The sequence below is a fragment of the Ornithorhynchus anatinus genome, chromosome 14, assembly GCF_004115215.2.
Source record: "Ornithorhynchus anatinus isolate Pmale09 chromosome 14, mOrnAna1.pri.v4, whole genome shotgun sequence".
Lineage (NCBI taxonomy): Eukaryota > Metazoa > Chordata > Mammalia > Monotremata > Ornithorhynchidae > Ornithorhynchus > Ornithorhynchus anatinus.
Window position 1 is genome coordinate 44,714,524 of NC_041741.1, and position 138,294 is coordinate 44,852,817.

At 53.9% G+C, this 138,294-nt stretch overlaps 7 protein-coding genes and 1 non-coding gene across 12 annotated transcripts; 5 read left to right on the forward strand and 3 right to left on the reverse strand.

Moving 5' to 3' along the window:
* The first annotated feature begins 2,116 nt into the window (after nt 1-2,116).
* Nucleotides 2,117-10,283, forward strand: GALR3 (galanin receptor 3). The gene is given in 3 exon segments (XM_039914044.1): nt 2,117-2,420; nt 4,451-5,050; nt 10,058-10,283. Coding segments are annotated over 3 exon segments (1,113 nt in total). The 5' UTR covers nt 2,117-2,133.
* On the reverse strand, nt 9,303-29,178 carry ANKRD54 (ankyrin repeat domain 54). Its single transcript, XM_029079352.2, has 8 exons — nt 28,872-29,178; nt 25,602-25,649; nt 15,981-16,079; nt 13,166-13,237; nt 12,616-12,663; nt 12,414-12,538; nt 11,927-12,034; nt 9,303-10,733 (listed from the first exon to the last, which is right to left on the reverse strand). The coding sequence occupies exons 1-8, from the start codon at nt 29,176-29,178 to the stop codon at nt 10,659-10,661; spliced, it is 882 nt and encodes a 293-aa protein (XP_028935185.1). The 3' UTR covers nt 9,303-10,658.
* Nucleotides 29,179-33,540: 4,362 nt separating this feature from the next.
* EIF3L (eukaryotic translation initiation factor 3 subunit L) lies at nt 33,541-45,512 on the forward strand. Of its 2 annotated transcripts, XM_001514612.5 has the most exons (13): nt 33,541-33,661; nt 36,285-36,333; nt 37,183-37,393; nt 38,154-38,233; nt 39,483-39,544; nt 40,077-40,146; nt 40,373-40,446; nt 41,103-41,274; nt 42,221-42,375; nt 42,989-43,159; nt 43,260-43,757; nt 44,455-44,535; nt 45,319-45,512. In XM_001514612.5, the coding sequence occupies exons 1-13, from the start codon at nt 33,629-33,631 to the stop codon at nt 45,355-45,357; spliced, it is 1,695 nt and encodes a 564-aa protein (XP_001514662.1). In that variant the 5' UTR covers nt 33,541-33,628; the 3' UTR covers nt 45,358-45,512. The 2 variants fall into 2 exon arrangements, with proteins under 2 accessions (XP_001514662.1, XP_028935099.1); XM_029079266.1 differs by lacking the exons at nt 33,541-33,661; nt 36,285-36,333; nt 38,154-38,233 and having other exon boundaries at nt 37,315-37,393.
* On the forward strand, nt 41,488-41,625 carry LOC114816830. Its single transcript, XR_003764635.1, has one exon. It is a non-coding gene; the product is annotated as a small nucleolar RNA SNORA14 (small nucleolar RNA).
* A 9,828-nt stretch (nt 45,513-55,340) lies between the features above and the next one.
* Nucleotides 55,341-84,314, forward strand: MICALL1 (MICAL like 1). The gene is made up of 16 exons (XM_029079375.2): nt 55,341-55,559; nt 62,744-62,792; nt 63,759-63,900; nt 65,457-65,554; nt 65,816-65,967; nt 66,720-67,183; nt 70,256-70,322; nt 71,102-71,466; nt 72,181-72,599; nt 74,685-74,819; nt 76,842-76,968; nt 77,267-77,357; nt 78,307-78,380; nt 80,972-81,086; nt 81,706-81,752; nt 82,747-84,314. Exons 1-16 carry the CDS (start codon nt 55,414-55,416, stop codon nt 82,866-82,868), a joined length of 2,613 nt encoding a protein of 870 aa, XP_028935208.1. The 5' UTR covers nt 55,341-55,413; the 3' UTR covers nt 82,869-84,314.
* Nucleotides 84,315-85,364: 1,050 nt separating this feature from the next.
* C14H22orf23 (chromosome 14 C22orf23 homolog) lies at nt 85,365-95,348 on the reverse strand. 4 transcript variants are annotated; one of them, XM_007658075.3, is made up of 7 exons: nt 95,208-95,348; nt 91,762-91,870; nt 91,089-91,151; nt 89,102-89,293; nt 87,687-87,818; nt 86,216-86,316; nt 85,365-85,997 (listed from the first exon to the last, which is right to left on the reverse strand). In XM_007658075.3, exons 2-7 carry the CDS (start codon nt 91,859-91,861, stop codon nt 85,587-85,589), a joined length of 999 nt encoding a protein of 332 aa, XP_007656265.2. In that variant the 5' UTR covers nt 91,862-91,870; nt 95,208-95,348; the 3' UTR covers nt 85,365-85,586. The 4 variants fall into 4 exon arrangements, with proteins under 4 accessions (XP_007656265.2, XP_028935270.1, XP_007656266.2 ...); XM_029079437.1 differs by having other exon boundaries at nt 95,198-95,347; XM_007658076.2 differs by lacking the exon at nt 95,208-95,348 and adding an exon at nt 95,076-95,108.
* A 96-nt stretch (nt 95,349-95,444) lies between these two features.
* POLR2F (RNA polymerase II, I and III subunit F) lies at nt 95,445-109,153 on the forward strand. The gene is made up of 5 exons (XM_001514389.3): nt 95,445-95,533; nt 100,272-100,341; nt 102,251-102,381; nt 105,955-106,026; nt 108,976-109,153. Exons 1-5 carry the CDS (start codon nt 95,514-95,516, stop codon nt 109,064-109,066), a joined length of 384 nt encoding a protein of 127 aa, XP_001514439.1. The 5' UTR covers nt 95,445-95,513; the 3' UTR covers nt 109,067-109,153.
* A 2,321-nt stretch (nt 109,154-111,474) lies between these two features.
* Nucleotides 111,475-120,545, reverse strand: SOX10 (SRY-box transcription factor 10). Its single transcript, XM_029078533.2, has 3 exons — nt 119,999-120,545; nt 114,363-114,628; nt 111,475-113,595 (listed from the first exon to the last, which is right to left on the reverse strand). Exons 1-3 carry the CDS (start codon nt 120,487-120,489, stop codon nt 112,892-112,894), a joined length of 1,461 nt encoding a protein of 486 aa, XP_028934366.1. The 5' UTR covers nt 120,490-120,545; the 3' UTR covers nt 111,475-112,891.
* Between the last annotated feature and the right edge of the window lie 17,749 nt (nt 120,546-138,294).

Consider the following 138,294-nt stretch of genomic DNA (forward strand, 5'->3'; position numbering starts at 1 on the left):
GTGGTCACAGAGGGCTGCAAAGCCTCCCAGCCAGCCTTTCTGCTTCCAGTGGCATGTCCTGACAGGTATGAACACACACTCACTATGCCTATGTAAAAGTTCACAGCCCCACACAGCTTCATGTACATAGACCTTCTCTGATTACACATTTTTTTCCCCCCTGTGGTATTTGTTAAATGCTTACTCTGTGCCAAGCACGGCACTAGGCCCTGGGGAAGATACCAAGTACTCAGGTTGGGCACGGTCCATGTCCAACATCGGGCTCACAGTCTTAATCCTCATTTTACAGATGAGGGAACTGAGGCAAAGAGAAGTTAAGTGACTTGCCCAAAGTCACACAGCTGATAAGTTGCAGAGCCAGGATTAGAACCCACAACCTCTGGCTCCTAAGTCCATGCTCCTTCCACTAAGCCATGCTACTTCTTACTTGGGATGAGTTGCACCAGAGCATGTAATAATGTTGGTATTTGTTAAGCGCTTACTATGTGCAGAGCACTGTTCTAAGCGCTGGGGTAGACACAAGGGAGTCAGGTTGTCCCACGTGGGGCTCACAGTCTTCATCCCCATTTTACAGATGAGGTAACTGAGGCACAGAGAAGTGAAGTGACTTGCCCACAGTCACACAGCTGACAAGTGGCGGAGCTAGGATTCGAACCCATGACCTCTGGCTCCCAAGCCCGGGCTCTTTCCACTGAGCCACGCCCGCTTCTCCTCATCTTGGGGCCCCGGGACACCACGCCAGGTGTGAATCTCATCCCGGAGGCCTTGCTTGTTCTCCCTCCACTCCTCTGTGAGTCCCCCCTCTCCACTCAGTCCCTGGCTGGCCTCTGGGGATGCGAGGCCCTAAAGATTAAGCAATCAATCAATGGTATTTATTGAGCACTTACTATGTGCAGAGCACTGAACGTTTGGAGAATGCAATACAACAGAATTAGCAGACACTTTCCCTGCCCATTACGAGTTTAAATTCTAGAGGATGATCCTACAGTCTAGGGTTGTGAGATTAGGAGGAGGAGGAGAAACGGGGAATTCCAGGACCTGGTTGGGCACCAAAGGGTTAACTCCAAAGCATAAAAGAAAAAAAAAAATCAATGGATTGGCGGTGGGGTAGGGAGGGAGGGAGGAAGGAAGGAGAGAGAGTAGTCTGGAGAGAGCCAGAGTGCCCAGTCTGGGGAAGGAGGAACAGAATTAGTGAGAAAACAGAGGAGAGTCAAAGAGGAAGCCATATCTTCTCAAGGTGTATCATCTCCTCAGCGGCTGGGCCCGGAGTCAGCCATCCTCTCTGCTCCTCCTCTGATCCTTCCCCGCACACTTTCATTAAAGGTGGGTGTTCTCCACGGGCAGCGGGGGAAAGCCTCTGGAAGCTCTGGCCCGAGTCCACCTGCTCCTCCTCTGCACCACCCCCAGGCTGGCATTTGAAGAGGCCCCCTGCCCGCCCCATTAACTGGGAGAGGGGTGCCAGGGTGAGGAGGTGGCCCTGAAGGCAAGGAGGAGGGGGACTGGTGTCGCTGCCCATTTGAGAGTCTTCTTTTGTTCTGTCTGCCCGGGCAACCATCCCGCTGCCCCTGAGGCACCTCATTTCCCTCACCCGCCCTGGAGCCCCCTGTTCCAGGAAGACTAAGATTAAGGGCAAGAATTCCCAAGGAGATTATGAGATTTGGGAAAGGAGCTTGGGGAAGAGAAGGGACAGGCCGAGGCTGGCAGAGGTAAATGGGGCTGGCTCTCCCTAGAATGGCCCGGATGCCCATGGTGCCTGGCAAAGCGCTCGGATTAGAATCGTCTCCCTCTTTCAAGCACTACCAAAGTCTCCGTTTGGCACCCTACTGTCAGTTGGTGAAGCAGAGCCCAGGGGAGGATATTGGCAGGGTTCGTGGACCCCAGCTTTCTCTCTGCCACTTGCCAGCTTGTTGCCACCCCAATGTCCCTGCAGCCAAGGGAGCAGGTGGTCACCGGGACCCCGTGCCTGGCTCCCCATTGTGCTCCCTCTAACTCCCTCTCTGGAGCTGAACCTCAGGGGGCAGATCCAGAAGGGGGGAAGCCCCCCCCAAGGCAGTCTCACACGATCGGGGAGGCCCTGGCTGAGGGTCTCTCCCCTGCCCTCCCCCCAGGCAGCCCTGCCCGTCTGACGGTGAGATGCCCGGTAGCTGGAACACGTCCCTGGAGGCCCCCGAGGTGCTGGCTGGGGGCATCATGGTCCCCGTGATCTTCTCCCTCATCTTTCTCCTGGGCACCTTGGGCAACGGGCTGGTGCTGGCCGCCCTGTGGCACCATGGGCCGGGCAAGCGCAACACCACCAACCTCTTCATCCTCAACCTGGCGGTCGCCGACCTCTGCTTCACCACCTGCAAAGCCGTCCACTTCCTAATCCATCTGACCGTGTACGCCAGCAGCTTCACCCTAGCCGCCGTCTCCGTGGACAGGTAACCGGGCCCCTTGATCCACTCCCCCCACCACCGACCCCTCCACGCCTCCAGCCTCTAGGGGAGGAGGAGGAGCAGGAGACTGGCAGAGAAATTCCATCTTCCCTCTCTCCCGGCTCCCACCATCCGACACGGATCCCCACTCCAAAGCCCTGCCACTCTCACTGTCCGGGATTCTTCCTGAGGACTGACCTGGATCCCTTCTGCTGCTTCAGCCAACTCCTTCTCCTTTGGTCTTTAGCACCTTCTACTGAAGGTCTTCTTTAAGCCTTGGGCAGTGAAGGCGAGAGAGGGTGAAGGCGGGTGAAGTCTAGTTCTTCTAGACTGTAGGCTCGTTGTGGACAGGGAATGTGTCCGTTTATTGTTGTATTGTACTCTCCCAAGCGTTAATAATAATAATAATAATAATAATAATGATGATGTTGGTATTTGTTAAGCGCTTACTATGTGCCCAGCACTGTTCTAAGCGCTGGGGTAGACATAGGGGAATCAGGTTGTCCCACGTGGGGCTCACAGTCTCAATTCCCATTTTACAGATGAGGGAACTGAGGCACAGAGAAGTTAAGTGACTTGCCCACAGTCACACAGCCGACAAGTGGCAGAGCTGGGATTCGAACTCATGAGCCCTGACTCCAAAGCCCGTGCTCTTTCCACTGGTAAGTACAGTGAGTAAGTACACACAGTAAGTGCTCAGTAAATGAACTGGGCCAAGGCCAAGGAAAAGGTAAAGGTAAAGGGATTCCCAAACTGGAATGAGAAGGGTTCAGGCCAGGCATGGAAGGCAAAGGCTGGGGGGCAAAACCGGAAGGAGAAGGGGGAAGAACTGGGGGAACACTGGTAATTTCCAGTGTGTTCAGCAGCTTCAGGGGTCCCGTGGTCCGGTCCCTGGGGTGAGGCCCTGAGGGGAGGCCCCGAGGGAAGAACCAGGCAGATGGGGCAGGATGAGGGAATCACCCACTGACCTATTACTTGAACGTGGTCTCGAAGAAGAACTTCTTCCCTCAGAGGGAGGTCCTGGGGAGGCTTTTGGGGACGGACTTCAGATGGCCCTCCCCACCAACACAGACCGGGCAGGGCCAGAGTGGCACAAAACCAAACAAATAGCCACCGCAGGGGGAAGCAATAATTATGACATTTTTTAAAGCTAAATGCTGGGGTATCTTCCATGATAATTGGGTCAGAGCATATTGCAAGCATGTGGAATTTCTTACCACAAAAAGCTGGGCATGTTCAAGAGGGGTTTGGATAAAGTTGTAGACAAGAATCTGGTAGAGGGGAAGAGGGAAATGGAGAGGGAGACAGTGGGATATCGGTCGGGGGGGGAGGGAGGTCACATTCTTTAGCTGGAGGACGAGAGGGCCGTCGCCACCTTGCTCCTCCAAGCATCCGGATGCCCTTTTGCTATATTGCACTTGTCCAAGCATTTAGAGAAACAGAGTGGCCCAGCGGAAAGAGCACAGCCTGGAAGTCAGAGGACCTACTTCTACTCCTGGCTCTGCCACTTGCCAGCTGCGTGAACTTGGGCAAATCGCTTCATTCATTCATTCAATTGTATTTATTGAGCGCTTACTATGTGTCAGACACTGTACTAAGCGCTGGGGTGGATACAAGCAAATCAGGTTGGACACAGTCCCACATAGGGCTCACAATCTCAATCCCCATTTTCCAGATGAAGGAACTGAGGCCCAGAGAAGTGAAGTGACTTGCCCAAGGTCACACAGCAGACAAATGGCGGAGCTGGGATTAGAACCCATGACCTTCTGAGTCCCAGGCCTGGGCTCTATCCACTACGCCCCAGGGCTTAGTACAGTGCCTGGGACATAGTAAGTGCTTAATAAATACCACAATTATCATGATTATTGTTATTATTATTATAAGTAGCAATACAGTGAAATGCATGCAGGGAGCGTTCAGTAGATCCCACTGATGGATGGCCTGATGGGCAGAAGCGGGGTGTGAGCCAGCAGAGACGTGGCACCCAATGTTTCCTATGTCCCTCCTCTGCCCTCTCCCCTCCCCCTTCCCCCCAGGTACCCGGCTGTCCACTGCCCCCTGAGATCCCGGGATGTGCGCACCTCGCGGAATGCTCTGGCCGCCATCGGCCTCATCTGGTTCTTTTCTCTGCTGTTCGCCGGGCCGTACCTCAGCTACTATCGGACCGTGCCCTTCCGCGGGCTGGCCCTGTGCGTGCCCGGCTGGGAGGACCGGCAACGCCAGGTCCTGGACCTCCTCACCTTCGTGGTGGGCTACCTGCTGCCCGTGGCGGTGGTCACTCTGGCCTACGCCCGCACCCTGCACTTCCCCTGGACTGCGGTGGACCCCGTGGCCCGGCTCTCGGTGGCCCGCCGGGCCAAGCGCAAGGTGAGCCGGATGCTGGTGGTGGTGGCCGCCCTGTTCGGCCTCTGCTGGCTGCCCCATCACCTGGTCATCCTCTGCTTCTGGTTCGGCCACTTCCCCTTCAACCCAGCCACCTACGCCTGTCGCCTGGCCTCGCACTGACTCTCCTATGCCAACTCCTGCCTCAACCCCCTGGTCTACGCCCTGGTGTCCAAGCATTTCCGCCGGCGCTTCCTCCGCTTCTGCCCCTGCCTGTTCCCACCTGCCCCCGGGGCCCGCCGTGTCCACGCTGCGCCCCCCCGGCCTCGCCTGGCACACCCCCCCGCCCGGCCGCGGCCCCTAGTTCCTGGAGGGGGAGGCGGTCAGGGGAGGCCCGGCCCTGGGGGAGGGAGGCCAGACTCAGGGGACACTGGTGTCACTGTCGTGGGCCCGGGGCCAAGGGCAGGTGGCGGGCCTTGGAGCTCAGCGGCTTCTGGAGGTGCCAGGGGGAAGTTGGCTGTGGCTTAGCCATAGCCAGGAACTTACTAGCGGTAAGGCTGGGAATGTTAGGGGGAGAACAGGGTGGCTCAGGAGACCTGTTCTCCACTCCCTGAAGAGGGAGAGGGAGAAGCAAGAGGGAAGGGTGAGCCCGAGTCGTCTGTTGAATCACAGGTACCCACACCCCCTAGCCTTCTGTTAGGGGTCTCTGGTCCCCACACCTCCACCTGACCCCCCAGGCCTGGGTTTGGGGGAATACAAAAGGGAGAAAGCTGACGTCTGCTCTCCCAACAGTGGGGGCATCCAAATCGCCTCGGCCTCCCCTGCCTGCTGGGGCCGGGGTGGATCCCGACACCCCAGGAGCTGAAGGCACCCTGGCCCTGGGTCCCCGCCCTCCCCCCGGATCATTAGCTTTCTGTGGGCAACCCTCCCCAACCACTGGGCAAAGATGGATACAGCTTCATGTCTAATGACTGGGCTGAGCCATCGTATGTCCTCCACTTCCCCTGAGGGGTTAAATTCAGGTGTGAAGGTGGGGGTTGGGATTGACCCCACACACACACTTGGGGGTGGGGGACTGATTCATGCTTTCTCTGAGCAGCTGGCTACTGTAAAAAAATACAAAAAACAAAAAAAAACCCCAATTAGTATCACAGCAGACAAGTGGCAGAGCCCGGATAGGAACCCAGGTTTCCTGACCTCCAGGCCTGTGGTATTTTTACTAGGTCTTGTTGTTTCTCATTTATTTATTGTGTTTTTTACGCTACTCATTACTCGAAGTACTGGAACAGAAAAGACCTGGCTTGTTTGTGCCTGTCTTGTCTCAGATGGAGAGTGGTTCTCCCACAAGCCTGAAGGCTCCTCCAGGGCAGAGACTCAGCCACTGGGCTACCTGGATCCTGGATTCGCTGCTGTCAGAGGGGTCACCCCACCTGCCTGGATCAACCCAAAAGCCCCCTTTTTTATGGTATTTTGTTAAGAGCTTCCTCTGTGCCAGACACTGTTCTAAACCCTGGAATAGATGCGAAGTAATCAGGCCAGACACAGTCCATGTCTCACATGAGGCTCACAGTCTTAATCCCCATTTTCCAGGTGAGGGAACTGAAGCCCAGAGAAATGAAGCGACTTGCCCAAGGTCACACAGCAGACAAGTGGTGGAGTCAGAATTAGAACCCAGGTCCTTCTGATTCCCAGGTCCATGCTTTATCCACTAGGCAAGGCTGTTTGCTGTCCCTGGCTCTTACCTAATCATGGCTTTATTTATGGTATTTATTAAGCACCGGCTGTGTGCTGAGGACTGCATCTGCCTTCTCCACAGCCACTCCTCCAAGGGGACTTAGGAACAGCTATACCGACCTGGCGGGGGGGCAGGGGAGCCCCCTCAGATTCTGTTCCCTGGGGGAAGCCCCTCTGCTTGGTTTGTGTCTCCCCAGCCTTACCTTCCCCTCTAGAGTCACTCCCTGTTGATCAAGGAGGGAGAGTCAGGTGGGGGAGATGGCGTGAGGGGAAGCAGGCTCAGTTGCCTGCCTGTGGTAAATTAACTTTGCAAATTGACTTTGGCCATGTTACCGACAGGACTTGGAGAAGGGAAATTAATAAGCTGCAATCACCAGCCCCGGCTCCGGGCCCCACGTGATGATTAATGAAAGACTCTGAGGAGCAGGTGAGGCTCAGTTATCCCAGCAAAGGAGAGCACCTTAGAGCTCTGGGCACTTCAGATGGAAAGAGGAAGTGAGGGAGGAGATGCGACAGAGTGGGGAAGAGGGGTTTGCCCATAACGTGGTTTGGGTGGATCTTTGGGCTCTCGGATGGACCAAAGTGGGCAGGGAGGCAGGGGAGAGAAAAGGAAGGGTGCCATTCCCCAGACTCACTCTGCCTGGTCTCTGTCCTCTCCTTGTCTAGCCCTGGCTCGGTTAGGGGGGCCCTTTGGAAATGAGTCCATCAGAATGCTTTCTGCCTCAACATAGGAAGGGACCAAGGTAAAGAGGGCTCTGAGATTTTTCATTTCTTAACTGCCAGCGGCATAATGAAGCACACCTGCTGCCTGGCACTCACAGCCCTCCGAATGCCCCATAAGAGCTTAACTGAGCCATCTCAACTTGCCTTTTTCCAAGAATGTCATCGACCATCTTCCTGTGAGTAGAAACTGGTTTTTTTTTGTGATGGGACCTCTTTATCTTGGGCCACCTGGGAAGGTCACCGAAGATCAAGAATTCTTGAATGATATGTGACTTGGGGGGCGGCCCTAGAAGAGTCTGGGTGGCTTCTGGAGGTAGGGAGGGATTGGCGGAGGAGGGAAAGTGTGGATGCTGCCCCCCAGCCCAGTTCCAATTCCTCAATTTGGCCACCCCTTCCCCACTTTCGTCCCCCTCCCCTATTGTGACTGTGGGCAAGTCACTTAACTTCTCTGTGCCTCAGTTACCTCATCTGTAAAATGGGGATTAACTGTTGAGTCTCACGTGGGACAACCTGATTGCCCTGTATCTACCCCAGCGCTTCGAATAGTGCTCTGCACATAGTAAGCGCTTAACAAATACCAACTTAATTATTATTATTGTGCTCAGTTGCCTGGTTCTGATCAAACGGGAAGGGGCGGGGCAGTCAAATGAGTGAGAGGATTGGTGTGGGGAAAAGTGCATTCCCCCACACAGGGCAGGGACAGTTCGGGCCAGCCCTACCCCAGACTTCCCGGGCCCCAGGCCCTCAGCCCACCGTCGGTTATTCAGAGTCCAAAGTGGGCAGAACCCTGGACCGGATTAAAGAAAGGATGGCAAGGACCCCTCCCACTCTCTGCCCGTGAGGAGACAATCCCACCCGAGTGGAGAACGGGGCCGCAGTCACCCCTCTCATACCTCCAGGTAGGAAGGAAATCATCCATCATCTTAATGTTTTGTACTTGGGGAAATAAATATTAATGAATCAGCCCAGGCTTCCTAATAACATGCTTGCCCAGTGGCTCTGGGGGAACTATGACCCGAATAGTCTCCTCTAAGAATCCATCGACGGGATCGGGAGTACAGGTGGCCACCCGCTGGTTCTGGTGCTAGTCGGGGATCCTAAGTTCCAGTGATTCGTGGGGGATCTGAATGCCTAAAGCCTCTCCTCCCTGCCCTCATGAGAAGAAGTGGGCAGCAATCTGGGAAGCTGAGTGGGGCATGGTTTGATGATCTCAACAGGAAGGCATAGTGGATAGAGCACGGCCTGGAAGTCAGCAGGTCATGGGTTCTAATCCCCGCTCCACCAGTCTGCTGTGTGACCTTGGACAAGTCATTTCACTTCTCTGTGCCTCAGTTACCTCATCTGTAAAATGGTGACCTTGACTGCCTGACTTTATCAGAAAGGTCCTGGGCCACATGACCCTCCACTGATGGGGAGGGGGTGGAGAGGACCAGTGGAGAAGGGGCTGGCAGGGTTGGGTGGCGCCTGAGGAGAGGAGTCAATCAGAACCCTGGAACTGATCAGATGGGGAATTGGGACATTGCTGGGAGCCCTGCAACCAGATCCACGTGCTCTAATCGCACTTGACATTACCCTTCTCTGAAAGGCCTGGGGGGCACTGAGCCAGGTCGGACATCGATTGTTGAGCGGACATGGCCCTGAGTGGACCGGAACTTCCCATTTCCCCCACCAAAGCAGCAGACGGGAGCAGAGTCAGGGGTCTCGTCTCTTTTCCCCAAGCTGCCCGTGATGGAGGACGGTGAAACTGAGCCAGAGGGAGAAAGGGTGTGCCCAGGGACCCCGAACTGGCCTGGGAACTCTTTTTCTGCCAGCTGGCACTCCTCTGCCAATAAGGAAGCCGCTTTCCTATGTGGGTTCTCATTCACTGGTGCCAGTGCCCCAACCACCCTAGCCCTCGCTGGCACTGGTTCATTAATTCATTCAATCGTATTTATTAAACGCTTACTGAGTGCAGAGCACCGTACTAAGCGCTTGCGCTCTGGCTGTCCCAAGCAAGGGCCGGGGAATCTTTGGAAAGCGCAGCAGGTGGGGACGGGACCAGGAGGGAGATGCCCTCGACTCCCCATCCCCTCTCACCCAACATCCGTCCTCAACACACAGCAGCCCGGGTTCTGTGTAAACACTTTATTGCTCCCCTCAGTCCCTGCTCTCATTTCCCCCACCTTCTCTCCAAACCAGACTCCACCTCCTCCCCCACTTCGCAGGTGCCACAGACAGTTTTTCCCGGCAGGCCCAGCACCGTGGTCCCGACACACGCACGCCAGGCCGCCTAGGTCCACCCGGCCAGACGCTGGGGCTCCGAGGGCCACGTCTCCAGAGAAAGAATGAGAGAACTTTCAGTTCGGAGTTGTGGGGAGAGAGTAGGGGAGAGGAAGGGGCTGGACGGGCTATGGACTGATCACCTGAAAAAGCAGTCTGTTTCTTTTGCAGTCAAATCTGATTTACAAAGGCAAGAAGGGGGTGCCCGGCCCCTGCCCTGCTTTCTTGCCTGGGGTCTTCCTCGTACCTCAAGTCTGGGAGATGACCACTGAGGCGAGAAAAGACACCCCCCCCCCCCCCCCCCCCCAGCGGGCCACTGCGGTGCTTCCGCTTCACGCAGCAGGCCAAGACTCTAGATTTCTCTAGCTGGGCTCTCACCAGTGGAAGGACGCAGCATCGGCAAGGGCCCGACAGTTTATTAGGAGCTGTCCCTGAAGGAAAAGGTCAGGGAACTCTCGCCCCTTACTAGGTGTCACCAATTCCCCAAGCAACCCCCCTCAACCGGCCTGGGAAAGCAAAGGTTTGGAGCAGTTGGCCCCGCTCTAACGCCGTGTCTCCTGTTCTGGGCTTTCCCGCTAACCACCTGTTTGCAACCCCGTTGAAAGCCAAGGGCCGGTGAAAGGAGGACGCCTCAGGCCCTGGCAGCAGTCGGGGACGGAACAGAACTACCGGCCCTACTCAACCTCCACTTGCCACTGTCCTGGGAAGTCTGAAAGGAAGGAGTGGAGGGGCAGTGAGCTAACCTGGAACGCCCTGGTCCCGCACCCTGCTGCCGGGAACAAGGTTCTGCCCCGCTGCTTTGGGGGGCGTGGAGGCTGCCAGAGTCTGTGATGTCAGAGGACACTGGTCCTGCAGTCAGCTTGCTGGGGACATCCCCAGGCACAAGGCCAGCAGAATCAGCGTGTCCTCTGGGGAGCACTGACGCCCCAAAGAATCCAGGCAGAGTTCCAGCCGCCCCAAACCGGCAGACCCTGGTGGGGAGCTGGCAAAGGCCGAGATCAAAGGGGAGGGAGACCCTCCACAGGCCAAATCCCTCAGGCTGGGGGAGGAGACGAGCCCCCGGTAGCCAAACGTAGCCCCAACAGGGGCTCGAGCTGAGGAAGACTTTGCTCCTTTCTGCCCGAGGGGAGGAGGTCCAGCCGGGGGAGGCGAGGGGGAGTCTGTGGGAGGTCAGGGAAGATGGATGAGGGACCTCTCAGACTGCGGCTACCTCTTCTCCATCTTCTGCATCTGCAGGCTGAGCGAGGTGAAGCTGGCCAGGAGGTCTGTCACTTCATCCACCTGTCAGAAAGACAACCAGAGTCGAGGCCCTCGGAGTCATGACCGAGTCCTGGGGGGCTAGCCGATGAAGACGATACTAATGATGATAATAGTGACATTTAAGCACTTTCTATGTGCCAAGCACTGTAATAACAATAATAATTGTGTTATTAGGATCAATCAATCATATTTTACTGAGCGTTCACTGTGTGCAGGGCACTGTACTAAACGTTTATGAGAATACAATATATCAGAATTGGTACAAATGTTCCCTGCCCACAACGAGCTTACAGTCTAGGGGGAGTCTACAGTCTATGGTCTTAAAATCCTATGTTCCAAGCACTGTACTGAGTGCTGGGATAGATTAGTACAGTGCCTGGCACATATTAAACACTTAACAGATTCCATAATTATTATTATTACAGTACACGTAGACCAGACACAGTCGCTATCTCACGTGGGGCTCACAGTATAAGGAGGAGGGAGAACAGATATCGACACCCCATTTTACAGATGAGAAAACTGAGAAATTAAAGTGAAGATCAGTCTCTCGGGAGAACAGGTAATTATTTAATGCCCATTTTACAGGTGAGGAAACTGAGGCACAAAGACGTCAAGTGGCTTGCTCAGGGACAAGTAACAGGTAAGTGGCAGAGTCAGGATTTGGACCTAAGGCCCAGGCATATGCCCCTTCCACGGGCCACGCTGCTTCTCACCAGCATTGGCATAAATAGAGCATCCCGTGCCCTCTCCCTGCCCACAGGGTCCTCGTTATTGCCAGCTCACCTCTATCTGGCGTCTCGGAAGAGCAGAGGGAGTGGTGTGTTGTCCTAGGTGCCCTACTAGGCCCTGACCGAGGAGCCCAGCCGACGCTTGGCTTTCCACAGGGGGACTGAATTCTTGAGAGACCCCAACAGTGCGCACAGGGATGGGGTTTGGGCGGGACCACCAGGACCCAGCTCAAAGTTCTCAACTGGTCCGACCAACCCAGGCACCCACCCCCGGCTCCATCACAATAAGAATAACCGTGGTGTTTAAGTGCTTAATACGTGCCAGGAACCGAACCACGCACTGGGGAGGATATGAGCAAATCAGGTTGGACATGGTGAAATCTGAATTACAAGAGGGATTGCCACATCCTACCAGGTCTTTAGAGTGGTTGTCCCCATTTCCAGAATGCACCAGGGGATGTTGTCCATCCTACACACACACACCTGCTCTTTGGTGCTGGTCATCTGGAGGCGGGTGCACAGGTCATCTAGCCTCTCTCGTTGCTCATGCCGCCCCAGGCGGTCCAGGTATTCCCGCAACATCTGGATAATCTGGAAACAGGGGGTGGGGCTGAGGGCCTGGGACAGCAGGCGGGGTCCCGGGAAGCCTGCAGGGGGTCCAGGGATGGGGAGGGTGGCGGCTGAGGGTGGCACGAGCGAGGCTGGCTCCGTGAGGGGAGAAACCAGGGCCCACAGAAATCCCGGCTCCTGGAAGCAGAGTCCAGACTGGCGCCCTCGAGGCCGGAAGAGCGTCCGACGCCGGCCGAGGGGGCCGTCCCTCCAAAGTCGCTGCTCCGGCAGGCCAGCGCCGTGTTGGGGTGGCCCAAGGTTTCCCACTGGACGCTGGTCTGGGGCAACCTGCCCTCCCCCTCCGCGAGCTGGGAGAGCTGGGGGAACTGGAGGCCGTGCGGGAGAGAAGAGTCTCACTGACCTGTTTGACCTCCAGCCGCACGGCCTCCAGGCACTGTGAGTGTCCCTCCTGGAGGATGTTCAGCTTGGACTTGGCCAGGTGTAGCGGGGTCCTGCCGGCCCGATCCAGGGCGTCCACGCGGGAGCCTGCGCGAGGAGACAGGGGCCGGTTGGGGAAGGGTCCGGGGGAAGCGGCTGGGTCCCGGGAAAGGGGACGGTGTTACCTCCTCTCAGCAGAGTGGTGATGACCGGAACGTGGTTGGTACAGGCGGCTGGAGAGGGAAGAAGGTGGGACCGGTTAACTTTGGAAAAAAATCACCTCCCACAGGAGGGAAGACCCGCGTTCTTCCGGGGACCCGACGGACGACCCCGGCTGTTTCCTTGGTTCCCCCCACCAGTTCACTCCCAGATGCAAGTCGTGCAGTGGGAAGGAATGGTGTCTTTTGATGCACCCCGGGCACCGTCTGGCACAGTGTCACGCTCAGGCCGGCACTTGATATATACCAGACGGTTGGCAGGGTAGGGCTAGCCCGTGGACAGCCGGGGTGAGGGCCAAAGTCAAAGAACCTTCCTCGGGGTCAACTCCTGACTCTTTCATCCTAAGGATGCGGCTCCGGCCTCAGGAGAGCCCGTCCTCCCACTCCACAGGGTTGACCCCGTGTCCCGGGGACTCCCATTCCTGGGGGCAGAGGTTAAGGGGAAGGGGCAGGAGAGGAGTCCCAAGACAGCAACCAGAAGGCAATGGTCTCCCCTGTCCCGCCTCCGGGCACTTACCCAAGTGTAGCGGCGTGTTCCCCAGCCCATCTCTCTGGTTTGGATCGGCCCCGTGATCCAGAAGCAGTTGCACTAGAAAAGAGAAATCCCACCGGAAACCGTTGTGGCCCTCTCTCTGGCAGTTCTGAGGCCTCTCATACCCAGCCGGGCAGGGAAGAGTTTGGTGAAAGCCAGTCCTCGGGGCCCTTGAGAAAGTGGGGGCTGGTACGAGCTCAGTTCGAGGTTCCTGGAGAGACTGCGGGCCAGGGAGAGGGCTGACCTGCGCCAGCGGATTGTGGGATATCTTTGAAGAAAAATAGGGCCTTTGGAAAGAGACAAGGAGTCCCCAGCTTCCTACTTCTTGAATTCCATTTCCCCCACTCTCTACTCAGCGTGGCTCAGTGGAAAGAGCACGGGTTTAGGAGTCAGGGGTCATGGGTTCTAATCCCAGATCTGCCACCTGTCAGCTGTGTTACTTTGGGCAAGCTACTTAACTTCTTGGTGCCTCAGTTACTTCATCTGTAAAATGGGGATTAAGACTGTGAGCCCCACGTGGGACAACCTGCTTACCTTGTATCTACCCCGGCGCTTAGAACAGTGCTGGGCACAGAGTTAGCACTTAACAAATGCCAACATTATTATTATTATTCTGAGCCTGTTCTCAAAGTGAACGCTGCCCTCCGGATTTAGGACGCTTTCCCCAACCACCAGTCCCTGGGGGATTGTGGGGGTTGTCGTGGGACGGAGGGATGGTACCGTTTTATACTCCAAGGGCTTCGTTTGCCTCTAGATAAGTCCACATTTTAAATTATTGGGGAGCTCTCTTCAATTTTAGGGAATGCTGGTAAAATGGACGTGCCACTTGCTACTTTCCTCACATTTCCAACTCCAACCCAGCCCACACACTTCGCTCCTCTCATGCCAAACTACTCAATGTACCTCGATTTTGGCTAACTCGCCGATGACCTCTCGCCCACAAGGCTCTCCCTCTTCATATCTGACAGACGATCGTTCTAGATGATCATTCTACCCACCTTCAAAGCCTTATTGAAGGCACATCTCCCGATAAGGCCCACATTTCCTCTTCCCCCACTCTCTTCTGCATCGCCTTTGCACTGTATTTGCTCTTTTTATTCACCCCTCCCTCAGCCCCACCACACTTATGCCATAATTTATTCATATTAACATCTGTTTCCCCCTCTAGACTGTAAGCTCATTGTGGACACTCTGTTATACTCTCCAACCGTGCAGTACAGTGCTCTGCACTCCGTAAGCCCTCAATCAACACGACTGATCGACTGGACATGGAGAGAGTTGACTGACGGCTAATGTAGGAAGATCGATCCACTTGGGTGGGCAGCCAAGTGATGGGAGAACTAGGCGTTTCCTGTGAAGGCAGGAAGAGACAGGGCCAAAGAAAGCTAAAAGTATTTAGCTGATAAAGAAATCTCATTTAGGAGGAAATGTGGAATAAGCGAGATAAATGAATCGCTCACTCGGCCTAAAGATCTCCATGTTGATTTGACCGTGAGCTCCTCCTCTGGCATGGTCACCGATGTTGTATCCTTTGCAGGGGGTGGAAGGGAGAGCCGTTGATTTATTGACTAAGGTTCGACCTCCAGGGTCAATTAGAGGAGTGTGACGGCGGTAGGATGGTGGGCCCCTTGCTGAGTGACCACAAAGCCATTAGCACCGGGAACTGCGATGCGTCCTTTTCGTGCTTGATGGGGGCAGAGCCGGGAAGAGGGCTTGGGGAATAGCTGTTCCTGGTCAGAAGAGGAGCTCTCACCATCTCACACTGACACACTGTTTTTCGTTGAAAACTGAAAGTGCTCTACAGCCATTCTCTCACTCAGCCTCATAACTCATCTGGGATGGAAGCAAGGAGAGAGGGAGAAGGAGAAGGGGTGAGAGGGAGAGAGGAAGCAGTGGAGGGGGAAGGGAGGGGGGCAGGAAGCAGCAGAAGGGAGATGGGGAGAACAAGCAGTAGAGGGGAGAGCGGAAGGGAAGGGGAGAGGGAGAGAAGACGCAGTGGAGGAGAGAGGGGAAGGGAGAGGAGGCAGGAGAGAGAAGAGAGGGAGAGAGGAAGCAGAGGAGAGAAGAGAGGGAGAGAGGAAGCAGAAGAGAGGGAGAGAGGAAGCAGAAGAGAGGGAGAGAGGAAGCAGAGGAGAGAAGAGAGGGAGAGAGGAAGCAGAGGAGAGTAGAGAGGGAGAGAGAAAGCAGAGGAGAGAAGAGAGGGAGAGAGAAAGCAGAGGACAGAAGAGAGGGAGAGAGAAAGCAGAGGACAGAAGAGAAGGAAAGAGAAAAGAAAGAGGAGAGAAGAGAGGGAGAGAAAGCAGAGGAGAGAAGAGACGGAGAGAGGAAGGAGAGAAGAGAGGGAAAGTGGAAGGAATGGAGGGGAGAGGGGAAGGGAGGGAAAAAGGAAGCAGTGGGGAGGAGAGGGGAAAGGAGGAAGAGTGGAAACAGCAAAGGGGAGGGAGGAAGCAACAGAAGGAAGAGAGGAAGCAGTGAAGGAGAGAAAAGGAGAGAGAAATTAGCTGAGGGGAGATATGATGGGTAGGAAAGAGGAAGCAGAGAAGTGAGGAGGGATGGAGGGAGGAAGGGAGAAAGGAAGCAGTTGGAGCATTCCCAAAAAACTGTTGGATAAATGGGGTCAAAGAGGGGATGTGGTCCTTCTCAGGGCACTCAGGAACACACCCTGGATTCTCCAGTGCTCTGTCCTGCGACTGTGGCCTCCAGGAAGGACCAAGCCCCAGGCAGAAATGCCGTCGTCAGCCACGTGGCTGGCCGGCAGGATGTCCTCTCCCCGCCCCCCGTCCCCCATCCAGCCACTCACCGATCTGGTCATTGCCGTTGCAGGAGGCAAAGTGTAGGGCCGTGCGGCCTTTATCGTCAGCCGCGCAGGGGTCCACCCCATCCTCCAGGACCTGCTGCACTGGCATCACCGGGAGGAGAGGAGACGGGAGGGTTAGCCCGGCAGTGGTTGCCCACCGGCCCCGGGAAGGCGGAGGGGATGACCGGAGCGGGGAAGGGGGAGGAGAGGAAATGTCCGGGGAAGAAACTGGCAGGGAAAGGGTGGGTTCACCTCGAATTGAAACATTCATCCCAAATTCAGGCTGAGGGGTGTGTAGATGTGCGCAGCAGGGAACCCTGGAGCCTGGGCCTGCCCTGGGCAAAGGCCCACGGAGCCCCAACCTGGACGGTCCTGGCCCAAAGGCTACGGAGCAGATCCATCTAAGATTTGCAAGTGCAAGGCATCAGTTTATTTATTGAGCGCTTCCTATGTGCAGAGCACTGTACTAAATGCTTGGGAGAGTACAATAGAACAATAAACAGGTACATTTCCTGCCCATAATGAGCTTACAGTTTAAAGGGGCATCAGCTCACCCTTCCTCCCCCTGCAATTCCAGCCAGAGATGGGGGGAAAAATATACTGTATTTTTTCCTCTTTGGAATAACCATCCTCACCTGCTCCAAACAGGATTCATTCATTCCTTCCATCATATTTATTAAGCACTTAACTGTGTGCATAGCACTGTACTAAGTGCTTGAGAATGTACATTACGACAATAAACAATGACAATCCCTGCCCTCTTTCCCCTTCTCTTCACTCCCAGAGAAAGCTCATCTTGTCCCTTGAGAAGCAGGGTGACCTAGTAGAAAGAGCAAGGACCTGAGAGTCAGAAGGCTTGGGTTCTAATCCCTGCTCCATCTCTTGTCCACTGTAAGACCCTGGGTAAGTCACTTCAGTTCTCTGTGCCTCAGTTTCCTCCTGCAGAAAATGGGGATTTATTGATTCAATTGTATTTATTCAATTGCATTTATTGAGCGCTTACTATGTGCAGAGCACTCGACTAAGCGCTTGGGAGAGTACACAATAAAAATAAGCAGACATGTTCCCTGCCCACAATGAGCTAACAGTCTAGAGACGAGTTTACGGTTCTTCCTTTTACTTAGACTGTGAGCCCCACATGGGACTTAACCTTGTATCTACCCCAGCGCTTAGAACAGTGCTTGCCACACTGTAAGCGCTTAACAAATACCATCACTATTACTGTTATTATTGTTGTTGATCAGGAGAGGCACTGTCCTTGACTTATCTAGTGTATGGAGGGTAGGGGACAGGGGGTATCAGGCCTCTGGATCCAAGCCAGCTTCTAACGGATGACAGATAAGTGAGTCAAACCCTCTGGGTCCCCTCTAAATCAAGTGGATTGAGCAGATTTGCGTTCGGCTCGATTAGCTGAAGTTGTCAAGTCAACGCAAGTCAGAGCTGGTCAAAACGGGCTTCTCGGGCAATGGGTTTGGAGCCAGCTCAGGAGGAGACAAAAATAATAACTAGACTGTGAGCTTGTTTTGGGCAGGGAATGTGTCGGTTACACTGTCATACTGTACTCTCGCAAGCGCTTAGTACAGTGCTCTGCACACGATAAGGGCTCAATAAATGCTATTCAATGACTGATTTGTTTAGTGCTTATTATGTCCCAGCCAGTGTACTAAGTGCTGGGGTGGATACGAGCAAATTGGGTTGGATGCAGTCTCGGTGCTACCTTTTAATCCCCATTTTACAGATGAGGGAACTGAGGCCCAGAGAAGTGAAGTGACTTGCCCACACCCAGCAGACAAGTAGCGGAGCCGGCATTAGAACCCAGGTCCTTCTGACTTCTAGACCCATGCTCTAGCTACTACTAGGCCACGCTGCTCCTCGCCAAACAACTAACTATGCCCGCTGCCTCTGCCACTTGTCTGCTGTGTGACCTTGGGTAAGTCACCTCACTTCTCTGGGCTTCAGTTCCCTCATAATAATAATAATATTGGTTTTGTTAAGCGCTTACTATGTGCCAAGCACTGTCCTAAGCACTGGGGTACATATACAAGGAATCAGGTTGTTCCACGTGGGGCTCATTGTCTTAACCCCCCCCCCCCCATTTTACAGATGAGGGAACTGAGGCCTAGAGAAGTGAAGTGACTTGCCCAAAGTCACCCAGCTGACAAGTGGTGGAGCCAGGATTAGAAGCCATGATCTCCGACTCCAAAGCCTGGGCTCTTTCCACTAAGCCACGCTGCTTCTCTTTTGTTAACTGAGGGACTGAGACGGTGAGCTCCACGTGAGACATGGACTGCGTCCAACCGTATTTGCTTGTAACCACCCCAGCAGTTAGTACAGTGCCTGACACAGAGTAAGCCCTTAATAAATACCATAATTACTTATTTGTTACGCGTAGGCTGGCGGCCAGAGCTGCCCACCCAAGTGGTTTCCCCTGACAGGGGAAGGGGAGATCGATCAGGCAGCTGGTCTCGCCACAGCCGCCGCAGCCTGAACCGAACCCATCGACCGGTGAAGAGGAAGAAAACGCTCAGGTTTGAAAGTTCGACTCTTACTCGATGAGACATACAGGTCTGGGGATTTACCACTTCCTCCGCAGTCAGTCTGAGCCAATGCTGTTGAAATACTAAAATAACTTAGACCTTATTTGGCTCCTTCACTTAAACATCAAACCACCCAAGTCTCCCCGCTCCCCATTCCCCCCCTTCCGACCTCCGGGCTGATTTTTGCTCAGATCCTAAAATGTTTTTCCGCCAGGCCCCTCCGCTGGCCAAGGAGCTTGAGTCCCGGGCATGGGATGACCCATTCTGGGAAGGTTTTCAGCCAGTTCCTCATTATCCATGCCAATGGGGGATGGGATGGCCCGGATGGTGGGAATCCCTAGATCATTCCAATAGTGACCACCAGTTTCAACTTCCCCTCCATCCAACCTTCAACCTAAACTTCTCTTTATGGTGTCTTTTTAAGCACTATGTGTCAGACCCTGTACTAAGCACTGGGGTAGATACTGGCTAACCAGGAAGGTCACAGTCCATGTTCCACATGGAGCTCGCAGTCTTCATCCCCATTTTACAGATGAGGCCCAGAGAAGTAAAGTGACTTGCCCAATGTCACAGCAGACGAGTGAAAGAGTGAGGAATGGAGCCCAGGTCCCTCTGATTCCCAGGCCTGGGCTCTATGATGATGAAGATGATGGTGTTTGTTAGGCACTTTTTATGTGCCAAGAATTGTTTTAAGCACTGGGGTAGATACAGGGTAATCAGGTTGTCCCACGTGAGGCTCACAGTCTTAATCCCCATTTTACAGATGAGGTAACTGAGGCACAGAGAAGTTAAGTGACTTGCCCACAGTCACACAGCTGACAAGCGGCGGAGCTGGGATTCGAAGCCATGACCTCGGACTCCCAAGCCCATGCTCTTTCCACTGAGCCACGCTAGTATTGTCACCTACGGGCAAAATGCTGACTGATATTCTCGCAAGTGCTTGGTAGCGTTGGTAGACGTGTGATAATAATAATAATTTGTTAAGCACTTACTATGTGCCAGGCACTGTACTAAGCGCTGGGGTAGATACAAGCAAATCTGGTTGGACACGGTCGCCGTCCCACATGGGGCTCACAGTCTTAATCCCCATTTTACAGATGAGGTACTGAGGCACAGGGAACCGAAGTGACATGCCCAAGGTCAGACATCAGACAAGTGGCGGAACGAGGATTAGAACTCAGGTCCTCCTGACTCCCAGGCCCGTGCTCTATCCACTAGGCCACGCCACAGCCCTGAGGAATACTTCCCCAAGTGTGGCACCCAGTCACGGCCCCCGCTTCGGGCGGGTCTTACGAGCCGATGGCCCCCTGCCCAAAGGGAGCCGTGAGCACGGGCAACACCACTCCCTTTGCCTGCTGGCCAACGCAGCTCGCACGTGCTAACAAATCAAAAGTCTTCCGCATCGCCTGACTCTGTGGTCTGCCGTTCTATCAGGAAAGGAAATGAAATTTGTCTGGCAAATTTCCTCTCCACAAAGCCACGTGGGTTAGGTCCCCAGGTAACTGCCGTTCTTCCACACGGTGGCAAATGCTTAATTTTCTCGGTTTTTTGTTTTTCTATGGCATTTGTGAAGGATTTACTATGTACCAGGCACCCTACTAGGCGCTGAGGTAGGTAATAATACTAACGATGATGGCATTTGTTAAATGCTATGTGCCAAACACTGTTCTAGGCACTGGGGTAGATACAAGGTAATCAGGTTGTCCGACGTAGGGCTCACAGTCTTCATCACCATTTTACAGATGAGGTAACTGAGCCCCAGAGAAGTGAAGTGGCTTGCCCAAGGTCACACAGCAGACGAGTGGCAGAGCTGGGATTAGGACTCCCAAACCTGTGCTCTTTCCACTAAGCCACGCTGCTTCTCTGGTACAAGGTAATCGGGTTGGACTTAGTCCCGGTCCCACTTAGAGCTCACAGTTTTAATACCCATTTGACAGATGAGGTAACTGAGGCTCAGGGGAGTGAAGTGACTTGCCCAAGGTCACACAGAAGACAAGCGGCAGACCTGGGATTAGACTCCAGACCCTTCTATTTCCTCCCAAATTACTGAGGCTGAGCAGACGGTTCCCTGGCTCAGAGAAGCAGCATAGCTCAGTGGAAAGAGCCCAGGTTTTGGAGTCAGAGGTCGTGGGTTCTAATCCCAGCTCGGCCACTTGTCTGCTGTATGACCTTGGGCAAGCCACTTAACTTCTCTGTGCCTCAGTTACCCCATCTGTCAAATGAAGATTAAGACTGCGAGTCCCACATGGGACAACCTGATTACCTCGTATCTACCCCAGTGCTTAGAACAGTGTTTGGAACATAGTAAGCACTTAACAAATACCATTATTAGTAATAATAGCCAGGGGAATGATTTTCCCCTTTTATGAGATGGAAACTGTATTTGCCAATGACCAACCCTCAGGGTCTTTTTTTTTTTTTAATGATTACTTCTTAAGCACTTACTATTAACCAGGCACTGTACTAACTGCCGGGATAGATACAAGCTAATTTAGTTGGACACATTTCATATAATAATAATAATAATTATGTCGTTGTTAAGCACTTGTTCTGTGCCAAACATTGTTCTAAGGGCTGGAGTAGATACAAGTTAATCAGGTCCCTGTCCCCCATGGGGCTCGCAGTCCTTCTCCCCTTTTTACAGATGAGGGAACTAAGGCCCAGAGAAGTGAAGTGACTTGCCCAGGGCCACACAGAAGACAAGTGGCAGAGTCGGGATGAGAACCATTTTCCTCCCAGGCCTGTGTTCTATCCACTAGACCACGCCGCTTCCCTATTTCTGTCCTTCTGTGAGTTCTCCAAACTTACAGCGGCCTTCCTCTACTTTTGGCCCTTGGATATCGTGCTTGACAGAATCCCAAACCTACTTGCCCATAATTATAATAATTATGGTATTTGTTAAAATCTTATTACGTGTCTAGCATTCTAAGTGCTGGAGTAGATACAAGTTAATCATATACAGTCCTCGTCCCAAATGGGACTCACAACCTAAGTAGAAGGGAGAATAGGTGTTGAATCCCCACTTTACAGAGGAGGAAACAGAGGCCCAGAGAAGTTAAGTCACTTGTCCAAGGTCACGCAGCAGGCAAGGGGCAGAGTCGGGATTAGAACCCAGGGCCCCTGACTCCCAGGCCCATGTTCGTTCCACTACGCAATGCTGTTTCATTTGCCAAATCTAACAGTTGCTGAAGTGAGTTTATAACAACAGTAATAATAAATAATGATTGGGGTATTTGTTAAGTGCTTACTACATGCCAGACACTGTACTAAGCGCTGGGGTGGATATAAGCAAATCGGGCTGGACACAGCCCCTGTCCCACATGAGGATCTCAGTCTTAATCCCCATTTTACAAATGAGCTCCAGGTGGGACAGGGACTGTGTCTAACCTGATTAACTTGTATCCATCCCAGCCCTTAGAGCAGTGTTTGACACAGTAACTTGCCCAGGGTCATACAGCAGACAAGCGGCGGAGCTGGGATTAGAACCCAGGTCCACGCTCTATCCCCTAGGCTCCTCTACATATCAGGAGCTTAACAATCATCACTATCATTATTATTGTTATTACACAGGTTCCAAGTTCCCATGGGTCTAAGTCTCTGCTATTTCCACTTCTCACCTTTTCCCGCAGTTTGAGTTACCAGTTTTAGATTTTAAATTGTTAGCGGGCCTGGACCAGGTCCACTGAATTCAACTTCTACACTGCCCAGTCCTGAGATATATTTTGAAAGCATTCAACACTTTCACACTGGTGATCGCAATAGTGGGGGGAAAAGTTTCTGTTGCCAAAAACCCCCCACCCCCAAACTCACCGACACTGCTGCTTCCTGAATCTACGAGACTTCAAAGCCCTTTTTTAACCCAATTATTTCTGGCAGGAAGCACACGACTCAGTTTCTGAAATGGCTCTGGGCGAAGCCACTCGAGAAACAGACAACTCTCAATTATTCCGAGGCTGAGCATTCAGCGCGTGGATTATCCACGTCTCTTGCTTCCTTTCTTCCATCCTCCTCTCGGTCTCAGATATTTCAATGCTCATTTATCTCTTTGTCCAGTGAGGAAATACAACCTAAACCTTCCCAATTGGATCCACGTGGACCAGCTCTGGGCAAAGGCTTGGCAGGGGAGAAAGTTGGAACGGTTGGCTAAAGTGGGATTTTTGCATCCCTGTAGTTATAAGAAGAATAATACCAAGCACTATGCTAAGCAATAGGCTAGATAGAAGATAATTAAATCAGACCTTGGGCCTGTCACATACTATGGAAGAGGGAGAGATAATTTTATTCTCGTACAGAGGAGGAAACTGAGGCCCAGAGAAGTTAAGTCACTTGTCCAAGGTCACACAGCAGGCAAGTGGCGAAGGTAGGACTCAAACTCGGGTCTCCTGATTCCGAGGACCATGCTCTTTCCGTTGGGCTGCTTGGCCTTCACTTGAGTTTCCCCACAATCAAAGAGAATTAAGGATTGATTGCATCTCTAAAATCCAGGTAGATTTTTGTTACCTGCGCTTTCCCTAGCCCCCATCTCCACAGAAAATTAATAATAATAATGGCATTTGTTGAGTGCTGACCATGTGCCAAGCACTGCACTAAGCGCTGGGAGGGATATGACCAAATAGGGTTGGACACACTCCATGTCCTTCATGGGGCTCACAGTTTCATCCCCCATTTTACAGGTAACTGAAGCACAGATAAATTAAGTGGCTTGCCCAAGGTCACCCAGCAGACAGGTGGTGGAGCCGGGATTAGCCCTCATGACCTTCGGACTACCAGGCCCGTGAGAGTTGGCTGCAGTTTCGGTCTCGTACCAACTAAGGTAAACGCCAGAACTCATTTGCCAAAGGTTTTAAAGTCATTTTAAATATGGTAGACTGAGATGAATTCTACTTCGTTTATTCTAAACCAGTCTGACACATCTCAGCCATCGCGGCTAGAGAGCGGGTCTGGGAGTCAGAAAGGTCTGGGTTCTAATCCCCTCTCCACCACTTGTCTGCTGTGGGACCTTGTGCAAGTCACTTCATTTCTCAGGGACCTCATCAGTAAAATGGAGATTAAGACTGTGGGCCCCATGTGGGACAGGGACTGTGTCTAATTTGATAGCTTGTATCTACCCCAGTGCTTAACAGTTCCTGACACAGAGTAAAGCGCTTAACAAATACCATCGTTTTTCCCCCCCTCGATTAGTTCCCAGCACTTCAAGTTGCACAGACCTACCAACAATCTCCAGCAGTTCCGTACTTATTTACCCACCTTGGACAGCCTTGTATATATGCTATTCAACTAAACATTCGATTATTTCCTTTGTCGACTACACCTGTAAATATTTTCATGTCTGCTCCCCCCTTTAGAAGGTAAATTCCTTTCTGGTAGGGAATGTGTCATTTGGTGTCGTGTATTTCCCAAGAGCTTAGTACAGTGATTTACTCCCACTGGGTGCTAAAATACTAAATCTTCTTCTACAACTCTTTCGGTGGTAACCAAACAAACATTTATCTTAATCATTCCACTGTGCTGTCCATCATCCTGTAAATCATTAAGGTGGCCTTTAAGCTACTGTGAATGCTGACATCTTAAAAGTTGGTAAAGAAGCCAGCGGGTGATATTACCCCCGAAAAGCCAACCATAAATGCCTACATACATCTGAGCTGTAAGTAGCAAAACCCTGGGTTCTATTTCCAGCTCTGCCACTTGTCTGCTGTGTGATCTTGGGCAAGCCACTTCACTTCTCTGTGCCTCAAGTTTCCTCGTCTCTGAAATGGGGATTTTAGAGACTGCGAGCCCCATGTGGGAAAGGGACTGTGTTCGACTGATGATCTTGCATCTACTCCAGTGCTTGACGCGTAGTAAGAGCTTTAGCACAATAACGCTTAGAACCAATTAAGCTCCCAATAAATACTATTATTAGTAGTAATAATAATAATAATAACCACCCAGGGTGCCTGTCTTGTATTCCCTTTTGCAGAACTTTGATAGTTTCTGGTGTCTGGTAACGGGGCAAAATAATTTTTCCATCGTGAGTTCAAAGTCTCATTGGGGATGGTACTGCCTTCAACCAAGGGAGAGACTGACGGGTCACTTTCATCTCTGCCAAAGACAGATAACAGTGTTTTGCCCTCTTCCCTTCCTCTCTCCCAGGAAACCACACCTTAGACTCTGGAAGGCCCCTGCTCCCCAGAATAGGGATAATTATTCTGGGCATCAGATATCGTGCCTATAAACCTTTGTGTTTGAATTAAGGTGCCAGGCAAATATAATCACTGCTGTATGGACGGATGAAAAAAAATTTTCCAGCTCAAACTAAAATTCTCTCTTGAACCAACCGTTTCCACAGGCCCTGCCTCCAGCCCCCCGGACAAATCCAGAATTTGGATAATTTGCGCTACCTCGATACACTGAAAAACGGCTGAAGCTGCTGGGGACTGCTTTGGTTGTGTTTCCAACACAGAAATACGTGAAGAGACAAATAGAGAAAATGTGAGTTGTTTCCTAGCTGCCCAGCACATAAATCCAAATTAGAAATCCACAAAGCGTGCCTTTTGCTCCTGGAAGTAGCAAGCCAATGAATATAATTTGCATTCTTCTCTCCTACCCTAATATAAATTTATTTATTCAATAGTATTTATTGAGCACTATGTGCAGAGCACTGTACTAAGCGCTTGGGATGCACAATTGGGCAACAACAGATAGAGACCATCCCTGCCCAGTAACGGGCTCATAGTCTAAATGGGGGAGAAGGAGCAGGGTTTAGTGGATAGAGCCTGGGCCTGGGAGTCACAAAGACCTGGGTTCTAATTCTAATTCTGGCCCCACCATTTGCCTATGTGGCCTTGGGCAAGTCACGTCACCTCACCTCTCTGTGCCTCAGCTGCTCATCTGCAAAATGGGGATGAAGACCGTGAGCCCCACGTGGGACATGGATTAGCTTGTATCTATCCCAGTGCTTAGAGCAGTGCCTGATGCATAGAAAGCACTTAATAAATAAGCATTTTTAAAAAACCAGTAGTAGAGTAGTATAGGGACTTTCAATTCTTCCTCCCCAGTAAAGCCTTCTGTTCAGTTGCTCTTCCACGTCGCCACTGCGAAGTCTTACCTGTTTCTAAGTCATTTGCATTGGCAGCCTCTCTCAACCTTTTCAGAGCTGTAGAGAGACAGAGGGCAAGTGTTACAGAAATGGCCTAGATAGAGAAGGTATAAAGACAGTCGGTCTCTTATTTGACCTCCTCCCCAGTCTCACGAGAAGCCGAAGAGCCACATTTCAACATCACCCCAGGAGCCCCATCAGAGAGAACGACAGGTTTCCCCTGGCGACTTGTAATGTTGAAGGAAATGTTGAAGTTTTTCAAGGAAAAACTTGAAATGTTTCCTCCCCGACACTGTCACCCTCTGCCCCTCTGTCTGATCCAAAAAAAACTACCCAAGTTCCTGGTCATTCAATAGTATTTATTGAGCGCTTACCGCTTACTATGTGCAGAGCACTGTACTAAGCGCTTGGAATGGACAATTCGGCAACAGATAGAGACAATCCCTGCCCACTGATGGGCTCACGGTCTAATCGGGGGAGACAGACGGACAAAAACAAGACAACTTAATCACGATAAATAGAATCAAGGGGATGGAAACCTCATTAACAAAATAAGTAGGGTAATAAAATATATACAAATGAGCACAGTGCTGAGGGGAGGGGGAGGAGCAGAGGGAAAGGGGGAAAAGGGGGCTTAGCTGAGGGGAGGTGAAGGGGGAGTAGGGAGGGAGCAGAGGGAAAGGGGAAGCTCAGTCTGGGAAGGCTTCTTGGAGGGGGTGAGCTCTCAGGAAGCTCTGAGATCACGTCCAGAGGCAGATGCCTGGGGACAAGCAAACGATCAATACGATCCAAACTGAGGGCTACTCTCTGGACCCTGAAGGAAACTGGAGAAAAATATGAACTGGAAGGGAAGGCAAAGAGTTAGTCTGCAGAAGGTAAAGGGGCTGGGAGAGGCACCATTGCAGGACGGATGTGGGTAGGGGGACCATTTCTACGGGGCTTTAAACCTCTGGATCCCCCCAACTCCCGATTCTCCAAAGATGTTCTCGAATTCTCCTAGGCTTCAGTTTCCCAGGGCCCTCCCTCAGTAGATGTCTTGGTTCTCAGTTTCCCCCCCAGACCCGCAGGGATCTCTTACGGATTTTTCCTCGGGATTCCTACGATCCCACGGATTCTCCTAAGAGAGCTTTCAGTGCTTCACTTCCCCCCTTTTTTTAAAACGGTATTTGTCAAGCACTTCCTAAGTGCCAGGCACTCTACTATGCGCTGGGGTAGATACAAGTTAATCAGGTTCGACCCAGTCCCCGTCCCACAAGGGCCTCAGGGTCTTCATCCCCATTGTACAGGTGAGAGAAGTGAGGGCCAGGGATGTGAAGCGGTTTGCCCAGGGTCACACAGCAGACAACTGGCGGAGCGGGGATTAGAACCCAGGACCTTCTGCCTCCCAGGCCCGTGCTCTTTCACTCACTTAACTGTATTTTACTGAGCGCTTACTGTGTGCAAAGCACTGTACTAAGCTCTTGTGAGAGTACAATGTAACAATAATCAATACAAATAAAGAAGTAGAGAAGCAGTGTGGTTTAGTGGCAAGAGCACGGGCTTGGGAGTCAAAGGATGGGGGTTCTAATCCTGAGTCTGCCACTTGTCTGCTGGGTGACCTCGGGCAAGCCGCTTCACTTCTCTGTGCCTCAGCGATCTCATCTGCAAAACGGGGAGACTGTGAGCCCCATGTGGGACAGGGACTGGATCCAACCCGACTGTTGCATAATAATAATTACGGTATTTGTTAAGCGCTTATTATGTGCCAAGCACTGTTCTAAGCACTGGGGTAGATATAAGGTAAGCAGATTGTCCCACATGGGGCTCACACTTTTAAGCCCCAAGTTACAGAGGAGGTCACTGAGGCGGAGAAGTGAAGTGACTTGGTCAAGTTCACACAGAGATAAGTGGCGGAGCCAAGATTAGAACCCACGTCCTCTGACTTCCAAGCCCGGGCTCTTTCCAATTAAGCCATGCTGCTTCCCAGTGCTTAGCACAGTGCCTGGCTCATAGCACTTTACAAATACCACAATTATTTATTAGTAATAAATGGACACATTCTTTGCCCACTAATTCAAGATCTGGATCTCACCTGTGTTTTAGGGTCCCCTTCCCCCTGCCCGCCCCTGGAGTCCTCCTCGGGAAAGATCTCTGGTGCCTCAATTTCCCCCAAGATCTCTTCTCCGGTGCCTGTTTCCCCGGGATGTCTCTAGTGCCTCAGTATCCCTGGGGTCTCCCCCAGTGCTTCAGTTTCCCCGGGATATCTCCGGTACCTCAGTTTTGCCGGGATCTCCTTGGGGCCTCAGTTTCCCCGGGCTGTCTCCAGTGTCTGTTTCCCCGGGATCTCCCCGGGGCCTAAGTTTCCCTAAGATCTCTCCGGTGCCTCAGTTTCCCCTAAGATCTCTCTGGTGCCTCAGCTTCTCTGGGCTGTCTCTGGTGCCTCAGCTTCCCCCAAGATCTCTCCAGGGCCTCAGTTTCTCTGGGCTGTCTCCGGTGCCTCGGTTTTCCCCAAGATCTCTCCAGTGTCTCAGTTTCCCGGTATGTCTCCGGTGCCTCAGTTTCACCAGGATCTCCCTGGGGCCTCAGTTTCACCGGGATCTCCCTGGGGCCTCAGTTTCCCCCAAGATCTCTCTAGTGCCTGTTTCCCCCAATATCTCTCTAGTGCCTCAGTTTCCCACAAGATCTCCAGTGCCTCAGTTTCCCGGTTATGTCCCCGGTGCCTCAGTTTTCCCTAAGATCTCTCTAGTGCCTTGGTGTCCCCCAAGATCTCCCCCGTGCCTCAGTTTCCTCCCAGATCTCTCCAGTGCCTCAGTTCCCCCCAAGATCTCCCCAGTGCCTCAGTTTCCTCCAAGATCTCTCCAGTGCCTCAGTTTCCCCCAAGATCGCTCTAGTGCCTCAGTGTTCCCCAAGATCTCCCCGTGCCTCAGTTTCCTCCAAGATCTCTCCAGTGCCTCGGTTTCCCCCAAGATCGCTCCAGTGCCTCAGTTTCCCCCAAGATCTCCCCAGTGCCTCGGTTTCTCCTAAGATCTCTCTAGTGCCTCGGTGTCCCCCAAGATCTCCCCGTGCCTCAGTTTCCTCCCAGATCTCTCCAGTGCGTTTCTCCCAAGATCTCCCCAGTGCCTCAGTCTCCTCCAAGATCTCTCCCGTGCCTCAGTTTCCCCCTAGATCTCCCCCGTGCCTCCGTTTCCCCCAAGATCTCCCCAGTGCCTCAGTTTCCCCCAAGATCTCTCCAGTGCCTCAGCTTCTCTCAAGATCTCCCCCGGTGCCTCAGTTTCCCCCAAGAAGTGGCGGGGCCCTCACCGTGGACGTCCTTGCCCAGGGGCCCGAGGGTGCGGTGGGGTCTGGCGGCCCTCTTCAGGCGCGCCGGGGGCATCTTTCCGCGCAGCTCGTCCCGCTGCCAGAGGAGGTGGAGGGAGCGGGGCGGGGGCGGGGGCAGAGGCAGAGGCAGAGGCAGAGGGGGCGCCGCCCCGAGCCCCGCGAAGGAGAAGGCGGGAGGCTGGAGGAGCTCGGGGGCCTCGGGGGGCTGCCGCGGGGCCGCGGGCCGTGCCCCGTCCGGGCTGCGGCGGCCCGACCGCCGCTCGCCCGCCCCTCCGCCCGCCGCTGCCATGGCAACGCCGCCCGGACCCCGCCGCCCGGCCCGGCCCGACCCGGCCCGACCCGACCCGACCCGACCCGGCTGCGCCCGGCCCGCCGGCCACGCCCACCCCCGACGGCCAATCAGCGCCCACCGCCCGCGCCGCCGCGCCCAATGGCAGGCCGCCTCGGGACCGCCGGCCCCGCCCCCCGGAGGGCGGGACCAGACGCCGAGACGGGCGGCCGCCTCAGCCAACGAGACGCCTCCGTCCGGACCCAGCGGCCCAATGGCCTGAGAGGACGGAGGGCGGCGCTTCGGGCCTCCTCCATCCCGCCCCCAAAATGGCCGGCGGCGGCAGGCCTCTCCCTTTCCTCCCTCTTAGCGATGGAGGCGTGTGGGAAACGCTCACGCTGAGCCAAGCCCCGTCCTAAGCCCTGGCGGGATACGAGGTCATCGGGTTGTCCCCCGTGGGGCTCTCCCTCTTCATCCCCATTTTACAGATGAGGGAAGTGAAGGGACTTGCCCGAGGTCACACAGCGGACAAGTGGCAGAGGCAGGATTAGCACCCACGACCTCTGACTCCCAAGTCCGGGCTCTTTCCACCGAGCCACACTGTCCCCCGGCCTCGTGGCAAGAACACAGTCCATCTGGGCCTCAGTTTTCCCAACTGAAGACTGAGGTAGTTTCTGCTTGGCCCCCAAGCTACTGTGAAGAAGAAATGAGTTAATGACGGTAAAAGTGTTTAAAAAGCATGTTTTACTTGCACAATTCCCCAACCCGCCTCCAAAACCTCCAAAGGTTGCCCATTTTCACCACATTATAACGTTAAGCACTTAATGTGTGCCACACATTGCTCTGTAAGTGCTGGGCTGGATAGAGAATGATCAGGTCAGACATCATCCTTGTCCCTCAATCTAAGTATTCATACATTCAATCATATTTACTGAGCCCTTACTGTGTGCAGAGCACTGTACTAAGCGCTTGGAAAGTACAGTTCGACAATAGAGACAATCCCTGCCCACAGTGGGATTACAATCTAGATTTAGGGTCAGTGTCCAGTCTGATTAACTCGTATCCATCCCAGGGTTTAGAAGAGTGGTCGGCACATAGTAAGCACTTAAATATCATAATTATTATTATCATTATTAATAGAACTACTACTATTTCCCCACTACCCTCACTTCAGCACTTCTGCATCCCACTCACTCCCTCACAGTACCTACGTTCAAAACTTTAAACTCGGCTGCTTTCCCCTCCCTGTACTTTATTTTAATGTTTGTTTTCCCCCCTAGATTAAGCTCCTCGAGGGCAGGGATCCTGTCTACTAACACTATTGTACTCTCCCAAGTGGCTATTACAGTGCTTTCTACAGAGTAGGTGCTCAAAAAATACTACTGATTGACTAAAGGGAAAGGTGCTTTTTGCTATCTAAAGCATTACTGATTATGTGAAGAAAAAGGTTCAGGGCACTGGGTGCACCCAATTTAAATACTGTGTTTTAGTAGAAATGAATTTACCTAGTTCTATTTACCTATTTAATATTTGTATCGGCTTGTCTCCCTCCTTATGGTTGTAAGCTTGTAGAGGGCGGGGAATGTATCTACCGATTTTTATGTTATACTCTGCCAAGTCCTCAGTATAATAATGCTCGTATTTGTTAAGCGTTTACTATGTGCAAAGCACTGTTCTAAACGCTGGTGTAGACACAGGGGAATCAGGTTGTCCCACGTGGGGCTCACAGTCTTAATCCCCATTTTACAGATGAGGTAACTGAGGCACAGAGAAGTTAAGTGACTTGCCCACAGTCACACAGCTGACAAGTGGCAGAGCCGGGATTTGAACTCATGACCTCTGACTCCAAAGCCCGTGCTCTTTCCACTGAGCCAGTGCTCTGCCCACAGTAAGTGCTCAGTAAATATAATTAATTGATTGATTGAGCACACATTTTACTTCTGTTATATGTTTCCTAGTCCTTCCAAGCCTGACCCACACCTCATCGTGGGAAGTAGGGAATCCCTGCTTGGATTAAGATCTCAGGGCAGAGAAGCCCCTCGGGGAATCTCATGTGTTGGAGAGACCTTGCAAAAATTATATATAAAGTTGGCTAAAATCAACTAATCAATGGTATTTATTGAGTCTTTACTGTGTGCAGAACACTGTACTAAGCACTTGGCAAAGTACACTATAATAGAATTGGGAGACATGAGTGCTATTTGGAACATGGATTGGGTCTAATCTCATTAACTTGACTCTATCCCAGCGCTTAGTACAGTGCCTGGCACATAGCACTTAGCAGATAACAGAAAAAATTACTGTGCAGTCCTGCCCGCCTACTCACAAAAGGTTCTCCATGCCCCAACGGGAACCCAGTCGGCCGTGACGAGAAAATGTGAGTGTCCCTTCTCTGAAATAATCCTTTTCACAGAAATCAATTCCTTAATGCGGGTTTTCGGTTACAAAGTCTTCATGACTGGGCCGAAGCTCACCCATTTTTTAATATATATGTAGGGCTGATTGTAGGGTCAGCTGATGAATTCTAATTGCCCTACCTGTAAATATTTTATTGTCTATCCTCTATCCCTCTTGCTAATTGGAAGCACCTTTGGGGCACAAAAAGGCTTGTGGTGTACTTTTCTCAGTACTTAGTACAGCACACTGCACCTCAGTACGGTTCCTACTATGATGGGAGGCTCTATCATTATCATTTTTCCCGGAACACTAATAATAATAATGTTGGTATTTGTTAAGCGCTTACTATGTGCAGAGCACTGTTCTAAGTGCTGGGGTAGATACAGGGTAATCAGGTTGTCCCACGTGAGGCTCACAGTTTATCCCCATTTTACAGATGAGGTAACTGAGGCTCAGAGAAGTTAAGTGACTTGCCCACAGTCACACAGCTGACAAGTGACAGAGGCGGGAGTCGAACCCATGACCTCTGCCTCCAAAGCCCAGGCTCTTTCCACTGAGCCACACTGCTTCCCTAACACTAGAGGAGTGCTATCCACACAATAAATAAATGTTGCGGATGCTGACTGTGTGTCCAAACAATTTTTAAGCACTCACAGTGTGGGAAGCAAGCACCGTGAGCTGGAAAGGATTAATCCTGACCCAGCCCTTTGCTCACATGGATTGGGATGGACAAACATTAAAAAAAAGGACGGGCTAAATTCAAACCAATCAGAAACATGAATTAAGTGCTCAGCTACTCAGTTCAAATTCCAGCCACCCTGTTAAAACTGCTTCAACCACCCCAGGAGTTTATTTTTAAACAGAGTTGGAAGGGTGACCATTCATTCATTCCTTCAATCATATTTATTGAACGCTTACTGTGTGCAGAGCACTGTACTAAGCGCTTGGGAGAGTACAATATAACCATAAACTTACATTCATAAAGATCCCAGAGTAGTGTGTGTAAGGTGCTTGTGCTGGCTCTGTTTATCTATAAAGCCAGAGTTTAAAAGCTTTTTTGATCTAAAGTAAATACTTTTGAGTTTAAACTCATTGCAAGCTTCGAGGAAACCTTTATTTGTTAAAATCCACAGGTTGCTCTTAATCTTAAATCCTAGCCTTCCAAATTTTCCTTGCCTCATAGCTTCACTTTGATTATATGCTGATCAATATCTCGACATCTCATAATCAGTAATGGGAATCACTTCGAGGACAAACATTGATTTTTCTAACCCGCCCTTCATCCTTTTGAAGGGATTTGACTATTAGCTAAAATATCCTTCTCCAGACTACAATCAGTAACCAATGCATAAAAAGTCGGAATTTTTTGGTCTTAAAAAAGAGAATGTTTTACTGTAAATCTGATTTTCATTAACGTGTGGTGCTTGAGTGGGAATTTCAAAACTCAGCTTGCGTTACTTCCTTCTTCTTTCCCAAAAGCTTCGCGGTTTATGAACCAAACCCTTGTCTTCCCACAGCCGGGAATTATGGACGACGAGCTTCAAGATGGGCTGTCCCTGTCTACTGCCCGTTCTAAATGAAGTGACTCAGAAAAAGACACAGTTTTTTCCTCCTTCGCAAAATACGGCAAAGGAGTCCCATAAAAGCAGTCCAGATGTATTTATGGGTTCGTTGCGTTTTAAGTTAATTCAGGCGCCGATCTGGCCCCTAAACTTGAATTCCCCCTTCATCCGGGTCTTTCACGACCTGAAGGGGGACGGAGGGAAAGGGGCGGGAGCGCCGCCATTTTGTATGTGGCCGATCCTTCAGTTTCCACCATCTGTGCGGCCGTCCACTCTTCCAAACTCGCAGTTCTTTCCAGATCCCTGAAATACATATTTTTATTGATTTCTTCTAGGTGGTGGTAATCGTTAAAGCTAAAGGGAGGGGGGATTTTTCCGATTTGAGAGGGGGCCACATCCATCATGGCGGCGGGGGAGCGCTTCCGGTTTCTTCCGGAAGTGCGCTGGAGTCGCAGGCCGGGCGGGTGCGAGGAGGCCGCTCTTTTTCCCCGCGGTGTCGGCCTGTCGCCGCCATGTCTTACCCGACCGAGGAGTATGACACGGAGGTAATGCGGCGCCTCGGGGCCTGAGGGCAGGCCTCCTGCGAGCCTTGGGAGAGCAGAGGCTTCACGGGGAGCGGGGAGGGGGGGACCGGCCACCCGCATCCTCCATGAGGAGGCCGAGGCGGCGGTCGGACGAAGCCCCGAGGAACGCAGAGAACTGTGTGCTAAGCGCTTGGCCGAGATTAGTAGAGAGAAGCAGCGTGGCTCTCAGGGGACTTGGGAGTCCTCCCCTTGTCAGCCGGGTGACCTGGCGCAAGCCACTTCTCTGGGCCTCAGTTCCCTCATCTGGAAAATGGGGGTTACACGTGGGAGCCGCACGTGGGACAAGCTGATTAGCCAGGACCCACCCCAGCGCTTAATAATAATAATGTTGGTATTTGTTAAGCGCTTACTCTGTGCAGAGCGCTGTTCTAAGTGCTGGGACACATCCAGGGTCATCAGGTGGTCCCACGTGAGGCTCCCCGTCTTCATCCCCATTTTACAGATGAGGGAACTGAGGCCCAGAGAAGTGACTTGCCCACAGTCACCCAGCTGACAAGCGGTAGAGCCGGGATTCGAACCCCTGACCTCGGACTCCCAAGCCCGGCTTCTTGCCACTGAGCCACGCGGCTTCTCACTGATGGTATTTGTTAAGACCTTGCTATGTGCCAAGCACTCTTCTAAGCGCTGGGGTAAATACCAGGTCATCAGGTTCTATTGATTCTATTTATTGATTCTGTTTATTGCTATTGTTTTTGTCTGTCTCCCCCGATTGGACTGTAAACCCGACAAGGGGCAGAGACTGTATCTGTTACCGATTTGTCCATTCTAAGCGCTTAGTCCACTGCTCTGCACATAGTAAGCGCTCAATAAATACTATTGAATGAATGAATGTTTCCGAATTGTCCATTCCAAGCGCTTAGTCCAGTGCTCTGCACATAGTAAGCGCTCAATAAATACTATTGAATGAATGAATGTTTCCGAATTGTCCATTCCAAGCGCTTAGTCCAGTGCTCTGCACATAGTAAGCGCTCAATAAATACTATTGAATGAATGAATCAGGTTGTCGCACGTGGGGCTCACAGTGTCAGTCCCCATTTTAATAATAGTAATGTTGGTATTGGTTAAGCGCTTACTGTGTGCAGAGCACTGTTCTAAGCGCTTGGGAGATACAAGGTCATCAGCTTGTCCCACATGGGGCTTGCAGTCCTCATCCCCATTTTACAGAGGAGGGAACTGAGGCACAGAGAATAATAGTAGTTATAATGTTGGTATTTGTTGAGCGCTTACTATGTGCAGAGCACTGTTCTAAGCGCTTGGGAGATAAAAGGTCATCAGCTTGCCCCACATGGGGCTTGTAGTCTTCATCCCCATTTTACAGAGGAGAGAACTGAGGCACAGAGAATAATAATAGTAATAATGTTGGTGTTTGTTAAGCGCTTACTATTTGCAGAGCACTGTTCTAAGTGCTTGGGAGATACAAGGTCATCAGCTTGTCCCACATGGGGCTTGTAGTCTTCATCCCCATTTTACAGCGGAAGGAACTGAGGCACAGAGAATAATCATAGTAATAATGTTGGTATTTGTTAAGCGCTTACTTTGTGCAGAGCATTGTTCTAAGCGCTGGGGTAGATACAAGGTAATCAGGTTGTCCCACGTGAAGTTCACAGTCCTAATCCCCGTTTTACAGATGAGGTAACTGAGGCACAGAGAAGTTGAGTGACTTGCCCTTAGTCACACAGCAGGCAAGGAGCGGAGGCAGGATTAGAACCCAGGACCTGTAACTCCCAAGCCCGGGCTCTTGCCACTAGGTCATGCTGCTCCTCCACAATGATGGCATCTGTTAAGCGCTTAATATGTGCCAAGCACTGTACTAAGCGCTGGGGGAGTTACAAGGTCATCAGGTTGTCCACATGGGGCTCGCAGTCTTCATCTCCATTTTACAGATGAGGGAACTGAGGCACAGAGAAGTGAAGTGACTTGCCCAAAGTCACACAGCAGACAACTGGTGGAGCGAGATTAGAACCCAAGCCCATGTTCTTTCCACTAAGCCATGCTGCTTTTAAGTGCTCAACAAATTGTTACTATTATTAGACAGGACCTCGGTTCAAGGAGAAGCCGCGTGGCCTAGTGGGAAGAGCCTGGGGGGGTCAGAGGAGCTGGGTTCTAATTCTGGCACTGTCACATACCTGATGTGTGACTTGGGACAGGTAGCTTAACTTATTTGAGCCTCAGTTCCCTCATTAGCAAAATGAGGCTCCAGTACCCCCCCCCCCAACATTCATTTATTCATTCAGTTGTATTTATTGAGCACTTACTGTGCAGAGCACTGTACTGAGCGCTTGGAATGTTCAGTTAGGCAACAGAATGTACGCTGTAAGCTCATTGTGGGCAGAGATTGTGTGTCTCTTTATTGCAGTATTGTACTTTCCATGTGATCAGTGCTCTGCGCACAGTAAACCCTCAGTAATTACAGTTGAAAGAATGAATTAATATATATCTCAGCACTTGGCACATAGTAAGCACTCTATAGCTATCGCAATTAGTGTTGTTAAGGAGTTTGGGTTCTAGCCGATTTTCCGGGGGTTGCAACCTGCCCTAAGTCTTTTAAATCCATAACTCTCGTGGTTGGTGTCTCTCGTTCCAGGCCGCCTACGATCCGTACACTTACCCCGGCGACTATGATATGCACACAGGTGAGCCACCTCTGTCCCCAAGTCCCACCCCGAGTGAGCGACACCTTACGTAGAGAAGCAGCGTGGCTCAGCGGAAAGAGCCCGGGCTTGGGAGTCAGAGGTCGTGGGTTCTAATCCCAGCTCCGCCACTTATCAGCTTTGCGTCTTTGGGCAAGTCACTTAACTTCTCTGTGCCTCAGTTCTCTCATCTGTAAAATAGGGATTAAGATTGGGAGCCCCAAGTGGGACAACCTGATTACCTCGTATCCTCCCCAGTACTTAGAACGGTGCTTGAGAAATACCATCGTCATCCTAGAGAAGCAGTAAGGCTTAGTGGAAAGAGCCAGGGCTTGGGAGTCGGAGGTCATGGGTTCTAATCCTGACTCCACTACTTGTCAGCCGAGTGATTTTGGGCAAGTCACTTCACTTCTCTGTGCCTCAGTTCCCTCATCTGTAAAACGGGGATTAAGACTGTGAGCCCCAAGTGGGAGAACCTGATAACCTCGTATCTGTCCCAGTGCTTAGAACAGTGCTTGGGATGTAGTAAGCATTTAACAAATACCGTCGTCATTATTAGGCTCAGAGAAGATGTGCCATTCCCAAGTTAGACTGTGTAAAATGGCTTGAAGGGTAAGAAGGCCCGCCTAAATCGCTCCTGTTCCAACCTGATTAGCACGTGCCTACCCCAGTGTCCGGCACGTAATAAGTGCTAAATAAACTCTATATAGGAAGTGTTGCTCCTATATAGTTTGGAGGATTTTAACAAGTAACCCATTAGGGGTAGAGTTTATCTTTTTGATTCTGGACAAAGTGGACTTGCCTTCCTGTGGTCCGAGTAGCCCTCACCCTCCCCGTGTCACCCATCTCTAGGAGACCCGAAGCAGGACCTGGCTTATGAACGCCAGTATGAGCAACAGACCTACCAGGTGATCCCAGAAGTGATCAAGAACTTCATCCAGTATTTCCACAAGACCGTCTCAGATCTGATCGATCAGAAGGTGTATGAGCTGCAAGCCAGCCGGGTCTCCAGTGATGTCATTGACCAGAAGGTGTATGAAATCCAGGACATCTACGAGAACAGGTGCGGACCCCGGACGGAGCCCACAGCCCTCCAAGGGGGTCAGTGTGGGGCCGTGCTGCCTCTTGACTGGATTTGCCGTGCTCCTGAGATTACCGGGCCGGCAGGACAGGCAACCAGCTCCCAATCTCCTCACTTATCCCTCTAGGAAAGGGAATGGCAGCATCCCTCAAAAGGAAATGGACTCACTGGAGAAGGCCAGGAACCATTAATTCCCACCTGTGTAACCCGGTGTTTAGTACAGTCCTGTGTACATAGTGTTTAGTAAATGTCAGTACCACCAGAAGGAATGGAAATTGAGTCCTTTGAAGGATGGTTAAAGAAATTGGGGTTGTTTTTACAGACAACTAAATAAAAAGAAATGGGCATAAATTCAGTCGGGTGAAATTTGGGTTGTATTTAAGAAGGGCTTCTTTTCAATAAGGTTCCGTTGCCAGAGATCTTTAGGAAACAAAAATAGACTATTATGCTTTTCAGGTGGTTCAGCTATTCACAGGCCTGGAAGCAGGGGTCTTGGCCAGATGACGCCATCTCCTCTAGATCTGGACTCGAATGTATTTATCAAGAGTTACTTTGTACAGAGCAGTCAGTGTGCTAAGCACTTGGGAGAGTTCAGTATAACGGCTGGAAGACACCATCCTTGTCCTCAAGGAGCTTACAGTGAGAAGCTGTGAACCCCATGTTTCTTCTCTGGTGTCTCCCCAAAACTTAGTATATTGTTATGCTAACCGTGACTTTTGGCCGCATCCCATCTTGTTTTTAGCTGGACCAAGCTAACAGAAAGATTCTTCAAGAACACCCCGTGGCCTGAGGCCGAAGCCATCGCCCCACAAGTTGGCAATGGTGAGTTGTAGATCAATTGGTAGTAGCGTGGCACAGTGGAAAGAGCACGGGCTTTGGAGTCAGGGCTCGTGAGTTCGAATCCCAGCTCTGCCACTTGTCAGCTGTGTGACTGTGGGCAAGTCACTTAACTTCTCTGTGCCTCAGTTCCCTCATCTGTAAAATGGGGATTAAGACTGTGAGCCTCATGTGGGACAACCTGATTCCCCTGTGCCTACCCCAGCGCTTAGAACAGTGCTTGGCACATAGTAAGCGCTTAACAAATACCAACATTATTATTGGTAGTATTTATTGAGCTCTTACTCTGCAGACCACTGTACTGAGTGCTTGGGAGAGGTTGGAACAATAGGGTTGGTAGACACGAACGATCTTTGCCCACAGGAATCTTCGTTTCATGCACCTGCAATAAAACGGTATTTGGAGGGATGATCTTAGTACCCCGGCTGCTGCTGAAGCCCCAGGCAGACCAGTTCTCTGGAGACCCAGAGTGGATGAGGTGTTTTCTTCCAGTTGTGGTGGTTTTGCTTGCGATTCCCACTGATCTGGGGGCCTGGGAAGAATCAGTTCCAGAGTCGCACACCACCCTAAGCTTGGTGCTTAGTACAGTGCTCTGCACGCAGTAAGCGCTCAATGGATACACCTGATTGATTGATTGATTGATTGGTCTGGGGTGGGAGTGGTTTCAGGAGCGGAAAGTAGTCCTACTCTTGAACCTGCCCCGCTTTCCCACCCTCCTTTCCCACCCTCTTCACCCCTCCCCCGCAAAACCAAGGACTGGGAATGCCACTTTTGTTTGAGGTTGGCAAGAGCCCAAGTGTATGTATCCAGACAGTGCATTTCAGAGAGGAGTTAGGCACTTGTTAGTTGGGTTTGCCCACATTCTGGTTGTCCCTTGTTTTGGGGACCAAAGAGCTAGCATAGGTTTGGGAGGTCAGGTTGGGCCCTTGAGTCCTGCTGAGGCAACTGTCTCCATTGCTCAAACTCAGGAGGATGAGGCCCTCGTAAGAAGACCAACCATTCCCACCCCCCATTTATTTTTTGTTTTTGTCAATCATCCAAACTAAACTCTTTTTTGGGGGGGGGGGGGGGCGGGGTTTAAGAGGATTGAGGTTTTTGGTCCCTGGTTAGCTGTTGAACTTTGATGTAGTGGAAGCCCCAGTGGCTCACTTTGAAGTAGGTCGTGAGCGTTCCCCTGTAGAATTCCCTCAAAGCCACGTGAGTCACTAAGGTTCTGGTCTGCACTCCTTTTCAGATGCCGTCTTCCTGATTCTGTATAAGGAGCTGTATTATAGGCACATATACGCCAAAGTCAGCGTGAGTATCTGCCCTGCTAATAGCCACTTATTTGCCCTATTATTCTCTGCGTAGTGTTTTTGGGGGCTGACTCTGGGGAATCCAGGCTCATGGTGAACTTTGACCTAGTTGACTTTTTTTTTAAATGGTATTTGTTAAGCCCTTACTACGTGCCAGGCACTGTACTGTACAGTACTGTACTGTACAATGCACTGTACAGGCATTGAGGTTGATACCAAGATAATCAGGTTGGACACGGTCCATGTCTCACATGGGGCACACAGTCTTAATCCTCATTTTACCGGTAACTGAGTCACAGAGAAGTGAGGCGATTTACCCAAAGTCACACAGCAGGCAGGTGATGGAGCTGGGATTAGAACCCAGGTCCTCTGACTCCCAGACCCGTGCGTTAGCCATTAGGCTATGCAGGTTTCTTGAGATTCCTACATAAACGCGGTTCTGGAAGGCCAGCGGCAAAGATATTTCTGCCCCGGGCAGTCAGTGGACATGCGTAACTTCTGTTCTAACTCCCACCTTCTTGTTCTCTTGACAGGGTGGTCCGTCTTTGGAGCAGAGGTTCGAATCGTATTACAATTACTGCAATCTCTTCAACTACATCCTCAGTAAGTCTGGGAAGGAAAGATGGGGGCGGGCACTGACCCTTTCCAGGGCATTGGTCCAAAAATGATGAGCTTAAGAATAGCCAGTAGCTGCTGTGGATTTGGGGACCTCCAGTACCTCTTTCCTAGCATCTCCCACCCCGGAGGCTCTGGGTGCCGAGGGGGGATAATGTGACATCCCTGGCTTTTTTTTTTCCTCTTCGCACTTGACCTGGTCTCTTCTGAACAGATGCTGATGGCCCTGCTCCCTTAGAACTGCCCAACCAGTGGCTGTGGGATATCATCGATGAGTTCATCTACCAGGTATCTTCCTTCCTGCCACTCGAACCCACTAGGCTCAGCCAAGGCCCAGTAGATTCCTTATCCACTTTAGGCTGATGGTAGTCCCCAGGGTTTGGCTTAGTGATTTTCTCCTGAGGTGTAGGGGGACAGGGAAGATCGTAGGGGCCACCCATCCGTGGGAGCAGAACACGGGTGGGGGCATTTGCACACACTGCAGAACTGGGCCGGGCATCTGCTCCTGGCACCTCCAAGGGGTGACTCCAGCCCACAAAAGTGGTTCTGGCATGGGTTGAATGAAGGGACCCTTTGCTTGCACCCCTTGTTAAACCTATTAGCACCTTTAGTCAAACTCGTTTTCCAGCAGTAACTTTTGTGGTTAAACAGTGTATTTGGGTGCTGACCTGTTGTTTTCTGTTCCAGATCAGCTGGCTTTAATAGGAAGGCCAGTAATTACCAACATAAGCATAGAAAGTAGCTAAAAGCACTTGTAAACCTCCTGTGAATAACCTTCCTGAGTTTGGAGGCAGCTCCAGTCAAGAGGTTATGGTCACGTCCTGGGCTCTGGCCACTGGGCCCATAGGTGACCCTTGGACCACCTCGTTGTGGCTATTTCTGACTCTTCACATCCTCTGCCTTTATTTCTTCCCTTCTCTGTCCGTCTCCCTCCGTCTCTCTAGTTTCAGTCTTTCAGTCAGTATCGCTGCAAGACGGCCAAGAAGTCCGAAGAAGAGATTGACTTCCTACGTTCCAACCCGAAGATCTGGAACGTCCACAGCGTCCTCAACGTGCTGCATTCACTGGTGGACAAATCCAACATCAACCGGCAGCTGGAGGTCTATACCAGCGGAGGTGAGGTCAGGCCGGGCCAGGGAATGGGGACTGATTGCCGCTCGTTGGGGAGGGTCCTGTTGAGCAGAAAGGACACTTGACTGGCGAGCGCTATCGAGACGGCAGTTTTCCGGGGTCGCTCAGAAGGCGGGTTCGGGAGGACGGGACGGGATGGGACGGGGCAGGCTGGCTACCTTTGCATCCTGCTGAGATTGGTCATCGTCGATTAAGCGCCTGCATTCTTAAACCCTCTTGGTAGCGTCGCCAGAAGCTGCCAAGATACGAGTGAATGCGACAGGAAACTGCAGATCAATCCAGAATGCCGGGCTTGGCTCCTGTGGCCTGGCATTCTTTCACTAATCTGAAACAGCTGGTTCCGAGACGGCCACCGCGGGTAGCAGGGGCCGACCCGGTTCTGGGAATTTGGAGACTGTGGCAGTAGCTGCTCAAAGAGGGGTGGCATAGTTTAGTGGAGAAAGCCCGAGCGCGGAAGTCAGGAGGTCTGGGTTTTAATCCCCCCCCTGCTACTTGCCTGCCTTGTGAACTTGGGCCGGTCACTCAGAACATCCGTGTGCCTCAGTTTCTTCATCTGTGAAATGGGGATTTAGTACCTGTTCTCTCTCCCACGTAGACTGTGAGTCCCACGGGGGACGGGCCGTGTCCAACCTGTTTCTCTTGGGTCTATCCCGGCCCTCAGTTCAGTGCTTGGCGCTTAGCAAACAGTTGAGAGATATCACGATGATTGAAGACATTGTCCCCTTTCTGTCTCACCCTGTAGACCGTAAGCTCTTTGTAGGCAGGGAATGTCTACCAGTTCTGTTGTTTTATATTCTTCCAAGCTCTGCACACAGAGCTCAATAAATATGATTGATTGATTTATGGGTAGGAGGGGTTCCGGCTTTGTCCCCTTATCCCCCTAGCCCCCCCTGCGGAAAACACCCCTGCATTTCTGCTTCTGTCTGTGCAGGGGATCCCGAGAGCGTGGCCGGGGAGTACGGTAGACACTCCCTGTACAAGATGCTTGGCTACTTCAGTCTGGTCGGCTTGTTGAGGCTCCATTCCCTGCTGGGGGATTACTACCAGGCCATCAAAGTGCTGGAGAATATTGAACTCAACAAGAAGGTAATCCACCGATCCCCTCCTTCCGAGTCGGGCTTAAGGGTCGGAGCTGAGTAGCCACAAGGGCCCTTAGAGGGAGTCCGGTTCGTGGATTTTCTGGACCCCTTGGATCTGTGTTTAGCAGGTGTTTCATCAGTAATTCCTCCCTGGGAAGTGGACTGGTATTATCCCCATTTGGTATTATCCCCTATTTTAAGGATTCTCCTGTGGCGTTGCCCTGGGCATTATGGAGAGTCAGATTGAAAGGGGATCCCTGTCCTTCAGGAATTTGTAATCAAAGCAGGTTGAGGTGAAAGAGAACTGACGTGGATGATGGTTTTTCTTGGAGAGGAGAAGAAAGATTGGATTTTTTTTATTTTTTTTCCCCTCACAGAGGGTACAGGGTATTTTTGTGTTCTTTTCATGGGTTTGTGGTTGTGGGGGTGGTTGGGTTGGAACAGACTGAAGTAAGCCTCAGTGACCCGGAGTGACTTGACCAGAGGAAGGGAGAGTGAAGCTGTCGTCTACTGAGGGACTCCAAAAGGTTCAATCTCACCGAGCCCCGTTGCCTTGATCTGGTACCGGGGCTCCCAAGCTCACTTTTCCTGGCGGGTTCTCCCCCTACCTCCCTCCTCAGAGCATGTACTCCCGAGTACCTGAGTGCCAGGTCACCACCTACTACTATGTAGGTTTCGCCTACCTGATGATGCGCCGGTACCAGGATGCCATCCGGGTGTTTGCCAACATCCTCCTCTATATCCAGAGGACCAAGAGCATGTTCCAGAGGACCACGTACAAGTATGAGATGGTAAGGGGCAGCTCGGGGCCCTACTGACCGCTCCCCTCCTGGTGTTTCCCTGGGGGCCACCCTGACCGCGTCTCTTTCTCCCGCCTCCCCCCCTTCACAGATCAATAAGCAGAACGAGCAGATGCACGCCCTCCTGGCCATCGCGCTGACCATGTACCCCATGCGAATCGACGAGAGCATCCACCTGCAGCTGCGGGAGAAGTACGGCGACAAGATGCTACGCATGCAGAAGGGCGACCCGCAGGTGTACGAGGAGCTCTTCAGCTACTCCTGCCCCAAGTTCCTGTCGCCGGTGGTGCCCAACTACGACAACGTCCACCCCAATTACCACAAGGAGCCCTTCCTACAGCAGCTGAAGGTGTTCGCGGACGAGGTGCAGCAGCAGGCCCAGCTGTCCACCATCCGCAGCTTCCTGAAGCTGTACACCACCATGCCCGTGGCCAAGCTGGCCGGCTTCCTGGACCTGACGGAGCAGGAGTTCCGCATCCAGCTGCTGGTCTTCAAGCACAAGATGAAGAACCTGGTGTGGACCAGCGGAATCTCCGCCCTGGATGGCGAGTTCCAGTCGGCCTCCGAGGTCGACTTCTACATCGACAAGGTGCGTGCGCCGGGCCTTCCCGGCGGAGGGGGAGGCGGGGGCACCGGCTTCCCGTCTCTCACACCAGTGACCCGGGTGGCCGACCGGAGAGCGTCGGGTCGGTCCTCAGCGTTGGCAGCGGCACTAATGCCCGCCAGGGCCCGAGCCTGGAATTTAGTAGCTGTGACAGAGGGAGTTCACATCTTGGGGACCCGGCCTGCTTCAGTCAATCGCATTTATCGAGCGCTTATTGAGTGAAGTGCACTGTTCTAAACACTTGGGAGAGTACAGTACAGCAGTATGACAGACACATTTTCTGCCCACAACAAGATTCCAGTCCAGAGGTTTCTCTTTCAGGTCCTCTATTGGCCGAGTTGGGTTAGCCCCAGGCCCTGAAAGAGGGGAAATTCCCAGTACGGTCTTTCAGAGTCTGCTCTCCAAACCCAGGCCTTTGAATACTCTGACGCAGTTTCTTTTCCTTCACTTGAAGCTGGTAGATTCCTTGCCCCCGCCTGTCCAGTCCCAGGGTAGAGCGATTGACTGTGGCAGGATGGTAGAGGGGTCGAGAGGAGGGGGCTAGCCAAGTCATGAAGCGGGATCCAGATTCCAGGCTAAAATGGCACCTTCTTCAAGGGACCTCTCTTGTCTTCACCCCTTCCCTCCCACCCCGGCCTGTCTGACCTGGACTTCTTTCCTCACCGGCTCCTCTCTCTGGCAGGATATGATCCATATTGCCGACACCAAAGTTGCCCGGCGCTACGGGGACTTCTTCATTCGCCAGATCCATAAGTTTGAGGAGGTGAGGCATCCCGAGGGGGGATCGATCAGCGGAGGGGGACAAATCCCTGTACCAGCCTGGCTGCCTTCCTGGAGGAGATGGAGGGGGGTGGCTTCGGAAGTGTTTCAGCTCCAGGCTCCTCTGTATCTCTGGTGATGGCCTCCCGTGGGTTACCCTCTCACTTTCAAAGTGTTTCCCGATGTTGGCTCTCTTTTTTTTTTTTTTTAAATGGCATTTAAGTGCTTACTATGTTCCAGTCACTATTCTAAGTGCTGGGGTAGATACAAGCCAATGGGGTTGGACACAGTCCATGCCCCACGTGGAGCTCACAGTCTTCATCCTCAGTTTACAGATGAGGTAACTGAGGCCCAGAGAAGTGAAGTGACCTGCCCAAGGTCACAAAGACAAAGTGGCAGAACTGGAATTAAAACCCAATTCCTCCTGACCCATGTTCATTCCACTAGGCCACACTTCCTCTCCTTCTACACTTCCAGCTGGCAGCCATTCTCCACCAGAATCTAGCTGGCCAGTTCCCATGAGGATCAGGGCTCTTCACGGCACGGAGAACAGAAAGCTGTTCCCGGGCTCCACAGGAAGCTGTTGTCGAGTTCCGGGCTCACCCCGGCACCGAGCAGGGGCAGGATGAAGCGAGGGTCCCAACTGGTTTTGGGGGGAAGCGCTTTTGGGTGTCTGATAGAAGTCAGCACCCCACTGTGATCCTCTCCTGCCCCTGAAACAGGCCAGGCCAACAGCCTCTCTTCCCTCTCTAACTAACCATCTCCTTTCCTCCCCTCTGCCCTCTAGCTCAATCGGACACTGAAGAAGATGGGCCAGAGACCCTGAGTGGGCCACCAGCCATGTCTTCGAGCCCCACCCGAGTTCGGTGGACACCCGGCCTGCGCTCTGAAATTCCAGCCCCGGACAGTTGCGGGGCCACTGAACTGGGCTCTGGTTGAGACAAGGACTTGGATATTTTAATAAATCCCAATGTGAGAGTTCTCTGTTTGGAATTCCATCTGTGTGGCCGGGGAGGTGAGGGAACCTGCTCGTTTTCCCCCCGACTTGTGCTGTCCATATTCTGTTGGTTTCCAAGGCGTTCTCGGGCAGGTGCCCAGTTGTTCTAAAACCTCAGCACCCCCTTTTTGGCTCTAACGTTCCTATGATCCTCTTCCTGACCACCTTGGCCAGAAATGAGAGCTCCTGGGCCGTGGCCCTATCTCCTCCTCCCACCACCCCCAGCCTCCTTTCCTAGATCCCAGCCAGCTCTCGCTCTTTTCCCTTTTTAATACCAACCTCCCTTTCAGCAGCGCACGATGGCCAGCATTTGGCAGGATAAGTGGATTTCTCTTGTCTCCTCCCTTGGCTAGCCAGGGGACATTGATTTTGGCTGATGATTTCAGCCTCTCACCCTAACAACTCTTTGACCAGAGCTGCTGGCAAGGGGCAGAGTGGCTCGGGGACTGCCAGGGAAGGTAATGCTCTGCCTGGGACTTGGGGGTTTATCTCTCCCTGCAGGATTGGCGTCCTAGAGAACTTGACCCCGTTCCTGCTCCTCTCGTCTCCAGAGTACCTGTTTAGCTGGGGTCTGTCCTTAGAAAGCGGGAGTGACCAGTTTCAAGTTGAAGTTCAAAGATCCGGTGTGTCTGATTACTCAGGCTCATGCGTTTGTGTGTGGCTGGCCTGGGGCTCACTGGCCAAAGGGCCAGTAAAAACGTAACCGCCCACTCGGAAGCGAGCGGTGGTGCAGCTTTGGCATCGGGGGGAGGGAGGCGGGCGGGCAGACGGGGCTCACCTCTCCCTGGCACTGCCGGAGGAATGTGGGCCCAGCGGCGACCAGGACTGACTTGGGATTTCTCTCCAGGTGGTCTCGAACGGAGGTTGCAGGTTTATAATCCTCCCACGCTGTGGAAAGGGAGGGGAAGGCTAGAAGGATCCGGTAGGGAAGACGGGGGAATCGGGCTGTAGCATTTGGGGTTCCTGCCGAGAGAAAGAGAACGGGCCAGTTGGATCCTGGCACCGGGTTGGTGGATGAAGCTTATGCCAGAACTCCCATCATTTCCTCCCTTCACATTCCTTAACTCCCCTGTCTGGGTTTAGTTAGAAATGATCGATGTCTCCCCAACCTTTCGGCCAGGGTACCTTCCCCTCTCCACCTCATGCAGCTAAGAACAAAGCACTATGAGAGGAGGACTGAGGGTAAAGTGGACTGTCAGTGTGCCCCGGCCTCTGGTGTCCTTCAAGCCGAGCAGGCTGCCCGGAAGGGGTGGGAAAGGAGGGACTGGCTTTGCGGCTGAGAGAAGGAATGAAAACGGAGAAAGTGGATAATAATAATAGTGTTGGTATTTAAGAGCTGACTATGTGCAGACCACTGTTCTAAGCGCTGGGGTAGATACAGGGTCATCAGGTTGTCCCATATGAGGCTCACAGTCTTAATCCCCATTTTACACATGAGGTAACTGAGGCCCAGAGAAGTTAAGTGACTTGCCCACAGTCACACAGCTGATAAGTGGCAGAGGGGATTCGAACCCATGACCTCTGACTCCCAACCCCGGGCTCTTGGCATTGCCTAGTGTCTAGAGTCTGGGCCAGGGAGCCAGAAGCAACTGGGTTTCCCCCAGCTCTGCTGCTTGTGACCTTGGGCAAGTCAGTTTCCCTGGGCCTCCGTTTCCTCATCTGTAAACTGAGGATCAAAACGGTGAAGCCCCATGCGGGATGGACTGCGTCCAACCTGATTAACGTGTATCTACCCCAGCGCTTAGAGCAGTACCTGGCACGTGGTAAGTGCTTAGCGAATACCATTTAAAAAAAAAAGGGAAGACCAGCTTTGCTCCTGCTGAACAACAGGGTCAATTAGCTAGGCGGGGTTTCAACTTCTCCATTAGTCAAAAGATGAGTAATGCCAACCTACGCTGAGGTGGCAAGGCCGGCCTGGACAGGAGCAGAGGGAAGGCTCAGCAGAGCCCGAACGGAGAAAGCCCGGGAAGAATGCCCGCTCTGCCTCCCACCAGCCTCCTGCTTCCTTGCCCCCTAGGTGCCTCCAGGCCTGGGTGGGGGGGAAGTAAGGAGGGAATAGCCAAAACCTTTGCTCTTAGAGCAAGGTCCTTCTTTCCTCTGCATCTGGGGGAAAAGGAAGTGAAAAAGAAAGCCTTCTGGAAAGCAATAGTGAAACCTGTGACTTGCACGCTGTTACCGAACTGGACGGGATGGAATTGAATCCCACGATCTACCCCAGACTGCCCCCGGCACATATATCCAGACTCAACTACTGCATCAGCCTCCTCGCTGCTCTCCCTGTTCATTCGATTGTATTTATTGAGCGCTAACTGTGTGCAGAGCGCTCTACTAAGTGCTTGGGAGGGTACAATACAGCAATAAACACATTCCCTGCCCACAAGGATCTTACAGACTAGAGTGGGGGGAGATAGATATTAATGTAAAATAAATTACAGATGTTCCCAGTCTCTTCCCCTCTCCCGTCCATATTGTGTTCCGCTCTGCTCCTCAGATCATTTTTCTAAGGTATCCTGGATCTCAAAGACCTCCAACAGTTCCCCATTTGTATCTGAATCAGCGTGGCTTAGTGGCTAGAGGGCGGGACTGGGAGTCAGAAGGTCATGGGTTCTAATCCCGCCTCCGCCGCACGTCTGTTGTGTGATCTTGGGCAAGTGACTTCACTTCTCTGGGGCTCAGTTACCTCATCTATAAAATGGGGATTAAGAGCGCGAGCCCCATGTGAGACAGGGACTGTGTCGAAAAAGACTATCTTGTGCCTTCCCCAGTGCTTGGTACATAATAAGCACTTAAGGACCAAAATTATTACTAAACATTATGAATCAAGGAGCAACTCCAGAGCTTTAGCTTTAAGGCACTTTATCAGTTGTCTTTCCCCTCCTCCTTTCCCACTACACCCCAACTCACAGTCTTTACTCCATTCAAGTCTTGTCTTATGCCGTCAAGTCGTTTTCGACCCGTAGCGACACCACGGATGCTAGAAGGCCCCGCTCTCCATCCGCAATTGCCCTGGTATTGTATCCTTTAAGAATTTTAGTCCAATGGCCTCGTTCTCATCAAGCCATCAACCTCTTGCACACACCCTTTCTTCTGCCTGGAACTCTTTCCCCCTTCGCGTCTGGCAGACGACCCCTGCTCTTCGAAGGCCTCCTGAAATCCCTTCAGGATTCATTCATTCACTCGCATTTAGCACTCTACTAAGCGCTTGGGAGAGTATAACAAAACAGACCCCTGCCCACAATGAGCTCACAGTCTATGGGGGAGACAGACATTAATATAAATAAATTAAAAAATTACAGATATATACATAAGTGCCATGGGGCTGGAGTGAGGGCGGAGAATGAAGTGAGAGGAGAGGAGGGCTTAGTCAGGGAAGGCTTCCTGGAGGAGATGTGCCTTCAATAAGGCTTTGAAGGTGGGGAGAGCAATTCAGGAGGTCTTTTCTAATTAATCAGCACTTAGAGCTTGGCACATAGTGCTTAACAAGTATTATTCAATAATTACATTATTAAATAAATTATTATTATTAATCTTGCATCTTCTACCCTATTCTGTGTCCGCTAAGCATTTGGGTACTCACCTCCCACTCCAGTTGTCCGGATGTACAGATCTTTGTACTCTTTCTTCCTCCTAACTGTAATTTATTGTAGCGTCTGTCTCCCCAGCTAGATTGTGAGCTCTGAGGGGACAGGAATCATCTCTACAAACCACCATATTCATTCATTCAATCGTATTTATTGAGTGCTTACTGTGTGCAGAGCACTGTACTAAGCACTTGGAAAGTACAGTTCAGCAATAGAGACAATCCCTGCCTACACCGGGCTTACAGTCTAGAGGGGGAGAGACAAACATCAGAACAAGTAAACAGGCATCAATATAAATAAATAGAATTATAGTTATATACATATATAAGTGCCTTTTCAGCTACTTAATACAGTACTCTGCATACGGTAAGCAATCAAAAAATACTTCTGTATGTGAGGTATACTGATCTCACAGACATTTACGTGTATGTAAATGCTGTGGGGTTGGAGTGAATATTAAAGTGCTCAAAGAATAGAGACCCAAGTGCATAAGAAACCCAGAAAGGAGGGAGAATAGGGTGGGGAAATGGGAGGTTAGTCAGGGCGGGCTTCTTGGAGGAGACTTGATTTTAGTTGGGCTTTGAAAACGGGGAGAGTGGTGATCTAACAGATATGAAGGGGGAAGGTGTTCCAGGCTGGAGGGAGGAAGCGAGCAAGGGGTTGGCAGTGAGACCGGTGAAATGGTGGTACAACGCATAGGTTGCTGTTAAAGGACTGCGGAGTGTGGGTTGAGTTGTTTTAAAAGACCAGCAAGGTCAGGCAGGAGGGGGTGATCTGATGCCGCTATTATTATCATTAACAATAATAATAATGATGATGGTATTTTTAAAGCACTTGCTATATGACAGGCACTCTACTAAGCCCTGGGGTGGATACAAATAAGTCAAGTTGGACAGAGTCCCTGTCTCTTGTGAGGCTCACAGTCTCAATCCCCATTTTACCAATGAGATAACTGAGTCACAGAGAAGTGACTTGCCCAAGGTCACATAAGAATAGTAATAATTTTTTAAAAAGCCGATGGTGAGGTGTTTGATGCGGAGGTGGGTGGGCGACCATTGGAAAATTCTGAAGAGTGGGGAGATGAGCAGGATGATTTTTTAGGGAAAAAAAAAATTCACGCACCCAACCCCTCTGCGTTCCCCGTGGGCAGACCAGTGGGGCCAGATGTGGCGGAAGACGGGGCAGGGTGGGTTGGGGGAAGGGAAGGTGCCCGGTTGTTTGGACAAAACCCGGGTGGCGGCTCCAGTCGTCTGGCTCTCCCCGCCGGCTTGGGCATAGTTTGCATTCTGGGGGGTGTGGGGATCTGCAGCACGGGATACCTCCAGCGTCCAGGCCCCGAGCTGCCCTCAGAGCACCCCGTCCTCCGGTGGGAGCCACCGGGAGCGGATGGAGGACGGGGTCTGGGCCCGGGGCCCCGGCTGGGAGAAAGCGGAGCGGCGTGCCATTCCAAGCCTCCCACGGCCACCCCCGTCCGCCCGCCGCCGCCATCCCCACAAGGGCCTTATTGTTCGGGCCTGAGCCGGGGCCTGCTGGGCTGGCACTCCAGCCGCCCCTGGGGGGAGGGTGCTTGGTGCCAGTGGGCCCCGCCAGGTCCCTGACTCACTCAGGGGCACGGTACCAGCCTGGAACCTGCAGTCAGCAGCAGCGTGGCCTCATAGATAGAGCCCAGGGCCTGGAAGTCAGAAGGACCTGGGTTCTTTTCCCAGCTTCGCCACTTGTCTGCTGTGTGACCTTGGGCAAGTCATTTCATTTCTCTGGGCCTCAGTTCCCTCATCTGAAAAGTGGGGATTAAGACTGTGAGCCCCATGTGGGACGGGGACTGTATCCAACTTGATTATCTTGCTCCCGGGTTTAGAACAGCGCTGGGCTCCTAGTAAGCGCATAACAGATACCATCATTATTAATTATGATTCTTATTATCCACCTCCCTTTACTATTGACCCAAACCACCAGCTGCTCCGTTTTGGGGATCCAGCTCCACTGCCGTCAGAGCACCTCTGGACTCTGAGCTGGGGGAATCCCTGGCCAAGAGGGCTTTGAGCGACAGGTGACAAGGTGATGGTCTCCAGGGCAAGCAAGGGTGGTTGAATGACAACCTTTATTCCACTATCATTATTGAGTGCTTAATGTGTGCAGAGCACTGTACTCAGCATGTAGGAAAGTGTGATAGACTTAATAATAATAATGTTGGTATTTGTTAAGCACTTACTATGTGCAGAGCACTGTTCTAGATACAGGGTAATCAGGTTGTCCCACGTGAGGCTCACAGTTAATCCCCATTTTACAGATGAGGGAACTGAGGCACCGAGAAGTGAAGTGATTTGCCCACAGTTACACAGCTGACAAGTGGCAGAGCGGGGATTCGAACCCATGACCTCTGACTCCCAAGCCCGGGATCTTTCCACTGAGCCATGCTGCTTGGTAGATATGACCCCTGCTTCCAGGGAGCTTACAGTCTAGCGGGGAAGAGAGACACTAAAATACAATTCAGATGCTGTGGGACTGAATATCAGCTGCTTAAAGGGGACTGATCCAAATGCATTGGTGACACAGAAGCGAAAGTGAGTAGGGGAAAATGAGGGCTATTCCCTAAGCACCTAGTCCACGCAGACACTCGGGATGCAAATAAAGTAAGCACTCGATGATGACGGCACTTGTTAAGCGCTTACTAGGTGCCAAGCACCGTTCTAAGCGCTGGGGTAGATACAACCTCATGAGGTTGTCCCATGTGGGGCTCACAGTCTTCATCCCCATTTTACAGATGAGCTAACAGAGGCCCAGAGAAGTGAAGTGACTTGCCCAAGGTCACACAGCAGACAAGTGACAGAGTCGGTATTAGAACCCACGTCCTCTGACTCCCAAGCCCGGGCTCTTTCCACTAAGCCACGCTGCTTCTCATTAATAAATACTATTACTCTTGTGATATTCCAATCACGTCTCCTCCCAAGGAGCCCTTGGTCAGTTCATCTCTAATCTCCTAGCATTGCACAGGACCAGGAGTCAGAAGCCCTGGATCCTGATCCCTCCTCTGTCAACTTGCCTGTTGTGTGACTTTGAACAAGTCATTTAACTTCTCTGGGCCTCAGTTTCCTCATCCGTAAAATGGGGATTCAATAACTGAGCCCTCCCTTCCCCCCACATTCCCCCTCCTCCCTCCCTCTGCTTTACCCCCTTCCCCTCCCCACAGCACTTGTATATATTTGTATATATTATTTATTACTCTATTTATTTTATTAATGAGGTGTATATATCTGATTCTATTTGTCTTGATAGTATGGATGCCTGACTACTTGTTTTGTTTTGTTGTCTGTCTCCCCCTTTTAGACTGTGAGCCCGTCGTTGGGCAGGGATTGTCTCTATCTGTTGCCAAATTGTACCTGCCAAGTGCTTAGTACAGTTCTCTGCACACAGTAAGTGCTCAATAAATACGATTGAATGATTGATTGATTGAATGAATGAATGAATACCCTGTTCTCTCTCCCCTCTAGACTGTGAGTCTTGTGTAGACTGTCTAGACGGTGAGTTCATTGTGGGCAGGGAATGTGTCTGATGTTATATTGTACTCTCACAAGCACTTAGTACAGTGCTTTGCATACGGCAAGTGCTCAAGAAATACAATTATAATATATATAATATTATATATAATAATAAGCCAGGGACTGCGTCTTATCTAATTGTGCTAAATCTACCCCAGATTTTGGCAGAGAAGTGCTTAACAAATACCACAATTATCATTATTCATTATTTCTATCCCCTCAACTGCCACTTCAGAACTTCCCTGCCACGTAAGTGCTTTTCACACCCTCTCTTAGCACTAATATACTTTTTTTGTCTATAACTTCCTCTAGTATGAAATTAATTTTAGCCTCTTTCTCTCCTACTAGATTGTAGGCTTCTTGAGGGCAGGAATCAGAGCTCCTATTGAAGAAGCCAAGCTGCTTCTCTATCATCCCAAGAGCTTAGAACAGTGTGCTGGGAGTCAGAAGGTCATAATAATAATAACAAGGATGATGATGGTACTTGTTAAGCACTCACTATGTGCCAAGCACTCTTCTAAGCGCTGGGGGAGATATAAAGTAATCAGGTTGTCCCACGTGGGGCTCACAGTCTCCATCCCCATTTTACAAGTGAGGGAACTGAGGCCCAGAGAAGTGAAGTGACTTGCCCCAGGTCACACAGCTGACAAATGGTGGAGCCGGAATAAGAACCCACGACCTCTGACTCCCAAACCCTGGCTCTTTCCACTGCTTCTTTAGGTCTAGGTCCTGGGTTAATGTTAATGTTGGTATTTGTTAAGCGCTTACTATGTGCAGAGCACTGTTCTAAGCGCTGGGGTAAACACAGGGGAATCAGGTTGTCCCCCGTGGGGCTCACAGTCTTAATCCCCATTTTACAGATGAGGTCACTGAGGCCCAGAGAAGTTAAGTGACTTGCCCACAGTCACACAGCTCTCATCCCGCCTCTGCCACTTGCCTGCTGTGTGACCTTGGGCAAGCCACCTCACTTCTCTGGGCCTCAGTGACCTCATCTGTAAAATGGGGATGAAGACCCTGAGCCTCACGTGGGACAGGAACTGTGTCCGTCCTGATTTGCTTGTGTCCAACCCCAGCGTTCAGCAGAGAGTCTGCACATAGGAAGCGATTAACAAATACCATTATTATTATTATTAATTACCTTAGTGGTTGGTACACTATACTGGGAGCCCCACGTGGGACAACCTGATCACCTTGTATCTACCCAGCACTTAGAACAGTGCTGGGCACATATTATTATTATTTTTATTATTATTACCCTATTTATTTTCTTAATGAGGTGTCCATCCCCTTGGTTCTATTTATCAGGATGATGTTTTTTGTCAGTCTGTCTCCCCCTTTTAGATTGTGAGCCCGTCGTTGGGCGGGGATGGTCTCTATTTTTGTTGCCCAATTGTCCATTCCAAGCGCTCAGTCCAGTGCTCTGCACCTAGTAAGCGCTCAATAAATACGATTGAATTAGTAATAATAATGTCCAGGCCAGTGGTAGAACCAGGATGCACCTAGTGCAAGCAGCGTGGCTCAGTGGAAAGAGCCCGGGCTTTGGAGTCAGGGGTCATGAGTTCGAATCCCAGCTCCGCCACTTGTCAGCTGGGTGACTGTGGGCAGGTCACTTCACTTCTCTGGGCCTCAGTTCCCTCATCTGTCAAATGGGGATGAAGATTGGGAGCCCCACGTGGGACCACCTGATTCTGCTGCGTCTACCCCAGCGCTTAGAGCAGTGCTCTGCACATAGTAAGCGCTTAACAAATCCCAACATTATTATTACTAGTGGAAAGAGCCCGGGCCTGGCAGTCCGAGGTCGTGGGTTCTAATTCCGCCTGCGCCCCTTAGCTGTGTGACCTTGGGCGAGTCACTGCACTGGGCCTCAGTGATCTCATCTGGAAAACGGGGCCGGAGACTGGGAGCCCCACGGGAGACAACCTCATCGCCTCCCCCCCCCCAGTGCTTAGATCAGTGCTGGGCACATGGTAGGCGCTGAACAAATGCCATTATGATGGTTATTATTGTTATCACCTCTAGATGGTGAGGTCGTCGTGGGCAGGGGCTATTTAGTGTGTTGGTGCGCTCTTCCAAGCGGAGGGTGAATAGGAATGAATGACTAGATGGGGTTGAGGGAGGAAGCGCCGCAGGGCTGGGCCGGGCTGGGCTGGGCCGGGCAGGTCTGAGCAGAGCACAGCCTCGGCTGGAGGAGGAGGAGGAGGAGGAGGAGGAGGAGGAAGAGGGTGCAGCGCAGGGTGCAGCGCAGGGTGCAGCGCAGGGTGCAGCGCAGGGTGCAGCGCAGGGTGCAGGGCGCCCGGCCCACCTGGAGTCCGGACTCCGGATTCCGGAGCGGAGCCGCGGCCCCCGCCCCAAACAACGGAGCCCGGAATCCGGAGCGGAGTCCGCAGCCTCCCGAGCGGAGCCGGAATCCGGAGCCCGGAGCCCGGAGTCCGGAACGGAGCCGGAGCGGAGCCCGGACCCCGGAGTCCGGACCGGAGCCCCAGCGGAGTCCGCAGCTCCAGGAGCGGAGCCCGCAGCTCCAGGAGCGGAGCCCGGAGCCCGGAGTCCGGAGCGGAGTCCGCAGCTCCAGAAGCAGAGTCCGCAGCGCCCGGAGTCCGGAGCCGGAGCGGGAGCCCGGAGCCCGGAGCGGAGGCGGAGCCGGAGCCACGCCCTCTGCAGGCGGAGGGCGGCAGCGGCGGCGGCGGCAGCCCCGCACCGGGGGCGGCACCGGACCCGGGACCGGACCCCCAGCCCCGCAGCCCCGCAGCCTCGCAGCCCGGGCGGACGGCATGGCGGGGCCCCGGGCCGCGCTGCAGGCCTGGTGCCGCCGCCAGTGCGAGGGCTACCAAGGCGTGGAGATCCGGGACCTGAGCGGCTCCTTCCGGGACGGCCTGGCCTTCTGCGCCATCCTGCACCGGCACCGGCCCGACTTGCTGTGAGTCCCGGGGACCGGGGACCGGGGGGGGGGGGGGCGGGGAGAGGGGCGAGCGCCGGCCAGACACCCCTCCCAAAGGGACAGCCCCCCCCGGTTCGGGGGATCCCCCACCCCCCGACGTCACAGGGACACCGACCCTCCCGGGGGGGGGATCACGGGGACAATGGGCCTCCCCGAGGGTCACGGGGTCACTGACCCTCCCCCGCCCAGAGGGAGCCATCGTCCACCCGCCCCGGCCCCCATTCATTCATTCGATAGTATGTACGGAGCGCTTACTCTGTGCAGAGCACTGGACTAAGCCCTTGGAATGGACTGTTCGGCCACAGATCGCCCCATCTGGCCCCGTGTGATAAGGGCAGTGATTGACCCCATCCCCTCCTGAAAGTCACAGGGAACCTGTAATAATGGTAATGATGATGGCGTTTGTTAAGCGCTTACTACGTGCCGGGCGCCCTGCTAAGCGCCGGGGTGGAGACGAGCAGATCGAGGTGGACACAGGCCCCGTCCCATGTGGGGCTCAGAGCCTCAAGCCTCATTTTCCGGGCGAGGTAACTGAGGCCCAGAGAAGTGAAGGTCACACAGCAGACAAGTGGCGGAGCCAGGATTAGAACCCATAACCTTCCGACTCTCGGGCCGTGCTGCTCTGTCTCTCTCACCCCTCTTAACACCCCTCCCGCCCCTTAACCCTAACCCATCCTCCCCTGCAATGTGACAGCGACAACTGTCACCCGCAGCAGTCGCTGAGTGGGGTGGACATTCCCCCCCACTTCTATTTCACCAATCCGATGTTATTTATCGAGCGCTTACTATGTGCGGGGCACTGTACTTTGCGCTTGGAAGAGTACAACGCAACAGAGGTAGCAGATCCTCTTGAGAATTTACAGCCTAGATTGTAACCGCCAAATCGGGTTGTGACCCATCGGTAAAGGGTGAATAAACATTTGGCGCTGGGAAGAGCAAGGGTGGGCACAGGCCCAGACGGGAGACTCTGGAGGCCTAAAGCCGATCTACCCCCTTGCCCCGGTTCCTACCCCTGGCGGGGTCGTAGATTCCCTAAACTGCTTGTCCTCCCTCCCCGTCTGGCCCCGTGAAACAGAGTCCGCGCCGTCCTGCCCGGCGGGTTATCTTGCGGCCGATGGTTTTGGTCGTTAATCATATCTGTTTTTTGCGTGGTTGTCTTCCTTGAGTGCCCAGCCCTCTCCTCGCATTCTTTTGCTACTTCTCCCAGGCAGGGGTTGGGAGAGGGCAGGACCTCACCACAGGACCTCTTGTGCCCCCAAGGATTAGAGGAGGAAACCGAGTGAGAGGGGTCCAAGGTCATCCGCAGACCCTTTTAGTAATAATAAGGATGGTTGTGGTATTTGTTAAGCGCTTACTATGTGCCAGGTACTCTACCAGGTGCTGGGGTGAGATCCAAGCAAATCGGTTTGGACACAGTCCCTGTCCCACGTAGTGCTCACAGTCTCAATCCCCATTTCACAGATGAGGGAACTGAGGCCCAGAGAATAATGTTGGTATTTGTTAAGCGCCTACTGCGTGCAGAGAGAGCACTGTTCTAAGCGCCGGAGTAGATTCAGGGGAGTGAGGTTGTCCCACGTGAGGCTCACAGTCTTCACCCCCATTTTACAGATGAGGGAACTGAGGCCCAGAGAAGTGAAGTGACTCGCCCAGGGTCACACAGCTGACATGTGGTGGAGCTGGGATTTGAACCCAGGTCCTGACTCCCAGGCTCGGGCTCTATCCACTAGGCTACTCTGCTTCTCTAGGTTAGGCAAAAGAACCCTGGTGACCTTCTCCCTACCTCTGGACTCTAATAATAGTAATACTACTAATAATAGTGTTGGTTAAGTGCCTTATGTTTGCCAAATACTGTACTAAGTGCTGAAGTAGAGACAAGATAATCAAATTGGACACAATTTTGTGCAGGAAGGAGAATAGGTTGATTATGCCCCTTTTATAGATGAGGAAACTGTGAAGTGACTCCCAAGCAGGTGCTCTTTCTTTTAGGCCACCCTATTTCCATTATCCTCTGGATCACTTTTCTTTTTTTCTTTTATTTTTTTAAATTTTAAAGGATATTTGTTAAGCATTTACAATGTGCCAGACACTGTTCTAAGCACTGATAATCAGGTTGGACACAGTCCATGTCCCTTATTGGGCTCCCAGTGTTATTCCCCATTTTGCAGGAGGGAATCGGGGCACAGAGAAGTGAAGTGACTTACCCAAGGTCACACAGCAGACAAGCGTTGAAACCGGGGTTAGAACCCAGGGGTTTCTGCCTTCTGCTCTATCCACTAGACAACACTGCTTGTCCAGAAATTCCCCAATGAATGATGACCCCGCTGAGTGTCCCAACATGGCCCGTGGCCTCTGGGGCCATCAGGAGGCCCTCTCGGAGCCAGGAGTGAAAAGTCAAAGGGGAACGGCTTTGATCTCCAAGGCCTCTTCTTTCCCAGATTCCCTTTTTAAAAAATGGCATTTGTTAAGCGGTATGTGGCAAGCCCTGTACCAACTGCTGGGGTAGCTACAAGAAAACCAGGTTGGACACAGTCCATGTCCTACATGGGACTCACAGTCTAAATCCCCGTTTTACAGATGAAGTAACGGAGACAAAGAGAAATAAAGTGACTTGCCTAAGGTCATACAGCAGACAAGTGGCAGAGTCAGAATTAGAATCCAGGTCCTTCTGACTCCCAGGCCCATATTCTAAGCTGTTTTGGGAGCAGCGTGTCTGAGAACTCAAAAAGACAGGACAGAGGTCTCAGAGGATTAAGAAAAGGAAAGAAGTCCATCTTTGACACCGGTGGGAAAGGCTGAGGAGAGTTTCCAGTCCCTGGGGCCATCTCGGAGCCCCTCCTGGTTGGAGGCAGTCCACTGCCCCCTCTCCCACAATCCTGAAACATAATAATAATGGTATTTGTTAAGCGCTTACTATGTGCCAAGCACTGTTCTAAGCACGGGGTGGGGGGGGGATACAAGGTGATCAGGTTGTCCCACGTGGGGCTCAGAGTCTTCATCCCCCTTTTACAGATAAGGTAACTGAGGCCCAGAGAAGTGAAGTGACTTGCCCAAAGTCACACAGCTGACAAGTGGCAGAGCCGGGATTAGAACCCATGACCTCCGACTCCCCAGCCCAGGCTCTTTCCACTGAGCCACGCAGCATGGCTTAGTGGGTAGAGCCGGGCCTGGAAGCCGGGAGGACTTTCATTTATTCATTCAATCTTATTTATTGAGTGCCTACTGTGTGCAAAACACTGTACTAAGGAAAAGCAGCCTGGTATAGTGGATAGAGTAGGGGCCTGGGTGTCAGGAGGTCATGGGTTCTAATCCTGAATCTGCCACTTATCTGCTATGTGACCTTGAGAGAGTTACTTTGCTTCTCTGGGCCTCAGTTCCCTCATCTGTAAAATGGGAATCGGGACTGTGAGCCCCACGTGGGTACAGTGCTCTGCACACAGTAAGTGCTCAATAAATACGACGGAATGAATGAATGACGGGACTGTGTCCAACCTAATTTGCTCGTATCTACCCCGGCACTTTAGTGCAGTGCCTGGCATGTAGGAAGCACTTAACAAATACCAAAATTATTATTACTAAGTGCTTGGGAGAGTATAATGCAATAATAACCAGGTACCCTCCCTGCCCACAATGAGTTTACAGTCTAGAGGGGGAGACAGGTAATAATATGAATAAATAACTAAATCCTAATTCATTCATTTAATCATGTTTACTGAGCACTTACTGTGTGCAGAGCACCGTACTAAGTGCTCGGGAGAGTTCAAAGAAGAATAAACAGTCACGTTCCTTGCCCACAAGGGGCTAATCCCAGCTCCCCCATTTGTCTGCTCTATGATTCTGGGCAAGTCACTCAATTTTTCTGCACCTTAGTTACTTCATCTGTAAAATGGGGATTAAGAGCGTGAACCCCATGCCGAAGTGGGACCCTGCCCAACTTGATTAGCCCGCGACTTGCCCAAGGTCACAGAGCAGACAAGTGGCAGAGCTGGGATCGGAACCCACCACGTTCCAACACCCAGGCTCGGCTCTGTCCCCTAGGCCATGCTGCACCAGCCCTTTAGTCCCAGGCGCAGAACACGGGCTCCCACTGCCAGGCCCGGGAAAGTGGTCCCGAGTTCCAGACCTCATCCCTCTGCACATAGTAAGCGCTCAATAAATACTATTGAATGAACGAATCCTCCATGTTAGAAAGCAGTGGCCACTTAGAGCCTTACAAGGGCATTGCCTGTCTAGGGAAGGGCTGTTAGCCCGGGGCCCGGGAGGGGAGGGCAGAGCTTGCCACCTCAGCCTGTTCCTGCCTCTGGTGCCCGGTGGTTGTGTGAGGGAGGAGGGAGGAATGGGAGGAGCCGGAGGAGGAGGATAAACCTCCTCAGAAACTGTAGCCGTCTCAAAAGTGCTCAGGGAAGATCAGCTCACCTCCTCCGAGAGGCCTTCCCGGACTGAGCTTCTTCTTTTCCCTCTGCTCCCTCCTCCTTCCCCCCTTCACTTCTCCTCAGCTAAGCCCCCTTTCCCTCTGCTCCTTCCCCTCCCCTCAGCACTGTGCTCATTTGTATATATTTTTATTACCCTATTTATTTTAATTAATTAATGTTCGTATTTGGTTAGTGCTTACTGTGTGCAGAGCACTGTTTTAAGCGCTGGGGTAGATACAAGGTAATGAGGTTGTCCCATGTGAGGCTCACAGTTAATCCCCATTTTACAGATGAGGTCACGGAGGCACTTGCCCACAGTCACACAGCTGACAAGTGGCAGAGCTGGGATTTGAACCCATGACCTCTGACTCCCAAGCCCAGGCTCTTGCCACAGAGCCACGTTGACGTGTAAATCCCCTTGATTCTATTTATCGTGATTATGTTGTCTTGTTTTTGTCCGTCTGTCTCCCCGATTTAGACCGTGAGCCCGTCATTGGGCAGGGTGGTCCCTGTATGTTGCCGAATTGTCCATTCCAAGCGCTTAGTCCAGTGCTCTGCATATAGTAAGCACTCAAATACTATTGAAATAAATACTATTGAATCAGGTGAAGATGAGGAGATAATAATAACGATGGTATTTGTTAAGCACTTACTATGGGCCAAACACTGTTCTAAACTCTGGAGCATTGTTCTAAGCACTGGAATAATAATGATGGCATTTGTTCAGCTTGTAGGCCTGGCTCATAGTAAGGGCTTAAAAAAGGCCATCGTTATTATTCCAGTGCTTAAAGCAATGCTCCAGAGCTTAGAACAGTGTTTTGCACATAGTAAGGGCTTAACAAGCAGTCATTTAGACTGTGAGCTCGTCATTGGGCAGGGATTGTTTCTCTCTGTTGCCGAATTGTCCATTCCAAGTGCTTAGTACAGTGCTCTGCACATAGTAAGCGCTCAATAAATACTATTGAATGAATGAACAAATACCATCATCATTATTATAATTATTACTAAGCGCTGGGGTGGATACAAGCAAATTGAGTTGGACATAGTGAGAAGCAGCATGGCGTAGTGGATAGAGCGCGGGCCTGGGAGTCTGAAGGTCATGGGTTCTAATCCCCGCTCTGCCACTTGTGCTGTGTGTGCTATGTGACCTTGGGCAAGTCACTTCATTCATTCATTCATTCAGTCGTACTTATTAAGCACTTACTGTGTGCCAAGGACTGTCCTAAGTGCTTGGGAGAGAAAAATACAACAGTAAACAATCTCTGCCCACAATGAGCTCACAGTCTAGTGGGAGGAGACCAATGTCAATACAAATAAATAAATAAAATTACGGATCGATACATACTGGGGAGAGCAAAAGGAGCAAGTTAGGACACCGCCGGAGGGAGCGGGCCTCAGTTTCCTCAACTGTAAAATGGAGGCTGAGACTGTGAGCCCCACATGGGACAGAGACTGTGTCCAACCTGATTTGCTTGTATCCACCCCAGTGCTTAGTACAGTGGTCGATACATAGTAAGCGCTTAACAAATACCACAATTATTAGTATTGGTATTATTATCAGGTTCTGGATATTGAGGATTTTTATCACCCAGGTCATCGAGGATTTTGACACTCTCTAAAGATCTGGTTAGGCAGGAGTCGAGTTCCCCCTGACTGCTGTGTAATCCCATAGGGGGATTACACAGAGACGGAAACTGCCAGGGGGATCATTGGGTGTCGGGTGCCGCCACCTCCCAGAAAAATCTTTTCCTAGCAAGTGTCCCTCTTCTGTCGGTCAGCCAGTTGCATTTATTGAGTGCTTACTGTGTGCAGAGCACTGTACTAAGTGACTGTGAGAGTACAGTATAGCAATAAGCAGACCCATCCCCTGGCTACAGTGAGTTTATAGTGTAGAAGGGGAGACAGATTAATATAAATGCGGAAATTACGGGCATGCGCATAAGCGCTGTGGGACTGGGATGGGGTGTGAATAAAGGGAGCAAGTCAGGGCAGTGCAGAAGGGAGTGGGAGAAGAGGAAAGGAGGACTTAGTCAGGGAAGGCCTCTTGGAGGAGGTGTGCCTTCCATAACGCTTTGAAATGGGGGAGAGTCATTGTCGGATATGGGGAGGAAGGACAGAGGCAGGACGTGGGCGAGAGGTCGGCGGCGAGATAGATGAGATCGAGGTACAGTGGGAAGGTGGGCTTTAGGGGAGCAAAATGTGTGGGTTCTCCTATCCAAGGCTTCCTGCTCTGTGGGGGCTAGGGCTGGAAATTGAGGTTGGGGGCAAGGGGCTGGGTTTTCCTGAGGGTTTTGCGGGGGAAGAAGAGAGAGGAGAGAGAGTGAACTGGGGTCACTTCCCTTATCACCAGTCATCATTACATTTGTCTGAAAGGGTGCTGGGAGGCCTTCCAAGGGAGGGGAGGAGCGAGAGTCAGGTCACCTGGGCGCTAATCTCAGTCTCTGGCTTGTGGTCTGACTTTGGGTGGTTCCCAACTTCCCTTCAGGCCTCGGTTTCCCCATCTGCTCAGTGGACAGACTAATCCCTCGCCTCTGACTCCCTTTCCCGGAATGGGGTGGAGGTTGAATGAGCTAATGTCTGTGGAGCACTCTGACGTCCCCGTGACAGGAGTCGAAGAGCCGAGGTGAAAGGCTGAGAGAATTCCGCCCTGATCATCCCTCTCCCCCTTTCCCTCTTTCCTTCCTCCCTCCCCCGGACCCTTCTGAATTGCCGGTGGGGTTCCCCTCCCTCCCCTCCTGCCCTTGTCTCTTCCAGAGATTTTGATTCCCTCTCCAAGGACAATGTGTATGAGAACAACCGCCTGGTGAGTGAGTTCCCAGAGGCCTTGGGGAGGGGCGCGCGGGGTGGAGCTCAGAGCTCGGGACAGGCCGGGTTTGAGCAAGGAGACCGACCCAGGCTCAGGCCGGGATAAAGTGACCTCTCTTCCATTGGGCCTCCTTGGCAGGAAGGGGACTGATGGGTCCGTTGTGCGGTTGTGCCCACCAGGGCGGAAAGCCCGAGTGCCCATCCTGCAGCGCAGACCATGGCACGTGTGAAGCAAGTGCTGCTCCTTCCTGCCAAAAGAAAACCCCTGTGGAGTTTGGCTGGGGCCGCCATCCCAATTTCGGTCCACGCAGGATTCTTGGGGAGCTGGGGATGCCTAGGGAGATGGGTCGTGGGGGGCCCTTGTCGGAAGTTCAGGCCTCCTTCAAGGTTGGCAGCCGGGCCTCTTGGGGACTGCGGATGGTCTCCAGCCAAGGGTGAGGCCCTACTTCGCCTACAGATCCCTGCGGTGCCAGCACGGCTCCTGCCGCTTCGTCCGTCTCCACGCTCCCCCTTCCCTCTCCCCCCGCCAAGTTTCCATCCCCCTGTCTCGTGGGGCTCGTCTGGTGCCAGGGAGACCAGGCCCCCGCATTCCGCCCGCAGCCTAATAGGTAGCGCTGGAATGTGCCTACAAACCCCCCGTGGCTGCTCAGGGAAGGCAAACAGCCATCGGGCACAGCTGCGGCTGGGGTGGGGGTGGGGGGGGTCTGGGGCGGGGCCAGGGTGGGGAGCTGGGGTGGGGCCGGGCTGAGCAGAGGCAGGAGCCAGCCTGGGCCGCTTCGGCAAAGCCCGGCTCGCCCATCCAGGCGAGCTGGGCCTGCCGCAGGGGCAGAGGGCGAGCAGGGAAGCGTCCCCGAGATGGGCCTCTCCTCCCGTCCCCTGCCCGGATTGGGTCTCGTGTGACTGAGGTAACCACCTCAGCCTCTCGCTGAGCCCCCCTCGCCCCCTCCGTCCCGGCCCCCCGCAGGCTTTCGAGGTGGCGGAGCGGGAGCTGGGGATCCCCGCCCTCCTGGACCCCAACGACATGGTCTCCATGAGCATCCCTGACTGCCTCAGCGTCATGACCTATGTGTCTCAGTACTACAACCACTTTTCCAGCCCCAACCGAGGTGAGAGTCCCCCCGCCCCCCCCTCCACACCCCTCCCAGCTGCGAAATCCAGGAGGGCCTCTACTTGGGAGACCGACGGGGAACGGGACGGGTGCCCAGCCATCGGGAAGAAGGGCCGGCCCGGGCCCTCCCCGAACACCCTCTGCCTCAGGAGGTTTTGGTGGAATATATTTCCTTCTTCCTGGAAGAGGGTCCACCTCTTCCTGTCTGCGCCCCGCGTTCCCGCCCTGCTGGTCCCCAGATCCCTCCCTCCACCTCCCTTGTTGGAATGAAGGTGGTTCAGTCAGTCAGTCGTATTTATTGGGCACTTACCGTGTGCAGGGAATTATACTAAGCGTTTGGGAGAGTGCAATATAACAATAAACAGACACATTCCCTGCCCACAATGAGCTTATAATAATAATAATAATGATGGAATTTGTTAAGCGCTTACTCTGTGCCAAGCACTGTTCTAAGTGCTGGGGGGATACAAGGTAATCACGTTGTCCCACGTGGGGCTCACAGTCTTCATCCCCGTTTTACAGATGAGGGAACTGAGGAACAGAGAAGTAAAGTGACTTGCCCAAAGTCGCACAGCTGACAAGTGGCGGAGCCGGGATTAGAACCCCCGACCTCTGACTCTCAAGCCCGGGCTCTTTCCACTGAGCCACGCTGCTTCTCTAGCTTAGCTTATAGTCTTCTTTATTTTATGGTCTAGAGGGGAAGACAGATGTTAATAGAAATAAATGGTGAGGTGGAGGGGCCTGGATTGGGCAGGGCGGGGGGGGCGTCGTTCGGGTTTGTTGATTGTGCTTCTGGATCTGCTCCCTCCTGGGTTTGCCTGTCATCCTGCGGCCTAGACGGGGGCTGTGAGCAGGAAGAACGCAGGAAGAACGTGCTCTTTGACCCCTTAGGGCAGGTGTAGCCACACAGCCCTCTTTCTTAGGTCCCCAAATCAGTCTCTCCTCTCCCTCCCCAAATGCTCTCTCTGATAGGGTAGAGAAAATCATAAGTCTTCCCTTAAGGGCAGCCGACAAGATCTGGGATCTTTGTCCACTCCCCCCACCCCTAATAATAATAATTATGATACTCGCTGAACGCTCACTATGGGCCAAGCGCCTTTCTAAGCGCTGGGGTAGTTACACGTGGGCCTAACACTCTTAATCCCCATTTTACAGATGAGGTAACGGAGGCCCAGAGAAGTGAGTGACCGGCTCAAGGTCACGCAGCAGACGTGTGGCGGAGCCGGGATTAGAACCCAGGTCCTTCTGACTCCCAAGCCCGGGCTCTGGCCGTTAAGTCACGCTGCTTCTCTCCCAGAATGCCCAGCTCTGTCCCCAGCCTTTCTAATTCCAATCCACCCTTCTGCCCCTGCCCCTCGTAGCTCCCAGGAGATCCCTCCGAGATATTCCCCCCCAACCCTGACCCAATTCCCCAAACTCCAGGTTCTTGCTTCCCTGACAGAATTTGGCCCGAGTCCCACGCCTCTCGGGCAACCTGTTCCTCGGGCCTTTTCCTGCTCGGGCAGCTCACCCATTCCTCCCTTTCCCTGCTCTCCGCCCCCCATCTCTCCCCAGCTGAGTCTCCTTCACCGCCCAAACGGCCGGCAGCCCCCGCGTCTTCCCCACCTCCCGCTCCCACGAAGGCAGAGTCGGGGCCTGATGCCCCTGTGCAGGTAGGAGGGTCCAGCGGCCTCTCCCCTTCCAGGCTCTGGCAGAGAGATTTGAGGCCTGTGGGTGGAGGGGACTCACTTTCCAGGGAGCAGCGTGGCATGCGGTGGAAATGGGGGCGGCTCCCGCTGCTGAAATGGGCTGGGGGCGGGAATGGGCCGTGCTCTCCCTGCAGGGGACGGGGTTGTGGGAGGGGAAGGGGTAGCTTCGCTCTGATGCGCAAGGATGGGGGTACCCGGTGGAGGTCAACTGCCGTCTCTCCTCAGGATGAGGATGAAGCAGTGGCGGCGGCCGAACAGGCCCCCCGTGGCACCCCCGGGGACGCCCCCAGCAGCTCCTGTGCCATCTGCCACCAGCACGTTCACCTAGTGCAGCGCTACCTGGCCGAGGGCAAGCTGTACCACCGCCAGTGCTTCAGGTCAGGCCGGGCCGGGGGGCCCTACACCGGGGGACCCTGGTCCGAGGCTCAAGGGTTGGGCGGCCTTGGTGTGGGGGCTCGGGGATGGAGGGGGGTGGAAGGAGATCTCGATTAGGGGTTGGGGGGCCCAGGTGTAGGGTTCAGGGATGGGGGTCCTGGATCAGGGATGGGGGTCCTGGACCAGGGCTAGGGGGTGGAGGGTGTGGTTGCCCTCTTCTTGGGGTCAGGGATCTTTGGCCCCCGCTGCCCCAGCAGCTCAACTTCAATTTAGAGCCAACTTTTCTTTCTAAACTTGAATTAGGCTTACCCTGTGCAGAGCACTGTACTGAGTGCTTGGGAGAGTGCAGTATAACAGACACATTCCCTGCCCACGACGAGCTTACAGTCAGCTCTTAGTACAGTGCCTGGAACATAGTAAGCGCTTAACAAATACCATAATTATTATTATTAGGGGATGAGCTTATGGTCCTTCATTCATTCAGTCGTATTTATCGAGCTCTTACTGTGCAGCACTAAGCACATGAGAGAGTACGATATAACAATATAACTAACACATTCCCTGCCCGCAACAAGCTCACAGTCCCACTCATTCATTCAGCCGTATTTGTTGAGTGCTTACTATGTGCAGAGCACTGTACTAAGCGCTTGGAATGTACAGTTCGACAACAGATAGAGACAATCCCCACCCACTCCGCTCCTCCCTCCCCTCCTCCCAGCCGGACTCACCACACACCTCTCCGTCTCTCTGGCAGGTGTAAGGAGTGCTCGAGCACCCTGCTGCCCGGAGCCTACAAGAGCGGGCCGGAAGCGGGGACCTTTGTCTGCACCCAGCACCGGGGCAGGCTGGGCAAGAGTGTCCGGGCGGAGGGCAGGCCCGCCGGGAACCCCCCCGGCCCCAGGCAGAGCGCTGAGGCTGGCGTCGCCAGCGTGGGAGAGGATGCCCCCGTCTCGGGCCGAGATCGGATCCGCCCGGTTGCCGGAGGCCCGGCGGAGAGACTGCAGCTCAGCCCCGACTCCCGGCCCCAGACCCCGCCCAAGCCCCCGCTCCCCGCCAAGCCCCTGGATCTGCCCAGCACCCCCGCCGGCCGCCCAACCCCGGCTCCGAGGAGGAGCGTGGACGCAACCAGCCCGTCCCCTGGAGTCCAGCCCGTCCCCCGGCCCAGGATCCATGGGCTGGGGGAGAGCTCTGGAGAGCTCGGGTCCAGCCTGGTGAATGGTGAGTTAATAATAACAATAATGATGGCGTTCGTTAAGCGCTTACTATGTGCAAAGCTGGGGTAGATACAAGGTAATCAGGGTGTCCCACATAGGGCTCACGGACTTCATCCCCATTTTACAGAGGAGGGACCTGAGGCCCAGAGAAGTTAAGTGAGCTGCCCAAAGTTAACACAGCTGACATGTGGCAGAAGGGGGATTAGAACCCACGGCCTCTGACTCTAAAGCCCGGTCTCTTTCCACTAAGCCACGCAGCTTCTCCAGGCGTGGCAAGGGTGGCCTCTGGGGTAGGAGGGGCGGCAGGGCCCCTAATGTATTCATATTAATGCCTGTCTCCCTCTCTAAGCTCGTTATGGGCAGGAAACGTGTCTGCTAATTCTGTCGTGTTGTACTCTCCCGGGCGCTTAGTAGAGTGCTCTGCATATAGTAAGCGCTCGATAAATACAATCGATTGGTTTCAGGATTGTGGGGGAGGGGACGGTGGGCTGTGTTGGGCCAGGTGGCCCCTTTCCCACCGGTGTCACGGTTGTAGGGAGGCTGGGTGGCCGGGGGACGGCCGCGGGAAACAGCAGGCGAAGGCCCAGTCAGCTCCCCGATTCCCTCCCTGCCCTTTTGAGGCCGCCCGCCCCCCGCCTATTCCTGAGGATTAGTTATGTCCGGCAGTTTGGTCTAAAGAAGGCCAAGGTGGTTGTTTCGCAAGTGGCGGGAAGCTGATGGATGGAACCATTTCTCCTAATATCTTCCCGGGGACTTCCTTTCTCCCTTTCTCCAAGATGGGCTTCTTTTCCCTTTCCTAATCCTCGGAGACCTTTGTCCTGCCTTTTGGAGTTCTCAGACACTCTGCTTCCAAACCAGCCTAGTGGATAGAGCATGGGCCTGGGAGTCAGAAGGACCTGGATTCTAATTCTGACTCTGCCACTTCTCTGCTCTGTGACCTTGGGCAAGTCATTTTACTTCTTTCTCTCAGTTCCCTCCTCTGTAAAATGGGGATTCACACTGTGAGCCCCATGGGGGACAGGGACCGAGTCCAACCTGATTAGCATGCATCTACCCCAGTGTTTAGTACGGTGCTTAGCACATAGTAAGTGCTTAACAGAAAAAGAAAAAAGTATGGCTTAGTGGCCCAGGGTCCAGGAGGCAGGCAACCTTCTGGGTTATAGTCCCAGCTCTGCCCCTTGCCTGCTGAGAGACCTGGGGGTAGTCACTTCACTGGGCCTCAGTTTCCTCATCTTTATAAATCTCCTCACCATCAGCTTAAAAGTGCTCAGTTAACTTGCCTCCTCCTACCTTATTTCCCTGACTTTCTACTACAATCCAGTCTGCGCATTTCACTCCTCTCATGCCAACCTGTGTACTGTACCTCAGTCTCATCTATCTCACCCGCTAACCTCTTGTCTCTGTTCTCTCTCTGGCCTGGAACTCCCTCCCCTTCATATCCGACAGACCACTGCTCTCCCCATCTTGAAAGCCATATTAGAGAAGCAGTGTGGCTTAGTGGAAAGAGCACGGGGTTGGGAGTCAGAGGTTGTGGGTTGTCATCCCGGCTCCGCCACTTGTCAGCTGTGTGACTTTGAGCAAGTCACGTAACCTATCTGAACCTAGGTTACCTCATCTGTAAAACGGGGATTAAGACTGTGGGCCCCACGTGGGACAACCTGATTACCTTGTATCCACCCCAGCATTTAGAAGAGTGCTTGGCCCATAGTAAGCGTTTAACAAATGCCATCGTTATCATATTAAAATCACATCCCCACGAAGCCTGCCCTGACTAAACCCTCATTTCCCCTATTCCCTATCTCTTTTGCACTGTCTGTGTACTTGGATCTGTACCCTTTAAGCACTTGATATTCATTCATTCATTCAAATGTATTTATTGAGCACTTACTTTCATTCAGTCGTATTTATTGAGCACTTATTGGGTCCGGAGCAGTGTACTAAAGGCTTGGGAGACTACAGTATGACAAAAAATAGACACAGTCCCTGCCCACAACAAACTTTATATTCACAGCACTCTCAGCCCCAAAGCATTTATGTACATATCCCTAATTTATTTTATGGTCCGTTTCTCTGTCTAGACTGTAAACTCTCTGTGGACAGAAAGTGTGTCAACTAATTCTGTTTTTTTGTACTCTCCCAAGCGTTTAGCACAGTGTACTGCACACAATAAGTGCTCAGTAAATCCCAATGATGATCATCTGTAAAATGAGGATGAAATCTGTTCTTACTCCCCCTTGGATTGCAAACCCCATGTGGGACAGGGATTGGGTCCAACCTGATTGTCTTTTCTCTGTCCCAGGGCCTAGCACAGCGCTTGGCACATACTAAGTGCTTAACAAATACAGTTATTATTATTGCAACTAGTGGCATTACAATAATAATACAAATAACAACAATAATCATTAGGGTATGTGTTAAACCCTTGTTATGTGCCAAGCTCTGTGCTAGACACTGGGATAGATACAAGATAATCAGGTCTGAAACAGTCTTTCTCCAACATGGGGCTCACAACCTAAAGGAGCAGGAGAACTGGTACTTCATCCTCATTTTACAGAAGGGGCAACTGAGGCACAGAGCAGACAAGTGACTTTCCTTTGGAAAGAAGGCTTTTTTCAATTGGGTGTATTCCAGCAAAGTTACCTTGTAAGGTTACCAAGGCAACCTTGACAGGAAGAAGCAGCGTGGCCTAGTGGATAGAATACGGGGCTGGGAATCAGAAGAACCTGGGTTCTGATCCTGGTTCTGCCACTTGTCTTCTGTGTGACCCTGGGCAAGTCACTTCACTTTTATGTACCTCAGTTACCTCAGCTGTAAAACGGGGATTGAGACTGTGAGCCCCACGTGGAACGTGGACTGTGTCCAACCTGATTAATTTGTCTCTGCCCCAGTGCTTAGTACACAGTACTTAGCATATAGTAAGCACGTAACAAATAACATAAAAAGACTCCCAAAACCTCAGCTTCCCAAAGGGGAGAAAGCTGCTTCTTGGGGAGTTTCAGGTCCCGGGGCTAGGATGGAGCTGTACGCATTGTTACCTGTGACATCTTTCTGTGTCTCTCTTTTGTTCCTCATCCAGGAAGGTTGCATGAGGCCAGCCCTCCGGTCCCCAAACCAAGAGGGACGCCCAAGCCCCCTCCTGAGCGGTACGTCCTCTGTCCCGGGGAGCCCTGCCCCTGCCTCTCCTCCTGGTCCTGGGAAGGGGGTGGTCCCTGCTACTGGAAACTCAGAGCCTTCCCTGCCCGGCCTTTCCACTGATCCACCCTGAGGGACCCAGGATCTTTTTCGTCAGGATCAGCAGAGGACTGTCTCTTCGGGGAGCGCCTTTCTGGGGAACTGGGATTCCCTCTCCGCAACAGGCTCGGGGAGGCGGGGCGGCCTAGTCACGCTAGACAAGGCTGAGGCGAAGCAGGGGGTGGGAGTCGGGGCATGGGCGGTGGGGAGGGGGAACCAGGTCTGGCCCAGGTCGGTTCCACCCTTTTTCTGGTAATACCTCTGAGGAGGGGGAAGGAGAGGGAAAGAGAGGTGGAGGGGCAGGAGGACAGATCTCTGGGCTGGTGGGATCTCTGAAGTGATATGCAGCCAGTGTGGACTGACCCCCAGCCTGGGCTGAGCTCTGGCTGGTACACACAGTAAGCGCTCTGCACATAGTAAGCACTCACTAAGTACGATTCACCAGCTCTGTGCCTCATTCTGCTTTCGGGGGGCAGCCCCAGAGCTGGGGCTTTGGGGCCAGGGTATCCCGGGGTAGCATTCCAGGCAGGTTCCCTGAGTCCGTCCTGGCCTCCTCCAGGATTCCCCCAGGATCCTTTGCGATAGGGATGGCAGGGAGATCCATAGGCATTTGCCTTCTCCCTGGAGGATGAACTTCCCGTCCCTTTCTTTGCCGTTCCTTCCCTTCTTCTCCCTCCCCCCTTCCTAACAGAGGGGCTGCCCCCAAGAAGCAGAAAGACCCTCCCTGGATCGCCCTGGTCCAGTCGGAGCCCAGAAAGAAACCAGCCCCCCGACCCCCTGGTAGCAACAAGGAGCCCCCCGCCCAGGCCGAGGAAGAGGAGAGCCAGGCTCAGGCCCAGGAGAACCAGCCAGTTGGCCGGGGGGACCCCAAACCCTACAATCCCTTCGAAGATGACGAAGAGGAAGAGGAAGCCCCGCCCGCCGGACCTCCCGCTGCCCCCGAGCGCGGCGAGCTGAACCCCAAACCCCTGCACCCCTGGTACGGCATCACCCCCACCAGCAGCCCCAAGACCAAGAAGCGGCCGGCTCCCAAAGCACCCCAAGCCTCTCCGCTCCGTGAGTCCTTCTTCCCTGCGCCCCCTTCCACCCTCTTTCCCTGCATCCTCACTCCCCTCCCTTCTCCTTCTGCCCGCTGATTAGTGTATAGTTAATTAGGATCAGTTGTGATAGAGAAGCAACGTGGCCTAGTGGAAAGAACACAACTCTGGGAATCCGCGAACCTGGGTCCTAATCCTGACTCTGCCATTTGCCTGCTGTGTGACCTTGGGGAAATCACTTCACTTCTGGGCCTCAGTTTCCTCATCTGTACTTAGACCGTGCCTCCCAGTGGCATATTGGATAGAGTACGGGCCTACGAGTCAGAAGGTCATGGGTTCTAATTGTGGCACTGCTACTTGTCTGCTGAGTGACCTCGGACATCCGATGAGGTCTGGGGTGTCCTCTACGGAGGGCTTCGCCATCTGAGCTCCTCTGCTCCTCCACCGCTCCCATCAGGATCCGCTCCCCTGGGGGGCATCTCCAGAGGGAGAATGGTTAGAGGGGGTTGGAGCGTTGGCTGTGGGGCTGAGTCTCCTGTGGGCACCGGGACCGGAACGTGGGTGCCCAGGTGATTGGTATCTGGGGGCTGGCAGGGTGGGCCCGGGGAGGCCGGATGCCCCGTCCTCAGCTTGCTTCCCCCGCTGGGGCTGACGGTGTCTGGGCAGGGGCGGGCCGTCTCCCGGGAGCTGGGGTCCCTGCCCTCACCCCGTCCCCTGGTCTCACCCCTCACAGCCCCCCACGCCGCCCGCCTCCCGGCCTCCCGCCTCTCTCACTCGGAGCCGCCCTCCTCCACCCCGTCGCCGGCCCTCAGCGTGGAGAGCCTGTCCTCCGAGACCTCCGCCAAGGCCCCGGGGGAGTCGGACGCCGCGCCCGTGCCCAAGAGCTCCTCCGAGCCGGCCGTGCACGCCCCCGCCGCCCTCGCCCACAACTCCTCCCTCTCCTCCTCCTCCTCCTCCACCTGCTCCTCCTCCGGGGAGCTCGTCCGGCCCGGCCCGGCGGGGACCCCCCCGCCCGGCCTCAGCTCCCCCGCTCACAATGCCAGGAGCAGCCCCGGCCCTCGGCCCAGCAAGCCCCGCGGCGGGACCACCCCATCTCCTCTGCTGCCGACCCCCGAGAGGAGTCCCGGGAGCTCCCCGCAGCTGCTCGTGAAGGTAAGTGCCTGAGCTCCTGGCTCTCCCCATGGCTGGAGAAGTCAACTCTCTCCCCTCCGAACCCGGGGCCTCCTCCGGCAGCCCCTTCCCCTCTTCCCACTGGGAGCCGGGATTCCTGGCCTCAGCTCTGCGCATCCCAGGGGGATCTCAGCCGCCCCATTCTCCCTGACCCCACCCCTCATTTTCTCCCACTGGCTTCTTCCAAGGAATCTGGGGAATTGCAGAATCCAGTCAGTGGTATTTATTGAGCTCCTACTCTGTGCACAGCACTAAACTAAGCGCTTGGGAGAGTGAGTGGACACGTTCCCTGCTCACAACACACCAACCACGGAGTTAACTTTATTCATTCATTCAGTCGTATTTATTGAGCGCTTACTGGGTGCAGAGCACTGTACTACGTGCTTGGGAAAGTGCAGTAAACAGTGACATTCCCTGCCCATAACGACTTCACAGTCTAGAGTGGGGGAGACAGATATCGATACAAATAAATAAAATTACAGATATGTACTTAAGTGCTTTGGGACTTGAAGCGGGGAGAAGCAAAGGGAGCAAGTCGGGATGACGCAGAAGAGAGTGGGAGATGAGGAAAAGTGGGGCTTAGTCTGGGAAGGCCTCTTGGAGGAGATGGGCCTTCAACTTGCTCTCTCACCGAGGGGCGTGGACTCAGCTGGGTCCTCGAAGACTCTGGGCAGAATTCTGACCTGCTTCCAACTTCCCCGGGCCAGATGTGGCCCCGGGTGTGGAGTGGGATGGGCGTTTCCAGGAGGAGACCCCAGGGTCCGCTCAGCAGGGCGGATCTTCTCAGACAGGCTCCCGTGGCGGGTGCGGGGTGGAGGGGACCTCACTGTCGGCTTTCCGTTCCGTTAGTTCTGAGTTAAGGAGCAGATTTGTAAAGCGGTTGGGAAGTATTGACAGAGCTCTGTTTGACAACGGTGGCTAATCCGTTCCCCACACAACAGCCACCTCCTGCCTGGAATTCTGGGCGGCGTGTCAGAGCTTCTGGGTTCCATCCCAGAGGTGGTGAGCTGTCTGGCGGCAGTCTGGGGAAGCAGTGTCGGGCACCGGGGCCGGGGTTTCCCGTAGAAAACACCTTGGGCTTCCTCGGGTCAAGGAAAATGTCACTTCAGCCCCATACTGGGTCCCGACTGGTGACCTCCCCTCCCCTCCAAACACAGCCTTAACCTCTGGCCTCTTAATAAAGATAATAATAATAATGTTGGTATTTGTTAAGCTCTAACTATGTGCCAAGCACTGTTCTAAGTTCTCGAGTAGATATGAGGTGATCAGAGTCCCTGTCTCTCGTGGGGCTCATGGTCTTAATCCCCATTTTACAGACGAGGTAACTGAGGCCCAGAGACGTTAAGTGATGGAGCTGGGATTAGAACAAACGACCTCTGTCGCCCAAATCCTTGCTCTTACCACTAGGCCATGGCCTTGTTGCCTCAGAGAGGAGCCCTATCTCTAATTGATTGTCACGTCGGTCTCCCCCATTAGACCGGAAGCTTCTTGAGGACAGGGATTGATCTACAAACTCTACTGTATTATGCTCTCCCCAGTGCTTAATTCAGTGCTCTGCACGTAGTAAGCACTCCATAAGTGCCTTTGACTGATAGATTGCTGTGCACACAGTAAAGCAGTCAGTAAATACCATCGATCGATCGATTGATGGATTGGAGCCCAGAGAAGCAGCTTGGCATAGCAGATAGAGCTCGGGCCTGGGAGTCAGAAGGTCATGGGTTCTAATCCCCGCTCTGCCACTTGTCTGCTGTGTGACCTCGGGGAAGTCACTTCTCCGTGTCTCAGTTGCCTCCTCTGTGGAATGGGGATTGAAGCTCTGAGCTCCACGGGCGTCAGGGACTGTGTCCAACCCGATTTGCTTGTATCCACCCCAGCGCTTAGTACAGTGCCTGGCACATAGTAAGCACTTAACAAATACCATCATTATCATCATCATCAGCTGGCCTATCCAGGTCCACTCCAACTCCCACCCCCACCTCCAGTCCTTTGCTAGGATCCCCACCTTCCTGGGCCCCCGTTCTCCCACCCTCCTCTCTCAATCATCTTCTCCCATGTCTCATTCCCTAGTCTTCCTGCAAGGAGAACCCCTTTAACCGGAAGCCTTCCCCAATGGCCTCGCCTTCAGCGAAGAAACCTCCCAAGGGGTCCAAGCCAGCGCGACCCCCAGCCCCTGGACACGGCTTCCCACTCATCAAGCGCAAGGTATCACCTGTGCCCGCGTGGCGGGGTGGACAGGGGCTGCTTTGCGGGAGAAAGGAGTGTGGCCTAGTGGGAAGAGCATCGGCCTAGAAATCAGGGGACATGGCTTCTAATCCCGGCTCCGCCATGTGCCTTTCATTCAATTGTATTTATTGAGCGCTTACTGTGTGCTGAACACTATACTATGTGCTTGGGAGGGTACAATATGACAATAAACTTACCTGTTCTGTGACCTTGGGCAACTCATTTAGCTTCTCTGTGCCTCATTTACCTCATCTGTAAAATGGGGATTCAGCACTTGTTCTCCATTCATTCATTCAATAGTATTTATTGAGTGCTTACTATGTGCAGAGCACTGTACTAAGCGCTCGGAATGAACAAGTCGGCAACAGATAGAGACAGTCCCTGCCGTTTGACGGGTTTACAGTCTAATCTAATCCCTCCTTCTTTGACTATGAGCCCCTCGTGGGACCCGGACTATGTCTGATCTGATGATCTCCTATCTACCCCACTGCTTAGTACAGTCCCTGGCATATAGTAAGTGCTTAACAAATACCATAAATATTGGTAATAATACTAATAATAAGGGGTTTCCACTGCCAGGAGAACAGATAGTGCTGGAAGGAAGGGTACCCTTTGAAAAAATGTTAAAGGAGCTGGGTGGAAAGGAGGGGGAATTTGGAAAGCTTCTCCATAGCATTGAAAGATAATTTCAGAGAGGAGACAGAGCAGGGTCCTCCATCTCCCTAGAGAAAATGAGCTTGCTTGGCTCTTGCCTAGTGGAAAGAGCTTGGGCCTGGAAGTCAGAGGACCTCCGTTCTAATCCCAGCTCTGCTGTGGGACCTTGGGCAAGACACCTTCTCTGTGCCTCAGTTTTCTCAAATGAGGATTAAATACCTGTTCTCCTTCCTACTTAGATTGTGAGCCCCATGTGGGATGCGATTGTATCTAACCTAATTAACTTTTCCCTGCCCCAGTGCTTAGAACAGCGTTTGACACATAGTAAGCCCTTAACAAATACCATAAAAAAAGAAAAGAAAGTCTCGACAACGAAGCGCTGTCGAGCTAAGGGAGGCACTGTAGAAGGAGCCGGGGGATCTCCAGCCCGGGAAAGCTTTGAGAGTAACACTTTAGGCGGCTGTTAGCACGATGATAGCAGGTTATCCAAGTAGCTGCTGTATGACAAACTGAAAATAGGAAACAGAAAGCAGCGAGGCCCCAGGAGACCATCAGAGGACACAAAAAAAACAAGCCTCAGACAATGCTGCTTCCTCTCTTGGCAGTCAGTTCCTATAGCGAGAGCAGCGTGGCTCTCTGCCGTCCGGAAAGGAGCCACTCTATTGGAGCAGAAGGTCTGTAGGGAGAATGTCACAGAGGGGCCAGAGCGAAAACACAAGTGGCAAACATGACAGCTCAGCCAGAATCAGCTTTTCTGTGTCCACAGTGCGGCTGAGACTGGGGTTCCTGCCTTTTTATTTTTTTAATGGTATTTGTTAAGCGCTTACTATATGCCAGGTACTGTACTGAGTACTGGAGTAGATACGAGCTAATCAGGTTAGACACAGCCCATGTCCCACTTGGGGCTCGCAGTCTTAATCGCCATTTTGCAGATGAGGTAGCTGAGGTCCAGAGAAGTGAAGTGACTTGCCCAGGGACACTGTGCAAGTGAAGTGACAGAGCTGGGATTAGAACCCAGGACCCCAGCCATGGAGCGCTGCGGCCACCGCCCAGCCCAGTAGGACGAGGCACGGTGGGCGGAAGGGTCTCCTGGGCCCTCTGAGGCCCAGGCCTTTGCGTGTGGCCGAGCCCTCAGGGGAGTAAGGAGGGAAGTCCCTGAGACTGAGGCAGAGGATCCTGAGGGAGGGGACCCTGCTGGGTGGGAAAGGGCTGGAGGAATGGAAACTGGGGAAGGGACTGGGCTGGACGCCCCCCTCTCCCTTCCACGAGGAGGGAGGAAGGAAGGCTCCCTCCCACACCAGGGGGCCGGCAGTTCTCCCCGGTGACGTCCGCGGCTTGGTCGGGCAGGTCCAGTCTGACCAGTACATCCCGGAGGAGGACATCCACGGGGAGATGGAGGCCATCGAGCGGCAGCTGGACGAGCTGGAGCACCGGGGGGTGTCGCTGGAGGAGAAGCTGCGCAGTGGGGAGAACGGTAGGCGCGAGGCTTAGGGGGAGCCGGGGCGGCCCAGGCTCTCCGCTCCGAGGATGGTACGGGCCGGAGGGTTGTGTACCGCCGCCGCCAGTAGGGGAGAGGAGGGCCGTACCATTCTCCGCCGGCTCCGTTACCGCGGCCCCTGCTTGGGGAGAGGCGCGGGGTAGCGGTGAGACGCGTGTCCCCGTTCGGCGGTGCCCCAAGAGTGACGTGGCCTCCCGGCCGGAGGCGGGTGGTTCTGTCTCGCAGCGGGCTCGCTCACCTGAAGCCGGGGGGGTTTCGGTTTTTCGGTTTGCAGACGGTCACGAGGACGACCTGCTGGTGGACTGGTTCAAACTTATCCATGAGAAGCACATGCTGGTGCGCCGGGAGTCCGAGCTGGTCTACGTGTGAGTCTGGAGAGGCCGGGAAACCGAAAATCTCCCCGCGGGAGCCACCCGGGTCCTCCGCCCTCTTATTCAATCGCCGATCAATAGAGTGAGAGGCAGCGGGCCTGGTGGGAGGAGCGTGGACCTGGATTCTAATTCTGGCTCTGCCGCTTGCCCACTGGGTGACCTTCGGCAAGACACTTCACTTCTTGGGGGACCTCAGTTTGTTTCTCTGTAAAATGGGGACTCAACACAAGTCCCTCCTCTCCCTTAGCCTGTGAGCCCCACGAGGGACAGGGACGGTATCCAATCTGATTATCTTGAATCAACCCCAGCGATTAGCACAGAGTATGCACTTAATAAGCACCACAGTTATTATTAGTAGTATTTATTCAGTGCTCACTCTGCACACGTGGGAGAGAAGAATAGAGTAAGTACACCTGATCCCCGCTTACAGTCGAGTGGGAGAGGCAGACCCTAAAGTAAATGTATAGGTAGTGGAGAAAAAACAGAGTTTAAAGTGATGTTCATAAGAACCGTGGTAGGTGAGGGGCAGAGGATGAGTGCCCAAGTTCTTAGGTGAAGGGAAACTGCTGAAATGGCAGTGGGGGGTCGGGGGTAACAACGTGGATAGATGGGGTAGATGAGAGTAATCAGGGAAGGCCTCCTGGAGGAGATGGAGTTTCAGCAGGGTCTTGAAAGCAGGGAGCTTGGGAGCAAACCTGGCTGAGGCAGGGGAGTGAATGCAGTAGCTTGAGCCTTCCCCTAATTGGGTCATTTTTCCATCCTGGGGCTCAGTTTTTCCTTGGAGAGATGGTGAGAACCCTCAAACACCCACTGGCTGCTGGCGTTTCAGCCCCGCCCCTCGGAGGGAGGGTCCTCCCGGGCAGGAGAAAGGCTCCCCTCAACCCTCCTCCGGGGGTCCTGGACCCCCACAGGCCAGTAATGCTGTCCCTCTTCTCTCCTGCAGCTTAAAGCAGCAGAACCTGGAACAGCGTCAGGCAGACGTGGAATACGAGCTGAGGTGCCTTCTCAACAAGCCCGGTGAGCCCTCGGTTCCCCACTTGCCTCGCCGCCGCCCACCCCTCCCCTGGGCTGGCTCGTCCGGCCCCGGGCCGAGAAAGCCAGGAGCTTGGCCCTCTATTCGAAGGAGCCCCCGTCTTCTCCCGACTTCCTCTGGTGGCTTTGGCCAGTTCCCCTTAAACCCTTCTTCCATTTGCCCATTGGGCTAACCCTGACAGAGGGGAGAACGGGGTGACCACGAAGCATTTTAGCAAATAGGAAATGGGGGAGTCGGAGGGCTGCGGTTTACTGTCCTTGGCTCCCCGTGCCGCCCTGCTGAGTGACTTGGAAAGGTCAGGGTCTGTGGCCGGCCACATCCAAACCCGGCACGTCCTTCGGCCCGGGGCGAGGCCGGCCGTTCGGGGGGGTCAGGCGGCCTCGGAGGGAGGAGGCTGAGGTGGGAGGGACTTTCTCGGGCCGGGGGAGAACTGGTGACCCACGTGATCTTTTTCCAAGAGCCGGGGCACCCCCTGATAGAGCCCCATGAGCAGCATTTGTGGGATATAGAAATAGATCCTGCGTGGTGGGAATCCTTAGGGCGGGGCTGAAGGTCCCGTACCCAGTTTGCCAAGCCCAGTGAGGGCTGCGGGCAGATTGCCCTTCATTCACTCTTCTTTCGGTCGTTTCTGTTGAGCACTTACTGTGTGCAGAGCACTGTACTAAGCACCTGGGAGAGTACAACACAACAGTAAACAGACACTTTTCCTGCCCACAATGAGCTCATCCCTCTAGACTGGAAGCTCGCTCTGGGCAGGAACTTCACCGTTTATTGTTGTACTGTACTTTCCTAAGCTCTTAGTACAGGGCTCTGCCCGCAGTAGGCATTCAATAAATACGATTGAATGAATGATTGAATGAGCTTACGCTTCCCTGGTCTGACAGGGCACAGAGTGAGGAGCAGGGGGATCGAAGAGGAAGTGGCTAAGTTTCTACCCTCGGTGGTTTCTAACAAACTCCGAGCCTGCCGTGGAGGCTTTTGGCATCCCGTGCATACCGCAGTTCTGGCGCCAACGAGGGGAGGGGTTGCCGAGAGTAGGTGGCGGGTGTAGAAGGCCCTGGGGAGTCGGGGCGGGAAAGGGGTAGCCACTTCCGTGGACTGGGGTGAACCAACTCCCATTTAATAGCCTACTAGGGGAGTCATACAGTCAAAACCCTTATGTACCCAATCAGGCAGGAATGAGTGAGAAGCAGCATGGCCTAGTGGATAGAACACGGGCCCGGGAGTCACAAGGACCTGGGTTCTAATCCCAGCTCCTCCATTTGTCCCCTGGGTGACCTTGGGCAAGTCACTTCTCAGTGCTTCAGTTACCTCATCAGTAGATTGGGGATTAAAGATTGTGCGCCCCATGTGGGACAGGGACTTTGTCCACCCTGATTTGCTGGTATCGTTTAGTACAGTGCTTGGCACACAGTAAGCATTTAACAGATACTGCAGTTGTTATTATTGTTGTTTTGAGTGGAGAGAGTGGAAAGGGCTTTGGATTGCACTGGCTTTAGGGGAACAGATGTTAAGTAATAATGTTGGTATTTATTAAGCGCTTACTATGTGCCGAGCACTGTTCTAAGCGCTGGGGTAGACACAAGGGAATCAGGTTGTCCCACGTGGAGCTCACAGTCTCAATCCCCATTTTACAGATGAGGTAACTGAGGCACAGAGAAGTTAAGTGACTTGCCCACAGTCACACAGCTGACAAGTGGCGGAGCCGGGATTCGAACTCATGACCTCTGATTCCAAAGCCCGTGCTCTTTCCACTGAGCCACGCTGCTTAAGTAAAAGCAAGACGGTGCTCCCAAGCAACAGATTGGGATTCTCCACGAAGGCATCCACCTAACAGATGTCGGGGTCCCCGTGAGCTTGGCACTGTGGGGACGATGCCAGTAACTTGGCCCCAGGAAGGTTAGCCGTAGGTTGGCCTCCCCGCCCTATGGGATTGGAAAAGGATCAGAGGAGGAGCCCGATGGCGGCTCCACCTCATGCCATCTGCCAACGGGGGCCGGGTGGGGGTTTTGGTGTTTGCGGTGTGAATGGGGCCTGGGCTTTCTGTGGCTCAAGCCGGGGCTGGGGTTCTCACAACCCAAAGTGGGCGCTGGCTGGGTGTGGGCAGGGCAGGCGGGGGCTGGGTGTGAGCAGAGTCCACCAGAGAAGGGCTGCAGATTGGAAATCTGGACCTGTGGCATCAAGGTTGCCATGATGACGGGGGGTTGTGGGAGCAGGCGACCGGATGGGGGTGAGGCAAGCGAGCAGAACCGCTCAGAGCGGGGCAGAAAGGAGCCACCGCTTGTGAGCCTTTTACTTCCTCTTTCTTCCCTTCCATTTCTCCCTCCCTTCTCCCCCCGACCAGTACCTCACCGCCTTAGAGCTCCAACCCCAAGTTTGCACCCGTGCTCAAAATGAAAAGCCGGCATCCCCGAGGCCCCGTAATCGTCGGCGTTGGTGACTAAGTGCCCGCAGCTGGGTATTGAAAGAGACCTTAAGGTGGAGGGAGTGATTACAACAGGGTTTAGCTACTACGGTTGTCTGCTAGGGTTGCGTCCTCCCCACCCCCCTGACTCTGACCTCTGGCCTTGGGCAGACAAAGACTGGACGGAGGAGGATCGGGGGAGGGAGCAGGTGCTGATGCAGGAGCTGGTGACCATCATAGAGCAACGCAACGCCATCGTCAACTGCCTAGATGAGGACCGGCAGAGGTAACCCGCCAGCGGAAACGAGATCTCCCCTGGGGAGGGGAACCTTAGTTACCTGCGCTGAGGGCGATTGAGAAAAGGAGTTAATAATAGTAATTTCGATACTTGTTAAGCGCTTACTGTGTGCCAAGCACTGTTCTAAGCACGAGAGGTGATACAAGTTAATCAGGTTGGACACAGGCCCTGTCCCATCACACTCTTAATCGCCATTTTACAGATGAGGTAACCGAGGCACAGAGAGATTAAGTGACAACAGCGGACGTGTGGCGGAGCCGGGATTAGAACCCAGGTCCTTCTGACTCCCAGGCCCGGGCTCTATCCACTAAGCCACGCTGTTTCGTGTAGTCACGCTACTTCTTGTTGAGTTGAACAGACGGGGCAGTTTGGATAGCCGGAGCCTGTCTGCCCACCCATTTCGTTGCTCCGGTATAACTCTCCCAGCTCTTGGAACCGTGCTGGGAGCTTGGTGAGGCGTAGGGAAGGATGGGGCTTTTCTAACAGATTGGGTGACGATGCTGTCGACTCTTGCTCGTTCTAAACTCTGCCGGTCCCCCGTTTCCCCAGATGATTGGAAACTGATTTACTGCTTCCCTGAATTTTTCTCCCTTGCTTCTCGCTTCAGGGAGAAAGAGGAGGACAAGATGTTGGAAGCCATGATCAAAAAGAAAGGTAAGTGAGAAAGTAGGGGGTCACGTCCTCATCCCGGGGTCCCTGACAGCCTGATTCCTTCTCTCCCGGAGCGAGCAAAATGTTTAGACTTCACTCGTGGATTGGGTCTGATAGGGTTTGTTTTATAAACTAGGGATTGGTACATCAATTAGGGATCAGTACGTAAACCAGAGTTTGGTGTATAAAGAGTATATAGAGAGTTTGGAATCAATTAGTGGTATTTATTGGGAATTTACTGTGTGCAGAGCATTCGTTCATCCATTCAATCGTATTTATTGAGCGCTTACTGTGTGCAGAGCACTGTTCTAAGCACTTGGGAGAGTACAATACAACGGAGTTGGTAGACACGTTCCCTGCCCACAATGAGCTCTCAGCCTACAGGGGTTTATGTAAACTAGGGATTGGTATATAAATTAGGGAGTGGTATTTAAGCGTCACGTGTGGGCAACCCAGGTGTATGTGTTCACATGAGAAGCAGTGTGGCTTAGTGGTTAGAGCACAAGCCTGGGAATCAGAAGGTCCCGGGTTCTCACGCCAGTTCTGCCCCATGTCCGCTGGGTGACCTTGGGCAAGTCACTTCACTTCTCTGTGCCTCGGGTACCTCCTCCGTAAAATGGGGATTAAGACCGTGAGCCTCGTGTGGGACGGGGACCGTGTCCAACTTGACTAACTTGTATCTACCCCAGTGCTTAGAACAGTGCTTGGCACCTAGTAAGTGCTTAACAAGTACCATCCTTAGGTGTTCGCATGTACCTGCCCACAGTAGCAGTGTGGCCCAGTTTGGGCGTGTGTGGACAGGTTGGCTCCAAGATGTGGTCTGTTGAGGGCTGCAGGGGCATCGGGGGGCCAGCCAGGACGCGCTGTTGCTCCGACTCGCAAGTGGGTCCTCAGCCTCGGCCTACGTGGGCAGCCGCTGGGTGCGAGGTATCTCTCGGCTGCCACGGCCCCGACCGCCCCATCCCCACCGGGCTCCTCTCGCCCTCCCCTTCTGCAGAGTTCCACAAGGAGGCCGAACCCGAGGGGAAGAAGAAAGGAAAATTCAAGCCCATCAAGGTGCTAAAACTTCTGGGGAACAAGCATGACTCCAAAAGCAAGTCGCCCAAGGACAAAAGCTAAGAGCCGGGCCCAGCCAAACGGGAGATCTGGACAGACGGGAGGCCCGGCCGGCCGACGGAGCCTCTGACCCTCACCCCTGGTAGCCACGGGCCCTGTCGGTTAGCCCCCCGCCTCCCACCCTGCCCACCGGCACGGGTTCTGGCCGAGGCAGGGGCGCCCTCTTCTCTCCCCTGAGGAGGATTTCAGGATCTACCCAGAAGAGGGAGGAGGAGGAAGCGGGGCTCTCCTGGACCGTGGCCTTCCCCTTTCTCAAGACCTTCGGGTTGAGCCCCCCAAAGAGCTCCCTGTGCCTCCCTCTCTCTCTGCCGTGGGCAGCAACGGACGCTGCAGCTGCCAAGGAGATTCGATCTGGATGGATTTCTTTAGTGACCACGGTTTTTATTCCCGACTAGCTGAGCGGTAGAGGATCCAGATGGCGGCGGGAATCTTGCACTACCGACCCCTGACCCCGTCCCCGCCTCTGCCCCTGCCAAACTGCCGCAGCTGCCTCTTCCCTCCCCACCGCTCCACCTCCGCCCTCCCCTCCCATCGCCGTTCGAGAAACGGCTGGCAATTTGTACCTTTCACCGCCGCAGGTTCAACTGCAGTCGGTCCCCAGCTCTCCTCCCTTCACGCCTCCTCCGCTCCGGGCCCGTGGCGATGATGGGGGGGGGGGGTCAAGGAGCAGCGCCCAGCTTCCTTGGCTTTTTCTCTGAGCCCAGGGGGTTGGTCTCCTCCTCTCCAAGAATGGGCATCCCTCTGCTCTGGACTCTTGCTTCGGCCTCAGGATTGGAAGCAGGAGGCACTTTCTCCTTCTGACCCTCCCCCCCCTTAAAAACACTTTCTTCCTCCTTGCTTTGGAGATATTTATTAAGCTGCTTGACCAGTCTGAGTTAAAGGCCGAGTTCCAGCCGCGGTGGCTGCGTTCGGATTTCCGGTAGGGCTCCTGAGGGGGGGCCGCAGAGCCCCCCGGGTCTCGGTAAACCAGGCCTGGGGGCCGAGTGCCTTCTTTCCTCCCTTGTTCCCCCTCAGAGCACCAATGGAAAGGACGCCGATCTGTCCCCTTCACTGACCTCTCTGGGCCCGTCCCCCCCAGCCCAGCCAACTCAGAACCAACGGGGGGTGACCGCTCCTTTCCGAGGCCGTCTCTGGTCCGGAGGACTTCCCTGGTGGTCAGTTGCCAAAGGTTCTATGAACAACAGCTTTTGGGCTGTGCTTCCTTCCGCCTACCTGTGAATGAGGACCGAACCGTACCAACTCCCCCGGGGAGGTCTGTCTGCACAACAGTAAATGGAAAATGACTGTATTTTTGGCCCTCCACCAGCCACCTCGTGTTCTCCCAGCAGCCAGCTCTGCCTGCAACTCCTACCTCACTGTCCGGTGGGCGGTATTTCTGTTCAGTCCAGAGGGTGCACAGCCCAGCGCTCCCGCACCCAGGAGGCGCTCAATAAATGTTACCGATCGATGGTTGGGTGAGACGCTTCCGTCAGAAAGTGGTGCCTGGGAAGAGGGTGGAGCTTCGGAATGGGAGTGGGGGAGAAGAGCCCTTTACCCCGGCCTGAACCCACGCCGCCTCTCCAGGCCACTCCGGACCCCAGGGTGTTTGGCTGCTACGGTTTCAGACTTAGGTCTTCTTCGAGCACTTAGTACAGTGCTTCGCACGCAGTGAGCGCTCGATAAATACGATCGAATTAAATCAATGGTATTTACTGAGCGCTTGCTGTGTGCAGAGGACTGTGCTAAGCGCCTGAGAGAGTACAATTCCATAGACTTCCCTGTTCACAATGAACTTACAGGCTAGAGGATGGCAGAGGACCCTAGAGGAATGAAATGTGTTGCAAACCACTGAGGAGCCACTGGTCCTCTTCTCTCCTCCCACGTTTGGTTCTGGGTTCACTGGGAACAAAAGCAGCTTGTCCTCGGGATAAGCCTGGAAGGACCGGAGGGAAAGTGGATCCCAAAAGCTCGCATAATAATTGATTGTGATATTTGCTCTGCGCGTACTGGTAGATAAGGTTCAGACTGGACTCGGTCCCTGTCCTGCAGGGGACTCACAGTCCAGAGGGGAGGGAGAACAGGCACAGAATCCCCTTTCACAGATGAGGAAACTGTGAGGCCAAGAGAAGTGGAGTGACTTGTCCAAGGTCACACAGCAGGCGAGTGGCAGAGCCGGGATTAGAACCCAGGTCTCCTGATCCCAGGCCCGGGCCCCACCCGCTAGGCTCCGCTTGTTTCTCTGGATGGAGGATTTTTTGCCCCTCTAAAACTGGAGTTGCACCTTTGAGGGCTGCTACTGCAAAATCCAAGGGGTGGCAAGGCATCCGGACTACCCTGACCTCAATCTGAGAGCCTGGGATCCCCTTTGTGTTCACCGAACTGTCAGCTGGCACCCAGGGCAGGGGGAGAGTTCTTCCCTCCCCGAATGTTTCTCATCTGGTCCGTAGGGAGCGATGGGCAGTGGCTTGGAAGTGAGTTTTCTTCCTCTTTCTAACCCAGAGAACAAATCAAACCGGCCCCTTTAAAAGCAAAACTCAGGTTTATGTAAGATCCAGCTAAGGAGACCGTGCACTGACTGGGATTTTTACCCCGGCCTTCAGGGAGCTGCTTGCCCTGTGTTGGAGAAATCGACTCAATGCTGGGAAGAAGTGATTAACGCTGCCTGTTTTCCAAGTCTCCCAAAGAAACTGAACATGCAGCGCAGAAAGGGGATTTGGGAAGGACTCAGGGTCGAGGGGTGGATCAGACTTGTTTGGGATGGTGGTAGGAGGGCTCTTCACTTGGGGAGATGCCCTCTCTGCCCGATTTTCCTAAATGGAGGGAATCTGGTCCTACCCATCGTCCACCCTGCTGACCGCCCACTGCTAGGCGGCTTCTTGGACTCCTGGGGGCTTCTGGTTCTGCCCCCAGCTTGGTCTGTGTGGGCGGTGGGTGGCCAGACCCAGAAGTCCCGGGGCGAGGGGAGTTCTGACTTGCGGGTGGGCCGAGCTGGTCTACGGGCGAGCCCCCAGCTCTGGATGGAGGCCCGTCTCTGGAGCTGGGTCGAGCCGGGAGCCCTGCGGTCGAGTTGGGTTCCTCAGAAGAGGCTCTGGCCACTGCTTCTTTAAGTCTGCGGCTTCTCTGTTTATCAAGGTCTTCCATCTCTCGCAGTTTCTGCACGGGGCAGCGGGAGGAGAGAGTTGTTTGGGAGTTAAAAGAATCCCGAATCGATTCTGCCGAAACCGGGGCCGCAGCCGGTCCCCCCGGTTCTCCCGGCTCCCGCGGACTCTTCCCTCCACCCCCCCAGTTGGGACAAAGCTTTGCCAGGGGATCGCTCAAGACACCGGGCTCCCCTGACCAAGGCCCGCTGGAGGAGGGGGCCTCAGTCTTACCTGGGACATTTCAGTGAGGATGATCCCTCGATACTGCTTGCCCCGGCCCAGGGCTTCCATCTGCAACAGGAACTCCCGCCTCTCCTGGACCTCGTTCACCACTGAACGGCAGAGGCGGACGGTCAGTGCCGGGAAAGGAAAGCCGGTGAGCGCCCCGTGAACGGACGGCCAGCGAGCCCCCGTACCCGCTCCCGTTGATCCGGTCTATGCCACGCAAACTGTCTTCCCTGAGCCGGAACAAACCATCACCTGCACACTTCTTAACGGACTGAGTTTTCAGCCCAGGACACTAATAGGGCAGTGGTCGGTTTGCTGTCGTACTTGCCATTTGGGCTCGTGAAGGGAAGGCAGCTGGGGTGGTGTTGCCATTTTGCCTTTTCTCGTGCGTGTTCCGGGTTGCTCAGAAGTGCACGGGATTGGCCTCCTTTTTCGCTTGCTGGGCTGTGATGGAGGGCTACGCTTCCTTCCCTAAGCCCTCGTTTCCCCTCCCCAAAGCCCTCGTTTCCCCTCCCCACCCCCCCGCGTCGCCTACATACTCGGCCGTGTACCCCTTAAGCACTTTGATCCTCCCCCAACCCCATGCACTTATGTACATGTCTTTACACTCTGCCATCTCCTCCATCTGTAATTTATTTTATGTCTCTTTGCCTCTCTAGACTGTAACATCCCTGTGGGCAGGGATCGTGTCTACCAACTCTGGTTTACTGTACTCTCCCAAGTGCTTAGTACAGTGCTCTGCACACAGTAAGTGCTCAATAAATACCAGTGATGGACTGATTTACCTCCACCCTGTTTCCGGCTTCCTCAATCTCTGGAGTCTTCCCAGTGGGCTGGAAGGGCATGCTTGAAGGAGTGGCAAAGCCTGACATGCTCTTCTGTTAAGACAGGTTGCCCTGGTGCTGCCGGGGCAGCTGGAATGGGCCAGGAGGTGGGCCCAACGCCACATACCCAGCTAACGGTTGGGCGTGAAGACAACCAATCTTCTGTGAGTGTGAAGTGGGTGCCAGCTGGGTGATTTGCCCTGGCTCCATCTGTTGTGTGACCTGGGGCAAGTCTCTCTGCTTCTCTGGGCCTCAGTTTCCTCATCTACAGAATGGGGATTCAGTCCCTGTTCTCCCTCCTACTTAGACTGCAAGCCCCTTGAAGGACACGGACTGTCAGACCCGACTGTCTGGTATCTACCCCAACACTTAGTACAGTGCTCGACGCATAGTGGGTGCTTGGCAGATACCACTATTATTATTAGCGGTATGACTATTATTAAAAGTATCGATAACAATACCGATAACGGCAGGCAGAAATGCAACACGGCAACTAATACAGTCCTTCCAGGAAGGGCCGGCCTGGTGTCCACATGACGTGGGGGTCTCCTTGCTCAGCTTTCTCACGGACCCCACTGGGGACGACCCAAGCTCCCCTCCCGAGCCCAGCAGCCCCCGACTCGTGGCCGCTCTACACGTCGGCCCCTTACATTCCTCAAACCGGTCAGGCTTGGGGGCCGATTCCTCTTGCGCGACAGGTTTCTGCTTTCTTTTCCGCTCCTCTACATCCTTCCCGGTGGCAAAGATATTTTGGAGTCTTTGCTTCTCCTTTTCCAGATCTCCTGCAGGGGCCAGGGAGACGAAGTGTTAGAGGATGAGGCCTCTCTACTCCTGCTTGGGGGTTCATTTGAGGCGGGAGACATCATGAGGAAACACGGGAGGTATACCCACGGTTCCCTCACAGAGAAGCTTAGTGGATACGGCCCGGGCCTGGGAGTCAGAAGGCCATGGGTTCTAATCCCAGCTCTATGACTTGTCTGCTGTGTGACCTTGGGCAAGTCTCTTCACTTCTCTGGGCTTCAGTTACCTCATCTGGAAAATGGGGGTTAAGACTACCAGCCCCATGTGGGACAGGGACTGTGTCCAACCTGATTTGCTTGTGTTCCCCCCAAGTGCAGTGCCTGGCACATAGTAAGCGCTTAACAAATACCATATACCTTACATCTGGGGAGCGCCGAGCTTTTCTCCATTCTCCATCCAGTGAACACGGAGGAGGAGGGGAAGCTTGCTCTTTTAATCTTTTTGACAGATGGAAATAAGGCCCAAAACACAGAGAGAAGGATTTTGCCCACAGTGCCTTAGGACCCCTGCGGCTAAGGTGGGAGGAGACTCCAAGTCTCCTGGTTCCCAGTCAGGGGCTCAGCCGTGACTAGAGTATGGAATCCTCTGGTGAGGCAGCGGTTTTCCTCAGTGATTTCGATGGTGGCCTCGGGCAGCAGGAAGATGCCACCGGGAAGAAAGGTGGAGGGTCTCGGTGAATGAACCCGAGGGGAAGGGAGCAGGGTGGGTAACGGGACGCGAGAGGAAGGGCCAAGAGTGGCTCTGAAGCAACACGGGAAGGGAAGCTTGAGTCCAAATTCTGACAGGGATTGGTACCAAAAAGGCTACCCGGGACCCCAAGCTGCACTGGAGAATCTGGGTTTTACCCCAGGCTGGCTGGGTGACCCTAGCCAGGATACAGTCCTTTTCTGGACTGAGGTTATCCTCTTCTGTAAAACGAGAGTGATAATGAGGTGGCCCTGAAAGCTTCTATGCTAAGTGAAGAGAGATCATTACAATTACGCGGCAACGCACACTGGATCTTATTCCTGTCTGAAATCTCCGGGGTGTTTCTAAAAAATACCAGGGCGATGCTTCAGAAACTGACACAAGCTCCCACACCACTCCTGACCCACTGAAGTTATTTGGATCCTTCCCCCCTTTGTGGTGCTCCTACTCCTGCACAATGAGATTCAGGATGGTCGAGGAAGAAACTCAATTATTGGACCTACTCATCTTGCCTTGTCTGCTGGCCTTCCACCCCCAGAAGAGAAATTTCCCTTGCCCCTGCATCCTTAAACTTTACTTGTGGCCCGAGGCCTGTATTGTTCTCGGATGTAGGCGTCGTTGGCCTGGCAGATGTTTGCTGGCCGGCGGCGGGGCCTGGTCGATAAAATGGGAGGTAGGCGGAGGCCGGGGGGGTGGGTGGTCGGCTTGGGCGGTGATGATGGTTTCTGGCTGGAAGTGGGATGGCACTCGACCGGCAGGGCATCGCCTCCTGGGGAAGGAAGATCGGGGATGGCTCAGGACGCGGGAGCCTTAAGGTAAGGGTGGTGCACAGGGTGAAAGGAACTCATGGCCTAGTGGCAAGAGCATGGGTTTGGGAGTTAGAGGACGAGGGTCCTAATCCAGGCTCTGCCACTTGTCTGCTGTGTGACCTCAGGCAACTCACTTCACTTCTCTGTGCCTCAGTTCCCTCATCTGTAAAATGGGGATTGAGACTGCGAGCCCCACATGGGACAGGGACTGTGTCCAATCCAATTCACTTGTATCGACTCCAGCGCTTATACAGTGCCTGGCACATAGTAAGAGCTTAACAAATACGATTATTATGAATAATAATACTAATAATTTATCTGTGCCTCAGTTTCCTCATCTATTAAATGGGGATTGAGACTGTGAATGCCAGATGGGATAGGGACTGTGTCCAAACTGATTTCCTTCTATCTACCCCAGTGCTTGGCACATAGTAAATGCTGAATACCATTACTATTATTATTATTATTGATGGAGCGGCTGAGCCTTGCAACATGACCTACTGGGTAGAGCACGGGCCTGGGAGTCAGAAAGACCTGGGTTCTAATCCCGGCTCCGCCGTTTGCTGTGTGAACTTGGGCAATCACTTCACTTCTCTCTGTTTCAGTTATCTCACCTGTAAAATGGGGACCAAGACCGTGAGCCCCATGGGGAACAGGGACTGTGTCCAACCTGATTTGCTTCTATCTACCCCAATGCATAGTACAGTGCCTCGTGCAGAGTAAGCACTTAAATACCACAATTATTTGCACAGGTCCTCCTTGACATCTGAACGGCTGGAATGGGATGGAGGTGGAAAAGGGTGGTTCTGGGAAGAAGAGAAAGTAAGTAGGAAAGATGGAAAAGGGGAGATCCAAGGGAGAGGTAAATGGGCAGGGGATGAGTTGGGGAGCAGAACCTGTGGGGATATGGACTCCAGGTATGGACTGCATAATAATTGCAGCAACTGCTAAGTACTTACTTTGTGCCAAGCACTGTACTAAGCTCTGGGTAAATTCGAGATCATCAGGTCCCACCTGGGGCTCACACTGTAAATAGGAAGGACAACTCCCTGGCACATAATAAGCGCTTAACAAATCCCCCAGTTTTATTATTAGCAGGTGTTGAATCCCCATTTTATAAAGGAACTGAGGCTCAGAGAAGTTGAGTGAATTGCCCAAAGTCACATAGCAGGCAAGAGGCAAAGGCAGAATTAGAACTCAGGTCATCTGACTCCCAGACCCATGCTCTTTCTTTGAGGCCACGCTATGCTTCTCATAGGACTGCATCTCCTGACCGTCGGTTAGCTTTAAGGCACTCAATCAGCTGTCCTTTCCTACTTAACCTCGTTCCTCTCCCCAGACAACCCAGCCCATCCACTAAACTCTAACACCGACCTACTCGCTTGCATCTCTCTTGCTATTGACCCCTTGTTCTCCCTCCCTCCTGTGTTGCACTTGGTTTTGATCTCCTAAGTACTTGGATATTCATCCCATCCCACCCGTTCCCCCAGCCATAATTTAACATCTGCCTCTGTCCCTCTGAGGGCAGGGATCCTATCTACCAATTCTGTTCTAGCACACCCTCCCCAGTGCTTCAGTGTCCTGCACACAGCGGACACCCTATAAATACCACCGATTGATGGATTAATTCATTGACGGATTGAAACGAGGCCCTTTAGAGCCATCCTCTTTTCTGCAGACAATCAGTTCTCAGAACCGTTCGGTCGGCTGCAGGGGGGTCGGCGTCTGGCTCCCTGGGCGATTTTCATGACGTACTTTTCATGGAGTCCCTGATCTGGCGCTGCTGGAAGTTGTTGAGTTTGGATTCCTGCATCATCACTGCAAGAGAAAAAGTCACTCTGTGACCGTGCAGGAGGGCAGAGGCTGGCACTAACTTAGATCTTCGATTTGCACCCTTTATTCACCCCGCTCTCAGCCCCACCATGGTTTTATATATATATATATATATATATATATATATGTATATAGATGCCTGTCTCCTTGTTTTGTTGTCTGTCTCCCCTCTTCTAGACGGCGAGCCCGTCATTGGGCAGTGATTGTCTCTATCTGTCGCCACATTGTACCTTCCAAGCGTTTAGTCCAGTGCTCTGTACACAGTAAGCGCTCAATAAATACGATCAAATGAAATCCAGAATTTATTTATTTATACTAATGTCTGTCTCTCCTTCCAGACTGTAAGCCCGCTGTGGGCAGGAAAGGTATCCACCAACTCAGCTGGACTGCGTCCCGCTCCATTTGCTTGCATCCACCCCAGCGCTTAGTACGGTGCCTGGCACAAAGTAAGCGCTTAACAAATGCCATCGTAAATAAGAAATTCTGGTATATTGTACTCTCCCAAGCGCTTGGTACAGTGCTCCGCACACAGTAAGCGCTCATTAAATCTGACGATTGACTGATTGGGTGGGCGATGGCGTTCTTCGTCACCGACCTCTGAGCAGCTCCCGTGTTTGGGGACTGTAGGCCGGCCGGGGACAGTGCCAGAAGCCTCTTCCTCTGGCCACAGCCCCTCTCCTCTCCTGAGACGCCATGGTGGAGATCTGAGAAAGGAAAAACAACCCGTTATTTTTCTTTTTCCACTTCCCACCCGGGGCAGGGACCACCCCAATGTCTCCCTGTCCCTTGGGGAGAGTCCCCCAAACCTGAGGGCCCTTCCAAAAACCTGCCTCTTTCCCCCTCCTCCATCCAGGTCCTACCCCATCTCCCTGTGGGAGACTCTGGATTCTCCACTCACGCTCAGTCAGCCCAGCAATTCTATTTATTGAGCACCTACTGTGTGCAGAGCACTGGACTAAGCACTTGGGCGAGTACCATAGAACAGACACATTCTCTGCTCACAAGGAACTTACAGTCTGGAGGGGGAGGCAGACAGTAACGAAAATAAATAACAGATAGGTACAGTAAGTTTTGTGGGGCTCAGAAGAGGGGGAATAAATAAAGGGAGTCAGTCAGGGTGACACAGAAGGGAGCAGAAGAAATGGAAAAGAGCACTTAACAAATGCCACAATAATTAACATTCAATGGTATTTATTGAACGCTTACTATGTGCAGAGCACTGTACTAAGCGCTTGGAGTATACAATTCGGCAACAGATAGAGACCATCCCTGCCCAATGACGGGATCACAATCTAATCGGGGGAGACAGGCGGACAAAAACAAGACAACGTAATCACGATAAATAGAATCAAGACAGTATAACTACAGCAATATCGATAATAATAACTATTATTATAGGAGAAGCGGGGTGGCAAAATGGATAGAGCACGGGTCTGGGTTCAAATCCCAGCTCCGCCACTTGTCTGCTGGGTGGCCTTCGACGAGTCCCTTCGCTTCTCTGTGCCTCGGTTCCCTCATCTGTAAAATGGGGATGGAGACTGTGAGCCCCATGTGGGACAGGGCCTGAGTCCAACCCGATTTGCTTGTAACCACCCCAGCACGGCGTGGCTTAGTGGCAAGAGCCCGGGCTTGGGAGTCAGGGGGCGTGGGTTCTAATCTCAGCTCCACCGCTCATCTGCTGTGTGATCCTGGGCAAGTTACTTCACTTCTCTGTGCCTCAGTTCCTTCATCTGTGAAATGGGGATGAAGACTGGGAGCCCCAATATGGGACAACCTGATTACCTTGTATCTACCACAGGGAACAGTGCTTGGCACAAAGTAAGTGCCTGGCATGTAATAAGTGCTTAACAAATACCATCATCATCATTATTATGATTATTAAAGTGCTTGGCACGTAATAAGTGCTTCACAAATACCCCAATTATTATTATTAATTCATTCAATCATATTTATTGAGCACTTAGTATGTGCAGAGCACTGTACTAAGAGCTTGGAATGCACAATTGGGCAACGGATAGAGACAGTCCCTGCCCAACAATGGGCTCAAAGTCTAAATGGGGGAGACAGACAACAAAACAAGTAGTCAGGCATTGCTACCATCAAAATAGATAAATAGAATCATAGGTACATACATATTAATAAAAGAGTAATAAAGAGTATATACAAATATACAGACAGACATCAATACTTATTAATATATACATATTAATAAAAGAGTAATAAAGAGTATATAGAAGTATACAGACAGGCATCAATACTTATTAATATATACATATTAATAAAAGAGTAATAAAGAGTATATAGAAATATACAGACAGGCATCAATACTTATTAATATATACATATTAATAAAAGAGTAATAAAGAGTATATACAAATATACAGACAGGCATCAATACCATCAAAATAGATAAACAGAATCATAGATGTATACACATCATTAACAGAGTAATAATAATAATGTTGGTATTTGTTAAGTGCTTACTATGTGCCGAGCACTGTTCTAAGCTCTGGGGGAGATACAGGGTCATCAGGTTGTCCCACATGACGCTCACAGTCTTCATCCCCATTTTACAGATGAGGCCACTGAGGCACAGAGAAGTAAAGTGACTCACCCAAGGTCACACAGCTGACAAGCAACGGGCCAGGATTAGAACCATGACCTCTGATAAATAATATATTTATCTCCCCCGTTTAGACTGTGAGCCTGTGGTTGGGCAGGGATTGTCTCTATCTGTTGCCGAATTGTCCATTCCAAGCGCTTAGTACAGTGCTCTGCACATAGTAAGTGCTCAATAAATACGATTGAATGAATGTATACAAATAGACACAGGTGTGGTGGGGAGGGGAAGGGGGTAGAGCAGAGAGAGGGAGTAGGGGCGATGGGGAGGGGAGAAGGAGCAGAGGGAAATAATAATAATAATAATAATGATGATGGCATTTGTTAAGTGCTTACTAAGTGCCAAACACTACTAAGCACCGGGGTAGATACAATGATAATAATAATGGCATCTGTTAAGCATTTACTATGTGCCAAGCACTGTACTAAACGCCGGGGTAGATACAATAATAATAATAATAATGATGATGGCATTTGTTAAGCGCTTACTATGTGCCAAGCACTACTAAGCGCCGGGGTAGATACAATAATAATAATAATTCATTCAATAGTGTTTATTGAGGGCTTACTATGTGCAGAGCACTGTACTAAGCGCTTGGAATGGACAATAATGATGGCATCTGTTAAGCGTTTACTATGTGCCAAGCACTGTACTAAGCGCCAGGGTGGATACTATAATAATAATAATAGTAATAATGATGGCATTTGTTAAGTGCTTACTATGTGCCAAGCACTGTACTAAGCGCCACGGTAGATACAATGATAATAACGATGGCATCTGTTAAGTGCTTACTATGTGCCAAGCACTGTGCTAAGCGCCAGGGTGGATACAATAATAATCATGGTAATAATGATGGCATTTGTTAAGCGCTTACTATGTGCCAAGCACTGTACTAAGCGCCAGGGTAGACACAATAATAATAATAGTAATAATGATGGCATCTGTTAAGCGCTTACTATGTGCCAAGCACTGTACTAAGCGCCAGAGTGGATACAATAATAATCATGGTAATAATGATGGCATTTGTTAAGCGCTTACTATGCGCCAAGCACTGTACTAAGCGCCAGGGTAGACACAATAATGATAATAGTAATAATGATGGCATCTGTTAAGCGCTATGTGCCAAGCACTGTACTAAGCGCCGGGGTAGACACAATAATAATAATAGTAATAATGATGGCATCTGTTAAGCGCTCACTATGTGCCAAGCACTGTACTAAGCGCTGGGGTAGATACAATGATAATAATAATCATAATGATAATGATGATGGCATCTGTTAAGCGCTTACTATGTGCCAAGCACTGTTCTAAACATTAGGGGAGATGCAAGGTCATCGGGGTGTCAGCAATCAGTCTTCATCCCCCTTTTGCAGATGAGGTCACTGAGGCCCAGAGCGGTGAAGTGACTTGCCCACAGTCACCCGGCCGATCGGTGCAGAATCAGAACCCAGGCCCTGGGCCTGCCGGAGGAGGTGACGGTCCCTTCCTCCAAGCGCCGGCTTCGGTGGCGATGGAGCTGGTGGGCGCGGTCACCATGACGACGGGCCTCACTTCCGGGCGTGACCCGGAAGTGAAGCCGGGGGCGGGAGGCCGACCGGAAGTGGGGCAGCCGCCCGGCGCGCCCCGGAAGTGAATCTCCCCCCCCTCCCCCCGAGCCGGCCCCCGCCCTCCCCGGACCCCCGCGGCGCAGGCGCAGTAGCGCGGGCGGAGGGCCGCGTCGCCTGGCCATGTCCGACAACGAGGACAAGTGAGTCCGGGCGGGGCGGGGCGGGGCGGGCAGAGCGGGGCTGCCCGCTCGCCTCCCCTCTCCCCAGCGCTTAGCACAGTGAGAGGCAGCCGAGGCCTGGGCTTTAGAGGGTGCTGGGTTCTAATCCCCCCCGCCCACGTGGCTGCAGGGTCACCTGATGGAGGCGAATCATAGTCGTGCTGGTCCTTGCCAAGCACTGTGCGTTCTAAGCGCTGGGGGGAGAGACGAGGTCCTCGGGGGGGGGGGGGTCCCGCCTGGGGCTCATAAATGAATAGATAAATTCTGCTATTTGTTAAGCGCTTACTCTGTGCCGAGCACTGTGCTAATAATCATGTTGGTCTTTGTTAAGCGCTTACTCTGTGCCCAGCGCTGTGCTAAGCGCTGGGGGGAGATCCAGGTTGTCCCACGTGAGGCTCCCAGTTAATCCCCATTTTACAGATGAGGTCACTGAGGCCCAGAGAAGTGAAGTGACTTAAATAATGAGAATAGTGATAATGTTGGTATTTGTTAAGCGCTTACTATGTGCCGAGCATTGTTCTAAGCGCTGGGGGAGATCCAGGTTGTCCCACGTGAGGCTCCCAGTTAATCCCCATTTTACAGATGAGGTCACTGAGGCCCAGAGAAGTGAAGTGACTTAATAATAATAATAGTGATAAGGTTGGTATTTGTTAAGCGCTTACTATGTGCAGAGCACTGTTCGAAGCGCTGGGGTAGACACAGCGGAATCAGGTTGGCCCACGTGGGGCTCACAGTCTTCATCGCCATTTTACAGATGAGGGAACTGAGGCACAGAGAAGTTTAAGTGGCTTGCCCACAGTCACACAACTGACAAGTGGCAGAGCTGGGATTCGAACTCATGACCTCTGACTCCCAAGCCCGGGCTCTTGCCACTGAGCCACGCTGCTTCTCTTCTAATAATAGTAATAATAATGTTGGTATTTGTTAAGCGCTTACTATGTGCCGAGCACTATTCTAAGCGCTGGGGGAGATACAGGGTCATCAGATTGTCCCACATGAGGCTCACAGTCTTAATCCCCATTTTACAGATGAGGTCACTGAGGCACAGAAAAGTGAAGTGACTTGCCCACAGTCCCACAGCTGACAAGTGGCAGAGCCGGGATTCGAACTCATGACCTCTGACTCCCAAGCCCGGGCTCTTTCCACTGAACCACGCTGCTTCTCTTCTAATCATAGTCATGCTGGTCCTGCCAAGCACTGTTCTAAGCGCTGGGGGAGAGACGAGGTCATCGGGGTGTCCCGCGTGGGGCTCATAAATAAATAGATAAATTTTGGTACTTGTTAAGCGCTTACTCTGTGCCAAGCACTCTTCTAAACGCTGGGGGGGATAGAGGGTCATCGGGTTGTCACACGTGAGGCTCCCTGTCTTCATTCCCATTTGACAGATGAGGTCACTGAGGCCCAGAGAAGTGAAGGGACTTGCCCAAAGTCACCCAGCTGATGAGTGGCGGAGCCGGGATTCGAACCCATGACTTCGGACTCCCAAGCCCGGGCTCTTGCCACTGAGCCACGCTGCTTCTGTGGCTCACAGGCATAAGCCCCATTTTCCTGATGAGGTCACTGAGGCCGAGAATAATAATAATGGTGGCATTTGTTAAGCGCTTACTCTGTGCAAAGCACTGTTCCAAGCACTGGGGGAGAGACGAGGTCATCAGGTTGTCCCACGTGGGGCTCACAGGCTTAAACCCCATTTTCCTGATGAGGTCACTGAGGCCGAGAATATTAATAATGATGGCATCTGTTAAGGGCGTACTCTGTGCAAAACACTGTTCTAAGCGCTGGGGGAGAGAAGAGGTCATGGGATTGTCCTGCATGGGGCTCCCAGGCTTAAACCCCTTTTGCCTGATGAGGTCACTGAGCCCGAGAATAATAATACGTCTGCTGAGTGACAATAATAATAATAATAATCATGATGGTGTTTGTTAATCATTATGTGCCAAGCACAGGGGAGATACGAAGTCATCAGGTTGTCCCACATGAGGCTCACCGGTTTAAGCAGGAGCAGCGTGGCTTAGTGGCAAGAGGCTGAGCTTGGGAGTCAGAGGTCGTGGGTTCTAATCCCGCCTCTGCCACTTATCAGCTGGGTGACTTTGGGCGAGTCACCTCTCTGTGCCTCAGGTCCCCTATCTGTAAAATGGGGATGAAGACTGTGAGCCCCACATGGGACAACCTGATGAGCGCCTGGTTCATTGCAAGTGCTTAACAAATACCATCATTATTATTAATCCCCATTTTACAGATGAGGGAACTGAGGCACCGAGAAGTGAAGTGACTTGCCTAAGGTCACACAGCAGACACGCAGCGGAGCCGGGATTAGAACCCATGTCTTCTGACTCCCAAACCCGTGTGTGCTTTTGCCACTAGACCATGCTGCTTCTTGCCATGCTTGGGCAAGTCACTCTGCTTCCCTGGGCCTCAGTTTCCATCTGTAAAATGGGCACTGAGACTGGGAGCCCAGTGTGGGACAGGGACCGTGTCCAACCTGATTTGCTTGTATCCACCCCAGCGCTTATTACAGTGCCTGGCACACAGCAAGCGCTTAACAGATACCACAATAATTCTGCACACATTAGGCGCTCAATAAATGCTATTGATTAAGAGCAGGAGGGGAGTAGCTGGGTGGGGGCCGTGGGGGAAACCTAGGGAAAAGTTTAGGGGCTGGGGTCAGAAATCAAATAATACTCTCCGTCTCCTGGGGGCTGACAGTTATCCAAAAGGCTCGAATCCCTCCCGCTGCACACCAGTTGGTGTTCTCGGCCAACTTCCCTACGGCCCCTCGCACTCAGCTCTCCTGCCTCCACTCCCGCCCGCTCCCGGTCTATTACGCCTTCTGTCCGTTTCCCCGGGCCCTGCCCCTCCTCCTGTCTCTCAAAAAAATTATCTGAAAGACACCTCCTCCTTGAGGCCCTCCATGGTCAAGGCCCTTCAGTGCTCTGATCATGACATCCCCTGCATTTGCCTGCAGGGTGTATTTGTTATTAACTTATTTGGCTAGTTGTAGGAATTTATCTACTTTTCCGCCCTTTTAACCGTTTTTTCATCCATTTTGTCTTTCCCAGTAGACACTTCAAGAGAGTAATAATAGTAGTTAGAGAAATAATAGCAGTAAACCGACTGGGAAACAGACACGATCTGCCTACACAGAGCTCACCCTCTAGCGTGAAAGACACATATAGAGTCGTCAAAATAAGTGAGCAAATATACATCTCCACAGAAGCGATGAGGATGGGTAGATATAAGTACGAGAGATGATTGACGGGTTTATGTGTCTCGGGATGCGGGGAATTGGAGAAAATGGTTTGGAGTCGCTGGAATTTTAGGAGAACTTCAAGAGGGGGTAGGGTCTGGCCGATGTGGGGAGGAAGGGAAGGTCAACCTAAGGGGCACTGGAGAGCGGGGGACAGTTAGAAGGTTGCCCCGGGAGGAACGAAGAAAATAAATTGGGGAAAAGTGGGTGAACTGGGAGAACTCTTTGATTGATGGGAAGGGTCACTGGAAACCACTGGAGGGTTTTGAGGGAAAGAGAACTGTGTATCAAGCGATGCTTCGGGGAGATGAACCAGGCGGCAGCTTGTGATAAAGATGGGAAGGAGGAGAGGCCCGAGGCTGTGACACCGGGAAGGAGGCTGATCAAAAAGCCAGCCGTGCCATGAACAGAGCCCATACTGGAGTGCTACCCGTTCGGGTGGATTTGGGAGACACCGGATAGAAAGAATGGCAGCGTTTGGCAGGAGATGGAGCGTGAGGGTGGGAGGACGGAAAGGAGTTGAGGAGGACGCTAAGGTTTCCGGGTCAGGGAGGGAAGTGGTGTTTTCGACTGAGATATGAATTTGAAGGAAGGGGCAATTTGAAGGAAGGGAGGGTTTAGGAGGGAAGATGGGTAGTTCTGTTTTAGACATTCTGAGTTGGCAGGGTCAACCAGGTGGAGGTGCCCCGGAGGCAAGAGGAGAGGCGTCATTATAGGTCAAGTGAGAGGTCAGGATTGAAAGAGATTGGCTGGGTGTCCGCATCTATAGTTTAATGTCTGTCTCTCCCTGTAGACTGCAAGCCGCTTGTGGGCGGGGGATCGTGTCTAGCCCTGTCGCAGTGTGCTTAGTGCAGTGTCTGCACACAGTGTGTTCGATAAATACCATTGATAGATGGTAGCCAGAGCCAAGTGAGAGTAAGTGTAGTCTGACGTGGCCCAGCACAATTGATAATAATAATAAGTGACGGTATTTGTCAAGCGCTTATTTAGCTGAGCACTGGGGTAGATACAAGCTAATCCGATTGGACACAGTCCTTGTCCCATGTAGGGCTCACAGTCTTAGTGCCCATTTTACAGTTGAAGCAACCGAGACCCAGAGAAATTAAGTGAGTTGCCCAAGGTCACATATCAGACAAGTGGCAGAGCTAGGATGAGAAACGAGGGCCTTCTGATTCCCAGGCCTATGTTCTAAGCACTAGGCCACGTTGCTTCCCGTGACAGATGATGATGGTGGTGGGCTAGAGCCCCTCCCGGGTTTCATGGGTGGCCCCCTCTTTTTCCTTTCCCCCAGGGGAGACCCCGAGCTCCGCTAGGTGACCGGTTGACTTCAGACTCCCGGGGCTCAGCTGGGCCCGAAATTTTCAGCCTCCGCACGGCTTCCAGGGTTGGAAGCGTCACCGGAGCTGAGGCCTAGGTGTAGAGGCCGGCTGGGTGGGCAGAGGGATGGAAACATTTAGTCTCTCCTCCCCGCAGTTTCGATGGTGATGACTTTGATGATGTGGAGGAGGATGAAGGGCTAGATGACCTAGAGAATGCAGAGGAGGTAAGTTGTCGGCCTCATCATTCATTCAATCCTCTTTATTGAGCGCTCACCCTTCCCTTTCCCCTCCCCCTTCGGTATTTTCGGTTGTATTCAATCCTTCCCCGTATATGACTGGCCCTCTCCCCTCTTCCCTGACCCGCCCTTCGGTTTCTGATTCTAATGACATGAGTTCTGGGGGAGAATAATAATAATAATTATGGTGTTCGTTAAGCGCCTGCTATGTGCCGAGCACTGCTCTAAGCACTGGGGTAGATACAAGGTAATCCCATTGTCCCACGTGGGGCTCACAGTCTTAACCCCATTTTACAGATGAGGTAATTGAGGCGCAGAGAAGTGAAGTGACTAGGTCAAAGTCACACAGCTGATGGGTGGCGGAGCCGGGATTAGAACCCACGACCTCTGACTCCCAAACCCGGGCTTTTTCCACTAAACCAGGCTGGATGTGTTTTGCCTTCAAAGATGCCCAGACTCGGACTTGCTCAGTGGTCCACCTACCACACCCAGTTCTGTCATAATACATATTTTCATGAGGCGATTTAGCCAGAACATTCATTCATTTAATCAGTCAGTCACATTTATTGAGCACTTGCTGGGTGCAGAGCACTGTTCTAAGCACTTGGGAGAGTACAACGGAACAATAAATAGACGTCTTCCCTGCCCACAACGAGCTTACAGTCTAGAAGGGACACCGTTCCGGAACCAGTAAGCGCTCAGTAAATACCACTGGGAAGCAGCATGGCCTAGTGGACAGAGCACGGGCCTGGAAGTCAGAAGGACCTGGGCTGTAATCCCGGCTCCACCACTTGTCTGCTGCCTTGGGCCAGTCACTTCACTTCTTTGTGCCTCAGTTACCTCATCTAAAATGGGGATTAAGACTGTGGGGCGTGGACTGGGTCCAACTTGATTAGCTTGCATGTAGCCCAGCGCTTAGTACAGTGCCCGGGACACAGTAAGCATTTGACTACACGATTAACTACAACTCTCCCCGTGCATTAACAACCAGCGAGAGATCCGTGGATGAATTTTGCCCTCGGGGGTGGCCGGGGGAAGGAAGGGACCCTGGGAAAGCCAGGACGTCCCCATCTGGGCCCAAAGACTGAAACCTTGAACCGGGAGGTGGAAGCCTTGACATTTTATTTGCAGCTCTGTCACCCGCTCTCTCCAGCCACGGGCTCCCGAGCGCCTGTTTCTCCGCCTGTAAAAAAGTGGCGTCGGGTGAAGGGGCAAAAAATAATAACTGTGGTATCGATTAAGCGCATCCTATGTGCTGAACGCTGGGATAGATATCAAGTAATCAGATGGGACACAGTGCCGGTCTTATCCCGGGCTCACCGTCTAAGGGGGAGAGAGAACTGGTAAAGATTCCCTATTTTACACAGGAGGGTAACCAGTCAGTCAGTCGTATTTACTGAGCTCTGCGGGGACTGTACTAAGCACCTGGTGTAATAACAAACTCTAGACACATTCCCTGGCCACAACGAGTTGACAGGCTAGAAGACCCTAACCAATCCATCAGTGGTATGTAACGAGCACTTACTGTGTGCCGAGCGCTGTACCGAGCACTCGGGAGAGGACAGTGCAACAGAATCGGCGGACAAGTTCCCCGCCCATAACGAGTTTATGATCTAGAGGGAGGAACTGAGGCCGCGAAAAATTGAGCGACCCGCCCGAGGTCACGATCTGGCGGAGCGGCGGGGATCAGGACGCGGGACTCCTGTTGGTTCCCCGGCCCAGGCTCCTTCCGCGAGCACTTAGTGTGTGCAGAGAGTGGTCCTAAGGACTTGGGAGAGAACAATATAGCCGAGTGGGTGGATCCGTTCCCTGCCCAGGAGCTTCCGCTCCTTTCCTTGTCCCTCTCCCCTCCCAGAGGGAGATGGGGCAGCGGCTCCCCCATGGCCTCTCTTCCTAGGAGGGGCAGGAGAACGTGGAGATCCTCCCGTCCGGGGAGCGGCAGCAGGCGAACCAGAAGCGGATCACCACGCCCTACATGACCAAGTACGAGCGAGCCCGAGTCCTCGGCACCCGGGCCCTGCAGATTGCGTGAGTCTCCTTCTCCCCCTCCCTTCCTTCTCCCGCCGTCCCGCCCGGGGTCCTGCTCCTCTCCTCTTCGCCTCCCTCAGGGCCGGTGGTCTCCCCTCTGTCCCCTCCTGGTTGGGTCGGGTGCCACCTCCATGGCCCCAGCCGATTTATCGAGCGCTTTTCGTGTGCAGAGCACCATGCTGAGTGCTTGGGAGAATACGTACCACGATATAGCAGTGATAATGGTGTTCTTTAAGCGTTAACTTCGGCCTAACCCCTGGGGTGAATACAAGCGATTCGGTTGGACACAGTCCCTGTCCCAATTGGGCCTCATATTCTCGATTCCCATTTTACAGATGAGGTCGCGTGAGGTACAGAGAAGTGAAGTGCCGTGCCCGAGGTCACAGAGCAAAGTGGGGGAGCCGGGATTAGAACCCGTGACCCTCCGACTCTCGGGCCCGTGCCGCTTCTCAACCGACACGTGCCCTCCGGCAACGAGTTTACGGTCTAGAGGGGGAGACGGACGTTAATATAAATAAAATTACAGAAAAACCCCACCCTGGCTTAGCTTGGGTCCCCAAGTTCCGAGGGGGCGGGCCGGAGGGGCAGGGTGCCTTGCTGCTAATGCAGGGAGAGTCGGGTCAATCGGTCGTATTTACTGAGCGCTTATTGTGTGTACTGTACTAAGCGCTTGGGAGACTACAACCCGACAGAGTTGGGAGGCGAGACAGCAGGTTTACGGTCTAGAGGGGACAGAGACTTTGCCAGCTGTGGAAGGACCCGTGCCCACCAACTTCCCGGGGGCCTCCGTCTCGTCAAGGTTGGGGTCTGTAGGAGATCTGCACGTAGTCAGTGCTCAGTAACTACCCCCGATTGATTGATTCCCACAGAGGGTTTTCTGGGAAGCGACAGTGCTCCGCACATAGTGAGCGCTCAATAAATACTAAGGAAGGAAACGGGGCTTGATCTTGCCCGGGGAGCTCAGGCCTGGGCCGGCAGCACCGCCCGGTGGACACGGCCCGGCACGGCACCCGGGGCCTCCGCTCCGCCCGGACAGCGCTTTTCTCTTCAAACCCAATCAATCGATCCGTCGGTCGTATTTATTGAACGCCTGCTGCGGGCGGAGCACCCTACCGAGTGCTTGGGAGAGCACGGTGCAACGGAGTTGGTGGGCGCCTTTCTTCCCCACAGTCAACTCACAGTCTACAGGGGAAGGCAGCCATCAATAACAATAATAATAATGATAATGTTGGTATTTGCTAAGCGCTTACCGTGTGCCGAGCACTGTGCTAAGCGCTGGGGTAGACACAGGGGAATCAGGTTGTCCCACTTGGGGCTCGCAGTCTTAATCCCCATTTTATTCATTCATTCATTCAATAGTATTTATTGAGCGCTTACTATGTGCAGAGCACTGTACTAAGCGCTTGGGATGAACAAGTCGGCAACAGATAGAGACAGTCCCTGCCGTTTGACGGGCTTACGGTCTAATCGGGGGAGACGGACAGACGAGAACAATGGCACTAAACAGCGTCAAGGGGAAGAACATCTTGTAAAAACCGATGGCAACTAAATAGAATCGAGGCGATGTACAGTTCATTAACAAAATAAATAGGGTAACGAAAATATATACAGTTGAGCGGACGAGTACAGTGCTGTGGGGATGGGAAGGGAGAGGTGGAGGAGCAGAGGGAAAAGGGGAAAATGAGGCTTTAGCTGCGGAGAGGTAAAGGGGGGATGGCAGAGGGAGTAGAGGGGGAAGAGGAGCTCAGTCTGGGAAGGCCTCTTGGAGGAGGTGATTTTTAAGTAAGGTTTTGAAGAGGGAAAGAGAATCGGTTTGGCGGAGGTGAGGAGGGAGGGCGTTCCGGGACCGCGGGAGGACGCGACCCAGAGGTCGACGGCGGGATGGGCGAGACCGAGGGACGGCGAGGAGGTGGGCGGCGGAGGAGCGGAGCGTGCGGGGTGGGCGGTAGAAAGAGAGAAGGGAGGAGAGGTAGGAAGGGGCAAGGTGATGGAGAGCCTCGAAGCCTAGAGTGAGGAGTTTTTGTTTGGAGCGGAGGTCGATAGGCAACCACTGGAGCTGTTTAAGAAGGGGAGTGACATGCCCACATCGTTTCTGCGGGAAGATGAGCCGGGCAGCGGAGTGAAGAATAGACCGGAGCGGGGCGAGAGAGGAGGAAGGGAGGTCAGAGAGACGGCTGACACACTAGTCTAGCCGGATGAGGTAACCGAGGCACCGAGAAGTTAAGTGACTTGCCCGAGTCACGCAGCTGACAAGTGGCCGAGCCGGGATTCGAACCCGTGACCTCTGACTCCAAAGCCCCTGCTCTTTCCACTGAGCCACGCTGCTTCTCTAAGCATGTATAAATATGCTTTCCACTTCATGGTTTATGTGAATGATTTATATATAATATAATACGTAATGTGTAAACTATGTATTATAATTCATGCACATAGATTACGTACTATATAATGCAATGCCATTATAATCTGTTGTACTATATATAGTAATAATAATAATGTTGGTATTTGTTAAGCGCTTACTATGTGCAGAGCACTGCTCTAAGCGCTGGGATAGATACAGGGTAATCAGGTTGTCCCACATGAGGCTCACAGTCTTAATCCCCATTTTACAGATGAGGGAACTGAGGCATAGAGAAGTTAAGTGACTTGCCCAGAAGTATTGCATTATATAGTACTTAATCTAAATAAGTCATTTGTAGTATGTAATAATGTTGGTATTTGTTAAGCGCTTACTATGTGCCGAGCACTGTTCTAAGTATGTAATTTATAGACAGCTACATAACTGTTGTGGGGCCGAGGGTGAGGCAAATACCAAATGCCCATAGGTCACAAATCCAAGTGCGGTTCTTCCAAATTTCCTCCCAAATTGGGGAAGCAGTGAATGCTAAAGGAGAGGGCCTGGACCTGGGAGTCGAGGGAACCTGAGTTCTAATCCCGGCTCTGCCACTTGCCTCCCGGGTGACCTCGGATGAGTCACTTCTCTGTGCCTCCGTTTCCTCATCTGCGCAATGGGGGAGACTCCCTAACCGTTCCGCCTCCCTCTTAGCCAGAGAGTCCCATGTGGGACGTGGACTGTGTCCAACCTGATTAGCTTGCGTCTGCTCCGGCACTTAGAACAGCGCCTGGCAGTGCGAGCACTTCGAAACACTACTGTTATTATTATCAGTATAATAATGGTAATAATAATCAAGTCCCCCTCCCCACTTCCTTCAGCGTTTCCTCTTTTGAGATTGGAACCTGAGCAAAATTGGGCATCCTCACACTCCTCAGACCCTCAGTCTGGGGGCTCCCCTCATCTCCCCACCGACCCTCGACCTCTCCCCTGCTCCTCCCCGAAAGACTGAATCCTCTTGGGGAGTCAGATGCCAAGCAGCTTTCTGAGCTGCCCGTCTGCCTCCTCTCCCTCCCACTCCTAGCCCTGTGCGTGCTCTCAGTTATTAACCGGCGATATTAATCGAGCACTTAGTATGTGCAGAGGGTGATCTTAAGGAGTTGGGAGAGCAATATAGCAGAGTTGGTAGATATGTTCCCTGCCCAGAAGGAATCCTCACGTGTCCTTACCCCCCGATGCAGGATGTGTGCACCAGTGATGGTGGAGCTGGAAGGAGAGACAGACCCCCTGCTCATCGCCATGAAGGAGCTCAAGTAAGTCGCCGGAGCAGCCCCGAGGCTCGGGGCCTCTCGGACCCCCTACAGCCAAAGCCTAGAGCTTCATCGTTTGGAGAGTACCCCTTGCAGAAATCATTTTCCCTCTCCTCCCCCTCCACCCCCTTAACCTCTCCAGAAATGGATGAACTTTCAGAGCCCTGGAGTTCTCACTCCAAAGGCTCTTTGCCCCTCACAAAACGGACACCCTCTGGCACATCGCGGGGATTTGGGACCACCGCGATGCTTTGGCTCGGCCTCTGTGGCGGCGAGGGACCCATCGGGGGTTAGAGGGAAAGGGGCATGAGCCAAACAGCTCCTTGTTTGGAGTCATTTACGGAGTTAGGGCTAGGGGGAGGGTCCCAGAATTAGAAGTTGTGTTCAGGCTAGCCTGGAGGTCCTTGGGGCGTCTTTGGCCCCAGAGTGGGGTGGGGTCAACCCCTCAGCGTCTTCCAGCTGCTTGGAGCCTGGTGGAATTTCCTTTCGTGGTGAAAGAAAGGGGAGGGAGAGGAAGCTGTTTTGGGAGCTCAGGTTGGAGACCGGAGGTAGAAACGGTGCCATTCAGGATGGAGGAAGCGACCTCTCGGCCATTTTGAGTTTGAACGGTCGGCACGGGTGATGGTTGTGTCCTTTTTTATTTATAAATTTTATTTCAGCATTTTTTACCGTATTTGTTGTTCTCACTATGTGCCAAGCATTACACTAAGATACAAGCCAATCAGGTTGGACACAGTCCCTGTCCCATCCATCTGGGGCCCACAGCCTTCATCCCCATTTTATAAATGAGGTAACGGGCTCAGAGAAGTGAAGCGACTCACCTAAACTCTCCTAGCAGGCAAGTGGCGGAGCCAGGATTAGAACTCAGATCCTTCTGACTCCCAGGCCCAGGCTCTATCCACAATGCCACGCTCCTTCTGATTTATCATCCAGTATGATCGTGTCATCTCTATATTATATGTCGGAATTTATCAAACAAGAAATTACCGAGGCATTAGAAAAGTAGTTCATTTATTCATTCATTCAATCATGTTTATTGAACACTTACTGAGTGCAAAGCAGTATACTAAGCGCTTGGGAGAGTACACTGTAACAACAAACAGACACATTGCGGCCCACAACGAGCTCACAGTCTAGAGGCTTTTTGGTGGTCAAAGAGTTTTGCTGAGCTGGGGGTCCTGGAGCCCGAATCTTGGAGCGGCTGGGTTCTGGCCCGATGCCGTGACTCCTACATCTTCCCTTCCCACCGCCTCACCTACCTCCCTGCAGCCGAATGGACCCATCAGTCTGCCCTTTAGGGATCCTGGGCCTGGGAGTCCGAGGACCTGGGTTCTGATCCTGGCGTTGCCACTCGTCTGCTGTGTGACCTTGGGCAAGTCACTCAACTTCTCTGAGCCTCAGTTTTCTCATCCATAAAACACGATTTAAGACTGTGAGCCCCATGTGGGACATGGTCTTGGTCCAACTTGATTAGCTGGTTCCGTTGTATCATACTCTCCCAAGTGCTTAGTAGAGTGCTCTGCATGTAGACCGTCATTGGGCAGGGATTGTCTCTATCCATTGCCAAATTGTACATTCCAGGCGCTTAGTACAGTGCTCTGCACATAGTAAGCGCTCAATAAATACTATTGAATGAATGAATGAATGAATGCTCAGTAAAGGCGATTGACGAAGATCTTGTGTCTACCCCAGCTCTTAGTACAGTGTCCGGCACATAGTTAACACTTAACAAATACCATTAAAAAAAAGGACCGGCTTCTCCACCACTTAACCTGCTGTGTGGCATGGGCAAGTCATTTCATTTCTTCCCTGACCCTCAGTTCCCTCATCTGCAAAATGGGGATTCGATCCTTGTTCTCCCTCCTACTTAGATTGTGAGCCCCTTGTGGGATCTGATTTTCTTGTGTCTGAGTACTTTGAGACTCGTGTTTCTCTATCCTCCTCCCTTCTCGTGAAACGCTCTGCCTGGCAATTAACCGTGCTCCCAGTCGTACCGGAGTGCCGGTGATAGGCAGATATCCACTAGAGGATCCCCTTCTGCAGAAAGAAATTCAGTGTATTTTCTGCTGGGGACGCAAAGCGACTGAGGCCGCCACCTCATTCCCCTCGGCGAGTCACAGTGCCACTCAATCTACAGTAGACGTGGCATACATATCTCTGGAGTGATCTGGCATAACTTTCCTGTGATGCTTGGGATTGAGATTTAAAAAAAGAAAGAGCATTAGCCCTTCTCTGCTTCTTTTACCGCACGCCCGAAGTTTGCCTCGGTGCGTAGGACGCTTGCATAGAGGCTGTTGCGGAGAGCTCGTTGGGTCTCTTATAACTGAGTTTGATCGTAGAGGGTGAGGCCCCCGCCCTGGTAGGGAATCCTCTGGTAGTGGTCCCTCCTTCCCTCCCTCCCTCCCCTTAATCGCTTTCTGCTGGAGGGGGTTGGCAGGGCCTTCTCCGGGCAGGCCCCGGGCATCCCTCTCCCCGGCCAGGCCCGGGGCAAGCTCAGACCGATTCATTCAGTGCCCCCGGCCCACATTCCAGGAGATGAAACGAGCCCATAATAATTGTGGTATCCGTTGAGCGCTTACTTTGTACCAGGTACTGTACTAAGCACTGGGGTGGGTACAAGCAAATCGGGTTGGGCACAGCCCCTGGTCCCACATGGGGCTCACAGTGTCAATCCCCGTTTTACAGATGAGGTAACTGAGGCACAGAGGAAGTGAAGTGACTTGTCCAGGGTCACACAGCTGACCCCGTCCCAGAGGTATTCGAATCCTACCCATCTACCACCCCTCCTCCCTCCCGCCCCCACCACGGACCCTCCTCTGGCCCTCATGCTGCCCCCGGGCACGGGCAGGTCTTCCCGGATCCTCTTCGGTCCCGGGTGCTCATTCTTCGGCCACCACGGTGTCCGTCACCGTCGCCCCCGCCGTTAACATCCGACGCTTCGTCTGTCCGCAGGGCCCGCAAGATTCCCATCATCATCCGGCGTTACCTGCCCGACGGCAGCTATGAGGACTGGGGGGTGGACGAACTGATCATCACCGATTGAGCTGGACCGCCCTCTCCCCTCAGCCGCTCCTCTGGCTTTTACTCTGCCTTTTTTTATGTGTACATAATAAAGCCCCTTCACCCTGCCCGACAGGCCTCTCTCCGGGACCGTCCCGCCAGGAGGATCCTTCGGCGGGGCGGGGCCCCCAGCTGGCCCCCGGCCGCGTCCCCGTCCCCCCTGCCCCCGGAGCGGACGAGAGCCGCGTCGTCGGCCCGTCCTCCATCCTCTCTTCCCTCCCGCCCCGTTCACGCGAGGCAGGACTGCCGCCGGGGAGAGACACCTCAGCTGCCTCCCGGCACACAGACCGGCCTTTGTGCCCCTGGACCCGGTTACCGTGGAAACCCCCAATTTCCTCTCCGATGGGGACTGGCTGCAGGGGCTTCTCAGGAGTATCACAGAGCAGGTCTCATCAGACCAGTCATTGTTTCCTGGGACCCGCCCCGCGCCTCCCTCTTATCACCCGGCGAGATCCCCTTTCAGGAGCAGCGCCCCGGCAGGAAGCCGCGGGGGCCCGGCCCAAGGTGGGAGCGACCCACCTTCCCTCCCTCAGTAGAGCCACTCGGACCCCCGACCCCCGACCCCGATGCCGCCCGCGTGGCTCTGCCGCAGACACACCTGCCGTCCCCCGGCGCCGGGTGGGCACGATGGCCCGCCCGAGGATGACCGCCTTGCCAGCCTGGCCCACCACCCTCTGCGGGGCAGACGGGGAAGAGAGCGTGGCAGCTGGAACTGGGACTCGGGGATTTCGCTCCCAGCTCTGCCGCACATCCTTCATCCTCGGTGGCAGTTAGGGAGCCTTGCAAGGTGCGCACCGCACGAGGCGAGATCTGATCCCTGCTTCTCAGAGGGGAGGTGCCTGTGCCTCAGTTTCCTCGGGGAGGCCCTGCCTCATCTCGGTTCTGCCTGCTTAGTCCCGCGAGTTCCTCAGAGATGGACAAAGAGAAAATATCTCCCCCGCTCCCCCGAAACTCCCGTCCATCCAAGTGTCTCTCTGCCCATCGCGACCTGTTCCCCTTCTTCCGGGCCCTGTCGGAAGGGAGAAGGAGCCGGGCGTCGCCAGGCCCCTGGGGGAGGGACGGCCCCTCCCACGGTGGGTGGGTGCACCCCCCGGCCGGGGGGCCCAGGAAGGGTTAATGCGGGAAGCAATGGCCTGTACTCGTTCCCCCTCCGCAGCTCCCGTGGAATCCTTTAATCACGTTGGGGCGGTGAAATTTCAGCCCTGAAACGCTCCCTTTGTGCGCGCATCGCGCCGGCAGCCCTAGAGTGCGGGGGTCACTTTCTTGGCCCCGTTTCTTTAAATGGCCTCTTTGTTCCCCACTGGGCCCGCTCGGTATCAGATGCGATTAAAGGAGGGTGGGGAGGGGGCTCGGGCTGGGAGATGGGGGGGAGGGGGCGTTTAACCCTCGGGGGGCCAGCAGGGACCCCGGAGGGGAGGGAGGGGAAGACAGTGGCCGCACCCCTTTATGAGGCCCTGGCTTGGCGGCCGGCCTGGCTCCTCTCCTGGCCCGCGTGATGGGGACGAGATCAAAAGATAGAGGCTTTGCACCTGGTCTCCCGCTTCCCACCCCATTCCAGGCCCACATTTTCCCAGGGTTTGGTCCACGGTCCTTTCACGATATCTGCTTCTCTGGCCCCGCCCTCGGTCTCTCCCTAGGGGGAGGCTGGTTAACCTAACTGGAACGGCACACCAGCGAGGTGCCCTTCTGGCCCAGGATCGGCGGAGAGGACCAGTGTCCACCTCTAAGCTCCCGATTCCCCAGCCGGTGCTCCCCATCCCAAGAAGCCATAACGTCCGGGATGCCCATCCTGGAATGCGTCCCAAAAGAGAAGCCTCCGAGGAGCTTCTTGTGAAACGGCACTCTCCCCAGGGCCCCCCAACTCCCTAGACTAGCGTGAACTGGATCCAGGGGTTTTGTGGGAACGCCCCAAGTCTGGTCCATCTGTCCCGCAATCCAGGGGGAGACTTTGGTCCTCGGGAGGACCCACAGGGACAGACTGGGAACGATTTCTGCAGGAGTTAGCTCTCGCTCGGGGCGGAGAGGGGAGCTGTGTTGCTAGAAGAGTCCCGTTGCGGGGAGCAGCTCGGTGGAAGGGAAGGATCGTGTCCCACGGTGAGGTCTGCGAGCCTGGAGTCTTGGGAATCTCCGAGCCGGGCGGTTGTGGCTGGCCCGGGTTCAGGGCCAGGATTCCTAATTGCATCCTGATTCCGAGAGCCCGAGGGCTCCTGGTGACAGCCGGTCACTAACGGTAATCCCGGGTGTCCCCCGCTCATCCCCACCCTCACCGACACCGCCTCCGAGGGGAGCCTCCCAAGGTGACTCTGGGGAGACGTGGGGGGGGCGGATGGTTTCGGCTGCTGGCGCCCCAACCGCCACCCCACTGCCATCCTCAACAGAGAGGCCGTGAAATGAGTAACTGAAACCTTTAATTTTATTATTCCGTACGCTGAAGGCAGAGTTAATTGGGCTGGGCAGTAGGGGAGAGCAAGAGGAAGGGAGGGCGGCGGGGGTGGGGGGGTCAGGGGCTACTCAGATAAATAAGGGGAGGGGGCAGTAATGCGTTACATGGGGGGAGGATGGGGCAGATGCACTACGTACTTTATTCAAACACCTGGGAAGGGGCGTGGTCAGGATAAAGGTCAAAGGGTGTTGAGGATTGGAGGGGTGGCAGAGATGGGACGTAAATGTCAGGATCTTGCTATTTCCCCAGGACAGGCCGTGACGATCGGCCCCGGTTGTGCCCGGCCTCGGGCCTCTCGGGACTGGGGATGCCTGAGGGCCGCCCATCCGAAAGTCCAGCGGCCCCCAGGTTTTCGTGCCCCCGGGGAGACTCGGGTCGCCCGTCCGCAGGGAGGGCGGGTAGGGCCCCGGGGGTCCCGAACGATGCCAGGAGAACTCAAGGAAGGGGAGTCGGGTGGGGAGGAAAGAGGAGCCGCCAGCGGAGAGCGAGTCCGTCAGCAGAGACAGATAACGGCCCAGCTTGGGGATCGTCTTTGGGCCCGTCCCCGAACGAGGCCCCCGGGCCCCGACCCCTCGGACTGCGTCCGTCCCTTGGTCCCTGCCGTGAGTCGCGCGCCGGAGGTCGACGACGCGGCCTCAGCAGGAGGCCGTGAGGGGACGGTCGGCCCAGCCCGGTTCCCTAGGGTCTCTCTGGGTGCCCCAGAAAGGGAGGTGTGTGGTGTGTAAGGGAGGGAGGCTAGGAGGAACCCCAAGCGGGCCTCCCTCCCCTGTTGCATATCCCCAGGTCTCCCGCACGGTCTCCCGCCTGACGGGGAGAGCACCTCCAAAGACTGGTTCCGGTCCAGGAAAGTCAGGTTCTCTTGTCTGCCTCTCGGAGTGGACTAGCTGCAAGCAGGAGGGAGGGGTGCAGGGGGCCGGGAGATGGAAACGGAACCCCGGCGGACGGGGCGGTGCCCCCCCATCCCCGCGAGGCGCCTGCCGGGTCCGTGAACGCACCGGAGGGGCCCCGGGAGGAGTCCGGGTCGGCTGTCCGGTGGCCCCCAACGTCGGCGCTCCCCGGGCTCGGCGGCCCCGGGGTTGGGGGGGGACGGGGGCTTCTCCCTCGCCTTTTGGTCCAGAGGGGTTGCTCTGCCCCCGGCCGAGCCCCACGGCTGGGTGCTCGGCTGGAGCGGCGGAGAAGGCGGAGGGGCACGGGACAGGCAAAGGCTGGAGTGGGGGCTGTGGGGGCCAGAGGGCCTCCCCTCCGGGAGGGAGATCCGGTGGGTCCCGTCCGCCGGAGGCGGAAGGCTCCGGCCCCCGGGAGCTCCTCCCCGGGGCGGGGGGGGGCCCGGTTCGGGGGGCGGCTGGAGGTGGGAGAGGAGCCCGTCTAGGGGCGGGACAGGGTCGTGTACACGGGCTGCTCCCAGTGTGTGGGGCTGTGGGCCTGGGGCCCCGAGGGGCTGGGGTCGGAGATGGCAGTGTACAGGGGCCTCTGCGAGGGCCCCATGTAGGAGAAGGCCGAGTAGAGGCTAGAGGGCTGGCCCGAGTGGCCGTAGTAGGGTCCCGAGGGCTGGTGGTCTGAGTAGTCGAACTGGGGGCGGGAGATGGAGGGGAAAGCGGAGCCGTAGTGGGGCAGGCTCAGGGAGGTGTAGGCGATCTGCGAGGTGGACGGCTGCTCGGGGTAGTGGGGGGCCTGGCCGGAGCCCTCCGTCTTCACCTGGGCCTTGGGGTCCGCTCCGGGGGAGGCGGAGGGCAGGGAGACCCCGTGCTGCTTGGAGATCCAGGCCGAGTGTCCGCTGGCCACGGCCAAGGCGCCGCCCAGCCCGTAGCCGGCCGCCGCGTAGCCCCCGACGTGGCCCGGGTGGCCGGCGTGTCCGTTGGGGGGCAGGTACTGATCGAACTCGTTGACGTCGAAAGTCTCCATGTTGGACATGACCTCGTGGCTGATCTCGCCGATGTCCACGTTGCCGAAGTCGATGTGAGGCTTCCCTCCCTCCCCCAGGGAGCGCCCGTCCCGTTTGGACTCGGCCTTCCCCGACTGCAGCTCCGTCTTCGGGGTGGTCGGCGGGGTCGGGGGGCCGTGGCTCTGACCTGTGGGGGCGGGGGAGGGGCCGGGGGTGGCGGGGAGGGGAGAGGGAGAGGCAGAGAGATGCCAGATCAGAGGGGACGAGAAGCGGCCTGGCTGACAGGAAAGAGCCCGGGCCTGGGACTCGGAGAACCTGGGGCCTCAACCCGGCTCTGCCACCCGCCCGCTGCGTGACCTTGGGCAAGTCACTTCGCTTCTCTGGGCCTCGGCCTCCCCATCTGTAAAAGGGGCATTCGGAGCCTGTTCTCTCTCCTCGGACGGTGACTTGCGTCTGACCTGATTACCTTCTATCTACCCCAGGGCTTAGTGCAGTGCTCGGCACAGCGTGAGCGCTTTGACGAATTCCAAGTGGGTAAGGCACTGGTGGCGGATGACCCTCAGGGCAGTGAGGCTTGGGCTGAGGAAGCGATGAGGTCACTTGCCGGAGACGAAGCTGAGCCCCGGCAGGAAGTTGGGGGTGGAGAGGGGGCGGCCCACGTCGGCTCCCCGAGCCCCACGGGACCCCGGTTCTGGCTGTCCCGCTCCCTCCTCCTGGGCCGCGGCCAGGCCTCCGGGGCTTCGTCCTTCCCGCCACCCCTCCCCGGTTTCGCCAGCGATGCCCTCGGAAGGCCCCGGGTCCCACTCGACTGGTTCTTCCGGAAGCCGACCCCCTCACGGAAGCGTCGTGGCGGGGCGAGCCGCGGGCGAGGCTAAGATGGAGGCCGTCGGAGTCCTCGGTGGCGGGCCCGCCCCCTGGCCTCTTGGCGCCCTCCCCGTGGGCCCCTCCACTCACCCGACGGATGCTCGGGGTTCCCGTCGGACATGGGGGAGCCCTCGCCGGGATGCCGGTGGTCCAGGTGGGCGCTCTTGTAGTGGGCCTGGATGGCGGCGGCCCCGCCCGGCTCCCCCTCTCCCGGCCCCTCCCCCTCGCCCTGGGCGGCCTTCCCATTTTTCCGGCGCCGGGGCTGATACTTGTAGTCCGGATGGTCCTTCTTGTGCTGCATCCTCAGCCGTTCGGCCTCCTCGATGAACGGCCGCTTGTCGCTCTCGTTCAGCAACCTGGGCGGGGGAGGCAGGCGAAGTCAGGGGAGGTTCCGTGCGGCCTCGCGTGCAGCCTCGCGTGCAGCCTCACGTGCAGCCTCGCGTGCCTCGCCGCAGAGCCCTGGCCTGCGTGCCCGCATCGCACGTAGGCCCATAGGCCCCATCGTCGCCCCCCCGTCTCACCCGAGCCCTGCCCCTCTGCCCTGTTGAGGGCACCTGGGATGTGGGGGTTAGGGAGCAGAGGGTCCCCTCCGGGTCTGGGGCAGGGTAGTCCGGGGGAGAGTATAGAACCGGCAGAGGAAGGGCCCAGAATGGACCTGGGAGCCGGAGAGGCGTCGGGTGAGGGCAGAGGCCTGGGGACATTCAAGGAGGACCCCCGGGCTCTTTCCGGGCGGTCTCTGGAACCCTGCTCCGATGGGCAGTTAACATTCTCCATCCCCTTGCCCGAGGCCCTGCGGCGTGAAGTGCTGGAGGACTGTAGCTTGCAGGAGGCACAGAGAGCCCTAACCCGTGATGCCGCCCGTGGCGGCAGACCGGGTTTCAGGGGGGCCCCTCCAAGGGGCCGGTGGTCGGCGATCCAGTCCCCTACCCACACTCCCTCTCCAGGGGGACGGTCCAGCCGGGGGCGGGGGGCTCCAGATGGAAAATCGCGTGTGTCCATCCCCAGCCTCCGTGGGGGGAGGTGGACGAGAAAGCGTATTTGGTTTTTCAGGATCTCTGGGTTGGGGATGAGGGTTGGGGAAGTGTGGGAAGGGCTTAGGGGGGATGGAGAAGGATGGTAAAGATTGGGGACGTGTGTGGAGGGGAAGAAGGGTGGGGAGATACGGGAATGGAGAATTGGAGAGAAGTTGAGAAAGATGAGAAGGGTAAAGGGGGGAGGAGTGTGGAGTTGTGGGTCCTGATGGGAAGTCCTGGGCTGACCTGAACTGTGTGTCTCCTCCGTCCGTATCCCAGGACACGGAGGGTCTCAGCTGGAAAGGGGTCAGTCCCAACTGGTCTTGGGCACGAGGAATCCACCCTCTAGGCCCCACTGCCCCCTAGCGGAAATGGGGAGCTAGAATCTGCCAAACGGCCCAGGGCCCAGCGGTCCGAGGGGGCTGCCCTGACGCCCCCCGACCAGACCTGGGATGCGACCAGGATCAGGCCCGGCCTCCGCGGGGACAGCCTGAGGCTGAGGGCTCTGGGGCTCAGGCCTACAGGGGGCTTCTCGCTGCCACTTTCCTCCCCAAAGTGCCTGGGGCAAGAAGGGAGGGTCAAGGGTCTCCCACTGACCTGAGCCTTTCAGTATCGTGGGCCCCTGAGGGCTGCGCCTGCTGGCACTCCCGAAATGGGGGCGATGAGGGCATCACCGGGACAGGCTTGACTTCCCTGCCCTTCTCCCCATCCGTGGCCCTCTTCCAGTCCCTGCCGAGGGAGCTGCCCACAGGTCACGCCGGGTAGCTCCCGGGATCTCGCGCCCACCCTAACGGCGGCATTCCACCCGGGTTTTAATCCCCGAGATTCAACCGCCGGAGCTAAGGGGAAGCCTGGTCTGCCTTCCCCTGCCCTGCCCCTGGTCCCCCAACTCCTGCCACACAGCCCCCGCCCCGTCTCAGTCCCCTCATCGCAGGCTCCTGGCCCAAGCACAGTGGTCCCCCGAAGCTTGGCCGCCGTTTCCCCGGGAGACCCCTACTGGCCCCGGCTCCCACTGTTCCCCGGGGGGGATCCCAGTGAGCCCCCGGGACTGCGACCAGTCTGCCCTCTTTGGCTGGCACGTTCCGGCCGGACTGAGCGTTCGCTCTCCACCGGGAGCCCAGTGGTTGGCGGAAACGGCAGCGTGGCTCCTGGGGCTGCTGCAAGGGGGCTGATCTTGGGGTCCCAGCCCCAGGGGAGGCGCATGAGATCAGACGACTTCCAGGCGACCTGAGATTCGGGTCCGTGAAGGCGAAGGGTCCCGGGGGAAGCAGCCCCTGGTGGTGCTCTGCCGCCCCTGGCCTCACGTAAGCCCTCCTGCCCCTCGGCCCACCCCTCTGTTTCCCTGCTCCCTGGCCGCTCCCCGGGATAAGGTCTGAAATCCGCTTTAGCAGAGAGAAAGGAGTGCAAGCAGCTGGGGCCGGAAGATTGGGGGATTTAAGCTTTCCGGGATATCTGTGTCCCTTCTCCTCAGGGTGTAAGGTGCCGGAATCCCACAGGGACCCAGAAGGGCCTGAATCTGGAAGCCAGATTCATCCGAGAACTTAAAGGGGGTCTTAACTGAATCTCTTCCACCCCACACTCTTCACCCTCCAACTCCCATTCCCCTCACTCTGGGTGGAAGGAGCTGGTCCGGCAGTGAGGACCACACAACTGCAGCTCTCGGCTGCCCCGGGCCGCCCCAACCCCTCCCAAGAGCAAGGAAAGAACCCAGTAGCCTCTGTCCCATCCCTCCAGATCTGGTTCCACTCTGACTCCTAGTCCTCTCGTTGTCCCTCTGGAGGGTCCAGAACAACCAGTGCCTTCCATTCTACCACCCAGCACTCAGTAAAGGGCCCCGCCATAACCAGCTTCTTGTGGGACACAAGTGGCTTTTGCCAGCATTAGTCACGGGTGCCAGTCCCCCCGCCGCCCCACCGTGTCCACACCCCTGCTGGGTCGGCCTGCTGGGGATCCTTCAGGCTCCTCTTTCCACAGTTCCCCAAACCCATGCCTTCTCTGGATTTGCCCACCCTAGGTTGGCATATGGGGCAAACTGCCCCCTCCTATGGCTCCGGCCCGCCCCCTGGGCCGGCCGGTCGCAGTCCTCCCTGCCGGGGGATCCGGCCAGCTCTCCGGGCCTTTTATGCCGGACTCTGTCCCTGTTTCCACCTCTCTTCCCCAGGCCTTTAGCTTCCCTCCTACCCCCAGTGGCTCAGCAACAGAGAAGCAGGGACAGGGACGGGGGGGCAGGGGCGGGGGCAAGGATGGGGCGGGGACAGAAGCACGGGCGGGGGCAGGGGCAGAGCCCCAGCATTCGGAGGCTCCTGGCAATCACGGTCTTCCCCCCGGGGCCGGGCCGGGCCGGACCCAAGGATAGCGCTACAAGTCCTCAATGTCCCACACGTTTTTCCTCCCTTCTGCGTCACCAACACACTCGAGACCATACCCGCTAAGTGCTTATATACAGATCCTTCTATTCCGCCACCTCCCCTCTAGGTAATTTAATTACCTGTCTCCCTTGTTAGACTGTAAGCTCCTTGAACGCATAAATCTTGCCTACCTAGTCAGCCTATTTTATCATACTCTTCCAAGAGCTTAGCCCAGTGTTGCGCGCACAGGAAGCTCTCGATAAAGACCACTGATGGACTGATTGGCAGCAGCGAGCTCAGGGCAACAGGCAGAAGAGAGGTGACTTTCCCCATGGGCAGCCCTTGCTTAACCACCTGAGCCTGGAGCCCCGTCCCCGCCCAAGGGGAGGCCACGGGAACCTGAGCCCCCCCAGGACCCGACAGAGCTCTGGGACAGTGGTAGGGCCTCGCTGGAGGGAGGGCTGGAGACCATAAGCCCTGGCACCACCCATTCCCCTCCCCTGCTGGCGAGGAGGCGAAATCTCGGAGGGCAGTAGACGTAGAAGGGGTGTACGTGGACCCAGGCTGTGCCCAGGATAAGGTTGCGACCAGGAGTTGCTGATGCCACGGGGTGGTCCTGTCTCTGCGCCTGGACCAGGGTGGGGGCTGAGTTTTAGGGGCAGAAGAGGAGCTATGAGAGGAAGCTGAAGGACCAGAACGCTGTGGGCAGGCACCCCTACCCCTCAGCTTGCCCCGGCACAGACCCCACCACCACCCAGATGGGCACCGCCCTGAAAAAAGCAGTCAGAGGTGGCTGGGCAAGCAGTATAAAAAGTCTCTGCCCCTTGGGCATGACCCTGGTGACCAAGGCAAAGCTCCCCCAAGGCCCCTGGCCTTCGCAGAGGTTCTCAGTCCCGGGCGTTGACTCTGCTCCCTTGGAAGATCCTTTCGGAGTCTGGGCTTGGGGGTCGGGAGGTGTGGGGAGGATTGGTGGAGGCAATCCCTCGTCCCAGAAGGGGAGAGGCTGCGGGCTGATCACTGCTGCCACCCGACGGGGCAGAGGGCAGGCCTCCAGTAAGGGGAGCGGGGGGCCTTGTGGCCTGGGGGCTCTGGAGAAGATACCAACCCCTCAAGAGGGGAGCACAGGGGGAAGGGGGGGGCACAGCCTCTGCCGGAGGGTGGTGCGAGCAGACGCTCCATCGTGGGGAAGGGGACATGGGGCGAGGTAGTCTCCCTCACCCCATCCCAGGTGTCTCCTAAGCAAGGGAGGCAGCCCCTGCCCTCCCCTCCGGCCCCAGAGTCTGGGTGCGGCCCCAAGCGGGAAGATGGCGCCGGGTGGCCTCGAGTGCCCAGAGGGCCCAGAGTTTCCGGTGCGCCCGCGGCACCCGGAGGGCCCGGTGTGTAAGGGAGACGCAGCTCGCGGGTCCCGGGGGCAGGGACGAGACTGACCCCCACGATCCCCTGGGGCCTCTTCCACTTCTTCCTTCCCCCTCTTCTTCCTCCTCTCCCCTCCTCCCTCTTCTCTCCCACCCTCTCCTCCTCTCCTTCGTCCTCTTCCTGCTTCCTCTCCACCAAGGGGCCCTGGGGTGCTGCTCTGCCAGGCAGGCCCTGGGGTTGCCGAGCTGGCTAGAGAGGGGATGTGGGGACCTGGCAGGGAGGAGGGATCTAGGGGAGAGGGGAGGGAGAAGGAGGGCGGTGGAGTCTATGACAAGGGGGAGCGGGTCAGCAGTTGCTCATGGCAAGGCTGATGGGCAGTGGGAGTACTGCGGGCTGGAGCCTTGGAGAAGTGGAACGGGGGGGTGGACAGATGACCATTTTTCTCCCTAGAACTTTTTGCTCCCCCTGGTCTCCATCCCATCCCTCGTGGCTGGTTCGAACCTCCTTCCTCAGTGGAGGGCGGGGGTAGGGGGTTCTCGTCCCTACTCCGACGAGGAGGCTGGGAGGGCTGAGGGGATGGGGGAAACCTGTCCCCCATTCCCTCTCCCCCCGCTTCCTTCTTTTCGACCCTTTCCCTGCCCCTCTTCCCCCTGACTCCCCGGAGACGGCGAGGGCAGCCGGGGAGGGGGGAGCTTCGGCCGGTTCCTAGGGTCAGAGGGTCCCAGGACCGGCCAGCCCCCGCCCCATCAAGCTGACCGCCCCAGGAACGGGCCTTCCCCTGGACTGCCGTCGGGGCGAGGGCTTCCACGACTGATTAATCGGTCGACTAGGCCTCGTGCCCGCACGGCCAAGGCCTCTGGGGGGCGGGGTGAGGCTGGGCATCTCGGGCGCGATCGTGGGGTCTCGGAAGAGGGCAGCCACGGACCCTCCATCCCGCCCTCCGCCCCCTCCCCCTCCCCGTCGGTCCGTCCGTTCGTCCGTCCGTCCATCCCGAGCCACGGGCGCTCACCTCCAGAGCTTGCCCAACGTCTTGCTGAGCTCGGCGTTGTGCAGGTGCGGGTACTGGTCGGCCAGCTTCCTGCGCGCCGCCTGCGCCCACACCATGAAGGCGTTCATGGGCCGCTTGACGTGCGGCTTGCTCTTGCTGGACCCGTTGACCCTCACGGGCATGGGCACCAGGGTCCAGTCGTAGCCGCTCAGCACCTGGCTGACCGCCTCCCGGATGCACACGGGGAACTTGTCGTCGTCCGGCTCGGAGTCGGCCTGCTGCTGGGCCTGCTGCTGGGCCTGCTGTTGCTGGGCCTGCTGCTGCTGGGCCTGCTGGGGCTGCGGTTGCTGCTCCTTCTTCAGCTTGCCCAGCTCGCCGGCCCCGGGGCTAGCGCGGAGCCCCTGCTTGTCCGGCCCCAGGGAAGGAGGACCGCCCCCGGGGGACAGGCGGTGATGATCTTCGGAGCCCGCCGGGCTCATCTCCACCTCCGACAGATCCTGCTCCTCCGACATGGTGTCCCACCTCCCCCTCTTCCTCCTCCTTCTTCTCCTCCTCCTCTTCCTCCTCCTCTTTCTCCTCCTCCTCCTCCTCTTCTTCTTCCTCCTCCTCTGGCTCCTGTGGCTGCTGCCGCCGCTCTCCTCGACGGCCTCTTCTCCCCCGCCTGGCACAGACGGGGCAGAGTGTCAGAGGGGACCCTGCTTCCTCTCCCCAGGGCAGTGGAAGAGGAGGGGGTCTCCCCCGCCACGACTCAGGGGATGGGGGACCGGAGAGCCCGAGAGCAGCCCCCAGCCCCGGGTGCCTAGAGGAGGGGGTCCCTGGGCTCAGGGCCCGGCTTTGGGTGGACCGGAGAGCCCAGAAAGACCAGCTTGGGAGGGACGCCCGGTTTGGGTGCTCGGACTGGCTCTTTTCGGGAGGCAGTTGGTCTCAAACAACTGCTGCTTCAAGAAAGCAAAAAAAAAAAACCCAAAAATCCCAAACGGATTCTTTATTCCGCTCTAATCCCTGCCTCGGGATTCCACACCTTCCCTGCCTCCCACCTTTTTCCCCTCTCCCCATCCATCCCGGCCCGACAGCGGGGAATGGGCAAAGCTAACTCCGGGAGCCGGGGAGGGGGACGGGGCAGGTAATCTCGGGGGGGTCCCGTCTTCTCCTCCGGGCCACTGCCCCGGGGGGCGAGGGAGGGCCAGGGCAGGAGAAGGACAGGGCGAGCAAGGGAGAGGGAGAGAGAGAAAAAGCAAGAGAGTTGGGGGACTCACGTCAGCTGGGATGGTCGGGGCCTGGGGGCCCAGACAATTTGTATCCCAAAGCCTGTGGTTGGTCCGGCGGAGGCTTTGGCTCTGAGCAGGGGGACCGTCTCAGTCCACTGCCATAACTAGAGGGACTCTCTCTCCTCCCCAACAGCCCAGCCGGACTTCTCTGACGGACTGACTGGCTGTCGAGGGCTGGGGGAGGGAAGGAGGGAAGGAGGGAGGGAGGAAGGGAGGGGGAAGAGAAGGAAGGGCAGAAGGTGGAGCTTCCAGCTCTTTTATATCTTCGATACGTTGGTTTCCCCCAGGCTAGGAGGGCTGGCACCCCTCCGTTCCCAGCCCCCTCCGGGCACCCACCTTAGCCCCCCCACCCACCCCAAGATTTAGTCCCCACCCAGTGAGCTTCTGGTCTTGGGGGGAAGCGGGGCCCAGGAGAAGGAGGGCTAGGAGTGGGTGAAGGTCCATGGTGCAGGCAGGAGAAGCTATGGGGGACCCAGTTTGGAGCAGGAATCTGAAGTTGGGGGGCTGGAGCGGGGCTGGGTGGGGGTGGGCCTTAGGGAGTAGGGCTGTCCTAGGACAGGCCTTATACCCATTCCAGACACAGGGGGCCCGGGATGAAGAAGCATGGCGTAGTGAGAAGCAGCGTGGCATAGTAGATAGAGCACGGGCCTGGGAGTCGGAAGATCATGGGTTCTAATCCTGTCTCCACCTCTTGTCTGCTCTGTGTCCTTGGGCAAATAACCTCACCTCTCTCGGTCTCAGTTACCTCATCTGGAAAATGGGGATTGAAAGCGTTTAACAAATACCACGATTATTATTTTTTTCTATTGTTATGAAGAGCGGACGGGCTTGATGCATGGGGTCTGGCAGAGCCTTGGGGGAGACCCCTGTTCTCCCCTAAACCAATCAATCATATTTATTGAGCACTTAACGCGTGCAGAGCACTGTCCTAAGTACTTGGGAGAGTACAGTGTAACAAATTCCCTGTCCACAGAGAGCTTTCGGTCAGCTCTGGGGCCCCGCCAGCCCCCTCCTCCAGTCCTAGATGGAGACCCGCCAACCTGCCTGGCACGGGTTGGCTGGCTGCCCTTTTCCCCGCTGCAGGGCTGGGTTCCGGCCCGTGGAAGGGGGAGAGCCGTGCACGAGCCCCAGCAGGGCTCAGGGGAAGAAGGGGTCAAGAGAAGCAGCACGGATGGAGCCCAGATCTGGGAATCAGAAAGTCATAGGTTTAATCCCGGCTCTGCCACTTGTCTGCTGTGTGACCCTGGGCAAGTCACTACACTTCTCCATGCCTCAAGTTACCTCATCCGTAAGTTGGGGATTGAGACCGTGAGCCCCACACGGGACAGGGACTGTGGCCAACTCGATTTGCTCCTATCCACCCCAGCACTTACCTAGTAAGCGCTTATCAAATGCCATCATTCTTAAGGAGTCCAGCCTGGTCTTCTGGCTGCCTAGGGAGCCTTGGGGCTGGGACGGATGGGAGTGGGTCAGCAGGAGGGTTCAGGGGACTCAAGGGCTGGGTTGAATCCTTTCCAGGGAAAATGAGGACCCATTCGAGACAGGTCAGATTCTCCCAGGAGAGCCCGTCTTGGTCTACACTCAAATGATTTGGGGACACGGCTGGGTCACCCCACTGGTGTCTCTCGCTACTCTTAGGATCCCAAGGAAGTGGTCCCGGCAGCCATGTCCTATAGGAATAGGGTTCTGGGCCCAGAAGGGACCTCGAGAGGTCATTTTACCCATCCCCCTGCCTCTAGGTGGGACTGTTCTTAACACATCCCAGACGGACGAGATGCCATCTGATATCTACAATCTTCAGAGTTGGAGAAGCCAGGAGTTCAGCTAAGGTTTCCAACTCAGGGTCTGGTCCTTCAGCAATCCTGCTTCTTCTAGTCGAGCTGCCTGACCCCCTGCTCCCTTCTCCTTGTAGCCAGGGCTCCTCCCGAGGTGGACTCTGCAGCTGAAAAGACCTTTGGGCTCTGCCCAGCACTCTCTATCTCCTTCCCCGGACCCCAGCCCCTTTGAGATTTCTTGCTCAGCCCTCTGAGGCCTGAGATGAAGGTTCCTCTCTGAGGAGGAGGAGGAGGAGACTGGGGTCGGGGGTGGGGGGTAGGCGGAGGAGAGGGCGGGTGTAGGGGTTGTCTCCTGGCCCCGCGGGGAGGTAGCCCCGGCTGGGGAACACCGGACTGATTGTTCCCCAGTCTGAGGCTGAGATGCGACCTGGTGTGGGGGAGGGGATGAGCGGGATATACGGCGGGGGAGGGGATCCCGTGGGGAGGGTGAAATGGTAGAGATGGAAGGCGGGGGGCATCCAGGTGCCGTTCTTGGTATAGGAAAGCCCCAGTGCGGGTTCATTGGACACAGGAGCCCTTCAGAGTGGGCTCCATGCAGGCTGCCAGGGGCTGGCTGAGCTCCTCCGGGGAGTAGCAGAGTCGGGAGGTCTGTGCCCACCCGAGTCCCAGCATCAGCAATCCCCCACCTCATCCCAGCCTCCACCATTCCTCACCATCCCTAAATCACCTTCCCCATCTCATCTCTCCCCCACCCCAAGCCTTCCTCTTCCCCTTTCCTTCTCACCAAGTCCTTGTTTTCTTCCCTACCTCTCCTCCTCCATCTCTCCCCAGATCCTCTCCTCCTTCCTTCCTCTCTCTGTTCCTCATTCTTTTCCAATGGCTTTTTCCATCCGTTCCTTGAGTTCCCTAAGTATCCTCATGCGCCTGCCATTTCACTTCTTTTCTTCTCTTCTTTGGGTTTGCGGGGCTCTCCCCGCCCTCTTGCTCCTTCAGGGATGCCCTTAGGAATGGCATCAGACCTGCCTCTCCTCCAGCTGCCTCCTCATCCTCTCCTTGACCCCTAGCTCCCTGGTCCCCCCACAGCTCTCAGGGGTTTCACTCTTTCTCCATCAAGGAGGACCGCCCCCCCACCCCACCGTCTCTGCCATTCCCATCTCAAGAGAGTGGGGAGGTCTCCAGGGCAGAGGGTGTGTTCTGGAAGGGCTGAGGAGGTGGTAGGCTCCCTCGGGAAGAACGGGGCCTGGGGCAGAATGATGAGGGCGGCCCAGGATACCTGAGTCCCCGTTCCCCAGACCAAGGTGGCCCGCACTGGGGTCCCGCCTAGGGTCGAGGGGCCCAGACCAAGCATTGAGCCGGGAGTTCTTCCGAAAGGCCAAGAGGTTGCAGAATGAAATATTCTCATAAGAAGAAGGCGTGTCGGGGGGGTGGGGGGGCACATTGGAAAGCACACACCCGCGCGCGCGCGCACACACACACGCACAGCGACAGACAATCAGGCCAGTGTGTTAGGGGCCCGGGAGCCCCGTGAATTGGGAGTTTGATAAGGGCTTTCTCTTTCTCTGACTCTCTGCCGACAATCCCCCCAGTTTCCCTCGACGCCACCCCCACCCTCCCCCTTGCCCCCCCCCTCCTCCCCTGTGCCCGGTCTCTTGTTCGAGGCCTTGAAACAGTAAGCTGTCTTTGTTCGAAATACAGGTGAACGGCAATCATGTGATTAACACACACACATAAAAAGCTTTTTAAGAGCGGCCGGCCGGCCCCAGAGCGGCTGAGCGAGGAGCCCGGGCCGGAGGCAGCCGCCACGGACTCCGCCAGCCCAGGCCTCCGCCGGCCCCGGCCTCGGCCGCAGCCAGCGGGACGGGCACCTCCCCGGCCCCCGGGTGAGTCCCAGGCCCCGACTCCTCCTGACCCCAGGCCCCGTCACCCGACGACGAGGCCCGTTGAGTCCGGCTCCCGCTCGGAGGTGGGATGGGGTCGGAGGAGACCACGCCGGGGAAGGAGGGAGGGATAAATTAGGCGTGGGGTTAAGTGGGGGAGGAAGGAGGGGTGCGCCCTCCCCCCGACGACCCCACCTGGTGCTCCCCCTGCTCCTGTCTGAGAGGATGCCGGCAGTGGATTGGATGGAAAGGGGGAGCATGTGGAGGAGTCGGACTGGCGTGAGGGAGGGGAGCCGTCCTCCCCCACAACCAGACCCCGTGACGCCCTCCCCAGCGGGTGCTATGAGCCGGTGAAGGTTTGTCTTGGCTGACCTAGGGAGCCAGAGGGGAGTCAGGCTAGGGAGGCTCCGTAGGGATGAGGGGGGAAGGCGAGGTGAAGGGAGTTGCGGTCGGGAGGGTGGCGCGGAAGTCCTCTCCGCTCCCTCTAACTAGGGAATGGCTTCCTGGCTCCTCCCGCCTCTTCTCTCCCTACACAGCAGCCTCTGTGCGTGGTGGGCCGGGACTCCTGGGTCGGGAAGAGGAGGCGGGAATTCAAGTTCTCTCGAGAAGCCTGGGGTGCCCAGGGTGGGGGCGGGAGGCCAGGGAGACAGGAGAATGGATCCATCTGTGTCTGAAAGGCGTGAGGCTGGGGGGACGCGGGAAGGTAGAACAGGTGTGTCTGGGAAGAAGAAGCTCTCTGGACTACCAAAAAGCTGGGCCCCGGGGAGCCGAGTATGGACCCTCTGGGGGGGAAGTGAGTCATCGCTCTTGCCCAACACGCCAAGCGAAACGTGTGTGTGTGTTTGTGTGCGCACGTGTGTGTCCTGGAATGTGTGTACCTCAGATGGGTATTCAAAGAGGAATGTGTATTCCAGCAAGACTCTCAAAGGGCTGGGAGGGTGCGTGAGTGGGAAGGATGTAGACTCTCCAGGTAGAGAGGTTGTGTGGGCTGGTATGGGCACTGTGATTCATTCATTCAATAGTGTTCATTGAGCGTTTACTATGTGCAGAGCACTGTACTAAGCGCTTGGAATGGACAGTTCGACAACAGGTAGAGACAATCCCTGCCCAGTGACGGGCTCATGGTCTAAACGGGGGAGACAGACAGCAAAGCAAAACAAAAATAAGACAACGTCATCAAGATAAATAGAATCAAGGAGATATGCACCTTATTAACAAAATAAATAAGGTGATAAATGATATATACAAATGAACACAGTGCTGAGGGGAAGGGAAGGGGGAAGAGCAGAGGGTGGGGGCAGAGGGGAAGGGGGGTCTCAGTCTGGGAAGGCCTCCTGGAGGAGGTGAGCTCTCAGGAGGGCTTTAAAGAGGGGAAGAGAGTTATAGTTTGGTGGACGTGAGGAGGGAGGGCAATCCGGGACAGCGCTAGGACGTGGGCCAGGGGTCGACGGCGGATAGGCGTGATGGACAGGAGAGACCAGGCGGTTGTAACTGCTAAGGCCCTTGTTCTACTTGGCCCTTGCAGTTGGATTTGCTCTCTTTTTCACCCCCTCTATCAGCCCCACAGCACTTACGTCCATATCCATCATTTATTTATTTCTATTCGTGTCCGTACACCCCTCTGCCCTCAAATTATAAACTTGTTATGGGCAGGGAATGTCTCCACTAATTCTGTGGTGTACTAGAAGTAATAACAGTATTTGTTAAGCGCTTACTATATATGCTAAGCACTGTTCTAAGTGCTGGGGGAGATACAAGGTTATCAAGTTGTCCCACGAGGGGTTCTTAATCCTCAAAGAGGATCAAAGAAGATCACAGTCTTAATCCTCATTTTACAGATGAGGTCACTGAGGCACAGAGAAGTGAAGTGACTTCCCCAGAGTCACACAGCTGACAAATAGTGGAGCCGGGATTCGAACCCACGACCTCTGACTCCCAAGCCCATGCTCTTTCCACTAAGCCACGCTGTTGTACTCTCCCAAGAGCCTAGTACAGTACTTTGCACATAGTAAATGCTCAATAAGTATCATTGATTCATTGATTGATTTATGTTAAGGTCTTGTATTCCCGCTCCCCAATGTCCCCCCTCCCCACCCCGGTGAGCTTTAAACTCATTATGGACAGGAAACGTGTCCACCAAGTTCCTTATATTGTACTTTCCCAGGTACACAGTAACTACTCAATAAATATGATTGATTGATTGATGACCCCTGTCCCAGTATTCTCAGAGGGATAGATTTTCAGAAGGCAGGGGTCAGGGAAAGGGAAGCCGGGGAGGACATGGACCTCACTAAGAGAAACAGCCTGGCTCAGCGGAAAGAGCCCGGGCTTGGGAGTCAGAGGTCATGAGTTCGAATCCCCACTCTGCCACTTGTCAGCTGTGTGACTTTGGGCAAGTCACTTAACTTCTCTGTGCCTCAGTTACCTCATCTGTAAAATGGGGATTAACTGTGAGCCTCATGTTGGACAACCTGAATACCCTGTATCTACCCCAGCGCTTAGAACAGTGCTCTGCACATAGTAAGCGCTTAACAAATACCAACATTATTATTATTATTATTATTAGGACATGTACCTAAATTTGGTTTATTAATTTACTTTGGTTTCTGTCTTCTTGACTAGACTGGGAGCTCCTCAGGAACAGTGTTTGTGCCTATCAACTCAATGGCATTGTATTCTTCCAAGCACTTAGCCCAGGGTTCCATAAACAGTAAGTGTTCAATAAATATGATCAATTGATTGACTTATTGAAGAGAAGAACAGTCCAGCAAAGACTCTGTAGTTTTCCTCAGGGAGTAATGAAAATAACTTCCTAGAACCAGTTCTGTTCCAGGATAGGAGTCAAGGAGACAATTCAACATAGAATTAGAGAAGCAGAGGTCATCTAGTCCAATCCCCCGCCTCTAGGTGGTTCTTCCCTCTACCCCTCACAAGCAGATCCACCTTGTCTGATCTCTTCCACAACTTAATTACTTATGGTATTTTTTAAGCACTTACTATGTGCCAAGCACTGCCCTAAGCACCGGGGTAGATACAAGGTAATCAGATTGTCCCGTGTGGGGCTCACGCTCTTCATCCCCATTTTACAGATGAGGGAACTGAGGCACAGAGAAGTGAAGTGACATGCCCAAAGTCACACAGCTGACGAGTGGCGGAGTTGGAATTTGAACCCACGACCTCTGACTCCCAAGCCCGGGCTCTTTCCACTGGGCCACACCGCTTCTTTTTGGAATCAATCAATGGCATGTACTGAGTGTCTACCATGTCCAGTGCACTGTACTAAGCACTTAGGGGAGTACAATAGAGTTAGAAGACACAATCCTTGCCCTCGAGGAGCATGTCTCAGAGGCCACAGTCAATCGCAACAATGAAAATGTTTCCTACTTCAATCCCTTCCATTACTTCCTGTCCGCAGGCCAGCAGTGGACAGCCGTTCTTTGTAGAAGTTGAAATAGCAGTAGCTGGTTGTGGGCAAGGAACATGTCTCCAACGCTGTTATATTGTACTCTCCCAAGTGCTTAGTACAGTGCTCTGCACTCAGTAGGCACTCAGTAAATTCGACTGATTGATTGTTAGTAGTGGCGGTACTAATTTATGTATATTAATTTATTAATATTATTTTCATTCTGTTTCCCTCTCCAGATTGTAAGCTCTTTGTGGGAAGGGGACATGTCTACCAGCTCTGTTATATCGTAATCTCCCAAGTGTTCGGTACGATGCTCAGCACACAGTATTATTATCCATTATTAAGTGCCGTCGAGTCGTTTCCGATTCATAGCGACCCCATGGATATACTTGCCCCAGAACGTCCCCTCCTCTGCCATAATCCGCAACCTTTCTAATGGTTCTTCCGTCATCGTTCTTATGGTCTCTATCCATCTGGCTGCCGGTCTGCCTCTTTCATGTTTCCCCTGGACTTTTCCTCGCATTAGTGTCTTCTCCAATTAGTCCTCCCGATAATGCTTCCAAAATATGCTAATCTAAGTCGAGTCATTTAGCCTTTGGTTTAATTTGCTCCAAAATCCATTTGTTTGTCTTTCGAGCAGTCCGTGGTATTCACAAAAGCCTTCTCCAACACCAAGCATTCGATAAATACAATTGATTGATTGATGGAGTGATATTAGTAATAGCAGCATTTATTGAGCACTCACTTGATGCAGTGCCCTGTATTAAGCATTAGGGAAGTATGGAATAACCAAGTGACATGTTACTTACCCACAAGGAGCTTACACTCTAGAATCTTTATTCTCCCAAGCGCTTAGTTCAGTGCCCAGGTAATAATAAAAATGATTTTTTAAAACTGAGGTACTTGTTAAGTACTTACTATCATCAGTGGTATATGCTGAGTGCTTATTATGGGACAAGCAGAATACTGAGTGCTGGGGTAGAGATATAGTAACAAATGCCATTAACAAAAAAGGCAGAGGGACTAAAGGGTAAAGTAGGAAAGAGCACAGATACACCAGAGCAAAACAGCAGAGCAAATCTCCGAATGGGTAGATAAACTATATGTGAATAGACTGGAAGCTCCCTGTGGGCAGGGAATACGTCTACCTACTCTGTTAGGGTATACTCTCCCAAGTGTTTAGTACTATTCTGATTGTTCTATATGGACATGAGAGAGATGGCTTAGAGATGCAACGTGGCTCAGTGGAAAGAGCCCGGGCTTGGGAGTCAGAGGTCATGGGTTCTAATCCCAGCTCCGCCGCTTGTCAGCTGTGTGACTTTGGGCAAGTCACTTCACTTCTCTGTGCCTCAGTTTCCTCATCTCTAAAACGGGGATTGAGACTGTGAGCACCACACGGGACAACCTGATCACCTTGTATCCCCCCCAGCACTTAGAACAGTGCTTTGCACATAGTAAGTGCTTAACAAATGCCATCATTATTATTATTTATGAGTGAGGGGACAGAAAGCACTTTAAACTCTGTTGCTTCCCCTCCCTGTAATTCACTTTGGGGCCCATCTCCCCCGCTAAACTGTGAGCTCCTTGACGGCGGGAATCATGTTTTCCATCTCCATAGAACTGTCCTCTTCCAAGTGCTGAGAACAGTGCTCTGAACAGAGGAAGCACTCAATAAATGTGATTGATTACTGAGAGATCTCAGAGTGTGGCCCAAGGCAGGAAGAGGAGAAGGGTCCTTGGGTGCCCCTTGAAGCAGCTTTCCTCTGAGGCAGGAAAGCTGTGAATGTCCTTGGTCCCTTTTCTTGGGGAGTCAGTCCTCAGCGTGACCTAGCGGATACAGCATGGGCCAGGGTGTCGGAAGGACCTGGGTTCTTCTAATCCTGGCTCTGCCACTAGTCTGCTATGTGACCTCGGACAAGTCACTTTGCTTCTCTGTGCCTCAGTTACCTCATCTGTAAAACGGGGATTAAGCCTGTGGGCCTAGAATGGGCATGGATTGGGTCCAACTTGGTTAGCTTGTACCTACCCCAGTGCTTAGTACAGTGCCTGGAACATAGGAAGTGCTTAACAAATGCCATAAACAACAGCATTCTCTCGAACTGAACCCTGGCTGGGTTGCAGAGCAGAGATTTTCACGGAGAAGGTTTCAGAAAGGTTCCCCCATCTCATTAGTGAGTTCCAGGACAGAGATGGCAGGGGTGAGGCTCTGCCCTGCGTCTGGCTCCGTCTCGGGGTGCAGGCAGGCCAGGGGGTCCTGCCCAGATCAAGGTGGGGTGGGCTGTCTGGGGGTCCTGCCCAGCCTCAAGGTGCAGGTCAATCTATGATATTTATTGAGCACTTACTGTTTGCAGAGCACTAAATAAAAGCCCTTAGGTGCGTACAATATAACGGACTTAGCTGGGAGTCCTGCCCAGGCTCCAGGTGCAACCTGTCTAGGGTTTTTTTTAATGTAGTTATTTGATAGGCACTTACTACGTGCCAGGCAATGTTCTAAGCCCTTGGGTAGATACAAGCTAATCAGGTTGGACCCAATCCATGTCCCACATGGGGTTCACAGTCTTAATCCCCATTTTACAGATGAGGTAACTGAGGTACAGAAAAGTTGTGACCTGCCCAAGGTCACACAGCAGACAAGGGGCAGAGTAGGGATTAGAACCCAGGTCCTTCTGACTCCCAGACCCGGGCTCTATCCACCAGGCCAGGCTTGGCTTATGGGTTGGGCCGATGGTCCCACTGGGCCCAGGCAGGAGAACTAAGTTCCAGGACCCCCTCAAAGATTCACTGACTTTAAGGCAGATTCTTAAATCACGGAGGCTTAGGGGACCTTGTCTAACTCTCACCTGTGTATTCTTTCCCAGTGCCTAGCATAGCGCTTTGCGCCTAGCGAGAGCTTCTTAAATACTATTCTTACCACGCTGAACCGAACTGGGCCTCTGAGCCTCCAGCTCTGGGAATCCATCCTGATTCGGTATCAGAACCCACCTGGTTTTCCAGGGTTCCTCCGAGTGTGGAAGCCTTGGAGCCGGGCCAGATCCGGACCCCTCATTTCTCACCTAGGCTGGACTGAATCACACTGGTCCTGGCAGTGGGAAAGGTGGACAGTCATCTGAATTCGCTCAATGAGCCTGAATCCACCTTGGGGAGGATGACAGACAATCTGGCAGCTGGTGAATGTCCCACACTCACCATGTTCTATCAACCAACCCTCAACCTAATTTTTAATGGTATCTGTTAAGCTTTGACTATGTTCCAGGCACCGAAGTAAGTGCTGGGGTAGATACCACCTGGTCAGGTTAGACATAGTCCATGTCCCACGTGGGGCTCACAGTCTTAATCCCCATTTGACAGATGAGGAAACTGAGGCACATAGAAGAGAAGTGACTTGCCCAGTGTTAAACAGCAGACGGGGGCAGAGCCAGGATTAGAACCCAGTTCCTTCTGACTCCCAGGCCCGGACTCTATCCACTAGATCACGCTGCTTCAGAGTCTTGAAGGGATGATGGAGGAGTGGCAGGGAGCCATTGCTCTGTTTCTCCTGGGAACAGGAGGCAACAGAAGAGACTTAAATTGAAGGGATTTAAATTGCAGCAGAAAGGATTTAGACTCAGAAAATACTTAATTTTATTAATGATGGCATTTGTTAAGCGCTTACTATGTGCCAAGCACTGTTCTAAGCGCTGGGGGGGATACAAGGTGATGAGGTTGTCCCACATGGGGCTCCCAGTCTTCATCCCCATTTGACGGATGAGGGAACGGAGGCCCAGAGAAGTGAAGTGACTTGCCCAGCGTCACGCAGCTGACAAGCGGCGGAGCCGGGATTAGAACACATGACCTCTGACTCCAAAGCCTGGGCTCTTTCCAGTGAGCCACGCTGCTTCTGGCAGAGCTGGAATTAGAACCTAGGTCCTTCTCACTCCCAACCCTAGGTCTTATGTATTTGTCCCTTAGCCTCAGCATGTGGTTATATGTATATGTGTGTGTATATATATATATATGCACATATATACGCCCCCTCTCAGGGTCGCACCTGGATAGTATCCAGTCCTCTACCAGTCTCTGCTATGGGAGGGACAGTCAAGCAGAGGCCTTCCGTTCCTAGCTTGGCCAGTGGCTAGCGAGTGGCAGGCCCTCTGCTATGAATTCAAAACTCCCCCGTGCTGGGCAGCAGCGGCACGGGAGAGAATCGAGGGTGGAGACTCAAGTTTACTGCAGGGAAGGAAGTGATGGTAAACCACTTCTGGATTTTTACCAAGAAAACTCTATGGATCCTCTACCAGAATGATTAATGTTGGTATTTGTTTGTTAAGCGCTTACTATGTGCAGAGCACTGTTCTAAGCGCTGGGGTAGACAGAGGGGAATCAGGTTGTCCCACGTGGGGCTCACAGTCTTAATCCCCATTTTCCAGATGAGGTAACTGAGGCACAGAGAAGTTAAGTGACTTGCCCACAGTCACACAGCTGACGAGTGGCAGAGCCGGGATTTGAACCCCTGACCTCTGACTCCAAAGCCCGGGCTCTTTCCACTGAGCCACGCTGCTTCTCTAACGATTGCAGATGGCTAGTGGGGCATTTTGGGAGAGATGCTTCCATAGTGTTGCTATGGGTTGGAAATGACTCAGTGGCTTAAGATCGATCATATATCTTATATTATGTTGTGTTTTGGAGAACCAGCATGGCTCACTGGAAAGAGTACGGGCTGGGGAGTCAGAGGTCATGGGTTCAAATCCCAGCTCCGCCACTTGTCAGCTGTGTGACTTTGGGCAAGTCACTTAACTTCTCTGGGCCTCAATGACCTCATCTGTGCAGCGTGGCTCACTGGAAAGAGCACGGGCTTTGGAGTCAGAGGTCATGGGTTCAAACCCCAGCTCTGCCACTTGCCAGCTGTGTGACTTTGGGCAAGTCACTTAACTTCTCGGTGCCTCAGTTCCCTCATCTGTAAAATGGGGATTAAGACTGTGAGCCCCACGTGGGACAACCTGATTCCCCTGTGTCTACCCCAGCGCTTAGAACAGTGCTCGGCACATAGTAAGCGCTTAACAAATACCAACATTATTATTATTATTATTAAAATGGGGATTAAGACTGTGAGCCGCATGTGGGACAATCTGATCACCTTGTATCCTCTCCAGCGCTTAGAACAGTGCTTTGCACATAGTAAGTGCTTAACAAATGCCATCATTATTATTATATATATGTGTCTACATACATATACACACACATATATGTTCATATTACATTCAATTATCTAGTCTTCCATTTCACTTTGGAATATTCATTCTCTTCTCTATCCGTCAGTGGTATTTATTGACTCTTATTGTGCTTGGGAGAGTACGATACAACCGAGTTGGTAGACACATTCTCTGCCCACAGGGAGCTCCTACTCTAAATCCTACCTTGATTTTTATCTTTGTCTTATGCTGTCGAGTCATCTCCGACCCAGAGCGGCTCCAAGGACACATCCGTCCCAGAATACCTCACCTCCATCTGCAATCGTTCCGGTAGTGGATCTGTATAGTTTTCTCGGTAAAAATCCGGAAGCGGTTTACCATTGCCTTCTTCTGGGCAGTAAACTCGAGTCTCCACCCTCGACTCTCTCCCGTGCCGCTGCTGCCCAGCAAGGGGGAGTTTTGACTTGTAGCAGTTGGCCTTCTACTCACTAGCCACTGGCCAAGCTAGGAATGGAATGGGTAGGCCTTTGCTTGACGCTCCCTCCCGTATCAGAGACTGGTAATAGTAATAATAATAATGTTGGTATTTGTTAAGCGCCTACTATGTGCAGAGCACTGTTCTATTCGCTGGAGTGGATACAGGGTAATCAGGTTGCCCCACGTGAGGCTCACAGTCTTAATCCCCTTTTACAGATGAGGGAACTGAGGCACAGAGAAGTGAAGTGACTTGCCCACAGTCACACAGCTGACAAGTGGCAAAGCCGAGATTCGAACCCCTGACCTCTGACTCCCAAGCCCGGGCTCTTTCCGCTGAGCCACACTGCTTCCCTAGTAGGGTACTGGAAACTCTTCAGGTGCCATCCTGAGAGGGGAAGCTTGACTACTATCAATCAATGTATTTATCGAACAATTAATAATAATTATAATTATCGGTACTTGATAAGCACTTACTATGTACCGAGCAAGGGTCGGGGTAGATCCGGGCTAATCAGGTTGGACACCATCACTGTCCCACATGGGGCTCACACTCTTAATCCATGGGTTCTAATCCCGGCTCCGCTACCTGTCTGCTGTGTGATCTTGGCCAAGGCATTTAACTTCTCCGTGCCTCAATGACCTCATCTTGTAAAATGGGGATTAAAACTGTGAGCCCCAAATGGGACAACCTGATTACCCCGTATCTACCTCAGCGCTTAAAACAGTACTTGGAACATAGTAAGTGCTTAACCAATACCTTTATTATTATTATTTAAAGACGAGGTAACTGAGGCACAGAAAATGACTTGCCCAAGGTCACCCAGCGGCCAAGTGGTAGAGCCAGGAATAGAACCCAGATCCTTCTGATTCCCAGGCCCCTGCCCTTTCCATTACTGTGTGCATAGTATTACTATTACTATTGAGAAGCAGCGTGGCTCAGTGGAAAGAGCCCGGGCTTGGGAGTCAGAGGTCGTGGGTTCTAATCCCAACCCCGCCACTTGTCAGCTGGGTGACTTTGGGCAAGTCACTTCGTTTCTCTGTGCCTCCGTTTCCTCATCTGTAAAATGGGGATGAAGACTGTGAGCCCCACATGGGACAACCTCATTACCTTCTATCTATCCAGCATCTATAACAGTGCTTGGCACATAGTAAGCGCTTAACAAATACCAAAGTTATTAAATTATTATTACTACTAATTATGACCACCATCACCACTAACTGCCAATACTCGTACCATCACCAGTAGGGAGTGAGGTGACACCTTCATCGTTCTTTCCCCTTGCCAGGTACACAGAGGATTTGCCCCCGGTGGCTAGTTGGGCTACTATTGGAAAGCTGAAGGTTTCAGTCCTGTTGTTCCGTTTGAGCCATTCCGCATCTGATAGTCGGAGAGTTACGGTCTGCAGCGGATCTGGGGCTGGGATCTGAGCTCCAGACTCCTGCCAATCCCCGTCTCGGGCCGTCACTTGTCACTGGTCATTGGTCTGTTGTCTGGTGGCTTGTCCCCGTCTTTTTTTTTTTTTGAGGTATTTGTTAAGCATCTGTGAAGCAGCGTGGCTCAGTGGAAAGAGCCCGGGCTTGGGATTCAGAGGTCATGGGTTCCAATCTCGGCTCCGCCACTTGTCAGCTGTGTGAACTTGGGCAAGTCATTTCACTTCTCTGGGCCTCAGTTACCTCATCTGGAAAATGGGGATGAAGACTGTGACCCCCACGTGGGACATCCTGATCACCTTGCATCTCTCCAGCGCTTAGAACAGTGCTTTGCACATAGTAAGCGCTTAACAAATACCATCATTATTATTATTATCATTTACTAGGTGCCAGGCATTGTACTATGTGCTGGAGTAGGCACAAGCTAATGAGGATGGACACAGTCCAAGTTCATGCATTCATTCAATCATATTTATTGAGCCCTTCCTATGTTGCAGATCACTCTACTAAGCGCTTGAACCCACCTGGGGCTCACAGTCTTAATCCCCATTTTATAATTGAGGTAACTGAGGCCGAGAGAAGTTAAGTGACTTGCCCAACATTCATTAATTCATCCATTCAACTGTATTTATTGGGCACTTACCGGGTGCAGAGCACTGTACTAAGCACTTGGAAAGTACAGTTCGGCAACAAATAGAGACAATCCCCCAAGATCTCACGGCAGACAAGTGGCGGAGCAAGGATTAGAACCCAGGTCCTTCTGACTCCCAGGCCAGTGTTCTATCCATTAGACCACACTGCTTCACACTGTTCCCTGTCCAGATATGGGACATATATATGCCTTCACTGCTACTATTTTCATTTGAAAACGGCCAGTCTCCCTCTGCTGTGACCCCTCCTTCTGAGGTCCGTGGCTTGGAAGCAGGGCCCATGGTCAGAGGGACCTAGCAGGGGGATGCGAAGGCTTTGGAGCAAGTGGTGCGGGCTCAGGGAATCGCCCCCCCACTCAGAGAAATACTCTAGGTTTGGGTGAACGTTGGTGTAGTTCTGGAAAATGATGCTCAGATAGATGATGGATAGAGCATGGGCCTGGGAGTCAGAAGGACGTGGGTTCTATCCCAGTTCCCCCACAAAGCCCGTCAATGGGCAGGGATTGTCTCTATCTGTTGCCGAATTGTACATTCCAGGCACTTAGTACAGTGCTCTGCATATAGTAAGCGCTCAATAAATACTATTGAATGAATGAATGAATGTCTGCTTCTGTGACCTTGGACGAATCACTTAATTTCTCTGGGCTTCTGGAACCTCATCTGTAAAATGGGGATTAAGAGTGTGAGCCCCACGTGGAACAGGGTCTGTGTCCAACCTGATTATCTTGTATCTACCCGGGGGCTTAGAACAGTGCTTGGAACATAGTAAGTGCTTAACAAGTACCATAATTATAATTATTCAAACTCTCCATCACCTTGCCCCTCCTACCTCACCTCCCTTCTCTCCTTCTACAGCCAACCCCTTACACTCGGCTCCTCTGCCGCTCACCTCCTCACTGGGCCTCGAACTCGCCTGTCTTGCCGTCGACCCCTGCCTCACATCCTACCACTGACCTGGAATGCCCTCCCTCCTCATATCCTCCAAACTAACTCTTTTAAAGCCCTCTTCAAAGCCCTACTGAGAGCTCACTTCCTCCAGGAGGCCTTCCCAGACTGAGCCCTCTGTTTCCCTCTTGCCCTCCTCCCCTTCCCATTCCCCCTCCTCCCTCCCTCTGCTCTACCCCCTTCCCTTACCCACAGCACTTGTGCATATTTGTATATATTATTTATGACTCTATTTTATTAATGATGTGTATATATCTATGATTCTATTTATCTATTTTGATGATATTGGTGCCTGACTACTTGTTTTGTTTGGCGTCTGTCTCCCTCTTTTAGACTTAGAGCCCGTTGTTGGGCAGGGATTGTCTCTATCTGTTGCCGAATTTTACAATCTAAGTGCTTAGTACAGTGCTCTGCACATAGTAAGCACTCAATAAATACGATTGAATTGAATGATATATCTATATATCAAACAATGTTCATTCATTTGTGCATTCACTCGGTTGTATTTATTGAGCGCTTACTGTGTGCAGAGCACTGTACTAAATGCTTGGGAGAGTACAATATAACAATAAGCAGACACAAATTGGTAGCCCTGGGCCCGTTCGGCTGGCCATCTCCAGCGTTGTTAGCCCCGGGTCGATTCGGGGGGCCGTCCCCAGAGTCACTGGCCCTGGGCCGGTGCAGTGGGCAGTCTCCAGCACCGTTAGCCCTGGGCCGGTTCGGGGAGCCATTCCCAGCTTCGTTGGTCCTGGGCTGTAATTGCTGGGGTAGATAGAAGTTAATCGAGTTGGACTCAGTCCCTGTCCCACGTGGGGCACACACTCTGAGACACGTGACGCTACTCGAAGCACGGGACACCGCTAGTGTCCCCGCGTCTGGTGATTCTTAACGCCGACGGTGGCCGCCTCGATCTCTAGTCATCCCGGCCTCCCTTCAGGTTTCGTCCCGGTGAGGAGGCTGGCAGACCTGACTACTCTTCGAGAATCGTGGCGGGGGGACAGAGCCCGCAAGAGGGGGTGAGGGATGGGGGCGGGAGGGGGAGGAGGAGGACAGGGCCGGGCTTGAGCCCTGAGATGGAGCAGCAGACAGGAAGTGACTCGTCCCTCCCGCCCCCTCCCCCTGCCTGAGAGATAGCAGCCCCAGGGGTTGGCTCCTTCACCCGGGAACAGAGAGGGAGAGGAAAGAGGCCAAACACTGTGTCACTGTCCCAGCCAGGTGTGCTGGATCCTCCGGGGGGATCCAAGTCCTGACTTCCAGGGGTTCACACCTCCTGGTGTGGCCCACTGGATCTGAAAAACCGGCCTCGGTTAGCGTGTCTTT

Coding starts and splice junctions, on each gene's coding strand:
- ANKRD54 (XM_029079352.2), bottom strand. CDS start 29,178: ATGGCAGCGGCGGGCGGAGGGGCGGGCGAGCGGCGGTCGGGCCGCCGC. Junction 12,664..13,165: donor GAACACGCCGCTACACTTGG/GTAAGTGCCCGG, acceptor TTCCCTCTCCAG/CCGCCTGTACCAACCACGTT. Junction 12,035..12,413: donor TGCGGCTGGAGGTCAAACAG/GTCAGTGAGACT, acceptor CCCTGTTTCCAG/ATTATCCAGATGTTGCGGGA.
- EIF3L (XM_001514612.5), top strand. CDS start 33,629: ATGTCTTACCCGACCGAGGAGTATGACACGGAG. Junction 39,545..40,076: donor ACATATACGCCAAAGTCAGC/GTGAGTATCTGC, acceptor TTCTCTTGACAG/GGTGGTCCGTCTTTGGAGCA. Junction 40,447..41,102: donor TCGATGAGTTCATCTACCAG/GTATCTTCCTTC, acceptor CCGTCTCTCTAG/TTTCAGTCTTTCAGTCAGTA.
- MICALL1 (XM_029079375.2), top strand. CDS start 55,414: ATGGCGGGGCCCCGGGCCGCGCTGCAGGCCTGGTGCCGCCGCCAGTGC. Junction 70,323..71,101: donor CCCAAGCCCCCTCCTGAGCG/GTACGTCCTCTG, acceptor CCTTCCTAACAG/AGGGGCTGCCCCCAAGAAGC. Junction 71,467..72,180: donor ACCCCAAGCCTCTCCGCTCC/GTGAGTCCTTCT, acceptor CACCCCTCACAG/CCCCCCACGCCGCCCGCCTC.
- C14H22orf23 (XM_007658075.3), bottom strand. CDS start 91,861: ATGGCGTCTCAGGAGAGGAGAGGGGCTGTGGCCAGAGGAAGAGGCTTC. Junction 91,152..91,761: donor AACACGGGAGCTGCTCAGAG/GTCGGTGACGAA, acceptor TTTCTCTTGCAG/TGATGATGCAGGAATCCAAA. Junction 87,819..89,101: donor ATACAGGCCTCGGGCCACAA/GTAAAGTTTAAG, acceptor TGGCCCCTGCAG/GAGATCTGGAAAAGGAGAAG.
- POLR2F (XM_001514389.3), top strand. CDS start 95,514: ATGTCCGACAACGAGGACAA. Junction 100,342..102,250: donor ACCTAGAGAATGCAGAGGAG/GTAAGTTGTCGG, acceptor CTCTCTTCCTAG/GAGGGGCAGGAGAACGTGGA. Junction 106,027..108,975: donor ATCGCCATGAAGGAGCTCAA/GTAAGTCGCCGG, acceptor GTCTGTCCGCAG/GGCCCGCAAGATTCCCATCA.
- SOX10 (XM_029078533.2), bottom strand. CDS start 120,489: ATGTCGGAGGAGCAGGATCTGTCGGAGGTGGAGATGAGCCCGGCGGGC. Junction 114,629..119,998: donor ACGTTGGGCAAGCTCTGGAG/GTGAGCGCCCGT, acceptor TCCCCCGCCCAG/GTTGCTGAACGAGAGCGACA. Junction 113,596..114,362: donor GAACCCCGAGCATCCGTCGG/GTGAGTGGAGGG, acceptor CCGCCCCCACAG/GTCAGAGCCACGGCCCCCCG.